This window comes from Barbatula barbatula (assembly GCF_947034865.1).
Source record: "Barbatula barbatula genome assembly, chromosome: 2".
Taxonomy (NCBI): domain Eukaryota; kingdom Metazoa; phylum Chordata; class Actinopteri; order Cypriniformes; family Nemacheilidae; genus Barbatula; species Barbatula barbatula.
The window spans coordinates 28,444,368-28,549,156 of NC_136767.1; the positions used below are offsets into that span (position 1 = coordinate 28,444,368).

Consider the following 104,789-nt stretch of genomic DNA (forward strand, 5'->3'; position numbering starts at 1 on the left):
CGTTCATCTTGCTCAATCTTTATGGGAACCATTTAGTTATTTCACAAAAAAAAAGTTTTCGAGGACAACAAGGAAAGATTAAATAATTCTATAAGGCAATATTTACAAATTTATACGTTTTAACATTTGCAAATAATTCTTGACCCTTGATGGTTTTAAAAAGTAGTTCAGTAATAAAGTTGGTTTCTTTACCAGAGTTTTAAAAACGTTTTTTTGATGTTTTAATTAGAAATTATATAACAATATTCCTTCAGCGGGAACGAGGTCACATGATAATGCTTTTAATGAAGTTTGCTTTAGACAAAGGCATCAGCTAAATGCATTAATATAACTTTAAAAGCGATTTTCCGAGATATCCTTTACTAGTTCATTATCGATACGGTTTGCTATAAGAATGTCAAAGTGAATCTAAAATTAAAATCCAGCTTGAAAGCATAAGGCAGTTGTGACAGTTCCTCTGGGGTTTATCTGTGTGTTTTTGCGAGCGCTGGGATCTGTCAGCTCTCGGTCACTGTGAGGAGAGGGAGGGGAAATCAGGCAATACAAAAGACAACATTATTCCCCAGTGAATCCATGCAGCATCCATCCATGAATGGAGTATTGAAAAACATAATATTGGTGACTAGATTCATTTTCAGGCCTCACAACCAAACCATTTTACCTGCGGGCTCGCGGCCGTGTGATACGAGCACAGAAACAGTGTTAGAAAGTCAGTAGCATCTAATTGACCGGACAATAGACTTTCTGAGGATCTGGACAGCAACGGGGGTCTTTAATTCCAGGACACAATTGCATTTGCTGTAAAGGAAAGGGGACGCGGTTCTTGAAGACTGTTGGATATTAAGAAGATATTTCCAGGTGCTTAAGCTTTTTGGATTTAGGTGTCCTTTAGGTACCTTTAGGAAATAGTGATACATCAGATCTTGTTCATTTGTCTAAACAGCAAAGAGAGACACTAAGATTGGCTCTGGTTTCCGTGCTTCCGATTTTTTTTTCTTCGAGAGAAACCATGGTAATCTCAGCAATCTCTCTTCTAGAGTTTCTCAAAAGATGTCTCAAACTGAAATCCACCGAAGTTTGCATTTCGAGAGATCTTAATATAAACTCAAACATTTCTAATCCAACCAAAAACATATTCCACAAGCGAATGAACAGAGCTGAGAAACCCACTGCACGCCATGTCAAGAACACCAGACAACGTTGATATTAAAACGAAGCATATTTGGAAAGTTAGTAAAAAGCAATTCGTTTTCCGGTGTCTTTTCATCCTTGAAGACTAAAGATAAATGGGCCACAAGGTTTCCTTCCACCTTTCTGCCTTCACCTCCACTGCCCCCCACAGCCACCCCTCCACCCGTCAGGGCTTCAGTCCCGGGGCAGAGACGAGAGGCGCCCCAGCAGTGTCATCAACTCCCTGAGCGCTCTGGAAAGTCGCAGTGACAGATTCGCAGGAAGCAGCGCTTTAGGAGCACAGACAGCAGAAATGTCTTTTTGTGCGCTCGCGGCCCGGAATGTTCACTATCTGCTCCACTGAATATCATATTCTCTTCCAGATCTGCGATCCCGAGCTGTATCCCACCATTTACACACATTCCAGTGTAAGGTCAGGACGGATTTAGGCAAATAAAATTTAAAAGGAAACAGAGGGGAATATCTTGTTAATTCTCAGGATATAAACAAGAGACACAACTACTGATAACGTGACGTTCATTCCACATGTATATCAGAGTCTTAAATCTTAATAGCCAATAAGAAAGAAAAATCTGATAAGATCTCTTTTATGTCTCAGTTTTTTCTACTAAACTTGATGAGATTAAGTGAAGAGCAAATGGAAACGTTTGTTAAAAAATCCTGCGTCTCAGATATATCTTAAGAGATTCAGAAGAGATGTCAACAATGTGTCAAACCGAGCTCAGATTTGTCAAAGTCAGTAGTATGGAAGATCTTGATATGAACGTAAACATTTCTCATCAAATTTACCCAAATCCAGATTACAAACTTTTAATTTCACACCTCCATACACTTTTTAACAATTGCCTCATTTGTTTCTGTTTTTATTTTTCCTAAACAATTTGATTTTATTTCCATTATGCATTCGTCTAAAAGTGTATTCTAGATATTGATTATCTGTGTATTTACCTCAGTATGTAGTGGTTCATCTTCATGCTCGGGTCATAAACCAACATCAAAATCAATCCGAAAAACAATCAAAAACAATTCAAGCATCGCATGCTAAAAAGTCATGCATTGTAAAACATAAAAAACGTGCTTTTTAATCTCCAAAACATGACGCCATTTTACATCAACAAATTAAGATCAAAAGATTCATAGCTGAAATGTTACATTTACTAAATCTTTACAAGGATCTCGTGAACAGAGAACACATGGGCACACAAACTATTGGTTTGCTCTCTTATCAATACATGTCTGACACTTGCCTGCAGGCTGACCATCCGTTGGTGATGCTGTTTTTGTGCAGGGTTTTTTTCTACATGATGGAGAGTAGCTAACCAATTACTGATGAACAGACTTGGTAGTATCCTAGATACTGTAGTGAACTTGTGACCGGTGGCACGAAAAAGACTGAAGGAGTTTATGTGTGTTTGTGTAGATCCATTCTGCCATGCAAGCTCAGCGTTTTTCAGACGGTGTGCGCAGACGCTGGAGATCTGCCATCTGGACCCTCACCTGTCTATTAGGCTCGCTCCTGCTTCTGACCGTCACCACTGTCCTTCAGTTTGGTGAGTGAAAAAAACTGTTTGTGTGTGACACTGAACCCTAAATTATAAGGCCACTCTACATTACAAATGTAATATTTATGTATATTTCCTTCCTTAAGATTCATTTTCACCATTTTTATTTATTTCAGTTTTTGGCTTCTGTGTCGTGACACGTGGTTAAAAGATATTAACATCTTCCAACATTACCGCAAAATAACAGATATTAATAGAGGAACCGGAGCCACATTTTCCATAAGGAAAATCGTAAATGAGATATATATTAAGATTGTAGTGATCTTTCTTCTGGACATCTGTCGGATAATGTGTGTATGATTGGCAAATTAGTTCATTTTTTTATCTTATTTTTGTGCAGGAGATCTCAAGCTTACACGAAGATCAACAGTCTACTGTAAGTACAATTATACCGTCTGCTTTACTTTGAATGTACAGTCAAGTACACGCTCAGCTCTTTTATCAATTAAATCAAATTAAACCAACTAACACTTAACTTACTGTATATTCAGCTGTGCAGTTCCACAAACATGTAAAGCATTAACACGAGACGCTGAAATTTCAGGGACAGACATTAATAAGCAGAGAAGCTTGTGAAATGACCTACATGCCATATGTTGGCAAAAGGTGTTTTTTTCCGCTGTCTTTGTCAGGCATTGAAATCAAACACCATTGATTCACAGTTTCATACAACGGTTTGTATAGCTTTTAACATTAGCGGTCTCAAATCATCAAAACAGAGGAACACAATGTCTTGAGTGAAAGTGATCAGAAAGCCTGTGGAGAGAAAGAATGGTCTGGACTTTGTTAAAAACTAAGGCTGAAATATTTATTTCAGCCATAAATCATTATTATTAGTCACTCTTTATGTTTGTCACTGGGTTTGCAAATATCTAACCAATACAAAATATTAAAAAGTGCATGTCAACTATGACAACACAGTATTTAATCATCAAAAACATCACAGAAATGCTTTCCTGTAGCTCGGTGGTTAGAGCTTGGTGCTAGCAACGCCAATATTTTGGTCGATGCTTAAATGCCTAGTTTATTAGTTTCGTAAACAACGATGCAGATGTAAAAATAGTTTTTACATTACAATACTAAAATGTTTGACTACACTAAGGTGCTAATTATTTTCATTTTCATGATTTTTTTGTTTTTGCTTTTCTAGATTTTTTTAGTCATAACATTATTCATACATATGTGTAAAAAAACTATAAGTGACCTTAAACATTTGAATAATCGTGTATATAAATCAGGGTTATTTTAGTTTACTCAAATTCAAACTTTGAAAATGCTTCTGTTTATTAAAATATAATAAAATATTGACCTAAAAATTATTGGAAAACTAATACCACTGAAACAATTGCAATGTTGTCTAAGAAATAAACCGAAATAAGCACAAAAATAAAAAGAATTAACTAAAATTAAACTGAAATAAAAATGTATTAATCTCATAAAGCAACATAAAAATAAACATCTAAACATAGAAGCTAATTAAAAATATTAATAAAACTAAAATCAAAACTGTAATAACTAAAATGTTATAAATATGTCATTATAAGAGGTGTGTAATATGTTTTTAGCATCCCACACATAGTATTTCTGTGCTTGGTTCTGCAGTGCAGCGAGCCGTTCAGGTAACACAGACAGAGCAGAATTATGTTCTGTTTAACAGAGTCTAAAATTACAGGAAAATAGATATAGTAGATATAGAGAGCTGTAGGTATGGAGGGCCAAGAACCTCCTTTCAACAAATAATTTGACCAAAATCGCTGTCTTTTCTCTCTCTCTCTCTCTCTCTCTCTCTCTCTCCTCTCTTTCTCTTCCTATTTTTCTCACAGCCAACAACACAACGTCTTCAATGACAACACCGCCACAAGGTAAGCAATTTGTGAGGGTCACATCTTTATAAAGCAAAACACACCGTTAAGTGCGTCCTCGCCCGTTGGCTACGATGCAGTGTCTGTAAGAGAGAAGGTGGATAAAGAACAGATTGTAGTGGCTAAGGCACAAAAGAAAAAAAGGTCACTTCCTTTTCGCTCACTATGCCATGCCCTCACTCTCTTTCCGACTCATTTTTTGGAGTCAAATGTCAGATTTGGACTTATTATCGCGCCTTAAATCGAAGGGGATTAGGCACATTACCGAGTCCATTATATCATTACTGTATATAAGAGTCGTGCTGCTGTGTTTTATCTGGGGTTGGACAGTCACAAACCTCACCAGCAGAGGGCTTAAAGTTATATTTCAGAGGCAAAACAAAGTTTTCCCATGTTTTACTCATACCTCAAGGCACCCTGACTGAATATGACTTTCTTCTTTTAGAATAATGCAGACAGAGTTAGAATACCATGTATAATTATTCTTCCAAAAAGTGCATCCATCGATCAAAGAACTAGTCGACACACCTCTGTGGGCTTAACCCAGGTCTTCTGAAGTGAATCAATGCGTTTGTTTAAAAGAAATATCCACATTGACAGCGCTATTAACTTTAATGTCTAGCTTCCTTGTTTTTCCGACAAGATGTATTATGGCCGATAAATGATGAATCGTTTGGTCTGGTTAAACCACTTAATCTGCTCGCTGCTTACATGTAAAATCCAGTACAGTACTGTCTTTGTCATGATCATTCATTTACTGCTATTAGCAAACATGGTAAAAAACTATCATAGTAATATCAAGAAAATCTGGTATTAACCTTAAGAACCAAAAGAAAGTTGAAATCCACTGTTTTAAAGTTATTTTGGTGTTAATGTTGTAATGATGTTGTTTCTCACCAAAGCTTCAGTGCGGTTGGTCAACGGCAGACATCTGTGTGAAGGTCGTGTGGAGGTCCTTCATAACGGCTCCTGGGGGACGGTGTGTGATGATGACTGGGACATGGTGGACTCCAACGTGGTTTGCCGGCAGCTGGGCTGTGGAATAGCTGTGACCGTGGGGAGCAGCTCCAGGTTCGGTCAGGGTTCCGGTCCCATCCTGCTGGACAACGTGGACTGTAAAGGGAGAGAAACAGACCTGAGTCAGTGTGGGAATCAGGGATGGGGAATCCATAACTGTTACCACTATGAGGACGTGGCCGTCACCTGTAGAGGTGTGTTGAGAGAATTCAACCCCATTTTACTGAAAGGGATAGTTCACCCAAGAAGAAGAAATTCTGTCTTCATTTACTCACCCTCAGGTTGCTCCAAACCTGTATACATTTCTTTGTTCTGCTAAACACAAAATTTGTAAGAATGTCAGTAATTTTCAATTTTGAGTGAACTATCCGTTTGAGAGAAATATTATAATATCTACAGGATAAGAAATGTAATAAAATACAGTTCTCTCTCTCACAGCCAGTAATGTTGTGGAGTCTCGAGCAGGTCTGGAACCCACAACACCATCACAAATCGCTTCTGGAACAAGTAAGTTATCCAACACATACACTTACATTCAAATTGTGAGATACTGTATATACAATTTACATGATCAACAACTAAAATTTCCAGCATCCTCTAATTTACTTAAAAAATCCAAAGTGGACAAAGATCTTTGTTCATCCTATACCTTTGTTTTTCATATCCACCCATATCTAATATTAAGGTTATGATGTCAACACGTAACAAAGTAACCGAGTCCTATGGGAAATAGTTTGGGGAATTTCATGACATTTTCACGGTATGGAATCGTGGGTTCGCTCCTCTGATGGGAAGCCCTTTTGTTTCCATGCGTTAGTTAAGTCCAAGAATAGAACATGAGACAAATCAGCATGTGTGAGATTGAAACTGTAGCCGCCTGTTGTGCATCACATTGAATGGCATGTTGAGCTCAGCAGACTAAAATTACAGTAAACCTGCCCACACCCAAAACACAAGATCAAACTAAATGAATTCTCAGGCCAAAGTCAATTTAAACCCGGATTTGTGTTAGACAAAGAGATCGTGTTTCATGTCTTCATAAAGATAGTTTTACACGCTTTCAAGAGGTTTTTGCATTGTCTCCCAGAAATTGATGACATGATTTTTCGTGAAAAATATACAAGTCATATTTAAAGTCATTCCTGTGGTGTAGGAGATGGTACCATACGTTTGGCAGGGGGGCCGGACCGGTGCCAGGGCAGGGTGGAGATCTACTATCAGGATAACTGGGGTACCGTCTGCGATGATGATTGGAGCATGAAAGATGTGGCTGTTGTGTGTCAACAAATCAGCTGCGGGCAAGCGGTCACCCCAACAACCAACGCCTACTTCGGCTATGGCACGGGACTGATTTTGTTGGATAATGTGAACTGTAATGGGCATGAGAGTAGCCTGGCCGCCTGTTACAGTCTGGGCTGGGGGATTCATAACTGTGGCCATCATGAGGATGCGGGTGTCATCTGCTCAGGTGCGTTTGACACTTTCTGCAGCCACACTCCTGTGCAAAGACAATGCATACTTTTAGTTGAACTAAACTAGATTTTGCTGGATTCATGTGATGGTAACTTGAAATGGAAAGTCCAAACGTCTGAAACCGCAGGTGAAAATGCCCTAAAATCCTTTAGGGCAAAATATTTAATCGTTCAATTTACGATTAGCCTAACAATCTGAATGTAAAACTAGATACATTTTTGTTTTTATTTGTCCAAAGAATAATCAAAACATGGTCAATATCACAAAATTCGCTTTTGGATTTAGAATTTTTAGAATTGTGGATATTTGTACTGGAATCAAGGGCAAAAATACTTTAAAATATGGTGTTTTTTCACATTTGAGTGTAAATATAAACATGTGTTTTTATTTATTTGTACAAGGTTCAAGTTCCACCACGGTCCCATCTCTCAACACAGAGACAATAGGCCGAGGATTTATCCCTACAGAGAGCACAGCAGGTATAAACACAATACCATTGTACATATGCCTCATAGTTTCACTTGCTTTTTCATTTATAAATGCTTGAATTAATAACCAATTCAGTCTTAACAGCTGTGCCTGGCCTTTAGTTTTTGCATTTACGTTCAGCTGAAGCTGTAGAATCAATGATAACATGAGGGTTATGTCGTGGAAATACTGTACAGTACCAGCAGATGATGCTGTTTCTGAACATCATCTTCCTCTCTCACTGTAAGCCACATTTATCTGTTCATTTCAGTGACAGAAATGCCAGTAAAAGATACTTCAACAACTACCACTGCAGTCACCACAGCCTCAACAACAAAAGGTAATAATGATACTATCTAACAAAGCATATAATGTTAATATTGTGTAGACAGACAGACAGATAAACAAATAGACAGACAGACAGATAGAGAAATAGACAGACAGACATACAGAGAAATAAAGAGATAGACAGACAGACCAATAGAAAAATATACAAATAGAGAGATAGAGAGATATACAGACAGACAGACGAATAGAGAGAAGAATAAAGAGACAGACAGACAGACAGACAAATAGAGAAATAAACAAATAGAGATAGGTAGACAGACAGATGAATAGAGAAATAGACAGACAGATAAATAGAGAGATCGACAGACAGACACAGAGAGCGATAGACAGACAGTCAAATAGACAGATATACAGACAAACAAATAGATAGATAGACAGACAGACGAATTGAGAGATAGACAGACAGACAGACAGACATACATACGAATAGAAAGAAAGACAGACAGACGAATAGAAAGAAAGACAGACAGACGAATAGAGAGATAGACAGACAGACGAATAGAGAAATAGACAGACAGATGGATAGAGAAATAGACATACAGAGAAATAGAGAGATAGACAGACAGACCAATAGAGAAACATACAAATAGAGAGACAGAGAGATAGACAGACAGACAGACAGACAGACAGAGAAATAGACAGACAGACGAATAGAGAGACAGATAGACAGACAGACAGACAGACAAATAGCGAGATAGACAGACAGATGAATTAGAGAGATAGACAGACAGACAAATAGAGAGATAGATAGACAGACAGACAAATAGAGAGATAGACAGACAGATGAATAGAGAGATAGACAGACAGACAAATAGAGAGATAGATAGACAGGCAGACAGACATATGAATAGAAAGAAAGACAGACAGACGAATAGAGAAATAGACAGACAGATCAATACAGAAATAGACAGACAGACAGACAGACAAATAGAGAGATAGACAGACAGACGAATAGAGAGATAGACAGACAGACGAATAGAGAGATAGACAGACAGATAAATAGAGAGACAGACAGACAGACAGTCATACGAATAGAAAGAAAGACAGACAGACGAATAGAGAGATAGACAGACAGACGAATAGAGAGAAAGACAGACAGATAAATAGAGAGATAGACAGACAGACAAATAGAGAGATAGATAGACAGACGAATAGAGAGATAGACAGACAGATAAATAGAGAGATAGACAGACAGACAAATAGAGAGATAGATAGACAGACGAATAGAGAGAAAGACAGACAGACCAATAGAGAAATAGACAGACAGACAAATAGAGAGATAGACAGACAGACGAATAGAGAGATAGACAGACAGATAAATAGAGAGATAGACAGACAGACAAATAGAGAGATAGATAGACAGACGAATAGAGAGATAGACAGACAGATAAATAGAGAGATAGACAGACAGACAAATAGAGAGATAGACAGACAGACGAATAGAGAGATAGACAGACAGATAAATAGAGAGATAGACAGACAGACAAATAGAGAGATAGACAGACAGACGAATAGAGAGATAGACAGACAGATAAATAGAGAGATAGACAGACAGACAAATAGAGAGATAGACAGACAGACGAATAGAGAGATAGACAGACAGATAAATAGAGAGATAGACAGACAGACAAATAGAGAGATAGATAGACAGACGAATAGAGAGAAAGACAGACAGACCAATAGAGAAATAGACAGACAGATGGATAGAGAAATAGACAGACAGATAAATAGAGAGATAGACAGACAGACAAATAGAGAGATAGACAGACAGACGAATAGAGAGATAGACAGACAGATAAATAGAGAGATAGACAGACAGACAAATAGAGAGATAGACAGACAGACGAATAAAGAGATAGACAGACAGATAAATAGAGAGATAGACAGACAGACAAATAGAGAGATAGACAGACAGACGAATAGAGAGATAGACAGACAGATAAATAGAGAGATAGACAGACAGACAAATAGAGAGACAGATAGACAGACGAATAGAGAGAAAGACAGACAGACCAATAGAGAAATAGACAGACAGACAAATAGAGAGATAGACAGACAGACAAATAGAGAGATAGACAGACAGATAAATAGAGAGATAGACAGACAGACAAATAGAGAGATAGATAGACAGACGAATAGAGAGATAGACAGACAGATAAATAGAGAGATAGACAGACAGACAAATAGAGAGATAGACAGACAGACGAATAGAGAGATAGACAGACAGATAAATAGAGAGATAGACAGACAGACAAATAGAGAGATAGACAGACAGACGAATAGAGAGATAGACAGACAGATAAATAGAGAGATAGACAGACAGACAAATAGAGAGATAGACAGACAGACGAATAGAGAGATAGACAGACAGATAAATAGAGAGATAGACAGACAGACAAATAGAGAGATAGATAGACAGACGAATAGAGAGAAAGACAGACAGACCAATAGAGAAATAGACAGACAGATGGATAGAGAAATAGACAGACAGATAAATAGAGAGATAGACAGACAGACAAATAGAGAGATAGACAGACAGACGAATAGAGAGATAGACAGACAGATAAATAGAGAGATAGACAGACAGACAAATAGAGAGATAGACAGACAGACGAATAAAGAGATAGACAGACAGATAAATAGAGAGATAGACAGACAGACAAATAGAGAGATAGACAGACAGACGAATAGAGAGATAGACAGACAGATAAATAGAGAGATAGACAGACAGACAAATAGAGAGATAGATAGACAGACGAATAGAGAGAAAGACAGACAGACCAATAGAGAAATAGACAGACAGATGGATAGAGAAATTGACAGACAGATAAATAGAGAAATAACAGGAAGTGTAGATTCATATGTATTCTATTCTCTTGTATTCTATCAATCACTTAAACATCTTCGGTCGATTACCCCTTCAGTGAAACCTAACATCCGCGTGGTAAACGGCAATAGCAGTTGTGAAGGCCGCGTGGAGGTTCTTTACTTCACCATCTGGGGAACAGTGTGTGACGATGACTGGGACATGGATAACGCTCTGGTCGTCTGCAGACAGCTGGGATGCGGCGCACCTATTGCTGCCAAACCTCTGGCTTACTTCGGCTACGGTTCAGGTCCCATCCTGCTGGATAACGTTGACTGCCGGGGCAACGAGCAGAAACTGACAGACTGCTTCAATCTGGGCTGGGGACAGCACAACTGTGGCCATCATGAGGACGCCGGAGTTATCTGTGCACGTAAGAGAGGGCGACCACCATTACATCAATGAATGAACACACATTCACAGTTATTACGTCCTGATGAATCATATTTAAATATACTGTACTAAACATATATATACAATGTTTAAACAATATCATTTTTTGTAAACTATCCTCTAGTCGACAACGCAAATAAGCTTGTCTTTGTCTTTCAAGCTCCTTTGCAGTTTGAGGAATTTGGGGGAATGGCAAGAGACTTTGGTATAGGAATAACAGAGAAGATCACTTCAACCACAGCTACAACTACAACGGCAGTGGAAGGTAAAACACAACACAGATGTGCTACACTTAAACAAATCAATAAAAGCATCTTTGAGACATTCTTTTCACACTATATTTGGGATGCAAATGTACATGTGGCCTTTTCGTCCCTTCTCAAGGCACCATGAGACTCGTGGGGGGCCAGCATCGCTGCGAGGGCCGTGTGGAGATGTACCTGAGAGGCGAATGGGGCACCGTGTGTGATGATGCCTGGGATATTCCAGATGCTAAGGTGGTGTGTAGGCAGATGAGCTGTGGGTTGCCCAGGGCCGCTCAGGCTCAGTCTTTCTTTGGGCAGGGTCGTGGCCCAATCCTGCTGGACAACCTGAAATGCACCGGCATGGAAGCGAATATCCTTCAGTGCTCTCACATAGCATGGAACGTTCACAACTGTGACCACTCAGAGGATGCCAGCGTCACATGTGCACTCTTGTGACTCCACCCATCACAGACCCCGCCCACACTTAGTAGGGTTTTGATTCCAGGACTTGTATACATTTTTGTAAATATCAGCTCACACCAATACTGAAGAATAGATTTTACATTTATAGAAATACATTTTGGGTGTGAAAGAAGAAATAAATTATGCTAGTCACTGTTATATAAATAACTGTTATATAAATATTAAGGATGGAAATTATAATTATGCACTTTATAAACTATTAGAACATGTACACATAGGTGTATGAATAAAGTGAAAATATTGTAATCTTTTGATATACAGTAAAAACCAACGTTTTTTCCTCGTAAAAAAATAATAAGTGTCATGTGCATGTCACTGATGGAGAACACCAAGCCATTCACACAAGAACTTATATACGCCAAACTAAAACTAATGTACTGTACTGCTGGTAAATGCTTTTCAATGGTGTTAATGTCAAAACTGAGAAATGTTGTTATTAATTACACTGATCTCTTCAAACAAATGATAGAAAAGTGATGCTTAAGATGTTTTAATTCCTTTGTTGTACATTTTACTGGGAAATCTGAAGTGCATTTAAGCGTCTTCGACATTTCATCGAGTGAAGGTCTTGCACATACAGTCCGAAATTTTCGTATGCGTTTCTTCGTATTTCGTGTCTCTGAATTGTCAAAACACCTCTCAAAATGCTTGCTATGTATGCTGAAAACGCAGAGAGGCGTCGTGTAAATGTGATTGACACAATGTGAGGTCGTATTTCTTTTTGGACAATGTGCAATGGCCTTAAATAACAGCATAAAAGTTGAATGATGAAGCCAACTTGCCGAGACAAAGGAGCGTGTCTTTCTCTATTTGAGCTCGCTTGCCACAAATCCACATTTAAAATGGTGAAAATATTGTGTCCTCTAAAACACTAACACGACAAATTTAGATGACACAAGCATTTAAAGCATACGGTTTCTCCGCCACGGTTTCATCGGACGCACGAACGAGCTGGCCTTAAGTTAACTTCTGGTCTGTGTTTGGTTATAATATAACAGTTATTATTTTAGATTTAATTTATATTCATGTTAATTCGTATGGTTATTTTATTGTATATGTTATTGTATATTGTATTATATTCAAATAAATCTACTGAACATTTATTGATTCTTTGTGGAGGTTTACCGGAAGTTAAGTTTGGGCCACGACACAATCGTTTATGTTGTTGCCGCTAAAACAGTCCATAGATCAATGATTTTTATGATTTTTTTGCACTTTTTGCATCGATTTTTGGGGGGTTAAGGTTAAAAACAACAGTGTCAGTTTCTGAGAATTTGGAGAGAAACTTAGATATTCTGATTAAAACTGATTTTATGATTTTAAAACTCCAACATCCGTTATCATAAACTGGTGAATATTTAAGTAAACATTAAAAAATCTGGCATATGTTACGAAGCGATTTAATTACCAAAAAGCTTCAATCCCAAAACCATGTTCTCCGGACAATAGCCTGTGAAAATGTTCATTGTGATTTGAAAAAGAATCGTATTTTGTATAGAAGATATATTCGTTTTTGCATCATATTTCATACTCATTTCTACACTTATTTCTTTTTTGTCTCTTTGCATTGTAAAATACTCATGACTGTCAGAAATTGTAGCTTTTTCTCCAATGCTTTTCATCTAATAGGCTACGAGTTTTAATTAAAAAGTGTTAAAATAAAATTTATTTTTGCTATACTTTTATCCGTCGTCCCCCATCGTGGCATCACCCTACTGATGACGCAATCCATTGAAAGCGTATGGGGGGCACTAGTGCCGTAGGCGGGGCGAGTCGTACCGGCACGCGCAGACAGCACAGTGCAGCTGCAGCGGCAAGAGGAGCTCGCGCGTCTTCCACAAACACTCACATCGATAACGCGCGCAGACGTCCGTATTCACCGTAACCGCGAACATGGTGGACCGTGAGCAGCTGGTGCAGAAGGCCAGACTGGCGGAGCAGGCAGAGAGATATGATGATATGGCTGCTGCAATGAAATCGGTAAGTGCAACTGTTGCAATTATTCTCCAAATGCCCAATTCCACCGTGATGCGTTAAGGAGGACGCACGGCTGGAGATCGTGTGTCCCCGTCAAACTAACAGTGATGTAAAGCTAATGCAAGTTTCGGCAGTGCAGTGTATTTGAAAAGCTGCTGATCTTGGGGATGAAATCTTTTTGAAGATACTAGTGTCATGATGGCACAATCCATTAGAGTGAACGCATGTTCTTCAATGCAAGGCCTGTTTAAGCTGTTCCACAGCCACTGTCAGAATGATGAGGAGGATTATAAGTGTGCATTAATGTCATCTTCGTGATCCAGAGTAAACGAAGGTTTATATCCCGCTTCTTGTGTATTAACGGGAAACGGGAGTGACTGCGCACTGGGGCGGTGCCTTTCCATCTGAACAAACCGGACAGTATGACCATAGATATATTTAAAATGTTTACTCATGAAAACAACGATATGACAGTTTAGATTGGAAATCTACTGAGAAGTATCTGAATGAGTTTCTCTACAACTCTATATTAAACGGGGGTTTATTTGTGTTGTTCGTGATATGGGTTGTTAATTGATGCGCAGACGCTACATTTGGCCTATCGGCGCTGCGCTCTTTGTTTCAGCAACAGTCACCAAACGCGCAGCGCTGACAGGCTCCATCGGTCCATATATTACAATTCTGTAAAAGGACAGTCATATTGCTGACATAACGCAACGAAATTGCACCAGATGTTATCAGATTCACAGTCGGATTAAAACGAACGCGTGTGGTTTTCACAAGCAGTTTCGCGCACTGGCTGGTTCGCTCCTATAGGCGTGTCGCAACGCGTGCCAAGGTGCAGCGCCCGTAATGCACCATTTCGTCCTATCCATCACGCTCGATCCATTGGCATTAGATCACAAACCTCTCTTTCTCATATCTCTCAACCTGTCACGTAGTGAATTTTTATATTTTATAAATGACAAAACAAATCGTTGCCAAGACATCTACCCGTTTCCTTGTTGCAAACCTGATGGCCAGGCATACAGGAGACATGATAATGCATAAAGCATTGCTCAGTTAATTGTATTGTGAGGTTTTGATTTAACTGCATTGCTCTATTTAGCTGGAGGCAGTTTGGTATTAAACATGCTCTGCCACAGTCTGGTTGTTCTATCTTCTGACATCTGCTTCTGGTAAATGGTTTGTTACTGAGGGGATATGATGAGGTGTATTACTGCACAGTGCATTTGATACACGGAACTGCTATTATAAGGCCGCTTTTATAAAATCCCCCCTGCTTAAATAATTAAATTCAAAGTCAAATTACTTTGACAAATTGGTTCCGCTCCCATACATTACAAATATTAGATTTTAGCTTTTCTGTTGCATTTCTGAACTGGTTTCTTTCATCTATACTAATAAATAATTCTGATTTACCATTAATGGCATTTGCCCTGCCCCTCCGCTGGATGGATCTCTGGATCCATCAGCTCTCACAATGCCAATCGCTTTATTTCACCCAAATCCAACACCTAAATATTTAAAAGCTTCATGCTTGATCCCATACTAACAGTATTGACAACATATTTAACCCAAGCATTTTGCGGCCTTATTCACACAAAAAGAAACTTTTCTCTCTCTCTCTGAGATTTACCGGATGACGGATCGATGAGCCCATGAATTGATCCGCTCCTCAGCTGACCGGAAAGCTGTGCTAGATGAAAGGTCCCATTGCAGCTGAGGGGTGTGTGTTCACCCTTGTCTCTGCAGTAATGCCCAGCACTTGATGACAGCCTACACCCAGAGCGGCCTAAGAAAGTAAACCGGAATTAAAATCAAGACGAGATGTAAAAATGCTTCTTTACTGCTTATATTTCTGATCAATATTAGACATCTAACAATCTCATGATAACTGTGGTTGTGTTCCAAGAGAGTCTGTTTGTTTAGAAATGAGACTTTGTTGTGTCAGTCATTCGATTAACTATAGCTTGTTTGTGATTATGAACCCTTGAATTAACTCTCGCTTAAACCAATTACATTTATTCAGCAGAAACTAATTGCTTTCTGTTTTTATCAATCATGTAAATGTTGTGTGTTAAAACAGAAGGCGTGGTTTAAAGGATGATTCTATTCATCAAAATGAATTATATAATAAAAAAGATTATGTATATGCTATGTAAATGTAAAAGTTTCAATCCAAAATAAATGTTAAGCGTATATCTCACATTCAGTGATGTCTCATTAACATTTTTACAAATCATTTCTAGAATTATAAGATTTGACATTATATTATATATATTTTGTATATTATTATACATATTTTTGTGGGCAAAATAATTGCAATTTCTATTGAATATTTCTTTAATTTATAAATACCAATAAGTAATTATAATTAATTTAATAATTTTACATGATTATAATAATAACAATGTTAAATTTATCCTCATTTTATTTTCAGGAAGGCAGTTAGAGTGTTGTGGAGAAACCATTGTGGCTGTTAAGTAAAACTGTTTAGACAGGTCCTGAATTATTGAAAATATTATTGAATGTGTAGTATTTAACACAATCAATAATCATGTTATTATCAGTTATTATTATAACCAGCATGTTGCCACACTTCTTACCTGTTCAAAATAGAGGTGCTCAAAGGTTCTTTGTCTGGCTGTACGGTTCTGTAAAGAACCTAGTTACCATAACGATGGATCGTGACCATAAGAGTGAAATGGCTCGTCCTCGCGCCATTTCTCATGACCGGATGTGAAGAGATGTCGTTTTGAAGGGGGAGGATGTTAACGGTTTTGATGAACGATTGTGGGGGTGCATTCATAAAAAAATGATGTGCGCTTACAAAAAAAAACACTAAAATATTCCCACATTGCCAAGAAAACACAGTGATCAGTTTCACTTACCGCGTGCGGTTCATGTCCAGAATCTTTTTGCGCTGGGACCGCTGCTCCATCTATCGGTTTCAAACGATCTCCAAATGCAGAGTTATATCCAGCGTTTATATCACATTCAACACCCACATGCAGCGAACAAACAAAACAGCTGAACTTTGCAAACATAGTGCTCTTTCTCTCTCTCCTGCACACAAGTGAAAGTGACGAGTGCGCATGCTCTCCATGGTTGATGCGTGGGCATTCCGCGTGCTTTTCCGGGAGAATGGTCTAATAAGGGACTAAGAAAAGTTGTTACGTAACGATTTTTTATGTTCGAAAAAAACTTTCCGAAACCTGTACGAACACCGGGGGAGTGTATCGAGCACAGAAATACTACGTAATACGTCCAACTCGTTTTTTGACAAGTTGAACATATCAAGCATGAGAAGACACTGTAAAGAAGTCAGAATGCATGAAACACTGTTGCACCACCCCTTTAAAGTGTTGGACCAAAAGATGCATTCTATCTAAAAACGAATGCTCAAACAGATCAGCCTAAAAGCCTAATTTAACCAAACCCCCACAAATCTACGTCAGTTCGTGGTACGATTAAACCGAATGTATACGCAAGCAAGGTGGGCATACCTATCAGTACAATTGCTTTAGAACCTGATGTTCCAAATATGGCACGAGGTGTACATTTCCGTCGCACGCTTGCAGTATTCGACCAATCACTACGCACTGGTTAACTGGCCAATCATAGCACACCTGGCTTTTCAGAGCGATGAGCTTTGTCAAAATTCGCCGTGTTTCAGAGAGGCGAGGCAAAGAGGAAATACAAACGGTATGTGGAAAATACAAAGTTTTTTAACCTTAATTCGTGTATACACTACATTACATCTCAAACAAACCATAATATTTGTTTTAGCCGTGTCATATGACCGTTTAAAAGATTCTAACTGGGTTTCGATATTCTGCATTTTTCGCATTCATAGCAAGCCTTTTGAGAGGCTTTTTCAAGACATTTAAAAGTGTAATTTATAAACACAGTGTCTGGGCTTCTATATATATTTTTGCTTACTTGGGCTTATTTTTGAAGCCTATGCATCAGTAGGTTTGAGCTTCTATTGTGTTCCAATTGCTAATATTTTCAACAATTGCAAAACACGAGTATTGAAAAGCGAACTCAATGCCGGCGCTGTGCACCCACATCCACCGTCTTTCATCTGACATTACCACAGATGTGGCTGATCTGATTTTTATTTCATAACTGTGTGGCTATAAAGCTTTTATGCATTTTATTGTTAGATGCCTGTAGCAGCTACACTAACATTTTTAAAACATCTCCAGTCACTCGACGATTATATAACATCAAGCTACTTTCAGCAAGAATCCCCTCTTCCACATCCCTCACCGACCCATCCTCCACTGCTTCCAGCATCCATCCCTTCTCCCCGTGCTCCAGTTGTACCACAGAACAAGAACACTTTAGTCTGTACGTCAGTTCTATAATGTTCTCTGTGGATGGTTGTCTTCATGCACTCTAGAGAGTAAAAGAAGCGATGTAATCATTATCTTCTTTAACTGACCAGTGTAAGTTTGAGAGCGATGGAGAGGTTGAGAGACAGAGGATACACGTTAGAACGTCTTATGACATCACAAACCGTCTCTCCACATTTATCCTGAGTATTACAAATATATCAGATCTAATCATTTATGAGGTTGTGAAAGCTGTTTCAAGTTGACTTTACAATGTATAAAATGTGATTTATGAGTTGCTTTGAATAACTGACGGGCTGTAGAAAACAAAGAGGCACTGTGTGATCATGACAACACGATACAACATTTTACAGAAACTCAACAGCGTTTAGCGTGACTTCATCCATCATTCTGCTCATCTGAACTTTGCTGAATACATTTGAGAATGATGTAGGAAACAGGTCAAAGATAAAACTTGATTGTCAACAATATAGAGTAAAACAGTCCTGGCCATTGGCAGCCATGCAAATATATGTACCGTTGGTATAAATGGTACAACATGAGTTTTAGTAGTTGACATTTAGTCATAATGTTGTCACATGTTACACAGATTTCTCGAAGCAAAATCATGGGTGGTGGACTTGGTGCGTTGTGGTTTATCTTTTCTCAAAGCGTCCATATAACACAACCTGCCAGCTTATTTACCCTCTCCAGAGCCATTTTCTCTACAACTTCCTTTCTTTGATATCTTACTTCTCACCATGACTTCACTTTCTTCACCCACTATCTGTCATTATCTACAACAACAGGGGATCAAAGTTAACAAACATGTTATGAGTTGTATGGCATTCTACACAATTCAAGTGCCCTATCATTATGTTGACTACATCGTAAAAACCATCACAAATCAAACAGCATCATGACGTGGATTTGGAAAATAGTTAACCACAAAGGAAAATTTCTCCGTTGACTTTGTCTCCTTTTTTTGTCAAATAAAAAATGAGTATGTATGAGAGCTTTTTGTTTTACATATAACATCACAGAATAAAAAGTTTATTCATCACTAAAATGGACAATAAAGAATCACAAAGCAGTTCAGATGTGTGCAAATAAAGACTATCACAAACGCAACAGATTTGAAGTATTATTATTTATTTTATTGATAACTCATGCATGTTTTCTAACAAATAATATCAATTTTGTTTGCAAAAAGGTTGAACACACCTTTCCACGCCTTGCTGTTTTTTTGCACATACTCTTGTACTCCTATTAGCCCTGTTAAGAACATGTACAGTATAAATGAAAAATATGAAATATGAAAGTTTACAATACTGAGCATTTTAAGCACTCGATAAATGCTCTGCTTGATCAACAAATACCTGACAGTTTTCATGCGTGACATCTCGATCGAGTGAAACAGCAGGGCACATCCACCCACACGCCTACACACACACACACACATACTGCATATTCCATCACATTCTCACACACACTAATTATCCACACATCAATAGACATGATCCTCACACACACGCACACACATGAGCAAAAAGCGTGGACATCGCTACTGTTGCCACGGTAGCAGCAGAGGTAGTCGATTGGGTCCAAACAAAGACGATTGCACTGTTTCCATGGAAACGGCAGATTGCTTGCGCGCGCATGTGTGTGTAAATGGTAACGTAACAACACAAGCACTGTATGCATGTATCTCTGACCGTCATAGCAATAATCCCATCATCTCCAGCAGGCTCAGATTACTTAATGCTGTGGGTTTTAGAATAATTGATCAGCAAAACTGATCTTCTGCAGGAGAGAGAGAATGTGAACGTATACTACACTGAACAAACAAAATACTGCGTTTAACAATAATCGTAATCAATCTAACAATACTGATTATATTCTACGATACACTTTGTTTCGTCCTTAACATACTAAACTAAAGCATACTTAAAACATAATGAAGTGTTTCATTCACTTATCACAATGAATGCTTCTTGGCTAAAGCAAAGCTTCTGCCCTGAAGAGGTTTTGCTTGGCATGATCAGAAATAGGAAGATGTGTCTCAGATGATCATATAGACGCAGGGGTCTCCAACCTTTTTGTAAGCGAGGGCTACCAAAATATCTAAAGTCCTCTAGAGGGCTACTTGTTGATAACATACTTTAAACATGTGATGCCTTATTTTTAGGCTCACAGAACCAAATTCAGTTTTCTTTTAGATATTTTTTGAATTGAATTGAATATATTAAAGTTAACACTTGCTAATAATAAACGTTCATGACGATATAGCACTTGGCTGAACGGTATAGTCACAGATTTGTGAACTGTCTTGAGCATTATTGTTGAGCCACGTGTTTAGCAGGCACCTTACAGTACATGCGGGCTACCTGGCGCCCACGGGCACCACGTTGGAGACCACTGATATAGACAGTCTCAAAGCAACATAAACAAACGTCATTGCACATGCACGCTTTCGTGGACTGCCCTTAACTTCCGGTACACATTTGCAAATGATAGAGTGCCTGTAGATTATTTCTAATGACAAGCAAAAGAAGAACCGTTACTTGGCTAAACTTGCCTCTCTGATATTTTATATTTAGACTGCGATACCAAGCTCAACCGCTAGATGTCAATGTCTGATACGTTTTTTTTAAATGCGACAAAAATACCCATTCAACAAATCGTTTATTTAATACAATAATAGTTATACGTGGTTATTTATGGTTATACAATAAAATAGTAATATCAATTAATATGAACAAATAAAATAAAATATAAATAGTTAGGCTATTATTAGCCACTAGCCGGACTGATAAACACAGACCAGAAGTTAAAGACTGTCTACGACGCACATCTGAGGAAACAGACTATGTGCCGAATGAGACAAAACTGATTCAAACATGAAGCTTCTCCACAAAACATGACATCCGATTTAGTTGAGGAGAGAGAAACAAATGTGTAGCCACCCACTGCTGAATCGCTGCCATGTTTTCATTCTCACATGGGCACAAGAAATGTTGGTTTGTTTCAACGCACGGTTGGGTCAAATATGGCCTAGAATGTTTTAGGTTGGTTCGTGAATATTTGGCCCAACCGTGGGTTAAAACCACCCAGCATTTTGGGTTATAAAGAGAGCACAGACTACCGTTCACCTTCATGTGATTCCGTAAGCGACATACAGTAGTTATTATTAGGGTTTCTATTATTAGGTATTATAAAAATACATTGGAGAAACTTTGAAATGCTTCTATGAATACATTTACTACAGCGATTTGGCAAACCACCACAGAGAAGGTTAGTTCAATAGTTCATTCAAATGCCACCATGACTCACAAACGCACAATGTGCTACCATTGACAAAATACATGCAACAGATCAAAACTATACAATCATTAATGCAGCCTTGTGTATGTAAAACTTTTTTATTCAACCAAGGTGAAATCATTCTCCATAAAGAACACCGTTAAGGCTAAGCTATTAATGCTATCTCCTTGACTGTGAACCTGTTTATGTTTAGAAAATGTGGTTAAGTATCATCGATGCGCAGTGGTACATAACTCATCCGCCTTCTCCATGTCTCCTAGGTAACAGAGCTGAACGAGGCCCTGTCAAACGAGGAGAGGAACCTGCTCTCCGTGGCCTACAAGAACGTGGTGGGCGCTCGCCGTTCCTCCTGGCGAGTCATATCCAGCATCGAGCAGAAGACGTCGGCCGACGGCAACGAGAAAAAGATTGAGATGGTTCGTGCCTACCGAGAGAAGATCGAGAAGGAGCTGGAGACCGTGTGCCAAGACGTGCTCAACCTCCTCGACAACTTCCTTATCAAGAACTGCGGCGACACTCAGCACGAGAGTAAAGTCTTTTACCTGAAGATGAAGGGTGACTACTACCGTTACCTGGCGGAGGTGGCCACGGGTGAGAAGAAAGCCACGGTGGTGGAGTCTTCTGAAAAGTCCTACAGCGAGGCCCACGAGATCAGCAAAGAGCACATGCAGCCCACGCATCCCATCCGCCTGGGCCTGGCGCTCAACTACTCGGTCTTCTACTACGAGATCCAGAACGCGCCCGATCAGGCCTGCCATCTGGCCAAGACGGCCTTCGACGACGCTATCGCCGAACTGGACACCCTGAACGAGGACTCCTACAAAGACTCGACGCTCATCATGCAACTCCTGCGAGACAACCTGACGCTCTGGACGAGCGATCAGCAGGACGACGAGGGCGGTGAGGGCAACAACTAAACGCAGCCGAAAAGAGTAGATCTTTGAGACCCTTTCCTCGCAGCCGTAACATCACACGCGTGCTCACACAATAAAGAAAAACAAAAAAACAAAGTATAAGTTAAACGAAAAATTCACCGAAGGGCACATGGTGGGATCTTGTCCGCCACGTTTGCCGATGGTAAAGCAGTGCGGTTTTCTTTATTTTTCCACACGAAACAAAATTGATAGTTAAATAAAGGTGGTATGCTTCTAATTTAAGAATATATACGCAGCTTAAGGGGAAAAATTTAATGAAATATTTCTTCGGTTAGTTCTGACAACACTGAGGAAGACGCTTGTCAGTCGGTCCGTCAGAAGTTGTACGAAAACGAAGGGTTACGACACACACACGAACACAGCATAGAGACTGTTCTCGTAACGCGACTGCATATATTAGCGTACATTTTGGCTGCACCGGGTGCGAACGATTGCGTTAATATCTGATATACGTACGTAAAGATTCAGAATTCCACCCACTAATGTTCGTAAGTCATTTATGTCAAACTGGTTTTCTGTGCCACTTAAAAATACACATCTCACCTTTGAACGACAGTAGGCTATAACAGTAATGTTCATTAGGTGCGTGGCAGCAACACTGTTTGGATTTCCCCGGTAACATGTTACGTGTACATTCCTGTCAAAAAAGGAAAAATCTTTATTATTATCATTATTATCATGGACAGTGTTACAAAAGTTAAATACCGTGTCAAGCCTGACCCACATTGTAAAATAAATTAAAATTGAGTAATTCTGTGTCAAGAAAGTAGACAAATTAAGATAAAAATATATATCATTTACAAAAAGAAATGAAAATCCTGGCACTGTTAAGCTATCACCCAGATCTACGGTTTGACACACTCGATTACAGATACCATAAACGTTTCGTTGTTTGGTTTATTTATTTCGGCAAAACAACGTTATTACAGTGCACTAGAAATGGATTTAAAACAGCGTTGAGATTTGTGATTCTTTGTCTTTTTATTTAATTTTCATGAAATGCACTTGCCTGTTATACCGTTTCTCAGTGTAGGACGATATCAGATAATACAATATTCTGCATGCTGGTGATGTATTTATATACCATAGCTCGACTTTATTAACTTTACAAGGTGTAGATGTTATGTATTCATACGAACAAGAAATGCCTAGAATTTAATCTTTTCTATTTATTACTTTATATTGGATTGTTAAATATGTTAAGATTTTTCTTACGTTTTTGTTGTCCTCGCCGAAGTCCGCTATACCAAAAACAATGTGTGTTTACCATAGATTAACCTGTTATGGATGTTGCTCTTGTGACATGCAATTCTTGTATTTGGTTTTTAATAAACAAAAAAGGTGAAAAGACAAAAAATAAAATAAAAAAGGCAGAAATCACCAGTGCTCTTTAGCATGTCTGGTGTTTGTCGTGGTTGACTATGAATACATTGTAAACCGATTAATGTTGTTCTTCAAATGATTTCTCCTTTCTGTGCTATTTCTGTCCAAATCTACTGTGAGCTGTTGAAGATTTGCTGTGATATCAGTGTTGTTTTTCACTCATGGTACAATAACTCTTCTTATGATTTGCATTTATTTTTGTTTTCCTCGTCTACTGGTATCTAAGTCATGTAGCGGATGCACATAAGAAGCATAATGATGATGATAATAATGATAACTGAAAAATAAAAACATGACTGTGCTCTTCTAACCCCTAGAGCTGTAGTTGTATTTGCGTGAGTAATTTCCTGTTGACGTCAGATTATTAATAACGCATTTCAGAATGACACATGGTTCTTGCAGGCCCATGATAGACCACACTGTTGAACTCCTGTTTCCCGTCCCTTCCTGTGCCACCCTGTGCCATCTAGATAGCTGAGGGCTCTGCTTAATGCCAGCATCTACCACACAGTTACAGTTAGACTTCAGTTTTAAGTTCATTTTAGGGACTGATTTCGTTCAACTACATTTACTGACCAAAGAAAGAAAGCTTTTTTTACTTCATGGATGCTCATAAAGCCCATGAATAAGTACTATCCCATCTTTCCTCTAGAACAAGCACATCTGTGTCCTAAAAAGAAGATATACGTACGTATCTGTTTACCGGCTTAACTTACACTTCTGTTACCTTCTCTATGACTAAATGTGCTTTTACTTCGTTCAAAATTGTGAATGCTATTTTCATCTCTTAATGATTTTGTTTATGGACTTCAGCATCATCATGCCAACAACAAAATCATATAAGACAGAAAATAACAAAATGATTTTGTTTTTCATTTCTACCAGCACTTGCATGGAAAAAATCCTAAAGTAAACTGTAGTAAAATTCCTAGATACTATAATGTTTTTGAACTTTATTTTTATGTAGTACTTTTTTAATGTGAAGCCTAAATTACATTCGTATAAATGACACCCTTGCGGTTTTAACAGGTTTATTCAGTGGCTAAACTCTGTTTCTGCACCACGTTTCTTTTCAACGGGACGTTTTCAACGGGAGTTAACATATTATTGTAGAAGCTGCATATTTAAGTAGATGAAGCTCACATGCATTTACATTTACATTTAGGCATTTGGCAGATGATTTTATCCAAAGCGACTTACATTGCATTATCCTATACATTTCACTATATACATCTGCAATCCCCTGGGATCCCAGAACCTTGCGTTGTTAACGCCATACTCTTACCACTGAGCTACAGGAAAGCTTGACATACATGACTTCACTCCAATTTGAGACAAAGTCTAATACTTATTAAAGGGTCTACCAAGTTTCTTTGCTATTTTATAAGCTAGCCATTGGTTAAACACTTCACTCGTGATAAAAATAAACACCTGAAGAATACTGCAATAAAGTCAATGCAAACTGCACAAAATATTTCAATCACAGAGAAAACGTTAGCTTAAGTTACATTCAAATGCTGATTCGTGGAAACGCATGGCGCCCCCGTGCTGCAGGATATCAGTACACACAACATAGGCCAACTGCAGGAGCAGGCAGTTTGTCTGAGTAAAACAAAGTCAGCAAGGCAGATGTAAGCAGGTTGAGCTGATTCGTACAGCACCAGCAAATATTGATCCGGCCGAGGGAAGTTGTGTGTGTGTGTGTGTGTGTACATTACACCATCAGCCAAAGAAAGACCCTGAACAAAAGATGCATGAGCAGCACGTCTATACCTGCCTAGACCGAGGATGCCCGGTTCTTCAATATCCAATTACTGTTGAAAGAAAATCCAATCATAAATGTTTTGCTTAGATGCACCTTCATCTGTCTATCAATGAATAAAAGACTACATCAACAAATAAAAAAAATAGCTTTGCATCGCTTATTAATAATCAACTTTTAAATAAGCAATAATAAACAATATTTGCAATGCAATTACAAGACTATTGGTGCCATTAAAGCTTGCTATGCCTGGATTCTGACTTCTTTACACTGAAGGGCCTCGAGGCAAATAGGGGCCCCCAAGAGCACATGAAATACAGCGTTTTTGTGATATATTCAGGACACGCATCCATTTTCTCACGTAGGGCTGTACCGAAAATGTTTCTGTGTTGTTTGTCACAATTTGTGCGATTACCACACCAACATTGCGATATTAAAATAGGTGAGTTGGCCAATCAAATGGAAGGAGGCGGGAGCTACTGTCACGTCTTCAGCTGTTCTGCATAGCAGCTCACTGGGCTGTGTTCCCTCTAGTCAAACCCTCGGCTCCTATCACATGCTGCAGACGAGCCTGTTCTCCGGCTCAGCATGGGACAGCTGGCAAAATAAAGAATGGATAGACGCAAAGCTGACAAAGCTTAAATGGCACAACTGTGCTGTACAGAATGTGAACAGATTTCAATAATCTGTCATAATTTTCACCAGGCGCAGTGAAATTGATGGATTGTGCTACCAGAGCAACGTTTCAATACATCCACAAATACATCACTTTTAAAGTTCACAGAGATTCTTTTGAATTCCAGTGATGCAAGGGATGTTGTTTTCGGACTTAGAAAGTACATTTTGCCAGACACAACCACAGAAAAGTATAAATACAGATTTAAAGGACTTTATTTCTGCACCATGTTTTCATGTAACACAACTTCATGTTTTTCTTTACAACTCCTTCCTGGTGGAATATTCTTCCCAAATCGGTCCGGTCAACCTCTCACAACATTCAAAAAACTACTTAAATCCCATCTCTTCTGTGAACACTTGACAGCAAATGAAAAAAACGAACCCTCTCTCTCTTTCTCTCAACATTGTTCTGGCTTTTGTTGAAACTAACTTGGTAGCACCTATTGTATTATTGCGCCAGTATGAGATATCGCTTCATTGCTCCCTGAACTCTCTGTAAGTCGCTTTGGATAAAATGTAAACTCAATTTGTGTCGACTCGCATCTTTTTCCTTTTATTTCCTTTATTTCCCAGCAACAGTCAAAATGTGTGGCTGCATTTCAGCAGATGACATGCGTGACTTCACTATGAAATGCATAAAACATTTGGAGACAGTGTCTATTACTTATCATACAGTCTAGTTTCATTTTTAGCTTTGTTATTTTCACCAATCTCTTATTATTATTTAATCTGAGTTAAAAACATTGATGTACCCGTAGAGGCAGATGGATTGTATTTCAACATTTGTAGAAAGGTTATAAAAAGGTGTCAAATGATGCTATTGACTTCTCTCTTCGAATTATTCAGAAAAAGTCAAAACACGTAGAGAATGGAAGCACGTTGGACAGTTTATTGTGATGAGATGAAGTCATTTCATAATAATGAAGGATTTTGACAAACCTTTTTAGAATGCTGTGAAAAGCTGTAGGCTACATAATTCAGGCTTCAGTCATATTTTACCCCATAAAATTAAGGGGGATAATTAAGAAATGATATTTTCATAGATAAAATGTTACTGTGTGTTTCGTTCATATCCTTTTTAATGTTCTTAAAGAGTTTAACCCATATTGTACACTCATATTGAAGTGTTTTGTTTACTGGGCAAAAGATGAAAAATGAATTCCTCTCCAACTTTTAATCTACAAAAACCAGAGCATGCAAGATATTTCATTTATAATTAATATTTCATTTATCATTCATTTATGAAACAGCTTGTGTCTGTTGTGCAGCTCAAGGTTTCTTTGCTGCCACGCTGTCGCTCTTTCCCGAGGCGACGCTGCTGACTGTGTTAACAGGGATGTTGATCTCAGAGGCCATGATGGCTGGTTTGGGTAGTGGAGCTTCAATAGTCAGGACTCCTTCAGGAGACAGAGAGGAGCTGATTTTCTCTGAGTCAACACCAGGGGGCAGACTGGAACAGAGAAAAGAAAGATGTTATAACATTTTACAATGAATTTGTCACATTTGATCTGTTTAGTCCTCTTAAACTAGAAAGATGATACAATTTAATTGTTAATGGATTACACATTTTCAGAATTAATTTCATTTATCAACTGTTGCCTTCTATTTGAAACATAGTTTTACAGTTGTTCCAAACCTGCATAAATCTCTTTGTTTTGTTGAACACAACATGGAAAAATGTTACAAATTGACATTTCTGGGATATCATTGACTACCATAGTAGAAAAAATTAAATGGTAGTCAAAGGTGCCCCGGATTGTCTTCTAAATTCTTCAAAATATCTCATTTTGTAAGCAAAAAAACCAAGAATAGATACAATAATTTGTCCTACTACATTCAATATATTTATTTATTCATGCATTATTATTTTAACAAGAAATGATTCATCACATACACCACTGTTTACAAAGAATCTTAATGGATTATTTTGATCGAAACCTTTCGAAAGGGTTTTATGTGAAACCTTTTCTTTTAATATTATAGTGCGACGTGTAGCATGTGCTGTATAAGGCTGAATCTCTGATGGTTTGCAGTACTCACGTGTATTTTCTGGTGAAATTTCTGGACACAAAACCGTGCTCATCTTTTCTTTCTTGGTGCTGGCCTACGCATAGATAAACAGGTAAGAAATTGATAGATCTCCTTAACATTTTTGCTTTTCTTAGCTTAAAGGGGACATTTTGAAATAATAGCGCTGAATCATCATGACAACCGGTCACGGTGGTGAGTTTAGCAAAGGCCAGATATGCTTTCTCCTCAGAAAATGTGAAATGCAGTTTTGGATTGTGACTGACCCTCGTCTTAAAGGAATACTTCCCCCAAAAATAAAAATTCTGTCATCATTTATTCACCTTCGAGTTGTTCCAAATCTGTACAAATGTCTTTGTTCTGATAGAAGATATTTGGAAGAATGCTTATAACCGAACAGATTTTGCCCCCCGTTGACTCCCATTGTAGGAAAAATGACTTTACCACTTAAGAACACATTTAGAAGAATGTAGGACAGCAAACAATTCTGGGTCACTTTTCAATAGTAGTCAATAGGGGGGCAAAATCCGTTTGGTTATAAGCATTATTCCAAATATCTTGTTCATCAGAACAAAGAAAGGAATAAAGATTTGGAACAACTCGAAGGTGAGTAAATGTGATTTGTGATCCCTTTAAAGCCCCTCTGTCATACATTAAATATATCATGTGTTTCACTGCGCTGAGCACTCACTGCCGTCCAAAACTGACATCTGGTAAGCCAGCACCATGCCAACAGCACTGATTGTTTAGACAACACATCCCATAATGTGACTAAAACCTCTGAGGTCTCTTATCATCAAACATTACTGTACATCTATTAAAGAGAATAATTATTTTGATCTCCAGGCCGTCAGCATTCTTTCCGAATAACGTTATTTATTAAAGTTGAATTGCCTTGAAATGTTTCCTGCATTGTGATATAAAAGCAAGCCTACATGAGATCTCTTTACAAGTAACGTCACATACTGCAATGAGGAGTTCCGGATCTCAAGATGTTGATTCTTTAACAAAACATAACTGAGATGTTAATGACAGTTTCTGTGCTGTATATCACTTTTGTTCATTTGAATCTTCTAGAAAGCTCGGTATTAAAATGGTAACACTTTCTGTGAGATCCGACGTGAAGCTTTAGCTTCGTAATCTGTCCATTAGAAAGTGAAACTCAAAAATTCTTTCAGATACGGTGGGCTGTGCTCTGCTTGTGTAACGTTTTTGGAATTTTGTTGGCTGTGGGGTTCTGTATGAGCTCCCACCCTTTAGAAGATAAGCTTTTCCAACAATGCCTGTTATTCGGGAACCTCATTATGACCACGTCTCTTCTAGATTATACTCTTGCTTTAAAAGTCTACAATAAATCTTTTAATTTCCTTTCTGAAAGCAAAATGTAAACATACGGAATGTAATTGTTTCAGTGGCCCTACAAACAAAGTATTTAAACACTTCTCAGTCAAAGTTAAACTGTCTGAATGTAATTGTATCCGATACGGAAAATATCGAAGTCGCTTTTCTGTGATTCTCATCGCACTGAAGTCATAGATGATATTGTCATAATTTATTCGCCCTCACATCATTTCAAACCTGTATGAGTAAAGAAGATATTTTGAAGTAAGTTGATAACCAAACCACACTGGCCCCCAATGGCTTCCATCGTATGAACACAAAACCACTGTGACATTCCTCAAAATATCTTCTTTTGTGTGACCAACAGGTTTAAGGGTAACGAAATTTTCATATTTGAAAGAAAGGGCTCACCAGTAATCTCCACCACTCCGTCTTTGGTCTTGACGCACAGCTCCTCCGGTGAAAAGTGGTTCACATCCAGGCTGATCTTCCACGAGTCCTGCGTCTGCTTTATCTCCGACATTCCAGAGCTCAGCTGTCGTGAAAGGGCCCGGCCGTAATTGGAGGGCATCACCGGGGGCTGCATCATGGCCGCTGGGGGTGACATGGGCATCGGACTCATGTGCATCAAGGAGGCCATATCGGGATGTCCGAAGGGCCGAAAGTATCCCGGCCAGTGTGTGCTGGGAAAGGTGGGCAGCTCCTCGGAGAGGTGCGGCATTCCAAAGGTCTGATCGAAGAGCCTGCTGCCCTGGTACCAGTCCCGGAAAGGGTCCCAGGACGGAGATTGCATGAAGGTGAAAGGAATACGTCGTTCCGCCATGATTGTCTGTTGACCTGAAAGTTTCCAGGCGAGTTCTGCCTCCTGTTTTGGAGCTCTGGGATTTATAGGGGCGCTCTTGGCTGACACACCCCCCTTCCTTTCACACGGACACACACACACCACCCCTGAATCCCCCTCCCATCCTGATATTTATAGAAGTGACTAGAATGTCTATTCGTGGACAGACAGGCACAAGAATGGAATCCAAGGCAAAGGCACTTGACAGCAGTCTAATACAAGATGCCCGAGACACACACGCATTAGAAAGCAGTGAAGGAATCTAAGCGATTGTTGTGAAACAGAAATGCAATTTCTATAGTAATATTTTTATTATAATAGCGACTCCATTTGTATTACTCACACTTCAGAATATTACAGCACTGTAAAAATATTCTGTGGGCTTAGTAAATATCACAGAAATAAACAGTTATGTTAACTTAATAAACATCTTTTAAAATCATTTATCTGAGACGTGGCTCGAATGGCTTGAAAGTCAACAGTTAATTTAATGATCATTTACATATATTATTTAAGTTTATTACATTTTAAAAAGTATTTCATTAATAAATTATCTTTTTTAAGATACACTATTTTTGGTGAATTCTAACAGAAATATTTGTGTTTTTTTTACTTACATTTACTCAATTTAAACCGTATATTTCATTCATTTCACAGCGTTAAAATTGTGAGTTTTTAAAAGCTTTAAAATGGCGAGTGTAAATTGTTTTACGTCATTTCTTTAGAGGGAAACCTAGCGGTGACCTATCATATTGTTTTGCTAATAGAAGGTTCATTTTTAGTGTGAATTTACTGAAAATGTTTTCAAACAAAAAGGAGACGGATACATGGACATATAGAGAACCAGGACAGAAACTTTACTCAATACAGTAAGTATAACACACATTTTTTGTTCGATTGAATTTCTAAGTGAATACAGTAAACCGATCTATGCATTTCCAGTATTAAGACGTTTTAGAAATGACTAGAAATGTGGAGGGATTAATGCCACAGAACTAAAAATACAACTGATTCACTTTCCCACATCAAGGACTGGTGTACCTGAAAACAAGAACTTTCCAGAATGAAACACATGAGCTGACACACAAACTACATAACAACGGCCCCTAGTGTTGAAAGGCAGCAACTGCAAATAAAGACATTCAGAAACTATTTGGGGAAGCTTAACGCGATAGTTTACCCCAAAATGAATAACTTCCATCAATTACTCTCCCCCATGTCGTTTCCAAACCTGTATGACTTTCTTTCTTCTGCAGAACACAAAAGAAACACAAATAGTCCCATTGACTTTCACTGTATGGCCAAACACCACATAAGAGTCATATACAGGTTTGGACAACATAGATGGAAGATGAATAAATGATGACAGAATTTCTCCAATGTTACCACACATACAGAGCAAAATGAAGAGCAAAAACAGGACAAAGTCTCTCCGTTTGCAGATGGTTTTATTATGTGTTTAAATATGAGTCATACACTAAATCTACTGACTTTTTTACAATCCAGCCATCAGGCTGATTATACTCACATTATTAAAGGAACATTGTATAACACTGAGGAGAGACGCTCGAAACGGAAGACGGACGCTATTTCCCGCATCACAAGGTCAAAGTTCAGCTGTAGAAGCCGCATGAGTAAACGTTGCGCCTGCATTCAGTTCCTTTAAAAAGCTCTTGCCAAAACTCACGGGAAAACATGACTAAAAATAACTGATCGTCCACTCGGTTTCCACAGGACAAAGGAACGGGAGAATAAATAACAGAATAAATTAAGATCAATATTTGCACAAAATGCAAACCCGTAAAACAAGGTACAGTGACAACCTGCATAAAAATCTAAATAAAAAATGATTCTGCATTTACAGTCAACGTGAAATGTTTCAGCAAGCCTGTATTTCTGAGTAACAGCTTTATCCATCCTACAGTATGTCAGAATGGAGTCGTGGAGTGTCAAACTAACACGGCCACGTGACTTTACAGGCAGAGCAAGTATTACATTCTGAGGGAAGATTAGACATCTTTAAAAAATTGCAATGACATGCAATGATAAATAATATATAGGGTCAATTTAGATTTCACACAGACTTTAAAAGTTCCATCCACAATAAAATGTGCCTAGAATTGTACCACAAGTGTCTTATTCTGACGTATTCTATTAATTTGATAATATTTTTCAAATGTGCAGCATATGCACAAAAAGTGTAAGTGTAAGTCTGTTTTTCAAAAGTAATGAAATAAATACGCAATGGACATTAAATAAATAGCAATGTATGAATCAGAGAATAAATCAAATATAGTTAATAAATACATTGAAAAGATCATGTGCGTGTGTATTTTTGCAGCCTGGTTTCTGGGTAAGTGCGCCAAAACTAGAAACAAGAATTGAAAAACAACAGAGACCTCTGTACATACGGTAGGTGGCTATATGACACAGCTCTAACGGTATTTATATGCACTACCCACAGAATACTGTATATTACAAGAAATATCACATCTCCAAAAAGGACTCGCATTATAGGTGCATCAGATATGGATTTTCCAAAAGATCCCAAAGGAAAGGAAAGGTAAGTACAGTTGACATTTGACGGGAAGTCTGCCCGCCGCATCATGCCAAGATTTCACATACAAAAGCCTTGTGTAATCCGGTAATAATGTGAAATATACAGTGCATAGTTTACAGCCAAAACTTGCAGCGTAAATATATTAAAATGAAAACCCAACATATGGTTTTTAGAAAAAGGCAGATCAATTTGAAAAACTATGAGTACATGAAAATAATATCCGGATCACATTTCGCTGCAAAATCAGAAAGAAAATGAAGCCGATTTGTGAGACCTTTTAAATCGTGACATTATATTTTCCCTGTCAAGAATAATGTAACTAGAAAATACTGTCAAAAAAATAATGTCATGGTCCAAAAAAAGTCTTCATTGTCTCAATGCATAATGTGTTTTTTTCTGTTGATTTCAAGATGAAATATGGGGGTGTTTTCTTAATAATGTGTATATGTAATATTTTGTTCTTATTGAGTCTGACTCTTCAGATCAGGATTTTGAATGTATTAACCCTCATACATTGCTTCATAACTCTCATGTTAAATCTGCTTTTTGGTTATTTTTGTATTGTGGAAGATTTTCAGAAAAGTGCTTCTTTCGCCTTTGTTCTTTAGGCTTTAAAGTCTGTAAATATAGACGTCGGATCTGTTTGCATCAGTGTGTGTTTCAGGAACTGGAGATAGAAACTTCAGCTCATGCTGGACATTATGTGACATGTGAATTTTGAATCAATATAAACCTGTGCATGTGTACGAGACGCTACAATTTTTGCGTTTAATCATTTCCAGATCATCATTTCTCAGGCTTTGTTCACACGTGCTATATTGTTTTCAGATCAGATTTGTAGGTGCGATATGCCAACATAAATCTGCAGTGTCCGAACAAAGAGGTTTCCAACCTGCAAACGTCTTACAGTCAGGTTCCATCTGGACTCCCTTTTCTTCAGGACAGATCCAGCGGTCCAAGGAAACGTTTAGATCCTGCGACAAGTTTTCGGTTGATCAGAATCCAGGACTCTCATAGCTGCTTTGGCTGCAGGAACTGTGTGCTGCGCTGGATCGACTCCGGCTGCGACTGCGACTGTGGCTGCTGTAACTGCTGAAGCTGTCGTAACTGCGACTCCGGCTGCGACTGGAACTGCTGTAGCTGCTCGAGGAACTGGACGAGGACGGGCTCGGCCGGTAGTACGGGATGGGCCGCTTCCGTGCACTACAAAGAGACAAAGATAGAAACAGATGTAATAATGACATATAATAGCGTACTGTTTAAACAATTAAAGGGATAGTTCACCCTTCATCATTTACTCACTCTCATGTCATTAAACCTGTTTGGCTTTTTGCTGCAGAACACAAAAGAAGATATTTTGAAGAATGTTGGTAACCATATTATCATCCAAATATTTTCTTTTGCGTTCCACATACACGTTTTAAATGACATTAGGGCGACTATGAAATAATAGTATTTTTGTGATGACAGAATTTTTATTTTTTAAATAAATATCCCTTTAAATACCACTTTGACCACAGAACACATAAAATATGTAGAAACCTTTTTTGGTTGATACTTGCCAGTTGATCAAACATCTAAACCAGCCTATGACCATATACTGTACATACAATATACAGTATCAGCATAGCAAACTGGAAGCCAAAAAATATCAATTGTCAGAACTTTAGCATTTTATTGTGGTCAGAGAGGTGGTCAGAGACACTGATGGTGGTTACTGGAAAATAAATTTCAGCTTTGGTTAGCGAGAGTTATTATTTAAACAAACGTTTTCAAGATCTAACATGATGTTATGCACATACACACTCCAATGAGCCTGCAGGGTTAACAGAGAACGGCTGTTAGCTGTTAAAATCAATCCTGTACTGTTAAAGATGAAGATTACGACTGATCGTTGACTGTTTTCACAAATACTTGTTATTGGGAGAATCTGTCACTTGAATAAAACGGATTAAATGTTCAGAGGAATAAGGTAAAAAATCAACACAGATGTTCATCATCGTTCCAAAACCCAGGGAGCTGCCTTGCCAAGTGTCATGGAACCTAACATCACAGACAAGCTGATCAAGTGATATTCCACCAATGAAACTACTTCTGCATTCTCTGTGAAGCATTTGTGCTGCTTGTGAAGTCCAAAACAAAGTCTTTTTTAGGGTAGCAAATCTTATTCAACTTTGCTATTCTGTGCAACGGGCAGCTCACTAGGCTTTTCGGAACACAGCTATAATCTGGATGTCTCTCCATCAGTTAACTGCAGGATTGTTAGTGCTGATCTGTGAGGAAGCCGGCAGGAGTCTTTGTGATGCAAGTTAACGGCGAGAGCGGTAAAGATCAAGTGGATACGAGACACACTGAGAAAGACAGTGGGGGAGAGAGAGAGAGAGAGAGAGAATATAGTTGTACTCTTCTTGGGGGGAAGCTGCTCCACTGAGTTGGTCCAGGACAAAACTATGGAATCCAGCTGCATGACAACGGTTACTATGGTAACCAATGCCTGCAGATCAGCATCCTTCCACACTGAAGTCTTCAAGAGAACCTTCGTACAGGAAAAAGTGACATCTAACACATCAGAGCTCGGTAATTGGACACAACTTGTGACATATGTGGCACGGGCATCACGGCTCATTTCTGTAGACAGAGTCACGTCTGACATAATGAGTAGTTTCATTTAAAGATGATTTTTACTAGTGGTGAAAATGGACAACATTGAATCAGTTGTGATATTTACATTACACAAGTTAAATTCACTATTTCAAATTCCAAATCGATAATTAAGTAATTTAATTTCGACATATTTAAATACTCAAAATTAAAGTTTCCTCTGAAAAGAAAATGCATCGTTTTTAATGACAACAATTCCGACCAGTAATCCTGCAGTAACAAGTCCTGCCTGTAGAGGTCAATGTTTACATTCTTTATCCTGACCACACACTTACCCACACAAACATTTTAAGTTCCATTGATGATTCTCTGTGATTCAGAGAGAAATAAAAACACACTCTTATTCATAAGTTAATGCTAAATTGACCATGCACAACGTTATCATCTCAATAGGCTTTTCCACTAAAAAGAATTTAAATAGGCATAACATTTTGGGCATTGGACATCTCCACCTCTGTCAGATGTTTTACCTGGTGATTCTGCGAGCCTCCATGAAACTGGGCGAGTCTCTCCGTCTCTTCCGGATGGGAGAGTAACTGCGGGATCGCCGGCGACTTCTCTCTGCATCCGATTGATGAGGGCTGTCTCGCTCTCTGCACACACAAATGTGAAACATCTCCCATGCATCAAGTGTTTCATCTTCATTTCAATTTTCCACAATCCCAAAACATTATGAGTTTTATTCTGTTTAAATTGTTTAGTGATTCAGGATTATACTTTCAAAGCCCACTCTCTGTACAGGCCTTTCCAAATGATTTGATCAGCTGTTTTAGTGCAAAGGATGCTTGGCAGTCAAGTGGGCATCACTGGCTGTCGTCCAGGTCACACAAAATGACATGTGTCTTCAGGATGGCATTACAAACAGGATTTAATCAGGGTCTTTCCGTGTACGTGTGTGATGTACCTGGAGTTGTTCTGCCGCACGTGTGGCGATTTACTCTTGCTGGGGTTGCGTTCTCTCGAATACGCTCGTGAGGACGATCTTCCGCTGCTCCAGGAACTGCTGCGATGACTTCTGCTCTTTTTCTTTCTGGACGTGTGCTTGTGTCGACCCGGAGACATGGAGGAATTCCGGTGACGGTTCTGACCTCGGCTTCGATGGTGCCGCTTAGATGAATGACATTCTTTCCTACGGTGTGAAAACACAACCGAATGAGCAAAAGAGCAGAGATGCCACTCGAAATCATCATTTAAACTGAATGTCCCTGTTCTTACTTCTTCTGATTCTTGGTTTTCGTGTGCGGGTCACGCTGCGAGTCGCTGCTGTGCATCGGCGAGTGAGTCATCTTTTCTCGACCCCTCGGCCGGCCGCTGGGTCTCTCGGACGATTCGGACAGCGGTTTGGCGTCTCCGCAGGCGTCTTCAGCCCCGGGACTCTTGGGAAGGGCGGCGTGCTGTTTAGCACCTCTCAGATGAGGCGACGAGAACGCCTGCGAGCCGGAGGGCAACGGGACCAGCGCTCGAGGTTTCTGTAGATGAATTATAACCGACAAACCAAACAAAGGAAAAAGAAATAAATGTGAAAAAACAAAACAAACAGAAATAAAACACTGCAATTAGAATCTCTTTCCACGTGGACACAAGAGCGCTATCGTGGCAAAAAAATATCTAAAAGAAAGTGCTAGGATTTCTCTCTGGCTTACAGACAGTCCTCTATGGTGCAGCGCATGCAATACTCGACATGCAAAACCATAATGAATCAAAAAATAGAGTCCCGAAAGAAAAGAAACAAAACCAAAGAGGGGAGAGGGAGAATATGCCAAACTGTGAAAGAAATGAAGTTTAGAGAGAGTGACAGAGATTTCAGCATAAAGGAGAGAAAGAGGACTTTTTCAATTTCAGAAAGAGCTACGAACGAAAAGGTGAAAAAGAAAACTAGAAAAGAAAATACAGACAACTTGACAGAACATCACAGAAATGGAAGGAACAAAATAAAGATTCACACGAATAGATTCAATAGAATTAGAAAACAACTGGTCTTCTACTCAATAGAACTTGCTTGTGGATTGTTTTGTCCTGCAGACAATTGCTGAGATGTGCAGCGACCCACTGTCCTGTTTTAACAGCTTTTAAAATGGTTATTTTGTTTTGATTCAACTCCCTTTTGGTTAACATCCACTTACCAATAAAGTGGTATTCCCTCCTTTAGTAGGTAAGGTTTGAAGAGAAGGGAAAAGTGGGGCAACATAAGTGCATCATTAGATTCACAAAATGCAAGAGAAAAAGACACAACCCCGTCCCTGGATAGTGAATATGAAACAATGCATGGAAACCAAATCAAAGAGAGAAAGACAGAAAGAAATCAACTCAACACGACTGTCACACTGTGTGTACGCGCGTGTGTGTGTGTGTGTATGAGTGTGTGTGTGCTTCAACATCGACCGTACGACTGTCATGAATGTGATCTCAATGCTTTCTGTCAATTCTTCACTAAAACCCGAACTGGCAACGGGACTGGGGTGGAAAGTACACGAGGAATTGTTCTTGATAACTATAATTCACTATATACATTTGCATAAAACATCATGTTATCTCACAAAATATATTTGTTTGGAGAACGAAGACACACTTGTGATGTTTCGAACACATTTGACTTATTTTTCCGTGAACCAGAACATTTTAGTGACTCACTTTCATCGAGTCTTCCGTCCCTACAATGAAAGTGAATGGTGACCGAGACTGTCTGCATTTGTGTCATAAAGATTCGCAACAACATGAGACTCGTAAAAACGAATGAGAATTTTTATGGGCACTTCACGTAAAAAAATACAAGTTTCACATTTTTAAAGCACAATTTCTCTGTACTTTTTACACCCCTGAATGCATTATGTCATTAAGTTTATGTTCATGGCATACGCTAACATACAATTTATAAACACGAAAAACCACAAAACTGCTAATTTAATGTCCTAATTCCTTAAACGTATAATGTTAAGCAACGGAATCGAGCAATATTAACACGCCGATCTGTATTCACTGTTGATCTGTTATTTCACCACAATGGAAGGATCTGGAGATAAAAACAGGCACATTACAACGAATGTCGTTTGAAAAGTATTCATATATTTATGATAAATCTCAGACACTACCAACTGAATCAAATCATCTAAGCTCACCGAACAAGTTCATTAGCAGGATTACAGAAGTAAAAATCCCATTTATGTTCTCGCTCATAAACCCATCACGGTTGTTTAGAGATGATTGATGGTTCAGGAAACACAATAGTTCGAAGGGTCACCCAGATAAGAAAAGTCACTGCGACCATGGAAATAAAAAGGGTACCAGAGAGGCATATGTCAAGCATTATTTGTGCAATAAACCAAAAATGTTTTGCTTTTACGAAATAACTGACTAAAGTCAATCAGGTTTTATAATGTATCATGTTTTTTTTCCAAATACTTAATTTGCGATGTTTGCTCTTTCCGTCATTAAAAAATACAATTGCACAATATGCATGTCTTCCTTTTTTCCGGAAATTGTTCATTTGTAGGTTTGGTTTCAGGTATTGTTCTGGCTTTGTGAAAAGGAGTATCTAAGCATTTATTATCTTTGCTTTGGATAAAAGCGTCTGCTTAAATACCTAAATGTAAATGTAAGATTTAATAAACAATCCCTGTAAAAATGAATGGGAGAAATACGTCTGAAATCAAAGCTATTGAACAAGTTGGTGTTCTCCGTTACGCTTTATAAATAACAGTTGAAAACAAAATCCTAACGTTAACCTCATTTCAGAAACAGCCCTTGTGTGTCGAGAAAAAAAAGTGAAAGTGACCAAATCATATGACACGCACAGTTACCAATTCACCAAAGACAAAAGGAAATGCGGCACAGACAGGAGATGCATTCTACCGAAAAAATAAGAAGAAATAAACGCAGACAAGAGATGGACCTGTGGGGAGGGCAGTGTACTGAACGCTGAAGCATGAAAGCAGAGGTAGATTTCAGATTGAAAATATAGAGAATGAAAGTAGAGCAAACAATTCCAAAAGGAAATAAAACAATGATAAACAACCCGCCAACCTTTGGTTTTCCTCAGATAAACAAAGAGAGAGAGAGATAGAGACACTGATGTCAAGCTAGGGTGCTTGTCACATTCTCCACGTGCGTAGGCAGAGCGTTACCTACCTTCCGCTTCGATCAGTGACACGGATGCAATATCAACAAAACAAAGGAAGAAAAGGGGAATAAAAAAAGGAAAAAGGAAAATTCTCCGCAGCGAAATGGGAAAAAGACAATGAATTCTTTTAGTATCCAGGCTAAGGTCATTGATCCACAAACTAAGGAGACAATTCAAACAAAACAAAGCGAAACAAAGGTGTGGACACAAAAAAACGAATGGAAAAATAAATCCGAAAGCAATCTCTACATGAATTGCTGTCTTTTTCGTTTGGACACAAGAGCAGCCACATTCTATCGGACGTTATAGGAGCATCAGGGTCGAATGTTGAATCGGCTAGAAGGAACGTAAAGATCCATGGCATGCATGCAGACTGTGGCTCGTGGTCAAAGAGAAAGCATGACAGGACACCGAACAGCACAGATGGATGGGAGGGTGGGTTGTTGGAGGTAGGAAAGGGTGGTGGGTGGTGGGCGGTCAATGCTAAAATGGAGAACTAACAAGGTAAAGGGACCCCAGTCACATACATGAAGCCGTATCGTGACGATACAGCCTGTATTAAGTTAAGGGTTGTTTAAAATGTTTGTTTTAAGTGTATTTGCTCTCAGGAATTGTCAAATTTGTCAAAGAAGGCAAGCGGCACCACATTGCATTTCAAAGTCAAATGGCTTGGGTCCCTTTGAGTGTCACAAGTTTCCTAAATGAGTTTATTGTCCTATTTAGATTTCTGTCATTTGTCCCTGTCAAAAATCTAGACAAACATTACACCACTGAAATGCAGACAGGAAGGACTCTTAAAAAATAAAATAATAGTCATACTGAATGATAAAACTTTTGTGCATTTGAAACATATTCAATACCATCTAAAAATCACGGCTACAATGTCACTGATCCGCTGTTGTCAGTAGAGAGAATTCTTGAATCTGAAATTCAGGAATTGCAACTGATTGGCCAATGAAAACCATCGGCTCGTCTTGTTACTTTTAAGCAATAGGAACATGCAAGTCACATGTCACCCGCACGGCTCTCCGTACACCTCACACACATCTGAGCAGAAAATGAGACTTTCAACTGTATTGACATAAAAACTCGTACACATACCCATTTAATCTACTCGGTCCCGTTCCAAATCATATGAGTGCTTTTTACAAACAAGACAGAAAAGTTTGGGCATTTATTGGTGGGAAGATATCATGTCAATTCAAGAAATCAATCAAACAGGGATGGATTGAGCAAATGAAAGGAAAGAGAGCATACTGTATGAGACCTTCTCAAAAAACTGCATGCAAACCCGCTTCGTACATGTGTCCAGATTTACTCTTCACTTTTAAACCTGCTCCATGTTTGGTTAAATAATCGACATCCTCACACAGCCCTGAAATCCACTCGCAAGCATTCAATCTTACAGCAAAACCTTCATTTTAGCGTTGTTATACATACAAATGAGAGAAAAAGTTCACCCGAAAATGTCCATTCAAACAAATCGTGTTCACTTTCTTTTCATTCAATAAAAATGACTAGGGATGTGTGAATGTGACCCAAAAGCACCATATTTTAAATATGAAGTAGTTTAACGTTTTCAATATGACTTGTGCACTAAAATGGCATACTATCGTTCTGCGAAGAACAAAATCTGACAGAATTGTAATTTTGGGGTGAACTATAACCTTAAATGAATATATTTCTAAATGCCCTTATGGCTGATCTGATTTTTTAAGGCTAAAATACACTACAAGACTTTCGCTCAGATTTTCAGTCTGGAGATTTGATCAGTTTGTGTGTTTCTATCAGAAAGTCTGCAATTGTATGATGTCTAGTTTATAATAATCAGCTCAGATAAAAAAAAACTTGTATTGTATTCCAGCCATTACAAACATTATCCTTGATATATCTGACTGTGGCGGGAATAAGATTGAAAATGTCATACGCTTCCTATAAATCATTATTTTGACACTAGACATCCATTAGTCTGGCTGGCTTTGGGTGATGGATGGATTTATGTACATTTCTACAAAACTAAAACTTTAAAATCTCAAATTAGTTGAGAAAACCCAACAAATGGATCCACAGTGAGCCTTTGCATTGTAAGAAAGCAAACTTCAAAACACATCCAGCCAAACTTCCATCATTTCCATTCATTCATTTTCTTTCTAGAACTGAAAAAGTCAAAATGGCTCATGAGGGAAATAAAGCATGACCTCATTCGTGAAAAACAATGATGGATATCTGCCTCACATTAAAACCTCTTTCAACAAACACAGTCATGATTTGAGAACAGAAAAACTCACGACATGGAGCCAAAGGAGATTTCTAGAGTAAGCTCACACAGGTTGTGACTGCGGGAGCTGAATCGGTTGGACCGGGTTTGTGTGTGAGAGAGAAAGCGAAAGATTATTAGATTATAGACGGAGGTAAAGTAGAGGAGACTACATACATCGTTGGCTTTGTTCCCCTCGGTGTGATTGGCTCCGGAGTCTTTTCCGTTGCGGACACGGGCGCTGTGGTTGCCATTCTGCCACGTGATTGGCTGGTCAGTCTTTGGAGAGGAAGGCGGGCTGTGATGTCCTTCCTGTTTGAGTCTGTCATTCTTGCACTTCGTGTCTGACCTGGATTGACAGGCAACATATTGAATGTGGTTTGCGGAATTTTAGGAGTCTGATATAGGCGTAACAGTCTTATGTCTCACCTGCTGGGTGATTTGGAGACACTGGCTGTGGACGAGACCGAACCACTGCGAGAACTACAGCAGCTTCCTCTGTGCTGACCGACCCTGCTGGGAGTCTCCAGCGAGGACCTGTGAGAAAGATCACAGATGAAATCGCTTTAATATTTCTCCTAGATACCAATGAGATTAAAAGGAGAGCAAAGGGAAATGTATGCTTAAATCTCATCTGCGTCTGAGATATTTCTCCTGAGAAAAGAAATCTCACAAATGAGAGTTTCAGAAGAGATCTCAACAAAACTAGCTCAGATTTGTCAAGTCTGCAATCAGGAGTCAATATCATTGAAGATCTCAATATGAACTCAGACATTTTTCATCGAATTGACCCAAATCCAGATTATTTGACCTCTACAATCTACATTCATTTTACTTCAATATTGAATATCTGATCCTTCTAGAAGAGGAACAATAAAGCAAACGTCACCAACCTCTTCTTCTGTTTGTTCTTCTCTCTGTGTTTGTTTTTGGGGCTGCCAGATCTGAATGAAAAGAAAAAAACAGAATTCAAGATTTAAAACATTCAAGCACATTCAGGCACAGAGAAGAGAACTGAAAATCAGATCAGGATACCTGTGTGTCCTCTTTCTCCTGGAGCCGGATGTCGACCTGTGAGAGGAGGAATGTTGGGATGGATGTTAAGATTGTGACCTCCACATTCACACCATAAAAATGGGTTTTTGATGCTGTTATTACAGTGACAGCCCACCCAAAAATGAAAATGAATCTGCATAGCAATAATTCTCTGCGTGCAATTTTAAATGAAAGCCCTGATTCGGGACACGTCTCCGTGGTGTTGATCTGCTCAACCACAGCTGGAGAAATGTGAAAATCAGATCACCAGAACGTCCGGAGGGAAGACGCTCAGCCCTGCGGGCGGTTTGGATCTCACTGGTTGAGGTTTGTTCAAACACGTGCGGCATGCAGAGATGACGCTCAATACATCAGAACGCATCAGAGCTCGACACCAGCAAAACAAATAAATGCCAAAATTTGACTGACGGTTTCAGCAGCATCAAAAAATAAACAAACGTTATGTGGCCCAAACTTTACTTCCTCTAGACCTCCACAGAGATTCAATAACTGTTGGAAGGTTTTGATGTTTAGAATCCAAAAATATAAATAAATTGTATACAAAGAAATATAAAATAAAATGCTATAGCCAAAAACAGACCGGAAGTTAACTTTGGGCCAGGTGCACATTTTTGGGTGAACTATACCTTTAAAGTCCCAGTGAAATAAAAAACTACAATGCCTATTTTTCCATGAAATATTGCATTGTTTATTGTAAATAGATTATCAATGTGATTCGTTCTCTTTTTAAAATTAGTGTGCCCTCATAATCTTCAGAAAATGCACTTCCTTCCTGTAAGGACTATCCATCTGAAATGGCGTTTGTTAGACGGCTTGGGCGGAGCATTCGTTAACTCCTCTCCTTCAACTTTCAGTTCCAATTCAAAATGCAACGGCTGTTTTTATACATCCAATCAAATCGCAGAAAAATACGCGTGCCACGCCCACTAGATTTCTCATTAGAAATTCCATTTCACTTGGAAATACAGAAGTAAAAACGATCGCAACGTTTGTTTCAGATCAGGACAGACATCTGCCACATCCGTTCATGTCTGTTCTACAATAAGTACATATTTAGTAAAAACTGTTTAGTAAAAAAAGCGTTGTGCTATTTCTGGACAATGACAGTATGTTTCACTCCGCACCTTGATAATAGAAGGTCAAATTGAGCACACTGCATTGTGGGATAGAGCTTTCCCTAAATGTGGGAGGTCATGCTGGTATTTACATGCACACAGACACAGTCGCACACACGGACACACACACACCTGTCTCGCTTATGTTTCTTGCTGTTTTTCTTCTTCTTGTCTCTGCGGGGGGATGTGGAACTCTCGGCTCTGTGAGGCACAAATAGCACACAAACACGGATAATTCCTCTTTACATAACCTTTAACGTTTTTCAGTATACTGGCATTTTGAAACAGAAAAGCAATCTTCCTCCAGTAAATCAAACAGCTGTGACTACAAACAGCAGCGCTCCTCATGAAAGAGCCCTAACAAAATCAATTACTGGTAACAGGAATGCTGTTCGGATCAGAACACATATAGCAGTTGTTGAAGTTAATAAAGATGTTTTTTTGTGTGCAATATGGATTCACTACGACATGAAATATTCCATCTACGTGGCAAGGTTATATGAGATAAACAACACGGCAACAACAGACAATAGATGTAATGCGGTCACAGGTGTACATTTTAAATGAGGAACTGGAACGAATCGCTTTATAATAATGATTTGACTTGCGTCACTAAAAGTCGAATTTATGTAAACGTAAAGAGCTGCCGTGCCCGCCATGTCCCCGAGATGACCGACAGGCAACTTTCTCACATCACACTGCTAATCGACAGCTCGCAAATAAATAAGCAAACATGATTTATGAAGAAACTAACCGACTGTGTTTTCTTGTCTTCTTTTTCTTCCTCTTCTTTGGGCGAGGGGAGCGGGAACTGCTGGATTTTCTCTTGGATCTGGTGTGAAGGATAATTTTCTGTTGTGTGTTTAGATGTTGAGATCAGGTGGTAAGCTGTGTGTGTTGTCTGTCTGTTTACCTGCAGTCGTCATAAGCAGCTGAATTATGTTCATAATATTCTCCATCCAAGTCATAATCTTCCTCATAGCCGTCAGCGTACTTTGTGTTTTCCACATGATCTTCATCCTCGTGAGAGAGCATTCTGACCCTGTGAATGCAGGAGATAAAGGTCAAAGGTCAATGCTTTGATATATAGTACACACCTGCTTATAGAAACAAAAAATTATTTGACCCGAGTTCATGTATTTGTTTATTTTTAGAACGTTCAGGAATCACCGTACTAGAAACCAGGAAAATGAAATAGAAAAGTGAAAAAAGTTGAATCTTCTTAATGTTGTAATGTCTACTTAAGTTAATGTTCATTATTCTAATCTGCTTTCTTAACATTGTGTTGCTATAATGTATTTCCCAACATTTATGGTACTAACGCGGTTTATACTCAGAAACTAATCTCACATCTTCACTAGAAGTTCAGAAGAGATCTCGGCGATGTCAAAAGTCAGAAAGTTCAATATTTTCACTGCAAAAAATGACTTACTTACTTAGTAAGACTTTCTTACTTTATCTTGTTTTCCAGTACAAATGTGTAAAATTATTGAATCAAGATGCATTTTCTTGATGAGCAAAGTGACCTTGTTTCCCAAAATATATACCAAATATTGGGTCAAAAAAACAACCCAGTCAAAATAACTGGGTCCCAGCTGGGTTCGTCCCTTTTTAACCCAGCACTGGGTTGCCAAAATAACCCAAATTGGGTTGTTTTTAACTCAGCATTTTTTAGAGTCTATGTTATTTCTTTGGATGACTATAAAGGTGCAGAGAAAACGTGAAAATTTCATCAAACAGACCATTTCTCTCTCTTACACACACAAATACTCATGAACGCTCACGCACGCACGCACACCCACGCCTAGTTTATCATCTCCGTGGGGACAGTCCATAGGCGTTAGGATTTTTATACTGTACAAACTGTATATTTTATCCTCTACCCCTTAACCTAAAGATCATAGCAAACATTTAACATTTTTAGATTTTCCAAAAATAAAGTTTTCTATGTTTTATAAGCCCTTCTGCCCATGAGGACCTCACAGTCCCCAAGGTGACACGAGTCCCCATGAATTGGTGTAGATTCCCCACCGGGATATAAAAACAAGGTCACATACACACACACGTCCTCATAAAACTCCCTTACACATCTGTATCTGTGTCCTGATAAATCAAATTGATCGTTTTAATATTAAAAATGATCTTCATAAAAAAATATAGCTCACATTGAGAATGAGAAATGTCCCCATTTGCTTTTGTAAATAAGTAAAAGAGATCAAATAAAGATTCCATGATGCATCGGGTCATTTTTAAATAAATAGTGTAAAAAAAGTGTATACGATGGCCATACACTGCAAACATTGTGAAAAGGTAAAAACATGAATCAGTTTGATCGATATTGTCCAGCTGTAGTACAGTGTGATGCTAAAATGAGCCGGGCAGTGTTTCTGTCAGCCAGCAGAGCTCTATTATAAATGTTCCTCTCTGTCCTGCTCTATATTGTCATTCATCACAGTAATGTAATGTCACACACCAACGGTAAGTTTATACCACACTGTCTGAGTGAAGGAAACACACACTTTATTCAACTACAGCTGAAAAATGAGAACAAACAGCGCCAGATCAATGGTTTACTGATTCACTAAAATATTACTAGGATTATACACCTACAGTTTTAAGGAGCACAACTGAACACCTTCTGAAAAACCAATATTCATATTCATTTCATTTCAGGACTAAATATTCCACACAGTCATTTTCAATCACAAACACACTGTAGAGAACTGTTAACTCACGGGGGTCGGGGGTTCGAGCCCTCTCGCATTATCACACCTTCCTTGTCCATTAGCATCTGCCGAAACGTTTCAACCTTCTGTTTGATCTCCTCTTCAGAATACCTAGAGACAGAAAAAACACATTTAAGTAAATTACTGGTCATGCCTAGACACCACAATATATTAGATATATCTTGGACCTGGAAGCAATTTCCTAGAAACCACCTAAAACACCCAAGCAACCAAAATCTAAATCAGCAATAATCTTTCTAATAAACTAACAAAATTCAGAAGTTCAGAAAATTCTGCATCTTTCTGAAGATGAATTCGCAAGCAGCAAAAAGATGTCTAGGTTTATTATACAGTATCACATACTGTATATTGTGAAATTCAGATTGATCTCATACTGTATGTATGTCAGAACAGTTAAAAAAATTTAAATACTAGCAGAAATGACATAGCTCTTAAAACATTGATGAGAAACGTTAACATTAAGCTCTCTCTTATCGCTGACATAAGTATCTTAGAGATTGTAACGTAGAGACATTACCGCCACAATATAAAATGAATAAACAAGCAGTCGGACAAAATCCTCTGATCTGAAATCAGTGGAATGAACTAATGTGAAGGTTACTCGATGTCTTTTTCTTCTATTGGAAGTCGGTGTTTGAATCCTTTCTCTATGTAGTTTGTTAGCAGGACACAGCTTGTGAAATAACTGACTGGAGAGATCTCGTCGACATCCAATTAAAACAGAATTCTCTCATGAAGTCAGATTTTGTTCCCAAAAGTATCTATAAAAAAAGGATCAATCTATGTTAGTATAAAATAAGTGCCACTTACTTTGATGTTTTGTTATCTTAAGCAGTGGCATTCAGACAATTTAGGTCCACATGCTTTTTGAAGCACTGCACGAAGGGTTTTGATGGAAAACGTCACTGACGTTCATCACATCTCCCTTTAGATCTCACTGGTGGGGAGGAGAAACTGCAAAGCTAAAATTTGCAATGCCAATATCAGAGATCTGCGCAAAATGCGCAAATACATTCAGCATGGAAACATGTATCCTCCAAACCACATGGATATTAAACAAGGTCTTCTCACATCCTCCAGCGTGTCTCTATCAGAAAACGTGATTATCGCAGTGCGTCCGTGTTTGTAGAAGACCACAGGCTTTGTTGCACAATCTGTTCTGATTGAACTACAACGTCACATCACACGGCTGCCTGCAGGAGGCGCCAAAATAATGCAGAAATATGTGGGTGGCAAAGGTGACCTCTAGTGAAATGATGTTGCACAGTCGATAGCATCTGAACGTTTGCCGGGCTAAAGAATATGAAACAATAGATTTAACTAAGGCCTTGTCCTGACTAGTGATGAATATCACCAGCCCAAAAATGAACATTCTGTCATCATTTACTCACTCAAACTTTTATGACTTTCTTTCTTCTGCAGAACACAAAAGAAGATATTTTGAAGAAAGTTGGTAACTGAACAGCTAGTTAACAACATTCTTCAAAATATCTTCTTTATGAAATGACAAGAAGGTGAGTAAATGGTGATACAATTTTTATTTTCCGGTGAACTATCTCTTAAAGATTTCATCGGTATTTCTCCTATTGATACTGCTGATCAATCCTTATATTCTAACCCTTCTATTAGATACTTGTTAATATTTTTTTAATTAAGAATACTATTAACATTGAAGTCTAGGTAAAATGAATTGGATGTTACAAATGTTTGTGGTTTGTGGATCTTTTTGAATGGCGGGCAGACAAAACATGAATATTGATAAAATGTCATTTCGATCTTAACATGTCTGTGCTATATTACCCAATATTTTTATGCTCTTTTACGTTCCAAGATTACAGTGTTTTTGGAGCAGATCCGTCTCCGTTGTGTGAATGTGTCTGGTGGTTGTGTCGGCTGCTTACACCTGCTGTCTGGTTAAAGGAGGCTGGTGTAACCACGGGCAACCATTGTGCATTCACTTCAGCTGGTAATGTATGGTATTACAATAGGTGGTTTTCATCATCTATTGCCCAGAGCATCTGCACAAAGCATGAAAATCAGGACATTTTTTCTAAAAAAGCATTCGCTGGAGGGCTGCCGGATGATGCTGGTTCATCAAATCCATTCCGACGTACAGTAAGCACACACATGAGAAAAGATTTTTAGAGATTATCTTAAGAGATGGATGCGGCGTGCATACTATTCACTGCGTTATGTGTGCCTTAACATTCATTTATTTATTATAATTTCTTTAAATTAAACACGCATGTCTAATACAGCCACCATTGATCATCAATCACAAATCCAGTCTATTAACTAAATGCTGTTTTTTGAGATAGACGCATTAAATAGTGCACGGCCTGCAGTATGAGCACGTTAAAGCCCCAGCTCATGTTCATTGGAGCGGGCAGAAGCATCTAGACATGTTTAACACCAGTAGATGTTACACACATCTAGGCCAAGATAGATGCGGCCCTGGTGGTCCAATTAGATAATAAGGAGATGAGCAAAGCCAGCATCATGAGCACCAGACTTGTGGGAGATGAATGCACTTTTGTTTAGGCAGCAGTTAATCGAAAGCCGTGATTAACCCCCAGTTTAATTATCATCTACTCCAATACCCAACACATCACTGCTGAGGATGTAAAGATGGATTGTAGAAGATGGGCTGTTCTAGTAAAGCCACGTAAACCCACATCCCAATATATACTGTTCATCTTTTCTAGACATGAAATACAATTCAAATCTATGAACAGTCTCAAAATACTGTTTTGTACATTCAGTCCATTGATAAAAAACGAAACCACGCTGAAGTCATTGTATCTTTCTGTGTCAAGTTTTTGAATTCAGTCACTTTTTCCATCTTGTTCCATCCTTAATACAGCATTTCAATCAAAGATCCCAGCACTTTTGAGTCAGTTCAAGAGACAAGAATTATCTTCAATTTTCTTTCATCGCGTCTATAATGAAGAGAGGTTTGCACTGAAGCTCTTGAATTAAAGAAAATGAGGCCGACACCAGCGTGTGATCTGATTGGTTGCTTGTCAGAGGTGCTCACGGCCAATAAGGACACCGCGCTCGTATCCATAATCACGAGCATTAAACAAAACTGGGAATCCAATTACAGTACAAACGGCTTCCGGTTTCCTCACATCCATCCATCCACCCATCCATTGATCTCTTCTCCTCAACAGTCTTCTCTGGGGAGCGTTTCAATTATACAAGAAGCTTCATCCTGGTCTCCATCTGTCTGTCTCTGGACATAGACTGGACTGAAGCACTAATTGGTTCCTGCTGGGGTGAAAATGCCAAATGGCACACAACTACGGCTGAATCGTCTATTCTGTACAGATGATGACATTCACATGCCATAGTATAATACGTAGGTTGAGAGTTCATTCAAATCATTTACTAACAGCAGGAGTTATATGGATGCTTTGTACTGTATATATCTCTATTCTGCAAAAACAAAAACAAAAACAACCAAAATCTATATTGACAAATCCTGTCTGTGATGAACACAAAATGAGTCCGCGTGCTTCATCCATCTGTCTGTTTAATGTAGTGAAAACAATGTGAGTTGGGGGGCTGTAGGAAAGAGCTTACATGGTTAAAGACTTTATCAGCAGGGGTGTCAATTTACTTTATATACACAGCACGAGAGAAAAGCACCTAGCCGACATTATAGTCACCGCTGGCCGATTTTACTCTCCCTCTGTTCCCCACCCCTGCAATTACTCACCCACACCCTCTCTATCTGCCGTCCTGCCCTGATTTATAAAGAAACACCCTTGGTTAAAAAAAATGAATAGTTTAGGGAAAAATACAAATTCTGCACTTATTTAATGTTATTAAATCCATTCGACTGCCAATCTGACAATATAAAGCAACAGAAAAAATGAAAAAACTGACTTTTGTATTTGATCATCATTTTTGCATGTATTAAGATCATTTCTGTTCCGTGTCTGCTGATTCTCAACAGAAACAAATGTAAGGAATGACATAAAGCTTACAGGAATGTGAGTGGTTATACCATTTAGGTTTATTCCATCATATATTCACGTTTCAACTGGTTCTAAAATACATGTACGGACATTAGAATGACATACAGTACATGTGATTTTTGCAGTATACCAGACCTGACATTGCACCTTTTTTTTCTTATTTTGACCAGTTAAATCCAATTAAACATTTCTGTAAATAAATGCAAATAAAAAAACTATAGTTCCATTATTAAAACAATTCATTTGGGAGAAATGTTGATACTAGAACACAGAATGAAACTAACATTATACTTTTGCTTTAAAACGTAGCTTAAATTTTGGTTAGGACCAGTGTGATGATGGATGGGCGAATAATGACAGTATTTCCACTTTTGCGCGAACTGTTTTTTTTTAAAATGCATTCAGGGGGACATTACGAGGACTCTAGTATAAACGGATAGAAAATCAGACATCATACAGCCGCTGAATCATGTTTAACACAACCAACTAGATCTTCAGTAAACGAAGCGCCACAGAGTTCTCGTCTGACTATCGCAGACATGCACGCCGTCTGCTCATGCAGGGCAGAACATATGGATGTCCTACATCTACTTTAAAGCAGCGCACAATTAGCACATTGGGATGAACAGAGAATTGTGTGTGTGCGTGTGATACCGCCAGATGGCTGATCTACCCCCCACCCCTTTACCTCCCTCCTTCTGCTGAATATCATCACCATCGATATGAAAACTATTACCCAGAACCTCTAATAAGGTAGATTCCATTTCTGCTAATGAGAGGAGAGATGCATCATGCATATGAATATTCCAAACTTTCAGTCCTATACCAAATAAAAAATATGGAAATATGACTAAATGTGACATTATTAAAAATACATTTCCATATATCAGAACCTATTGCTTATACGTTTTAATATACTGCAATATACAGCCTCGGAAAAAGTAAGAGACCACTGCAGTTTTTATGAAATCACTATGAATTTACAATCATTTTTGTTTCATACAGACAACATTTCTTCCAAAGTCCAAGTAAAAATATTGTTGTAATTAGCAAGAAATGGACACGGGACAAATAGGTCAAAGTGACAGAAAAAGATACAGTGTAATGTTTGCAGAACTGATCTTGAATACAAGTTCCTATTAATGTTCAAACAACACATGTATTGTTATTACATGCATTTTAGGATCAGTTCACATTTGTCTTTGCGTTTCTCTGGTTGCATGCTGACCAAGGTTGCCAGACCTACAACACAAGACCGATGGCCGTTCAAAACTAGATAAAAAAACATACTTGGCAACCCTGACAGGGTCATCAAAGTTACTGCATAGGGAGCTAATATAAACCATTAGTTTGTAAAGGTACAAATACAAGCAAGCGTGACCAAAAGTTTGATGGGGATGGGTGGTTTCTAGGCTGCGAATCAGTTTCAAATTCTTCATTAAAGGACCAATTCTTTGACTGTTTTTGAAGCTTTGATTATTTTTTGTGGGTGTTTAAAAATGGATGTTCATGTTTCTAGTTTAAAAAAATGCATATTTCTATAAGTCTATTGTTCACCGCTGTCCCTCTTCTCACAAAGCAATGAGATTTTTCCGGTTTCTATAAAGTCCCTCCTTTCGAAACGCTCTGATTGGTAAGGCTGACCCAGTCTGTCCTGATTCGTTCTCTGTAGTCCTTGAAAAGCTAATTCTGTTATAGACAATTTCTCGCTTCGCACTGAACTTTGAGCTTTATCATTTTGCAGATATTATTTATGCTCTAACAGCAACAGTACACGCTGTCTGCGCCAATAGCCTGGTGGTTTGTGGGCCAACAAATAGCGATATTTCCCTCGCAGCGACTTCCCGTCTCATGTGGTCCTTTGCCGATCCTGCTCCCCTGTTTCTACCCAGCATTATCCTGTCACCTCTACACTGTCCTATCGTAATAAAGGCAACTTTAAACTTTAACTTTAAAAATATATGTTTTCATAGAACACACTCTTGTACTCGAGAACAACACGGTCAAACAGAATACAGCTGTTCAGATGTGTTCTTTAACACCTTTCTGAACAAAACACGTTTGTTACAAAACTCTTTGATATCAAGCAATAGATATATTTCCCTATCTAGAACAGAAATGGATAAGTAAACTCGCACATCTGCTGTGATTTGATGAATGAACGTCCTCATCGCTCATTTAAGCCAGGCATTCATTGAGCCTGAAGGTAAACACAGATGCTGAATAATGAGACAGTCAGAGACGCTTTAGAAACCTCAACCAATCAGACGCACCCTGAACACTAGTGTCATCACAAACACTTTTATTAATAGAGAGTGAGTGTGTGTGTAAGATGAGTAAGAAACAGAGAGAAGTGTGTAGGCAGCTGCTTCCTGAATTATATCTCAGAATCTTTGTAAATAATCTTGAGCCAGAAACATAATTGAAACAAGGTATAGGTATAATAAAAATGTATTTATGCGATTTGATTTATGGGGTGAACCACATTATCAGGACATCGAGTACCAGTCCTGACACTCTCACACACCCTCGGTGTCCTCACTTACCCCTGTTCCTCCATCATCTCCTGTAGCTCCATGCATTTCAGCTCCACTCTTCTCTTCCTCTCATGGTCTAGGATCTCACGGTGAGCCTTCTTCACCAGGACAGGCTTGGGCTGATCACCCGCCTCCTCCTCAGGCTCTTCCGCGGGGGTCTCCTGCTGCAGGGTGACCCCGTTCGCACCTTCCTCAGGGGAGGGAATCCTCGCTCCATCGTACATGGCCACGGCAGTCTGCACAAAATAAAGCACAGTGTTAATAAGATAGACATGGAAGATTTTTACGGAAATACAATAATGCATAATAAATGTCAAATGTCATTAGAAACCTGTACATTTTGTAAAAAATGGTTTTGTGTTCATGAAAGTTAATAGATGTTGTCTGGTTATCAAAGTTCAAAATATATCTTCGTATAAAATATCTTCATTTAGGTTTGGGATGACATAAGGATGAATAAATTCCCACAAGACCATCAAGTCATATTTCAGTGATTCCACGGTCACAATGCTATCCAAGCTGTAATTCCACCCACACTGAATGAATTCAGACCACAATATTTCAGCCATGAGGATAATAAATTGCCTTTTGCTGAATGTACAGGATTTGACTGAAACATATTGGCTGTTGTCTCCTGCTGTCTGGATCCAATCCCAGAACCTGTGCACCTAATGGTCTCCTTTTTCAAAATGGAGACTCAATTCAGCATCTTCATTTAATCACCGTCACCACTAACATTCACATGATAGGTAACTGCACAGAAAGGCTCCTTGAGACCTACTGTACATTACAATACTGATATCAACACTTTAATATAAGTAACAATATTATTTTAACGCAATGAGGTTGAGCATATGACTGTCAGATGTTGTTGCAATCATTGACAATCATTGAACAGGATAAACAACCTGGCTGAATCTCATAAAATGTGTTTAGGTTATATTTGACATAAATTAAAAGCACAAATTAAACATTATTCTTTGCATTATGTTTATGTTCAAATCCCTTCAGCCACTGAATCTCAATATGATCATTAAAATTTGATTTAAATAAAACATAATAAAAAATAATAATTTAAAATGTTTTTCTAAAATATGATGTATATTTATATATATTTATGTTTAAATATTCAACAAAGTTATATATAAAAAACTATAAAAATTACAAAACATTATTATTGAATAAATATTTAAGTATGTAAGTAAACTTATATTCTCACTTTTATAATTAAAAATATCAATATCAATATTAAAACATTAAATAATTAAATCAACAAATTTTATTGTTCAATTTAAATTTTTAAATAAAATAATTGAAAATAAATATTAAACCGAAAGGAGCTAAAACACTATTAAAAATATTATGAAACATTATTATTTAAATACATAAATATGCAAACAAATAGTTATTATAGTTTTGATTTTAGTTTTATAAAAAAATTAAATTAGCTTTAAATTTTGGTGTGTGCTTCAGTTATTTTATAATTCATGTGTTTATTTTTTATTTTACTATTTAAGATTAATTAATGTTGATTTTAGTTTTTGTTTATTATTACAATTTTAGTGCTTTAAACTTATTTAAGTTTTTTCTATAATTTTTAGGTCAATATTTTATTTGATTTCAATGATCAGTAACCTTTTGTTTTATGAAAATTTAAAATAACCTTGCAAACATCTAGTATTAATATTATTATTAATAATTAAATAATTTAAAATGTAAAATATTATTGCTAAATAAAAATTATTTAAAATAATAGATCAAATATTTATGAATCGCAGTATCTTATACGGTTATTTTTGTGAAGTTGAAAGATAAAAAGTTCCAGATCATGGAGCTTGTTTTCCAGATTTCTTGTGCTAATGATAGAGGGTGAGGACGCCGGGGATTGTTGGTAAAGTCACGAAGCTCTGTACTGCTGAACAGGTGGTGAAACAGCAGGAGACGTCGTCACAGAATTCATTATGCGCTAAATCCTCACCTCAGATATCCATGATCTGAATACATCTCCATAATTCTAGCTTTACATGCATCTGCTGATAGCTGACCCTATAACAGTGTTAAAAAAGCCATTACACAGGACATTAAATATTACATCATGCTGATCGATGCATTTATCTTGCTCTGACTGAATTGTTTTAAATTGGTCCAACAAGCTGATGTAAGAGATGTAATTATGAGTGGAAAATATAGAGGCGTAATGTTACACATCAACTACGCAGCAAATGATGACATATGTTGTGGAATTTGTTGGTATGAGAGATTTCATCTTAATTAAGTATCTGATGTTGTAATTCAAACGTTAAGTGAGCAGTGAAACAACATTTACCAACATACTGGCAGATTAATCAATTCTAACTTAATTTTAGTTGTATTGCGCACATTCTCTCTCTCTCTCTCTCTCGCTTTCTCGCTCTCTCTCTCTCTCTCTCTCTCTCTCTCTCGCTGCCTCTCTCTCTCTCTCTCGCTCTCTCGCTCTCTCGCTGCCTCTCTCTGCCTCTCTCTCTCGCTGCCTCTCTCTCTCGCTGCCTCTCTCTCTCTCTCGCTGTCTCGCTGTCTCGCTCTCTCGCTGTCTCTCTCTCGCTGTCTCTCTCTCTCGCTGCCTCTCTCTCTCTCTCTCTCTCTCTCTGCCTCTCTGCCTCTCTCTCTGTCTCTCTCTGTCTCTCTCTCTCTCTGTCTCTCTCTCTCTCGCTCTCTCTCTCTCTCGCTCTCTCTCGCTCTCTCGCTCTCTCTCTCTCTCGCTCTCTCTCTCTCTCTCGCTCTCTCTCTCTCTCGCTCTCTCTCGCTCTCTCGCTGCCTCTCTCGCTCTCTCGCTGCCTCTCTCTCTCTGCCTCTCTCTCTCTCTCTGCCTCTCTCTCTCTCTCTGCCTCTCTCTCTCTCTCTGCCTCTCTCTCTCTCTCTGCCTCTCTCTCTGCCTCTCTCTCTCTCTCTGCCTCTCTCTCTCTCTCTGCCTCTCTCTCTCTCTCTGCCTCTCTCTCTCTCTCTCTCTCTCTCTCTCTGCCTCTCTCTCTCTCTCTGCCTCTCTCTCTCTCTCTCTGCCTCTCTCTCTCTCTCTGCCTCTCTCTCTCTCTCTGCCTCTCTCTCTCTCTCTGCCTCTCTCTCTGCCTCTCTCTCTCTCTCTCTCTCTCTCTCTCTCTCTCTGCCTCTCTCTCTCTCTCTCTCTCTCTCCTGCCTCTCTCTCTCTCTCTCTCTCTCTCTCTCTCTGCCTCTCTCTCTCTCTCTGCCTCTCTCTCTGCCTCTCTCTGCCTCTCTCTGCCTCTCTCTGCCTCTCTTTGCCTCTCTCTGCCTCTCTCTGCCTCTCTCTCTCTCTCTGCCTCTCTCTCTCTCTCTGCCTCTCTCTCTCTCTCTGCCTCTCTCTCTCTCTCTGCCTCTCTCTCTGCCTCTCTCTCTCTGCCTCTCTCTGCCTCTCTCTGCCTCTCTCTGCCTCTCTCTGCCTCTCTCTGCCTCTCTCTCTCTCTCTCTCTCTCTCTCTCTCTCTCTCTCTCTCTCTCTCTCTCTCTCTCTCTCTCTCTCTCTCTCTCTCTCTCAGTATAATTAAGAAAACTAATGCTCTCACAGTCTCAGCTGAATTCAGTGTAAATTGTGCTGGACCATTAGCTTACTACAACAAAATAACACATTAATTGCTTACTTTATAAAAAACAAGTAATTGATGAAGCAACAACTGTCAAATTATTGCAGTGAAACACTGACTTTGCTCAAACTGTTAAAGAATGTCTTCAAACGGTTCAGAATATGTCTGATGCAACTGTTAAAAAATGAAAGTGACGAATAAATGACAATGAATTAGATCCCTCTATTCAACAGCCCCTTTAAATGCAAGAGTTTAAAGTTCACAACAGAGTTCACAACAGAACGTTTCATTCCAAATCCGTATGACCTTTCTTCTTCTACAACACACGAAAGAAGATATTGATGAACGCTGGTCATCAAAAAACATTTCCACCCTTTGACTTCCAATGATCACAACACCACAGAGACATTTCTCAAAACATCTTCTTTTGAAGGAACTGCGAAAGAAAGTTTTATTTTTGGACAACCAAAAATGACCTGAAAAGAGACAATAATTCAACTTTAAATGACATTTACAAATATGTTTTTGTTTTACTAAAAGTATCATCTTTTACAGCCTTGACTAAGAGCTTTATAAATGAGCATAAAAGTTCAAACATACAGCGTGAGTGTTGCATCAGAATAAGATGTGAGCTCCAGAGACCCTATTATCTCACCAACACATGTTAGAGAAGAATGGTGAGAAATAGCAAAGGACACATTTAATTCTGCTCCATCGGCTGTTACATCAATCTGGATCTCCTGAGATCTCAGTAACTGAACGTGAGATGCTGGGATCAGACGCTGTCGACCAGCTCAACCTTAAAACGAATCACTGTTGAACCTCTAACAAATCCCCAGAGCGACAGACACAAACGTGAATCCCGGAAGAATGGTTTCCTCTGACATCATCTCAAATCCCGATAGATCGCCGTCTGCTTTGGCTCCTGGGGGTTTTGGTTTATTTAGTTCTCTATCATGTAATCCAAAGACGATATTTTGAGCTTCTCACATTCACTTACATTTATACTCCTGCAACATCAGGACCAAACACTAGTTCCTCAGACAGATAATAAAAACAAATGCCCATACGTGCATGAATAATTGTCTTTCTCTTATCTCTGGTTCTTTAGTACTTCAGAGCTGATATTTATATTGTTTACATAACTATATAAAACACTCAATGCATCTTGTTACGCAGCATCTCTCTTACAAACTGCAATACACGTCAATAGTATTATCTCTGTTACACAACTTCACCCGGCGCTCTGAAGGGCCTGAAGTTCAGTCAGGCGAAACACAAGCAGGTTGTTTTCAGTGCAGTGGCCTTTAAATCCGGTTCGATCTCATTGAATGAGCCGAATGAAAGAGCCTGAGATCGAGAGCACTCCCCAGAGGGCAGCTGTCCTCCTCCAAATGATTTTAAGCTTTATTGCCTCTCTTAAAGACAGAGCCAACGCTGGGAATGAGGCGGCCATTTTGTCATTTTCTATGTGTGGATCTATTGGGAAACAAGGAGAACAGAAACAAAAGTCTCGCTCGGGAAGTTTTCTGTTCACTGAAATTTAAAGCCTTGCCGGTTATGAAGAAAGTTGTTCTTTAAAAAGCAGAATAACCATCCATCCCGTTCTCCACAGCTGATGGGGTCATGGAGGAACTTGTCCCTGTTTTTCCCCAGGGCGTTTTTCAGGCTCAGTGGAGACAAAATCGTGTGACAGAATTCCCTTATGAATTTAAAACACTTAAAGTCACGGCAAAGATCCAGTTAAGTTCAAAAGTAATGCGCTTTATATGTCAAGATCTTATACTGTGTCTGTTTAGTCAGACAACATAAAAACATGCAAGGAAACATTAAGAAATAGCTCAACCAAAAATCTAATTATTTTACGTCATTTCGACTTACAAAAGAAGACAAATAAAAAATCATTCTTCTGTGTCAACAGGTCACAACATGCCAATGTGATTTAAATGAATAACAGAGATTTTTCACTTTTGAGAGAACAAGCCCTTTAATGAGGGAGAGAAACCATCATACTGTGACTCCAGGCTCAAATGGTCCCTGCCAAAATAGATTATTCTGCTAAAAGATGCGGTCACACATGCCCTCACACAAACACAGCGGGCGGGGCACGCTTGCCAATGTGACTTCTTTAGTGTGTGAAATTGCCCTGCGTGTATTTTTGTGAGATAAGGGGAAAATTGTTTGAGCTTCAGTTCCAGAGAGTCTGAGGTCTGCAAACACAAACATTTATCATCTCACCCGCAAAAACACACTGACACGGCACATCAATTCAACCCACTGCGAGGCACAACAACACACATTTGCTTCTCTATCCGCGCACACACGTTTGCTTTTCGATCAACCACAATTAAAGTTTCCCTGGTGTTCCATTAAGACCCTGTTAAAATCAATGTTTATTCAATCAAGCACAAATGAAAATCTATGACCTTTTACAGCTAAATGTTTTATTTTATGTACTTTTTGCCATTGAAATATTAACTGCACAAATCTTTAAAAAGTTATATTATATTAAATACAATAATTGTGGCCTTTTAACCTTGGTAATAAATATACTTGAGATGTCCAGACTCTTCTTTGCGCTGTAGCTTTCGATCTCGCAACGAGTGCGTTTCCAAGAACAGTCTTACTGCGATTATGCTTAATAATATTTTATTATTATGCTGGAAATATTTAAGGTCATGTAAACGTGTGAAACGGTTTTCTTTTATAGGCGAAACAGACCAGTTTTTATTACTAGACAGACCAGCGATGGTGCACGCTAGAAACCTGGCAAGTCTCAAACTCAGTTTCCGCATAGAATGAATACATTTATCTCTGCACTGCAACTAGTGTGTAGTGCGCACTGTGTTGTTAACTGTGATTTACAGTACATATTTAGATGCGTTTGTTAGCATTTTCAACAATCTTCATGTTCATTATTTTCTAAATACACTAAACGACACATTCCTTTACTGTAGATACAGTATAGCTGTGACAGTTAAAGTATATGAGAAAACAAAATTCAATGCATGAGGTCAAGTGATACAAAACACGAGTATGGAAAGATATGACAGAGAGAGAGAGAGAGAGAGAGAGAGAGAGAGAGTAAATACATGAGGCAGAAGATAGAAAAGAAGCGGCGTTGAAAAATAATAGAGGAAATGAAGCGTGTATACTGGTTCTTCTCTCACATTTTCCTTTATCTTACATAAAGCGTTTATTGTGTTATGCAAATATACCACGACTACTAGAATTTCAAGCGTGCTTTACATGGTGCACATTGTACGCAGCCTTGATGCAAATGCTTTGGCAAAACACATGTACAGGTTTTTGTTATGCCAATAAAGCATAAATGGTCTAACTGTGCCGAAGCCGCACACTTAGACGGTAAAGCGTTGATTGTAGACCTGTGGAATTGTCAACCTAGAGGATTATAAACATGTACAAATCGACTTTCAGAAAGCAGAAGCAATGATTTTAGACAGATCTTGCCATTCTTGAGTGCAGAATGCATCAGACGATCTGTGAGCGCAGACAGAAAATAGTTCAGAGACCTTAAAAATAACTCGGCACGAACGCAGCATGTGTGCAAGAGAGAGAGACAGAGCAACAGAAATGGGGCAAGAGAAAGAGGAGACCACCTCAGTGGGGCTTTTCAGAGATAGAAATTATGAAGTACACAGAATGATGTGCTCCTAATAACAGCACAGAGAGATCTGCGCAAATAAAACATTCAGCAAGAATATGTTCGGATCATAAAAAAGAAATGTAAGAAAGAAAATTATCCGTCAGCCTTCTAAGATCTAATGGAATATTGCAGACAGTAATGGGTGGCATCTCATCTAATACCTAAAGAGACACAATGATTGTAAGCATGTGTTCCCTATATACACAGAGAGAGAGAGTGATAATAAAAGATGATGAAGAGAGAATAGGGCATGTGAAATGAAAGAGAGAGAGATCCATCAACAGACAGGTGAAAGCTTTTGACAGCTTATTTCCAGCAGCATCCGGTCTGACTCTCAGCATCCGTGAAGTGGAAAACAGAGCCGAGAGAGAGAGAAAGAGAGAGAGAGAGAGAGAAAGAGAGAGAGAGAGAGAGAGAGAGAGAGAGAGAAAAACGAGATGGAAACGAATGCTGGACTCTGTCAAAATCTGAAAAAATTAGGCAAGTAAAGTAGAATGCACAATGCTTTAAATGAAAAGTGCTAAATAAATGAAACAGAACTGAAGTGAATTGCACAACAGAAGTCAAATACGATGACTAAACATATATATTGCACAATAACACCAAAATAAAAAAGAAGATATTTTTCTCAGTGGTTTACAATGCGAGTCAATGGGGGCTTGTTGTTTTATCAGTGTTCTTCAAAATATCTTCTTTGGTGTTCTGCGTAATCTCAGTGCTGTCATGATGCAGATAAGATTATATATTTATATAATCGTTTTTGCATCTCTGTACCATCTGAACGAAGTGATCTGTTAACTGGTGTCTAGAGACGGACAGAATCAAGAAGGTACATGTGAGAAAACTAAATGTGTTGCCATACACCCCGAAATCTCTGTTTTATTCTGCAAGAGTGTGTCTTTATTTCATGGCATCTTTGCACAGAAATCATGTTAAAGTTACTGGTTTAACCAGCATAAACCAGCTTGATCGATATTTCATTGAGAAGCTTTGTGTCAACACACATCAGAAATAGTCTCCAGTGAATTAACCACATTGATGTCAAATCTATACCAAAAGCCTTTTATTCAAGTTATCAGCAAGCAGCTGAAGTCAGTCTTTATTCTGTCTAAAGATGAAAGACTGCAGCACGCTCATATTGTTTTACCCTGGAGGATAGTGCTTTCTCTTACAGGAGGCATCTGTCACCATCAACTAACTAGAGGTTTACTGCCGAGCTTATTAAAACCACAGACATCCGCCTCCAACATCTCACACTGATCCAGAAACAAAGCCACAAAACTCATTTCAGATCAATAGAAATTCTCAAGTTGCTAAACAAATGAGTGGAACATCACCATCGCACACTGAATGTGATATCAGGTGGACTAAGACTAAGTGGATTAAGAAGTTGGTCCAAGATGAAGATGTTGACCAAGACGACAAAGAAAACTGGGTTAATTTTATACTGGTCTGGGCTTGGTTTCTCTAAATAAAGCACATGAAAGTGATATTTTCAAGAGTCATTCTTTTGCTGTTTTTGAAGCTTTGATTATGTTTTTTGGGTGTTTAACAGTGGATCTCTGATAACCAAACACTACTCCAGCGGCTCTTCCTCTTCTCTAAGGAAGGCCTAACCCCTTTTTTGGCTTCTTCCTGTGGGCGGAGGTTATTAAAAGCACTCGGAATAGTGACATCATGTACCCGGGAAGTAAAGGGCTGTAGTCTGATTCCAGCCGTTCTCTGTAGTCCTTGAAAGCGAAGTCTGTTAACAATATCTCGCTTGGCACTGAACTTTGAGCTTTATCATTTTGCAGATAATATTTATGCTCTAACAGAAACAGTACACACTAACTAAAGGTTGAAAAATGGGATCGCAGGGAATGGGACCTTTAATCCAATTGTCAACTGCAGAATGTCAAGGATCGTATAAAATCACAGCCTCCACATTTGATGGGCAAAACACCAGCAGAGACGCATCTATGCCGGAGAGAAGATAAGTCAATACAACCACATTCCCCTGAGCTCCAGAGGAACAGCGCGTTCAAATCTATTTCACTGCAGAGAACTGTAAAGACAAGAGCTTACTGGATAAAAATCAACGGTAGGTTGTGACACAGTATCGTATTATTGCTCATAATATCAGTCCTTTGAAGCAAACCGATAACTTACATTTAAGAGCTCACACCTTTCGAGCTATAAACATGAATAATATCTCAAACCGTGTAATATATGAAAAGAGGGACATAAGCCTTTTTTAGAGACTGGCATGAAGACTTTTATGGTTTTCACCAGTCGTGGTTTGGGTATGTTAAATTCTTTTAGAAATACCCACATGGGCGATGCGAAGGTAAACCGTAAACTGAAATCCGTACTTCACATTACCGGAAAAATTATATCTATGACATGTGCTATGAATTATTCATTTAGAAGAAAGACAACACCTACACAGACGTGTGTGTAGAGATAAGAGATCAGACTGTATGTGTGTGTGTGTGTAGGCATCAAATGCCTCCACTAGTCTTAAAGGGATAGCCCCCGCAAAAATGACAATTCTGTCATCATTAATTGGTCCAAACCTGTGTAAATTTCCTCGTTCTGAAAAACACAAAAGAAAAGACATTTGTAAGAACATCCCCCATTTGGTGCCATAGTAGTGAAAATAAATACTTTGAGAGTAACTGACATTCTTACAAATATCTCCCTTTGTGATTTTCAATTTAGACAGGTTTGAAATAATCTGAGGGTGAGTTTCAATTTTTGGGTGAACTATTCCTTTAACCCCAAACATTGTACAGACCGGCCGGTGTGTCTGTCTTCACATTTGCTAACAGGCGGTGTGCAACATCAAATATATCTAGAGTCCAATTCACTGGTTAACTAGCAGATAAATGATTCCCAGCTCACAGACACAGAGACAATCCCCACATCTTAAGCCATCTGTTTCACACACTCTTCCCAGCCAAGATCCTTCGGGAATTCTGGACTCTGCTTATCACGGGGGAAACTAAAAGTCAACACCCAGCCGATCAAACTGTGCTACTGGGACACAGCTGCTACCTTTGGAAAGAACCTGAACCAGCATGGTCTCTTCCTCAATAATAACCACCTGACCTACACAGGTAGAAGCACCAAACGGATGCCATATACTGTGAGCAAACATGTGATGTTCTGGTATCTACTGACGTTTGCTAATGCACTAATCCCTATATGTATGATAATGATATATCTAGCGCTGCAATAACCCACAACACCCTTTTTATTATTTTACATGTACATTTATGCATTTGGCAATGCTTTTATCCAAATTGTGTGTTTCGTGGGGATTCGAACGCATGGTTTTTGCTAAGTCAATGTTCTAACATTCAGGCTACAGAAACAAAATACACTCATTCTGATCTACTTCATGAAATATCAAATTCTTACTGTCGTCAGGCCAAATACACAAGAACCATCAACAACAGCACACAGAGACCATAAAACAATAGAATTCAGTACATAGATGATTTAAATAAGGGCCTTTGGGTATACAAAAATAAATAAAATAAGAAATGCAATACAGTAAACATAAGATAAAGATATATACCGTAAAGCTATTTGTGTATGTAAATATGTACAAGTACAAGTAAATACAACACTGTATTGGACTTGTGTCTCTGTCTCTCTCTGCTCACTCAGGGTGGCTGTCTGGTTGTGTCTCTGGGGATGGAGGCATCGGGCGTGACATTTCCCAGCTGAATCTTCATCGTTCTTTCTCACGCACACGGTTGCTCTCACATTTTCTGCCATTTAATTGATGCAGGTGGCAGACGCCTCAAACAATACAAGTGAACGAGACCTAAAGACGACACAGTGTTGGGGAACTAAACCACACTACCAACTTAAAAGGATCGTTCCCTCAAAAATACAAATTCTGTCTCACCTTTGAGTCCTTCTGAATGTCTTTGTTCTGATGGACAAAGAGAAATATATTTGGAAGAATGCTCGTAACCAAACAGTTCTTGGATCCCATTGACTACCATGGTAGGACAAATTGCTTTACATATTTTTTTGTTCTGTTGAACACAAAAGAAGATATTTTGAAGAATGAAGGACAGCAAACAGTTCAGGGGCACTTTGTAATTGTAATGTTTACTACTATGGTAGTCAATGAGATCCAAGAACTGTTCGTTTACAAGCATTCGTCCAACTATATCTCTCTGTGTTTTACCTAGGGCTGGGCGATATGGCCCCAAAGAAATCCCAGATTTTTCCCCAGATTTACGATTTAAATCAATTTTTCTGTTTGAGGTGCTGCAGTAAATTGGTAGTTTTTTTGTTTTAAATAGTACTGTTACTAAAACAAACCAATTCCAAATTATGGATGACACTGTACCTTTATTGTACATACATTTGCAGGAGAAATACGATGTGCATACATTATTCTCACGCATGACATAAAGAAACACGCAGTCATACGTTTAAAGAGTTAACAATATGGCTCTTAATGGAACTAAATTTAAAATTATATAATTTGAAAGCCGAACATTTTTAAAGGATTGAATCTGCGTGCGTTGCAGATCAGTGTGTGTGACGCAGAAGGATACTGGTGCTGATTGTGAGAATAAACACAGTCTGTTTAATATGAGGGGCCGTACAGGCCAAAATTCATTCTAGCACACTCACACACCCACATTCTCCTTTCGCGTACATACATTCTTACTCTCACACTCACACATTTTAACGCTCACATTTATACATTGTTACTCTCACACTAACACATTCTCCTTTCGCGTCCATACATTTTAACGCTCACATTTATACATTTTAACGCTCACATTTATACATTTTAATGCTCACATTTATACATTTCTACTCTCACACACTCACATTCTCCTTTCGCGTACATATATTTCTAATCTCACAATCACACATCTTAACACTCGCGTTCATATATTTTTTCCTTTTTCGTGCACACATATTTTAACATGCACATTTATATATTTTATATAAACGTATTCAAAGCATACGCAAAAATATAAATGTACGTAAGAAAATATATGTGTATTTAAGAGAAGAATGTGTGTAAGTGTGAGAGAGTATAGTGAAAACGGAAGGTGTTTGATTGAAACGGAAGGAAGGTCACGCAGACGCTATCACGTTCACGTCAGAGTGTGATCAGACTGAGGCGGCTGCTGTTCAGCAAGCTACCGGGGTTTTAAGAAATATTTTATCATCTCCTCGAACGATTACATATTTGGCGACCCAGGACAAGCTCATCCGCAACTAATGGTTCTCACAGGACGGTGGAAAGTGAGATTTCGAGGCCAAACTGGAGGATTTCGACAGTCTTTGCGATATCAGACTCAGAAACACTTTGGCAACTGGAACTCCCGGCCAAGAAAAAGGTAAGAAAAACTTCTTCTGGCAACTTTTCAATCTAACGTACAACCTAATGAAGTTAAACGTAAAGTTTGTAAAAACAATAGTCCTACGTTTTTCCACTTAACACCAATAAACCTAAAGCCTACAATTCTCTACTAGTTTTTGGTTGATAATCATTAAAAAGTTAAACTTTGCATTTGGACAATTATAACAGCTTTATTGAAAACAATTAATTGCAAATAGTATATCAGATATTGTATATCTCGCAAACAACAGGTTCTCGACGCGTTGTTGACGTGCTAAAATGTCTGACCCTCCTGGCTTTCCTTAGTGTCCCTCAATCGTTATTATGATGCTTTGTGATTGAACGAGAGCACTTAATAAATGTCCACTATGATTTCGGACACTACTAAAAATTGTTGTACCCTCAAATGGTTCAATGTATTGGGGTATAGTGGGCCATTTCGGACACAGCTTACGGTTTGGGTGAAGCTATTGTCAAACTTTAAAAATAGGCGCCTTCCGATTGACCTGCCAGAATAAAAGTCTGTTTAACGACAGTGTTTTTATGTGCTCCGGTTAACTACAGTATTTATTTTTCTGTGAACAACATACAATTCTTTATTTATTTATCTTTCTTATTTATATATATTGCAATTTGAATGTAATGTGTAAGGCACTTTATATATATATACTGTATATTTCATTGTGTATCAGTTAAGATTAGTGATGCATGCAGTTATTAATAGGCAGATTTCTGATGTGTTGCTTTTCCTCTAGATCAAGAAGGAACAAAGAAGCTGGGAACAATTCTTGACTTTGCCACTGGAGCCAATATTGTTCCACCCATTGGATTTTCTCCAAAACCCTCAATTGAATGTCTCCACCAAGAACATGATGGAACCACCTCTAAATTGCCCATTGCAAACACCTGCATCAATTGTTTGAAGATACCACTTCACACCACCCACACCGCCTTTCAAGAAAACATGGACTTTGCACTGGGCAATACCCATGGTTTTGGCATAGAATAATAATGGGCAGGTCTCCATTTCAGTACTTTGTCAAGTTCACACACAAGTAAATAAATGTAAGTCAGCATTTTATTTCAAAACGGTTATTGACTTATATTTTTTTCAACCAAAACACCATGGAACAATACCCACACAAAAACATGTTTTTATTGTTTGTAATAAATTGGTAACAAAAGTTTGAAAGTTCAGTGAAGGTGACCTATTGCAGACTTAAGTGTATTTTTAGCCATTACTGTATGTTTCCAGTGCTCTCGACTACAAAGAAGAATTTAATTGGGCAATAGTTCCACTTTGTTTGCCCTTTCCCACTTTCAATCAATTTTGATGCTTTAACGTAACTGAATTCATATTTTTAAATTATTGCTTTTCATTTTAGTAACTTTCTTTTTGATTTGAAGCTTGAAATTTGTGTCTGCTTTTGTTGTGATTTGGAGACTCCTTTTTTGCATTGACAATAAATGGACCAAAACACCTTTTGAGTTGTGGTTTTAGGAAATTCCTGATTGAGTTTTTTGTAAAATTCTAAACGACCAGATATTGTAAACAAGTCATGCATTTATTTATTCCTTTATCAAGTTTTAAACTTTTAAACAACCAAAGTTGTTTTTGGGGGGTAAAAGTATTTGCAATTCTTAGCTCTTGCAGTTTCCACTGATGTTGTAGTAATGTTTATGTTGTTAGTTTGTCGTCCTATTCAAAGGACACCAGATGTTAAAATATGTTATAGCTATATAGACCAATGCTTAAATAAATTGGTTTCAAACAGTTTCAATAAAGTTTTACTTTAAATTCTTTTACATTTATAGAAAACATGAGTTTTCAGCTCACAGGAAAACATAGATAAAGGTCTCAACATCTAATACAAAGCATAAATCATTGCAATTTATCAACGCCAACTATAAACTTAAAGCAATGACAATCGGTGCAATGATGTAAAATCACAAAGCTTGCGACTGGAATCTTCATTTTGTGGTGTATTACAACTACATACAGGAAGTACATTTCTGTTAACCTTTTCTGTTGAATATGCTCTTGTCTATACATGAGTCAAATATTGAAAATCTGTTTAAAGGGATTTTGTTTACTTAAAGGATACCTTACTAACAAATCAAAAGTTTCCCATGTTTTACTCAACCTCAGGGCATCCTAACTGAAAATGGTTTTCTACTTAAAGACTCATGCAGTCGGAGTTATAATACTACGTATAATTTTTCTTCCAAACGGTAGAATTGGAGTGAAGGTGTGTAGACTTTTTGAAGGTCCAGAAAGTGTATCCATCGAACAGAGAACTGCTCGACACGGCTCTGTGGTCTTAACAAAAGTCTTCTGAAGTGGATCGATGCGTTTGTTTAAGAGAAATATCCATATTGACAGCGCTATTTGTCGTAGACTGAAGAATTGCACCAACAACTCTGTTCAGGTTGTCATCTGATATTGTTGCATACATCAGTGGCTGAACACCCAGCCGCTGTCTATGCCTGTACAGAGTCCGACAGCTTACCCCTAAGCATGTTGCAATGCTTTGTCCAGTTCATTCCAAGGGATACAAAAAGAGAAATTTGCTCTTCTGAAATGCTGTATCCCGGTCTGCCCTGATCTCCAGTAATGACATGCGGAGGCAACACAACATAACTGTTCTCAGACCTGGTTGTTTGTCTGGACTCATACGCAGTCAGCACTTAATTAAGAAATCCATATAAGGACTGTAATGTATTTACCGTTGCTCTATTTTGAGGATCCTCAGCAAATCTTGAGACAGTCAAAAAATCCAGATAGAGTTTGAATGTGGTCAGAAAGTTTTCTATACAGCCTCTCATGAACGAATGAATCGGTTCCTCCTTGCATTTGTTCAATACATTCCAGTATATTATTAAAATGATGTCTAATGTCATTTTCATTGCTTCTTACTGCCAAAAAAATTTAAATTAGTTGAAAAGACAACAGGATGACTTTGGATGGCATCATTTTTATCTTATGCTAGACTTACTCAGCTTATCCTATGTATTTCCTGATTTTAGAGTGACTTCCTGCTTACAGAGGAAGTAATGGATAATGGAAAAATTGCATGTATGTTAATGCAAAAGAATAATGTGAGTGTGTGAGAGTAGAAATTGTACGTATGTGAATGCAAAAGGAGAATGTGTGTGTATGAGAGGAAAATGTATGTGTGAAAGGAGAATGTGAGTGTGTAAGAGAAAAATTTTATGTGTGAATGTGAGAGTAAGAATGTATGTACGCGAAAGGAGAATTTGGGAGTGTGAGTGTGCTAGAATGAATTTTGGCCTTTACGGCCCCTCATAGTTTAAAGCGTCATTTGTTCACGTTTGAGGATTTATTTCAAAATAAGATTTGAAATGATCAAATACAGTAATTTCTCGCATCATTAATGCTAGAGTTTCGGAAAATACTTAAAATTATTAGCAATCCCGCACCGAAAATCATGCCCTGATTCGGAACTACGGGAGCCCAGAGGAGAGCTTCGGCAGATGTTAAACCCAATTTTCATTCAAACAAATTGATGTAAACTACACGTTCGATCAAATCGGTAAATCGATAAAATCGATTTATCGCCAAGCCCTAGTTCAACCAAACAAAGAAATGTATACAGGTTTGAAACTTGAGTTTTCATTTTTGGGTGAACTAACCCTTTAAAGCTTTTGTGACACTGTTACTGACTGTTTGATGTATAAATATAAAATGAATGTTTTTGGGCAATATGCTGTATTAAAATAAGGAATGTTTAGAAAGTCGAAGCAATATGGGTCTGAAGTTCCATCACACAAAACTATGCGATGAAGTCACGAATATGTCATCCAGCGCCATCGTTCTACAAAATCCTGGTGGAAACGCTGTAGTTTATAGTTGTAAAGGTCCCATTTGGGACAGAGAGTCTGCAATTTTCAAAGAGTTTAATTAAACATTCATTTAATTGATTTTGGATGCATTTGTGAGTTATTAACAATGTAACTGCTTGTTGAAATACTTCAGAGACAATATTGTATCGTACGATGATGAACTGTCCTGTGATTAACACCCCTAGTAACACTGTACCTGAGATACTAAATTCAACATTTCAGTCGAACTGACATTCTGGGTTAAATAAAGTTATTCTATACCATTCACAGATTCTGCAGTCTGCAGCTTTTTTCCAAAAAAGTATTTCTGTTTTAGATCAAACTAAATCGTTAAAGTTATATCAATTCAAATGTACTTCAACTTCATTGCTCTCACCGAATTTGTTATATTTTGTGGTAAAACAATGCAAACTGCTTGTCTGTTTGCAAATACCTTTCATCAAAATGTATTAAGATATAAACTTCCCTGTCCATCCCTAACACTGAACACATATTTTCTTCGTGTATGGATTGCTCTCTAACATTCAATCTGTGACAAAAAAACGTCCATCACATAAAGCTTGCTGCACACAACACGCACGAGGAAGCAAAAATTCAACATGCGTGCGGTCGTGACTCATGAGTGTATTATGACACACATCATTCAGCATGCACGAGAGAGTGTGTGTTATTCACCAGCCTCAGGCACATCTCACCGAAAGTCCTCACGGCCTGATAAAGGTCACACGGTCTTCTCTGGACCTCTGGCATCTACATCTCTTGCTCTCTCTACCTGTCTGTATATTCATCAGACCGTCCTCAACAGCGACCAGGGGCCAGCAGGAAAGGTGAAGTGTTTCATTTCACCACCAAACAGAAATGCACAAATCCCCAAAATGATGGTTTTGATGTACATAGTGTGTGTATAATGAGCAGTGATAAGAGAAAATATTTTAACACGAAACAAGCACACTTTAGCTTCAATGTTTGCCAAACGGCCAACGTGCAAGTGAAAGAATAATAGTGTATATGTTAAAACACTTAAATTCATGTTGCTGTGAGTCTCTCGGTCTCCAAACAGCATCCGGCACAGCGGCTTTATGAACCATCAAACACTTCAGATGTACTGATCCTGATGCAACAACAAAAAGGGCAGCGGCGTTTGACCTTGAAAGTTCTTTAAGGCTCCACTGCGTTTAATGTAACTTATGGCAAAAGACACAGTGTTATCTAATCACTACTCGGGTTTCATTGACATACTGTAAAATGACGACTATATTCATTTTCTTTCTGGAATTTAAAGTGAATACTTTTATCTTGGTACTGGAGTTGTATTCTCAGGGCCGCATTATCCAATTGTCATTAAGGGGAAGAAAATTTCACATAACAGCGTTTTTCGCTATAGTCATTTTGCAGCACGCTTCTCTGCCCCGCGCACATGGAGGTGCGCACACAAAACAGTGTTTCTAACTTAGAAAGCCTGTCTCTTGATTTAGTCACTTTCACAAGCTTTCGTTGAGAAGAATGTCATAGAGACAAATCTAGCGACTTCTTGGATAAACCTTAGCTGATTTTATTGCAGGCAAGCCAAGTCACGATTTCATAGACTAAATTGATCAAATGTTGTCAACTCAAGAGTTGGCTGTAAGAGGTCTTTGGCCGAGAATTCTGATTAGTTTGTCGGGCAGGGCCGGGCCGGGCCAGGCTGGGCCGGGCTCGGACTTGAGCATCTCAGGCCAGGGCCGGGCTAGGCCCTGGATTTAAGGTCCTTGCAGGGCAGGGCTCTGACGGTTGTCCTCCATGTTGGGCAATGAGAGGAGAATTTGTGGAAGTGTGAATGTAATTGTGAATTATTAGTATTTTTACATGTATATTTTTTCTTTTGCCTTGGGGGTTTGCTTCTTTCCAATTTCGTTGTGCTTGTGCAATGACAATAAAGATATTCAATTTATATCTTAAAATGTAAGAGGTTTTTCCATTTATTTGGTGATGTTTCCTTGCAAATTATTAATATTTTATCATATAAATGTTGATCAGCTCTAACTGCCTTACTTTACCGATATTTAGCCTTCATTATTACATAATACACAGTGCTTTTAAATACATTGCAAAATGTTTACATACACACAAATATGATGATGTCATAATATATATGCTAAAGAAGTATACTAATAATAGCATACTCGTTAATGCCGTTTACTGTTACACATTACACGCTTACATAAGAACGTGAGTCACAAGGTGCTTGTTAATAAAGTTTAACAAATGGAGAAATTACTCTTATAGTATTATCATACACTACAATCAAAGACGGCCCTTTTGTTTGAAAATATTTGAGAATTGCACTTGAGAATATTTCTAAGAACTTTCTATAATTTATTTTAAGAAGGTTCTTATATTTTCTCTTTAAGAACAGTTTTGTGAATCCGGCGTGTTTGTGTGTGAATTATGAAAGAATCTGATTGAACTGAATTTGGTAGATGTGTGGTAGTGTGTGATGCTTGAATATCCCAGTGAGTGACAGTGTGCAGGGAAATGTCTTGATATTGTTGAAACGCGTTTATAAGTATTCAAAATAAGCTGTTATCTTGGATACTGTCGTAAATGTCGAAAAGAACCTATAAGGTTCTCTTGGTTATTTTTGTATAAAATACATTTTAGTCCAGCTTAGCAGTCACACTGGTATTTTAACAGCTAACATGAAGATATCGAACGTATAAAGTCGCAATGTGACTTGCGCCAGGGTTTGGCAGCGTTCACACTCACACAAATAAACCACTCTAACAGAGCAATCGCACCAGAGTTCGTTTTAATTGAACCAAATGTGCCATATGTGAACACACCCTCAAAGAAGCAACCCGGAGTGTGGTCAACTGAAACCAATGCTGTCTATTGTCATCTATATGATTTAGATGATGTACGGCATATGGCTGTAGTGATGTCCGAGTGCTACTGCCGCTTCTATTGTACCTGGAAACATGAGTGAGTCACCTGATCTGTGTGTGCACGCCCTCTCGGGAGACACAAACACGTCTCTATTATTTAGAGGATGCAGATGTGCACAGACTACTACTACTATCACTACTCAGACATTGAGACCAATATATATTTGGAAACAAAAAGTCAATTTGGATCTCATGTTACTGTGGCTGATGCTCTGGACGGGGTCATCGAAACCCCTCTGCTGTCAGCCGACAGACAAAAAAACAACACGAGAAAGGGCACATCCCTTGAGATGTTTCAAACACACACTACACACTGAAAAGGACACGCACACGCAGACGTCCTCTGCTGTCCAAGCAGATAAATGTATGAGCAACACAGTTTCAAACAGACTTCATCCATCTTCATGCCCCCATTGCATCTTTGATCTTCTTCATCAATTATGCCCTTTTATCTGCTCCCTACTTCCACACCACAGCCAACACAGAGCCGCCTCAAACAAAACACATGACTGAATCTATCTTTGGAATGAGACACAAAACAAGCTGAATTCTCAACTAGGACTCAAGCATCAAGTTGACTTATGTCATTTTAACTATATTACATAATTTAATAATTCAGGGAAACATCACTAAGTGAAAGGAGTAGTTCACCTTCAAAATGAAAATTCCGTCATCATTTACAAACATGTATGACTTTATTTCTTCCGCAGAACACAAAAGAAGATATTTTGAAGAATGTACACACAGGGTGTTCACACAGCCCCGCCCACCCCCTGCCTGCGGAAGAGAACGGCATGGTTTCCAAACAACCTTTCTCCATCCGGTTCCATCAGCTAACTCGCATGTATTGCGCTGCCCAAGGTAAAGCTTATACAGCAATTTATTTATAACACTGGTAACAGACAATTGCGCTCATCAACCACATGGGGGAACCCGTGAGCAAAAGTTCTCAAGTGTTGCTTTAAGGATGTTCATGTCAAAATACTACAATTTGGGGCATACTAATTACTTGGATAATATGCCAATTTGGAAGCAGATCTCGTGTTCCCCAGAAACAGGAAAGTAGTGAACATTCTGAAAAATGCCTTTCTTAGGTGTGAATATAACACACAATTAACACTGACAATGAGCATTGCACTGTGAGAATCAACACCCATTGAGCTTAACTACACACAGTCTCACACACGCAGGCACGCGCACCATTTTCTTCATGCAGCTTGAAAGGAAGCTTTGACTTGCATTAGAGACACCACACACTTTGGCACTGACTAACGCACTGGTGTAGATCCAAAAACACAGAGCATGATGATCAAACTGCGGGTCATACACATCAAGAAAACTCATCCAAATCCTTTAACCTTCATAAACAGAAAAATGAAGAAAAATCTGTGTTAGATTTACATTTAAAGAACAAAAGAAATATCAGCAAGTCAAGAGAAGTCTTTATTGATGCCAGAGAAAGAAACGTGTGTATATCCAGTGTTATAGACCCTTAGATTTTTCTGTCCGAGGGCCAGGTCGTGTGGAACTCTACATTTTTTTCACACTCAAATACGCAGTTAAAGCGTTAAGCGGCCTTGAGGTTGTGTGTGTCCGACAGGGGAATGAGGGATGGGAAAATGAGGACAGCAGAAAGGACAGATTAGATCAGATAGAAGCACAGAGAACAGAAGAAAATGGAGTGAGAATAAGACTAAGATCAGGACAAACATCCGGACTCTCTCCCCTACACCAGAGGAACTTCATTAGTTGGCTCAGCAATTCATAGTACATAAAAATATTATTTGATTTGTATTTATTTTCAAAAAATGAAACTGGAGAAACAGGTGAAAACAACAGAAAAGATACTTTGTGTATTTTCAGACCTCAAATACTGCAAAGAAAACTATTTCTATTTCTATTCAATTTTAAGCAATACAACATAAATATTTCTAAATGTATTTAGGAAAAGTTTAAAAATGATTCCTTTATGTGATAACCTCAGTTTTCATGTGTCTTATCTTATGCTTTCAGTCTTTCACATGTACAATAATTGACTATTTCAACATTCACATTTACATTTAGGCATTTGGCTGACGCTTTTATTCAAAGCGACTTACCTTGCATTATCCTATACATTTTACATAGGTATCTGCAATCCCCTTGGATCGAACCCACAACCTTGCGTTGGTAACGCAATGCTCTTACAAAGAGGTACACATGTTTACTTTAAGTCCTTGAAGTTACTATACAATAATAAATGGTTTAGAAGCAAACAGGCCTCAGATATGCACCTTTCAAACACAATAATCTGGCTTCAAACTGAGACATTCACAGCCACTTAGAAAACTCTACACAACACGTTCATGCATGTGACCTTACTATGAAACACAAGATGATATTCTAAATATTATAGACAAACATTGAAAACATATGAATGCACAAACGCACCAACATTCGCTCAAAGTGATTCTGACCTTGATAAAATTCTGAAATTAGACAAATAATGACAGATGAAAATGTCTCTCTGGGATATACTGACAACCAGCCGCAGATAACTAACTGTCCTCCTTTATGTGGGAGCGATTGTTGCTTTGCGAGCAACCAAGATCTAGTGACCCCTGAGTACTGTGGGTGTACAGCTCATATAGTGAATGAAGCAGAGACCCTCGAAGATATTAAACCCAAACCTCAGATAAATCTAATCTCTCCATCTTGCAACGACAAAAACACTTTCAGTATCAATGATGGAAATATATTTTCTTATTATGTACAATTTTAATCAATACAAAGGCAACATAGAAAATCCATAAGAGATTGAAACGTATACATAAGGTAGTAATGTTATACTGCAGTTAATCATCAATACGCTTCATTCGAATATCATTTTAATAAATAAAAATGGTCATTTCTTGCCCGAATATTTTTTTTTTAAACATTAAGAATACGAATATGTAAATATGATTATAAGAATTAAACTAAACAAGCAATTTAGCAAAGAAAAAGAGTTTGAAATTAGCCATGATCGATCCATCCACGACCATCTGCTTAAAACACACACACACACACACACATTTACAGCAGATCTCGGGTTTTTATATAAAACACACACACACACACACACACACACACCTACAAGAGATGTGTGCTTTCGTATAATGCCATCCCGATCTGAGCTTTATATATAAAACACACAAACACACACACACACACACCTGCAGCAGATCTGTCTTCAATATTCCCCACGAGCTTTATATCAACACACAAACACACACTAATCTACCCTTTTACAATCCCGACCTGAGCTCTCGATTTAAAACACACATGACTGTATGAATCATTCACAAACACGACACTCAACACAACTGGTGTAAAGGACAATAGAAACAGGGTTTCTCCACTGCGTATAATCGCATTAGGAGCTTTAAACGCAGTCGCGCATCATCACCGCAGACGTCGCGATAGCGTCATTTCATCCATAACACGGCGTATATTTGAAGGGGAACATTTCGTATTCTTACCGGTTGTTCTCGTGGATGTGGTCGAACTGGAGGTGAAGCGGTTTTGCGGTGGTTTGATGTGGTTTTGTTCGGGAGCTGTTCCTCCGCCCGCGGTGCTGAAGTGCTGGACAGAGACAGTCATGATCCCGGAGCGCATGCGCGTCGGACACAGCGCCACCGTGCGCTCAGGAGGAGCATCGACGAAAACACCGGTCCTTTCATCCAAATAAAACATCCGTGCGATACCTTTAAAGAAATCGCATGTCCCACGATATTTGAGAAACGGGCCTCAAAGGCTTATCAAGACACTTTAAAATAGATCAAAACAGTACAAACCTTTCAGGCTATTCGGTGTTGACGAAGTCAATATTTTACGGAATGATTACAATACGGCCATACCAAGGGGATACGGTGTATGGGGGAGAACACTGTCTAAAATGGTTGTCTAATTCTCACGTCTCGATGGGACGAGTTGGATTAAAAACGAACATTTCCAACCATTGTATGAAAAGGATGAGCTGACAAAGAAAGCCATAACTTGACAGAGAGTGACAGCAGACATACTAATTCCAAAACTGCGAATTAGTTACCATTAGCACATATTATTATCGGTCAAATCTGAATAAAAATAGATTTGTCTTTTAAAGCGCTGTACAGAATATGGTACTGCTCAGCTTTTGCGCACGCACTTTCGCTGAAGGAACCTGAACAGCGCCACCTTGCGCTCAGGAGGAGCAGCGATACCGAGGTCAAATCTCAAATCAAATCCAAAGCATTTTATCAAACGACGATAAAACAACGGGGACACGGGACATAGAATGAGACGTTAAACAAAAGCTGAACGAAATGTAAAGCAAAACATCATTTTACGTTTGGTAGTTTTCTAGCGCCACCTGTTGAGGTGCAAACACATTTTTTGTAAATCATTATTCATATTTGTTTAAAAGGAATTTCAACAGTGATATTAACTTTATATGAATCAGTATTAGAGTAGGTGTTCGAATTTTATCTTTTTCATGCAACAAACCATCAAAGTAATGAAAGAAATGTGCTTTATTTCCTCGGTCAGTTTTGAAACCGCAGTGTTAAAATTCCTCCTGAACTCCACATTGATCCTTTAATGTTTAACGGGACTTATGAAACAATACACAGCCAGTCAAAGATTACAGTCACTAAAATGTTTTTTTAATATCTATTTTCATAGACGTGGAGTCGACATATTCGTTTCTTCATTAGAAAACTAAAATGTTACTAAAAAATGGTTTTGAATTTTAAGACTGGGGAAAAAACAGGTGCAAAGTATTTCAGTGCGAGACCTCAAGAAGCTGCTTGATACAATTTTAGAAAAGGTACCTATGCTATATTATATAATAATATATTACTGTACATGATTTATGTAATAATAGAAGTTACCTTTGCATTCTTATTCTCTCAAATCAAATTGATACCATGGTAAACTACTGTTAATCTAAAATGTGGAAAAAATATTAAAAAGGAATGAATAAGTGACCTTAAACTTTTGAACGATTGTGTATTTCAAAAACAAGAAAGATCTTCTGTTGTGAACACATGCTGTGGCTTAAACAGTGAAGCAAATAACAGTGTGTGTAGCAGATACTAAACTAAAGTCAACTACTGTCTTTACTAAACGCAAGCTTAGTCAATTTAAACCAGTACATTTGGCATAGACTCTCAAACATTGAGCTGTGGTGTTCACAGGCCGGTGACAGATGTTCAAATCTGTCTCATCACCTACTACTAAATATTTTATAAATAAGGACAAAAAAAACAACTAAATCGAATTTAATAACCACACTAAAGAAGTAAAACTGTAGAAGAGTTATAGAGCTTTGAATCATATCTAATATAAGTCAACATAAAATATTATGTTCTTAAAAGTTTAGCATTGGTTGTAGCTACTGTATAGTAATGTTATGACGATATCGTTGGTTGTACGGTGACACAAGCGGCAGATTGTGGCCGGATGATGGGCTACAGTTCCAAGAAAGGATGATATCACTGGCTGAAGCTGTGGGTGGAATGTCCGTGAGTGACGGCTTTGATGGCCTGTTCGGGAAGCAGACTGGGGTCTGCGAGTATGGACGTGGACGTGCAGAGCAGCCTGAGTGAACTTAAGACAGCTGGAGAGACAGACAGATCATCATCAACATCAGTAAAACGCTGCACGGCTCAATAGTACTGCTTCGACTAGTTTCAACTTCTCCATAGATCCTAATAGCTACTCTCAGTTGCTGCACATATGTTTATGATATCTGGTCCACGAAATGTGAAAATGGAGAGAAGGGAGAGAGACGGAGGCTGGTCGTAACTCACTGGGTCGGAGCGCGGGCAGAGAGCAGTGCTGGTCCAGCCAGGAAAGAGTAGTGCGACACAGATCTTCAACACTGGCTGTAGACACCATCCCGTTATAAGACTCAAACAGAGGTTCAATGATGATACTGAACTGAGACGAGCTTCAGTTGAGGAAAACATGAGCTCTGTTGTGTTACGGATGGCTTAACATTTGTGGAAATCTGCTCGGAGACACATTGAAGGATACAATCCAGAACTTCCAATCCTGCAGAGTCTGGTTCCTCACATACTCTCTGAACTTCTCTCTCATGAGATCGAAACGCTGATGTGTTATCGGGACGCCGGTGGCGGGGAGCTGCTGCTGGTACATGCTAGACAGGTAAGAAAATATGGAAATGAAACACACTATCTCTTACAAACAAATTAAGTTAAAGGTGCAGATCAAGTGAGTTTCATTCGGTATGATGAGCAGAAGCTCACTTGATGGCGGAGTTGAGTGCCAGGATCTCGTCTCGGAGTCTCTGCGCCTCCTCGTGGAGCTGAGCTCTCTCCTGCTGCATCTTACCGATGTACTCCGCTGTCTTCTGTAGCGTGGTGGCCTTACTGATCTAAGACGCATGAGAATGAAATGAAACAAGCGCACAACATCTAGGCCAAAAAAACACCTCGTGAATTTTGTGATACGCTACGGTGGCAAGTAAGAATGCACAACTATTGTTATTCAATACCGGCATTAAGCGTTGTGTTAGTACCTTTATACTAGGCTGTGAGCTGAGAGTCGTCACCAGGCTGTGTAGCGTGTCGAACCCGAGCTTAATGTTAAACCGTCTCTTCTGCTCGGCAGAAATGTGTGTGATGCGTCGAGTGTCCGTCTGCGGCACAACAACACAAACCTTATCAATAAAATGTGTGTTCTGGCGATATAAACGTGTTCAGGAATTAGTGTGTCTGCGATGTTTTCGTGGGGTTACCCTGGTGGACTCCACGTGGGCGTGTCCGGGTAAGAAGTGGGACTCGGGGGTTTTCTCGGGTGGATTTGAAGGAGACGTACGTCCTAGATTTCCTGAAAAACTAACTGGAAATAGAGTTTTTAACAGAAAATGATGATAACAAAATCAATGATTTATCATTAAATTGTTACGTGATTGTGACGCGCACCTGTTAAACTGCTTCTCTCTGTTGGGAGCATCTGTACAGGGGAGAGTTTCTCTGTTTTGGGGGTGAGAAGTGGCGTTTGTTGAGTGAGGAGGGAGGAAATGGTGCTGCTGTGGCCTTGGCCTGACATGGTCGTCTGACAGTGTAACGATGTCATCGCTGGGACTCTTGTAGAGGCCCAGGAGGCATTGTGGGAAATGTGTGACGCCACTCGACTGCTGCTGGTTGGCTGTTGTTAAAACAAAACGATGTGGTCAGATATACAGAATGAATTGGATGACATCAAGTTTTTGTTTTTACATTAGTCAGAATGATAAGATAGTGAGGATATTTAAGAATTGAAATAAGAATTTAATTGAACAAATGACAATAAAAATCATCATTATGGAATATGAAAATAATATTATCATTGCGTAATGTTAGGGATGTGCCGTAAGGACTTGTTCTGGTCAAAACAATACTCATTTTAACAAAACTATAAGCCGATTCTGACATTTGTCACTTGGTCACGATTTTGTCATTAAAAGTGTTGAAGGCAATTGTATTGCTTCTAAAACACAGACTTTCGGTGTGCATTGCTTACATAAGAAATCAATCTTGAGATTCACAAAGAGATTCATTTATTATGAAAATGTATTCATAATAAAATACATTTTTATGCTATAGCTGGCATGCCAATCGTTTTAAATTGTTCAAAAAAGTGCTGGTAAATATTGCTAATATTAATAAAAAGTTCTTCAGTGTGCATAAATAAATAAATAAATATAAAACTACAAAATAAAATAGAAATATATAGAGGCCATAACATTCTAAGATGTCAGGAATAACACGGAATGTATACTGAAAAAAACATTTGATCACAATCACACTTACAGGAGAGATGGATGATGCTGACAGACCTGAATGAGCATCAAAACTCAGTGAGGGTTTTCCTAAAGACAGAAGATTTAAGAATCATTCAAATGCTCTTCAAGTTTTTGTTAAAAGTTTACACAAAAAAAAACTGAACATGCTTAAACGATGTATAAATTATCAAGCATTGCATTTACTAATTATTATAATTTTATTCCAAAGGTTTATTGTATACTAGAACATTAGACGAGATGCTGCAAAGGATCGACGAATTAACAACATCTACATACGTTCATGAGATCCAGACGAGAGCAGATTGGCCAGACAGCTTTTCTGAGCGGACGGAGCTCTAGCCCTTGCGACCGACTGGATTTCTCCCGACTTCTGTTTGTACTTCCCTTTTCCTGTGGCCATGCCCACCTGCTGCGGCACAGAGAAGCAGTGAGAGAGGCCGTGCGAGGACAGAGACTGGCTCACCACCGTGGGCTGGTACCCCACTGGGGGAAACATTTCCTCCGTGCCGGAGAACCCGTGCCCGCTCGAGCCATCAGACGGCAGGGCGGTGATGGCGGAGCCAGTGTGGGTGATGACCGTGGACGTGAAGGCCACGCTTGTCTGGGATTGGCTGGATGCGTGTCTGTGCCTAAGACAGGCTGTTTGGTAGGGGTATGGACTTTCCTGTGTCACACCACTTGTGGTTGGCATGCCGTGACCGCTGAAAGACATTTGCGGTCCGTACGGCGCGATGCCGGAGGTAAGGTTCAGAGAGGGATGAAATTCACCGACATATTCTGAGTGACCTGTGAACTTGGGCTCTGAAGTGTCACCACTGGGGTTAAAGGTCATTTTAGGGTTTACGGTTTGGCGGGGGTAGCTGTGTCCAGGTAGATGTACAGATGAGGAGGGTTCGGGTAAAGTTTCAGATGAGAGAGTGGGCTGAAATGAAAAAGAAATTTGTCTGGGTGGATAGTTCACCCAAAATACTAATTCTTTCATCATTTACTCAACTTCGAGTTGGTTGAAATCCGTATACAAGAAGATATTTTTAAGTATGTAGGAAAGCAAACAGTTCTGGGGCGCTTATGACTATCGTTTTCATTTTCCCTGCTATGGTAGTCAATGGTGGCCAAGAACTGTTTGGTTTCAAGCATTCTTCCAAATATCTTTCACTTGGTTCCACCAAAAAAAGAAACGTATACAGATTTAGAACAACTAGAGAGTAATTCATCTTTGGGTGAACTATCCCTTTAAACCAATTGTAGATCAGTTTATACCAAATAAAATGCTAAACAAATACTTCAAGTAAATAAAATCAACAAAAACCTATGATATGTTTAATTCTGAATAAGTATTAATTTGATACCTGTGTCAGCACAGGTGCTGTGGAAGTGAGTGGATTGGTCACTTGAGGACTTAAAGCAAATGTTCCACTGGATGAGCTCTCAAAGAAGCCGCAGTCAGAATAACCCGTCAGCTCTGGCGGCTGTGCACGGTAACTCATGAAAATATCTGTAATGTAAAAAGTAACAAAATTACATTTTACATCAACTACTTTTTGTTTGCCGGTCTGGAGAAACAACACAGCAAATTCTATCCAAGGAGACCCGAGGTGTGTGTAGATAGAAATAGCTCATTCTAAGGTAAGAGAAACATAACGCTTCATTGTGTAAGGTCTTTATACACCACTGAACACATAGTTATATACACTATATTATATGGCATATCTGTCAACAGATCCTCAAAAGAAATGACACACTGAAACCCATGCATGAAACGCTTCTCCCAGCACATTAGTTTTCACCACATCACACATGACGTTCAACACTCAAAGTAATACAATTAGTAAGAAAAACTGAAAATAGGCAACACACATACACACACTTACCACTTTGATAGTATTAAACTGCAATAAATATATAAAGTTTGTCCTTAATGTGAATAAAAATTTGGGCTACTGTATATATCTGTGGAGGCATTTCTAACCTCGTGGAGTGTGTGTTCATATCTGTGAGCACCCTTGGCACTGCTATTATGAGACACAAACAGAGAGACGTAAGAGAGAGACCAAGTGCCTAGAGCCTCGTGATTCAAGAACTACCAGCTGACCACAGCGGGCACTGCCAGGAACATGACGGTCATACACAGGTACACACACACACACACACAGCTGCTGAACTCTCATGAACCGTCACTCTTCTCTCTGGGACTCTTAACGTTTAACTGGCCCTCGACAGATGGGGAAACGGCCCTCGGAAGACACACCGCCAGGGGATAAACTCAGCCACTGTCCTTCCTTTCACCTCACAACTGAAGTTCTTTCACATTTACACCCTAGAAGAGCCACATCAAATGAGAACATGTCCATTTTGTGGTGAACCAGAGTGCCCACGACTTGCACAAGTAAAGATCTCCGTCCCGTGCAGCACTAACTCATGGCACTGCCAAGAATAGCCGTTTAAACTTGAAAGTTTATTTTAGACGCAAAGGTCTTTCAAAAGGAAAAACATCTTAACATAAATTAAACAGGCAAAAAAATGATAATTAAATGTAAAATAATTTTACATTCCAGTGTTTCAAACCTGTCTACATATCTTTCTCTAAAACAAAACAAACACATCTCATCCCCCATTAACTCCCATAGTATTTATTTGCCCTACTAAGGTACTAAATAGGAAATGAGATCTGTTCGGTTACTGACATTCTTCCAAATATCCTTCCAGTACTAGACATCACATCAGGGCAAAGCCAAAGAAATACACTGTCAAAATGAGGAAGGCCACTATAAACTCACCCGGTATGTCCATCAGATCATCCAGGTTGGGCTGCAAGGGTGTCAGGCCAGGCTGGATCATATCTGCATTACTAGTGTAGGCTTAGATGACAGGACACATATCATTACATTGTGAAACACAGCTGTGTTGCTACGTGTGTGTGTGTGTGTGTGATCTATTCATTTAAAGTTCATTGTTTTGGGCTGTGGAGTCCTTCCTGGACACATTTTAAAATATCACATGACTAGAATATTCTCAATTTCTAAAGTCCCTGATTCATTCAAATCTCCAGTTTTCTTTTCAGAATGAAATATTTCTGAGCAGTACTGACTGTTTTGGCGGTCTCCACTCCACGAGGTGGGCTTCTGGGTCATAGTGAACAGTGTGTCTGAGATGTCCGACAGAAAGCAGTCCAAGTCAAACATGTGCGCCTCTTCTGATGTTGCCTCAGGCTCTGGATACATCTGATTGGTCCACTTTTCCAACCCCGCCCTACAGATGGGCCCCTATTAAAGACAATAAACAAGGTAAAAAAAGTGCTAAAACAATTATTTAAAAAGGCATACTGCAACCAAAAGAGGAAATGTTGCCATAATTTACTCACCCTTAATAATGTATCAAACCTGTATACATTTCTTTGTTTTGTTGAACACACAGGAAGACATTTGGCATTTACTGCCATAGTAGGGAAAATAAATCCTATGGGAGTCAACGGGGGTGAGATTTGACAATCTTCCAGATATCTTCCTGTGTGTATCTCCATAAAAATGAATTTAGAGATGTTGTTCATGTTGCCTTAAAGTTGAACAACAATTAGGTCACACGCACAGACACAAATGAAGACAGATCTGATGATAATCTACTCACAGCTTTAATGAGAAAAATCCGATCTAGACCTGAAAAGCTCCAATGTAGCTGATTTCTCAAGTCTAGGACTGAGATTTGACACGGGCCACATCTTTATAGGAAAACCCAGAATCACACACCAGTAATGATTACGTCTTTCCTGAACACTACCTACGTTCAATATTTCTTTCTTTTTTCTTACACACAAAGGGTGTCAAATTATAGCGTTGACTGGGTGATTTGTTTGTGACCAGAAATGAGGCTCGTGTGTGTCTGTGGGCCTCGGTGCTTACGTGCGAAGTCTTAATGACAGCAGTTTAACGGAAATGTGTAAAAAGGCAGAAACCTCCTGCCCGACCCATTATGTTTTCACTTTTAAGCTTCACCGTATCAGTGAGGCGGGCGGCTTTTTTGTTCCTGACCCAGTTCCTCACGTGTGGAGTCAGAGAGCGAAATTCATCGCCTCCTGTTGGCACGCAGACACACTGCAGCTCGACATTGAACCCGATGTCCCATCAGAACTAACTAACTAAACATACGCAAATCAAAGTTGAATTACAATTCTTTTGATGTTGGAGAAAGAGTTTATATACTATGAATGCCTAAAAATATATACTATGAGGCTTCAGAATGTAGTCTTGTTTTAAGGTTTTCATTATTATTTTGTTGAAACCTTCGCTGATTTAAAGAGATAGTTCACCCAAAAAATGGAAATGTCTTCATCATTTTTCTTCTGCAGAACACAAAAGAAGATCTTTTGAAGAACGCTGGTGTCCGGACAGCATTGGTCTCCTTTGACTTTCATTGTCCAATGAGACATTTCTTAGAATATCTTCTTTTGTGCTCCACTGTAAATAGAAAGTCATACAGGTTTGGTATGAAATGAGGGTAAATAAATGATAAATGAGCATATTTATTTTTAGGTGAAATATCGCTTTAAAGGAATACTTCACCCAAAAATTTTTATTATGTCATCATTTACACACCTTCGAATTGTTCCAAATCTGTATAAATGTCTTTGTTCTGATGAACACAGAGAAAGATATTTGGAAGAATGCTTATAACCGGACAGATGTTGCCCCCCGTTGACTCCCATAGTAGGAAAATTATATACTTTTTTTTGTTCTATTGAACATTTTGAAGAATGTAGGACAGCAAAAAGTTCTTGGGGAATTTTGACTACCATTGTATTTTTTCCTACTTTGGTAGTCAATGGGGGGCAAATTTTGTCTTGTCTTGAATTTAAATTTTTGGGTGAAGTATCCCTTTAAGCCGGTCTCTTAGCTTGGACAACCTGGCATATGCACGGATAAGACTTTTATTAAAATCTAAATGTGCTGCAGCTTAACATATTGTAGTATGTGGGTCAGATTTGATTAAACAGGCCAAATGTGCATTTCTCAAATCGCCTGATGGAACAGAAGGGAAGATTAGCACTTTGGCATCAGGTGACTCATTTTCTCACCAATAACAGGGCTGTGACGCACACAAACCTTTGTGTATACGTTTTCTCACTTTTTTCTTTTTCACATTTCTCGTCGGCTGAGTGGCGCAAAAACAGAGAAAACTATTAATAGTAATGGAGAACAAACATGACCCGAACTGCTAACCTACTAAACCCCATTCTACAAGATCAATAATCAACCCGGGTCACTAACAGAGCTGCATTACAACCGAAAGACACCGAAGAGACACATCACTGTCCAACAGCATGAGACACAACTGAGGTGCGGATTAGCCGATGAGCACTACAGTGCTTAACAAATGTATTAGACCGACACTCAATGTATAAGATTTGTGCCAAATTGCCATTGTGCCCTTAACTAACAGTATCCATGCATTCTCGAATTTAAAGTTTTGATTAGAAGTCCTTAAAGTCCCCGTGAACAGGAAGTTGCGATTGTTTTTACTTACGTGTTTTGACGCATTTCCAAGTGAAATGGAATAAGAATGACAAAAATAGTGGCCGTTGGTTTTGTCTTTCTCTGCGATTTGATTGGATGTATAAAAACAGCAGTCTCATTTAAAAATGGAAATGGCAGTAGACTGACAGTGCAGTCCGACATGCACTGGGAACAAGTCCGACTTAGTGCCGGCAATGCGAACCAAGCTCCTGCTTCGGCCGTACAGGGACCTGACAGCCCTTAGTAAAGGACCACAGACCCCATACTCCCGAAGCACCCTCCACAGGATGCCACGAGGGACACAGTCGAATGCCTTCTCCAAATCCACAAAACACATGTGGATTGGTTGAGCAAACTCCCATGAACCCTCCAGCACCCTGTAGAGGGTGTAGAGCTGGTCCAGCATTCCACAGCCTGGACGAAAACCACACTGTTCCTCCTGAATCCGAGGTTCTACTATCGGCCGTATTCTCCTCTCCAGTACCCTGGCATAGACTTTCCCGGGAAGGCTGAGAAAAGCGATCCCCCTGTAGTTGGAACACACCCTCCGGTCCCCCTTCTTAAAAAGGCCAAGCCGTCATATAAAATGGACAGTCATTACAGGACGGAAGTGCATTTACAGATTTTACCTGAAGTTTATGAAGGCACATGAATTTTAAAAAGAGAATGACCCACTTTGATAAACTATTTACGACGCTGCAATACTTAATGGGAAAAAAAATTCACAGGGACTTTAATGGAAAAGAAATGTTTAATGGTTGAACGTTAAGCTTGATTGATTTTCTGAGAGAAGTTGAATGTGCGGCTCAAATTTGAGTATTAAAACTTGAATTAATTATTTGCCTTATAAATGACAATAAAATGTTCCGTTTTAAAGAAGTTTTAATTTGTGTTTTCCCTTAATGATGAGAAATGGTCTTATACATTTGTTAAGCACTGCATGGGAGAAATAGCCAAGCAAGATCTACAAGCAAACGTGAAAATGCTTTATCGTGAGCTTTGCACCTCTCACCTTCTGTAGCATTGACAGCAGATCCTTGTTCTTCTGAAGCTACAAAAACACAGAAAATGACGCTGTTATGTATTGTGATTCTATTTTAGCTTCAAAATTGAAAATGAAATTATCCTTAAATGATATCCAGCATGGGCAAAATATCACTCATGCTTGTGAATATGGATCTGTGAACATTCAGAATGTTCTTTGCACATTAGGAAATATTCTTATACTTACTCTTTTTTTATAGTAAATCCTCCATTTGTGATATTCTTTGATGACCACCTCTATCCGCCTCTTCCAGTAGCTGCCCTCCAGAACAATCGCCTTACAACATCACACGTGCCGAACGTAAACATCAACATGCACTTTGATGTGAGCTAATCTACATGTTACACAATGCTGATCCTGTAAATATCTGTTTATTGATATAACTTATAGATTTATGGATAACTCAGCAGCTGTGTGCTGGTATCATGGTTTTTGTGGATTAGAAACATCCAGCTCACCTCAGGTTTGCGGTGGGCATCGGCCTCCGAGCCTTCCAGGGGAGTGACAAACCCACACACAGGGTTCTTCCTTTTCTCCACATCTGCCACACAAACAAGCAAAATGCAACCAGATATTTTTTTATAACAAGTAAGTTTTTTTAAAAGATCAGGAGACTCACATTGAATGAACCAGGCTCTCCAGATACCATTATTCAGCCGAATTTTATCTCTCCACAGTAACCGCAATCCTTTAAAAGACTTCCACTTAGGTGACACAATTTTCCCACTGTGAAAAAACACAATCATTGAGCTTCGATTATTTCAGATCACTTCAAATAAAACAATACACATTTTTGGCACTTGGTTTTGGACAATTTCTAATAGATCAAAATAACCATAAAATAATAAACATAAGCATTTATAAGTAACAGGACACGGGACATTGGTTTGAGACATAATGTTCTTAAAGATGCAGAACAGTGGTGAATTTGTCCCTTCCCCTGTAAAAACATTTATTTCATTTAACGGCAGTAATGTGACAGTCTAATGTGTCGACACAGTTGCCCATCTGCCAATACACAGACGGCACTTTACACCTTCTACTGTCTGCTGTAGTACATTTAACCTCAAAAAACACACAAAACAAGCGTGTTGTGTTCACTCTGTTGCTAAGAACCCATTGAGAATAATGGGTAAAATGACACAAAATGTCACCAGATGAACACCACTGATCCGACTTTATTAAGCTGACAGTTAACAAAAAAATCTGTGCATGTCCCTGCTGGGATACTAGATCGAAAGGGCAGCTATGTGGCAAGCATAAAAAAAGTAAATAGTTCCTTTTTTCCACCAGAAAATGTTCCCAAAAGTACCAAACCTCACCAAAAAAAAAATGATTGTGTTCACTTCCCTCTGGACTCACACAGATACAGTTAGACGGGTAAAGCATATTAATACAGCTAATATTATACATTTAATATATTCTACATGTCAAAAGCAATTATATTCGATTGAAAACACGCAACACCCTTATTTCAAAAAATAATGTATGGATGCTGTGAGCATTGTGCGATTTCTATTTCACAGCAGGTCAGTGTACAAAAACAGCACGGAAAATGTCTTCATCATTTTCAGAAATAGTCTTTTGCACATGTTTGCGGCAAACCTGGCCTCTCAAACTTCCCAAGATAGCGAATAGAATTTAAAATGTATTCATGCGATAACAGTACAATGCCCTGTTACACCATCATACCAAAAATGTTTCAAACACGCTTAAAGCTTTTTAGCCCAACATATAATGAAATCAGATCATATACAGGACTGTGTGGTTAAAACCAATGCAACATTTATAATCACAGGATTTATTGGTCAGAGGTTAGACCGCGGAGAATTGCTTTCAATGTTGTAATATTGTGGGTTAAGAAAGGGAGTGTGTTTTTTAGAGAAAGTGACACAAGTTACTCTAACCCCAGTTACTCTGTAACTCTCACCTTGTCTGTTTTCCAACTCCTGTCAAAGTCCAGATTTCACAGCTGTTTCGAAAACAAGATCTGAATTCTGACCGTCTCTCATAAAGGTTGCACTTCGATGTTTACCAAACATTAGGGTATTCATATGCATTCAGCAAGTGTCATTGACCTTTCAGTTTTTATACGTACAGGAACGAATGTGTTATTCATTCATTATGTAGGTCTAATGCTTGCATTTAAACCAAAAGACATTTTGAGGTTCATCTTACATCCCAATTGACATTTGAAATAGAATCTTCATAGAGGCAAACACAAACTGCGTAAAACAAAAGTTTAAAAGAGCACATGAACTCCAGACACACGCTGATAACTTCAATAGCCGATACACACTTTGTTTGCAGTGGACAGAATTTGAGTTGAATTGTGTTTACCTGTATGCCAACGTCATGCATTCAAACAGGCGCGTGAGTGTAGGGTCAATGCTGAGACATCTCGAGCTCAATGGACCGAACCTGTAAGTCTGGCAACCCGGTTTATTAAAACTGTCAATATTATAACGATCATCGTGATAAGGAGCTACGCTTCTCCTCCTGATGGAGTCACTGTGAGGCGAGGAGACCATGAAATGTCCGCTGTGGATCACCTGCGTCCGCCGGAGCGATCCGAACCCCACGCCCGCGTCCACACTTGGCAAATGGTCGTCCGGATCTGAATCGGACTCGGACTCCTGTCCTATCGGATTGGGCTCCTGGTTCTCAGAGTACTCGGCCTTTGCCATATTTCAGCCGAGGTTGAGATTCTTGAGTCTCCCGGTGGTTAAATGCGGTTCGGGTCGGGAGAGTAATGCCATGTGAAGGGTTCAAGCCACACCTCAACTCTACTGCTGAAATGAAGGGTCAAAGATCAAACGCGTGTTGATAAAAATGATCACAACTATCTGGTAAGTTGGTAGAGAGTTGTTTCAGGCTTCAGATGTGACAGCTTGAGGGCGGTCTAAACTCACACGCGTTTATGTAAGTGTAGTTAGATCTGTCACAACTATTGATCTGTTGAGTTATTGGGCAACTATTATTAGAAATTATTATGTTTCATTAGTGGATGTTTGCATTTACCTGAATCCACTCTGTCTGAAATGAATGAAATATATATATATATATATATATATATATATATATATATATATATATATATAGTGTTTGTGTGTGAATATACCGATTTAAAAACGAGAAAATGTATCAAAAATATAAAAAAGAAATATAGTAATATTTTAAAATAAGAAATATATGTCCATCTATTATATATATAAATATTTATGAATATAACCATTTAAAAACGAGACAAAGTGTCAAAAATATAAAAAAGAAATATAGTAATATTTTAAAATAAGAAATATGTCCATCTATTATATATATATATATATATATATATATGAATAAACCCATTTAAAAACGAGACAAAGTATCAAAAATATAAAAAGAAATGAAGGAAAAAAAGGAATATTTTTAAATAAGAAATATATGTCCATCTATTATAAATATATATATATACACCATTTAAAAACGAGACAAAGTATCAAAAATATAAAAAAGAAATATAGAAATATTGTAAAATAAGAAATATATGTCCATCTATTATTAAAACAAATAATGTTTTTTATTATAAAAATGATATTATTACATTTTAATTTGATAAATATTTTAAATAAAAAATAATCTTTTGAGGTTTGGAAACAAGGAACTAGGCCTAAATTTGTATCGCAAGAAAATAAATCAAATAAATATTGATTTGTATTTAATTGTTTGTGTTAAGTATTTTAATTTCTTTAAAATGTTTATAATTAAAATTGCACTATACATATTAAAGATAAAAACGGTAAGAGACCAAGTATTTTAATGCGCAGAGCCTTCGAACTACAATTTCCATGAGCCATGAAATGACTTCCGGGTGTCGCTGACGCCGCCGGAAGTGTAAAAGTCGTTGATTGAGCGCCAGCCGTCAGTTGTTTTTGTGTTTTTAAGGAATAAAAGCTGCTGGTGGGGCGTTGAGGTGGTCAGTGATCCTCCCGAACATGGACGCGGTACACAGACACAGATCCATGTTTAAAGGCACAACTCCACCATGGAAAGAGACGTACAGGAAGGTACAAGTCATGCTTTATCACGAGTGTTTTTTTCCACATACGTAACTTAAATAAATTCAGAAACCATCTAGAATGTACTAAAACCACTTCACATTTACTCCACATCCAACTGCAGGCTTTACAGATATTAAACTCATACATGTATTAGAAAAAGTCCTGCTAATAAGAAAATTAAAATGAGAAAGTCTGATTTGAATGGTTGTTGTATTAGTTTGAATGGGAATCTATAATGGTTTGTTCTTTGGATAAACGATACCACTGAATGACATTGTAATATTCAAATGCGTATCCTCAGCGTTGTGTGGAGAGGTTGAAGAACAGCAGGTCCAGGTTACTGGAGAAGTTCCGTCAGATTGGAGACAGTTCTGGCCCCTCCGAGCGGTCTCTGCTGGTGCAGGAGGTGATGGAGGAGGAGTGGAGCGCCCTGCAGTCCTCCAGCCACGGTCTCCCATCACTGTGGAATGGACACGGCATTAGGGAGGTGCGTGTATCAAGATCACAAATCTGTTAAATAACGAGTCAATCGCTGGCAATGTTTTCTACTTGACCTTCTGCTTTACTACACAGGTGTACACCGCCCAGCAGGAGTATGATGAGCTGGCAGCGTTTGAGGAGATTCTGCAAGAGCTTGTAGCACAAGGTTACAGTAGCGTGAATCTCATACAAACCGCAGTTTTAATGGTCAAAAGTACTTCTAGTTATGCAAAAAAGAAAACTTATCTTTATAAACAGATTTGACACGGATAGACAAAGTAAACACTGGCAATGGTGTGGAAACTCTCTAATAACTGCGACTATTTCTCTCTCTCTTCAGAGCTTTCCATCCTAGAGGAATATCAGAACAACATGCAGTATGAAGAACATTTTTTAAACTCCATGTTGGAGAAAATGGAGCAGAAGGAACAGCTCATATGTCCACTGTGCCATGCGTAAGTCTTCATGATAAAATCATCATTACAGCTGGGATATAACATGCTCATTATGATTTTCTCCTTGCAGGAATAATCTGACCGTCAACAGTCATTTTACATCATGTCCGTGTGGCCTTTACATCAACACGATTGTGAGTTAGAATAAGTGTTTTCAGGAGACTCCCAGAAAGCCTTTTTAGACGTTACTCCAATATTCACCTGAGTCTCGTCTCTTCACAGGGCAGGAACGTTACATCTGAAGTATTAAAGAATCTTCTAGAAAGACGGGTCACCGAGCACACGGAGGAATGTCTGTACAATCCCACGTTCTCCATGGCTTTCAACACAGACGGCTCACCAAATCTCATGCTCAGCTGTAAAGTATGTGTGTTATTTACAGTCAATGTAATTTAACTCCGAGGTAATCAGTAAGACAATGTGTTTTCTTTCTGCTGCAGGTGTGCGACTATCTTACAGTTGTCCTGTGAGCGGTTCATCCACATAGAAGAGGGTCGATGGATGCTTTTAAGATTTTATTTCTGTGAAATAATAAAGATTTAAGTTTTAGCTTCATTTGAGTAATCTAAGGGTACAGAATGACAAGGCAATACACTGACCAGAATATGTCATCGAAGTTATTCCTAACATGCTTAAAGTGATATTTGACATACTTTTGCTTCATGTTGTTAAACATGTCTTGGTCATAAGATTTTACTTCTGCGTAAAACCTTTTATGTTGCTCTCACGTAATAAAGTTTGTGTCAAGAACTAAAACCGCAGAAGTTACTTGAATGATTTTTATTGAAAAGACAATAATTAGACAAGGGAGAGTGGTATTCTTCTGTCTTTATTTATGACGTGTAAAATTTCTAATGACAGTAACGTGTTAACATAATAGGGAACAAATATGAAATTAAATACTAAACACATGGGCCTTCAAATTTTATTGTGTTGTCATAGAGACGCACATGAACCAGAAGATGGCAGAGATAAATCTAGACTACAAATTATTTGCACTTGACAAAACTGCTGAGATCCTCCAGGAACTTGATGTACTCCTGATGTTCCAGCGCTGTGCTTAGCTCGATGAGTTCATCGGCAAACGCGTTGTCAACACCCCGGTCAGACAGAAAATCCATCAGATGGTCGTATAACGCCTAAAAGACGGATCGCCTAGGTCAGACTTGATATCAAAATGTACATGCAAGTTTCAGGCTTTACACATTTTGTATCTCCTCTTACCCAGTCTAGGGAGTCTGTGTTGAGAATGTAACTGTTTTCCTTCCAGTCTTCATCTCCCTCCAGCTGGAAACTGACCTCACGGATGGCAAAGATGTCGCTCTCCTCCTCGCCCTCACCGTGACTGGTCTGCTCAGAGACAAAGAGCTTTGGATATGATATCCAGCACTTGTGTGAGACCTCAGAGACAACTGAGACTCATTTAATGTGCAGCGAGGAAGACGTGCCCTGTGCTTGCGTACTCACCTCATCTTCAGGGAAATGGCAGTCAAACACTAGTGAATTGGATGCCCCCTGTTTGGTCACCTCCACTACGAAGTTGGGTGTTGAGACAACATCAGGCTACAAAACAAGCATTTTTAAAAATCAAAATCCCTGACTGAATACAACTGAATGTTTTTCTCAGTCCAAGTGTGCCGAAAGAATACCTCGTTCTCCTGGGCCTTCTGTCCCTGTTCAGGCTCATCCTCCAGCTGAGGTGGAATACTGTTGTTCACATTAAAGGCGACTGAGACTCTGCCCAACACAAACATAATAACTTCACAATATGGTAATAAAATTCACTTTATACAGTAACAGCTTTGAATATAGCCGAAGATGAGAACTGCATCATTTATCACACCGGTTTGAAAGAACACAATCTGATTGTGTAAAATGAAGCGATGAAACTCATTCTCACTTTTCTCCAGAGATGGAGCGGATCAGTTTAGCTTCCGTCCCATTCAGTTGCAGCTCCCAGCCGCCGGACATCTTAGGAAGACTATTGCTCTTTTGAATTTTCTTTTCTTCTTTGATTTCATCTGTGAGAAACTCTCCAAACGCCTTGTCGCCTAAAGACAGAATCCATAACATTAAAAACAGCGCTACAGCATCTAGTGACATCAGTGTTTAAAGTGATGTACGACTTCCTTTCCCTCTGCAGAACACAAAAGAAGATATTTTGAAGAATGTTGGCGGTACACATTGACTTGCAGTGGTTTTGTATCTAGACAATAGAAGTGAATGGGTACTGCCCCTGTTCAGTTACTGACATCCTTTAAAATATCTTCTTATGTGTTGTGCAGAAGAAATAAAGTCATACAGGTTTGAAATGACAAGAGGGTGAGTAAATGACGACAGAATACAAATTTCAGAACCATACATGTAAAAGACCGGCTGGCGGACGTTTTGACTTTTCAGATATAACACAGAGTTGTATTAAATGATCAAATAATGTTAAACAGAATTTAGCACTTTTGGATGTCTCATTGGTTAGCTGAAGTTAAGCCTCCTGAGATCAGTTCACATTCACCTCTCTCTCCACCTGACATTACTCGATTTCAAGGTCACTTGTTCAGACCTAAAACACATGAAATCGTCTAACCTGATAACACTCCATCACACTTGCCAAATGGTAATCAGGAGTCAATCATCATTACAGGATATGACATCACCTCTAATGCCATAAATATACCCTAATTAATACTGACCTGTAATTAAGTTTCAAGCCATTTACTGTAATGCGCTATAACGGGACACTATAATGAAAACTAACATAATAAACTCATACTCTTACAAATACTGTGGTTTATCAGAAGGTGATACCAAGAGAATTATAATGCTAAACAATTCTTATTTTTTCATTAGAATGGCATTTACATAATACTTCTATTTACATAATTACATGCTACCATGGTACTCTTTGACATTAAAAGTACAGATAAATGATGTGCTGATCCTTTACCTTCAGTGTGCAGAGAGCCGCAGCCGCAGGAGACTGATGGAAGAAGCCCTTTAGATGTGAGTAGCCTCGGCCTGGAGCCGCTGTTACTGTTCATCATCCAGATGGATCTGGTGAAGGTTCTGCTGGGATATAAAGCGGATCGGACCGCAGGTGTGACGGGAGGGGCCGCGGTGCTGCCGGCCACGCGGGCTGCGAGCTGAACGGCGCGGCTCAGAGACTTCAACATGACTGCGACTGTCCGTGGAGTACCGGTTCAGTTCCTTACTTATCGCGGATCTCACTGACAAACACGTGTGGAAGGACACCGTGACCTCATCAAGTGAACCACGCACTTTACACCGGAAGCGCTCGCCGTGGGAACGGTTAAAAGTCCTTTTTTTAAAGGTATTTAAAAAAAGGTAAATATAGTTTTATTCAAGAACCTCACATCCAATGCCACATTTATAAGAGCAGTAAAGATTCAATGAAGAAAAAAAAGAAAGGAAAAACAGAAGAGGAAAACAAATATCTTACATTATAATAAATGAATTATGGAATACGTTTCAAGAATCCTAATCGTTTACATTTAGTCATTTATCCAAAGCAACTTACAGAGAGTTCAGGGAGACATACATGAAATGTCATACAGTATTATAAAATAATACAATAGGTGCTAAAGTGGTGACAATGATGCGACTATATACAATTTGTATTTCATGTTATTAAATGCAATAGTCCATGGTCTGATTTAGACAACCACATGAAGAGTTCATTTGCAAAACCAGATAACTCTGTTTTTAGTTTAATAAATTATGTTTTTGTTACTACTTATATGTCTTTGAGTTATTACTTGATCAAAACAACCTAAATTGGTTTTCCTGTAGATAAGTGGTAAGAGCATTGCATTAGCAACGCAAGGTTGTGGGTTCGACCCAGGTGATAGCATTCTCCTATACATTTATACATGGGTATCTGCAATTTAAGTCACTTCGGATAAAAGCGTCTGCCAAATGCCTAAAATGTAAATTATAGTACTTGAAATGTACAATAAAGTTTATTTTATTTTAATACAATAATACAAATGGTGTGAAGGTGGCAATTTCAAGTAACGTTTTACTTTACAAGGGCCTATTATCTAGATTTCTAGCTCCAAATAAAATGTTTATTATACACATACATTACCAGCACTTTATTGATAATAAGCACAAAGTGTTCATTATGAATATGACCCTTTTAAATAGAGAACGATAAAAGGGAAGAGCTAATCAAACCAATTTCTCAGCAAATCAGGCATTCGGTTTCTCTAAAGTTGTAGGTGTAGGGCATTAATCAATAACGAGAGGATGGGAACAGAGACGAGACCTGGAGAGAGCGTATGGAAGGCAATTACAACAATAATTGCCTCTCTCCACATTAAACATGAGGTTCTGTCATGATCCTGCCACTATACTAAGAGAAACCTGACATGATGCAGCAGAATCATGACAAGAACCAACAACCAAAAGCCCATACTATATTTTTTTATTCTTAACTGAACATGCATTGGTAAAGTAAAGTAAACATTTTATCGTACAGATTGTGTATATTTAAAATATTGAACAAACAAAAAAAACTAAAAGTCAGAAATAATTTTTTGCATAATTCGACTAACGTTACATCTCATATTGATTCATGAGTTGAGTATGTGCGTTCAAAACACAACCCGCAAACTGGCTACTAGTGATTCGTTACCACAACATCTGGAGATGATTCTCAATTTCATTAACCGTGACCCCGTCCAATTCATCGAATCGCAATAATGACCCATTTTGGATGCAAACCGGCAAATTTCGCTGAAAGGTGACAAGTTGGCATCCCTGCAAATTACTAATTTCAACAAAAACCTGTTGAGAAAGAGAGGTTTTTAAATTGTTTCCCTCATTTGTCTGTCAAGTATTCACAGAAGAGATGGGTTTTAAGTAGTTTTTTTAATGTTGTGAGAGATTGAGTTAGGAAGAATAGGCAATACAAGGCGCCGTTCGTTTGCTGAACGCAGGGCTCCTGATGGGGTGTAGGAGGAAGTGAAAGTGTGCCGGTGCAGATCCACTGAAAGTCCTGTAGGCGAGCATTAATGACTTGAAACTGATACAGGCTTCAACCGGCAGCCAGTGGAGAGAGTGCTGAAAAGGGGCATCACATGAGCCATTCTTTGCTGTTGGAAGACGAGGCGTGCTGCTGCATTTTGAACCATCTGGAGTGGTTTTGTTAGCCAGCAAGGAGAGCATTGCAGTAGTCCAACTTTGAGATTACCAGGGCCTGGACAATGAGTCGGACAGCATGCTCAGTGAGATATGTTCTTACCTTTCTAATGTTAAATAAGGGATATCGGCATGACTGCGTTGTCTTTGCAATGTGAGCATTGAAGGACAGCTGTTCATCAAATATGACTCGGAGATTCCTGGCCGTTTTGGAGGAAGTGATTGTGGAGGAAGTGATTGTGTTTAGTCTAAATTATTATCTGCGCATATCCACCTGTACATTAATGTTCATAGTTTTAATGTTCATAGTATATAGTCATCTGTATATATTGTTCATAGTACATACCTACTGTCATATTTTCATAGAACATACCTACAGTAAAATATTTTTATAATCCATGCCCACTGTATAATATTTTCTCAATATTGTGTTCTGTATTTATTCTAACTGTATATCCTGCACTTGCTAATTGCACTTCTGGTTAGACCTAAACTACATTTCGTTACACTGTACTTGTAAATGTGTAATGACAATAAAATTGAATCTAATCTAATCTAAAAATCCATTGCCATGTTGGATGGTGAGATTGTGTTGCACTGTGGGGTGTGCCTGAAATACGAGTAGTTCTCTTCATGTCCTGAACATTCTATTCAATCTGGGGTAGATTTTCCTCTAGCGGCCGCGACCAGGGAGGTTGGCTACAATTCCATGGACCTTAAATCTTTTCGAAGGGGTACCAACAAATGTGTCCAGGCTATTTTTGAGTATCTTTGTAGAATTACCAATAGTTAATCTCTTTGCATCCATCTTCAAGAGGAATAAGGCATTATTTCAATGAGCTGTAAGGGTACCAATAAATTTGAACACGGCTGTATATGAAAAAACCTGCGTAGCATACGTGATCACCTTGTCGCAGATCTATACAGGTGGAGCTAAGGGAGGATGATTTCTGAAACACGCTGCACGGCAATAACAATAACCAACCAAGATTTAAACGTAGAGCATTAAGCTCATTGGCTGGTGGTACGAAAGGAACTTGCTTACTATCAGCTGCTCTACTGCGCATCGTGTAGTAAAGTTATTATGTTAGATTGGTTTAGACTTTAGGACTGCGCCATCTAGAGTTTCATGCCAGAACTTCTTTGGATGTGTATATTCTGATATAATTTTTCCAATTCCAAACCACACAAATCCATAAATCCAATCCTAATAAATAATATGTCTTATCTTTTTCAGGTCATTTTTGATAATGGAAGATTATCATTTTAAGTAGCAAAAACTGATGTGCATTATGATGATGTTGTTTTTTACTACAGATAAAAAAACAGACAAAAAAACTAGATAATGCTAAAAGGTCAAAAGGGACAAAGGAGTTCTTAAGAGATAAGGAGGGGTTCATTTATTATTTTTATTAGCATGTTCCTGTCTATGAAAGCTGCATTTACAGTGCATCCGGAAAGTATTCACAGCACTTCAGTTTTTCTTCAGTCATGGTACAGCCTTACTCCACATTTGATTCAATTAATTATTTTCCTGAAAATCCTACACTCAATACCCCATAATGACAACGTGAAAGAAGTTTGTTTGAAATCTTTGCACATTTATTAAAAATAAAAAAAATACATGTACATAAGTATTCACAGCCTTTGTTATGACACTCAAAATTGTGCTTAGGGGCATCCTGTTTCCACTGATCTTCCTTGAGATCAACCAGAGCCCAGACTTAAACCCGATTAAACATCTCTGGAGAGATCTGAAAATGGCTGTGCACCGATGCTTCCCATCCAACATGATAGCGCTTGAGGGATTTGACAATTGGGAGAAACTGCCCAAAAATTGGTGTGACAAGCTTGTAGCATCATACTAAAATAGACTGTAATTGGTGTCAAAGGTGCTTAAACAAAGTATTGAGCAAAGTCTGGGAATACTTATGTACATGTGCTTTTTGTCGTTTTTTTATTTTGAATAAATGTGCAAAGATTTCAAACAAACTTCTTTCACGCTGTCATTATGGGGTATTGTTTGTAGAATTTTGAGGAAAATAATGAATTGAATCCATATTGGAATAAGGCTGCAACATGACAAAGTGTGGAAAAAGTGAAGCGCTGTGAATACTTTCCGGATGCATTGTAAATGCATTTAATAACCAATAGCAAACTGCTATGAAATTACATTAGATTTTAACGGTACGATAACCGTCTCGGGAATATCACGGTTTGTTTACGCCCGAAGTGGAGGAGTGCTGGACGCGCAGCCCGAAGAGGAGGAGCTTCAACGGCCCATTGAAGAGTACTGTGAGATATGCCAACTTCAGGGGTCCATAACTCCAAAATTCTACAGTAAAATTGTCTGTTTTTGGTGGCCAGGTGGTAGTCAAGGATACTGGGTATAACCTATATGTAGAACTTTTAACGCACCCTTAAAGATTTTCGAGATGTAGCACCTCAAAATGTCCCATAAGTGCAACGGCCCATTGAAGAGTACTGTGAAATATCCCAACTTCAGGGGTCAATAACTCCAAAATGCTACAGTAAAATTGTCTGTTTTTTGGTGGCCAGGTGGTAGTCAAGGATACTGGGTATAACCCCTATGTGGAACTTTTAACGCACCCTTAAAGATTTTCGAGATGTAGCACCTCAAAATGTCCCATAAGTGCAACGGCCCATTGAAGAGTACTGTGAGATATGCCAACTTCAGGGGTCAATAACTCCAAAATGCTACAGTAAAATTGTCTGTTTTTTGGCCAGGTGGTAGTCAAGGATACTGGGTATAACCCCTTTGTGGAACTTTTAACGCACCCTTAAAGGTTTTCGAGATGTAGCACCTAAAATGTCCCATAAGTGCAACGGCCCATTGAAGAGTACTGTGAGATATGCCAATTTCAGGGGTCAATAACTCCAAAATGCTAAAGTAAAATTGTCTGTTTTTTGGCCAGGTGGTAGTCAAGGATACTGGGTATAACCCCTATGTGGAACTTTTAACGCATCCTTAAAGGTTTTCGAGATGTAGCACCTAAAATGTCCAATAAGTGCAACGGCCCATTGAAGAGTACTGTGAGATATGCCAACTTCAGGGATCAATAACTCCAAAATGCTACAGTAAAATTGTCTGTTTTTTGGCCAGGTGGTAGTCAAGGATACTGGGTATAACCCCTATGTGGAACTTTTAACGCACCCTTAAAGGTTTTCGAGATGTAGCACCTAAAATGTCCAATAAGTGCAACGGCCCATTGAAGAGTACTGTGAGATATGCCAACTTCAGGGATCAATAACTCCAAAATGCTACAGTAAAATTGTCTGTTTTTTGGCCAGGTGGTAGTCAAGGATACTGGGTATAACCCCTATGTGGAACTTTTATCGCACCCTTAAAGGTTTTCGAGATGTAGCACCTAAAATGTCCCATAAGTGCAACGGCCCATTGAAGAGTACTGTGAGATATGCCAACTTCAGGGGTCAATAACTCCAAAATGCTACAGTAAAATTGTCTGTTTTTTGGCCAGGTGGTAGTCAAGGATACTGGGTATAACCCCTATGTGGAACTTTTAACGCACCCTTAAAGGTTTTCGAGATGTAGCACCTAAAATGTCCCATAAGTGCAACGGCCCATTGAAGAGTACTGTGAGATATGCCAACTTCAGGGGTCAATAACTCCAAAATGCTACAGTAAAATTGTCTGTTTTTTGGCCAGGTGGTAGTCAAGGATACTGGGTATAACCCCTATGTGGAACTTTTAACGCACCCTTAAAGGTTTTCGAGATGTAGCACCTAAAATGTCCAATAAGTGCAACGGCCCATTGAAGAGTACTGTGAGATATGCCAACTTCAGGGATCAATAACTCCAAAATGCTACAGTAAAATTGTCTGTTTTTTGGCCAGTTGGTAGTCAAGGATACTGGGTATAACCCCTATGTGGAACTTTTAACGCACCCTTAAAGGTTTTCGAGATGTAGCACCTAAAATGTCCCATAAGTGCAACGGCCCATTGAAGAGTACTGTGAGATATGCCAATTTCAGGGGTCAATAACTCCAAAATGCTACAGTAAAATTGTCTGTTTTTTGGCCAGGTGGTAGTCAAGGATACTGGGTATAACCCCTATGTGGAACTTTTAACGCACCCTTAAAGGTTTTCGAGATGTAGCACCTAAAATGTCCAATAAGTGCAACGGCCCATTGAAGAGTACTGTGAGATATGCCAACTTCAGGGATCAATAACTCCAAAATGCTACAGTAAAATTGTCTGTTTTTTGGCCAGGTGGTAGTCAAGGATACTGGGTATAACCCCTATGTGGAACTTTTAACGCACCCTTAAAGGTTTTCGAGATGTAGCACCTAAAATGTCCCATAAGTGCAACGGCCCATTGAAGAGTACTGTGAGATATACCAATTTCAGGGGTCAATAACTCCAAAATGCTACAGTAAAATTGTCTGTTTTTTGGCCAGGTGGTAGTCAAGGATACTGGGTATAACCCCTATGTGGAACTTTTAACGCACCCTTAAAGGTTTTCGAGATGTAGCACCTAAAATGTCCCATAAGTGCAACGGCCCATTGAAGAGTACTGTGAGATATGCCAACTTCAGGGGTCAATAACTCCAAAATGCTACAGTAAAATTGTCTGTTTTTTGGCCAGGTGGTAGTCAAGGATACTGGGTATAACCCCTATGTGGAACTTTTAACGCACCCTTAAAGGTTTTCGAGATGTAGCACCTAAAATGTCCCATAATTGCAACGGCCCATTGAAGAGTACTGTGAGATATGCCAATTTCAGGGGTCAATAACTCCAAAATGCTACAGTAAAATTGTTTGTTTTTTGGCCAGGTGGTAGTCAAGGATACTGGGTATAACCCCTATGTGGAACTTTTAACGCATCCTTAAAGGTTTTCGAGATGTAGCACCTAAAATGTCCCATAAGTGCAACGGCCCATTGAAGAGTACTGTGAGATATGCCAACTTCAGGGGTCAATAACTCCAAAATGCTACAGTAAAATTGTTTGTTTTTTGGCCAGGTGGTAGTCAAGGATACTGGGTATAACCCCTATGTGGAACTTTTAACGCATCCTTAAAGGTTTTCGAGATGTAGCACCTAAAATGTCCCATAAGTGCAACGGCCCATTGAAGAGTACTGTGAAATATGCCAACTTCAGGGGTCAATAACTCCAAAATGCTACAGTAAAAAGATCTGCTTTTTGGCTAGATGTTAGTCGCAAATACTGGGTATAACTCCAATGTAGAACTTCTAACGCACCCTCAAAGAAAGTCGAGATATGGCACCCCATGCGGTAGACATCAAGACAAGGTATAACCCACCCGTGGAACTTTTAACGCCCCCTCAAAGACATACTTGTACAAAAACACATATTCTGTACATACAACAAGTGACAAAGTTTACATAAATCTAAATACATGTAACTACATAGCAGTAATATACGCACTGGCTAAGACCAACAAGAGTATAATAAATTGCATAAGAGCAGTTGATCAGAAGAAAATTCGAATAAGCTTTATTTTCCAATTGTGCACACAGACAAGCAACATGTTGTGCTTTCAGGAGCTCAGAAAGAAAAAATACAGTATAGACAAACACAGGAAATGGAAAAAAATATATATAGAATAACAATAAAATACATCAATGATGAAAATAATTAATTTACATTAGATGTACAGTTAATTATAAATATGCAAACTATTACAAAACGGTGTACAGTATGCTTTTTACAAATATACACGTAATTTACTTAATTATGCATCAACCGTATTGCAGGCTCTGCACTAGAATATTGCACTTACATGTAGGTACTGTTGGATTTGATTAATATTCTTAGGCTGCCTAAAAACGGTCCTATCAAAGTAATATAGAGAATATTACACAAACACACACACACACGCGCACACACACACACACACACACACACACACACACAAACAAAAAAGTTTTTATTTTAAAAACGTAAAAGAAGAGAAACGCGAGATGATCCCTAAGAAACTGGAAAAGCGGATTGCTTCGCGTTTTTAAGGTGGAACAGATAGCGTCAATAAGAAACTGCGAATAAGAAGCCTCGTGATGAGACCAAGATAGGATGCTCTGTGTTCAGCATCAGAACGGGATTTTGTCTCTCGACTGCCCTGTGTTTATAAAGACTTGATTAGATTAGATTCAACTTTATTGTCATTACACATTTACAAGTACAGTGTAACGAAATGTAGTTTAGGTCTAACCAGAAGTGCAGGATATACAGTGAATAAATACCGAATACAATATTAGAAAAATATTATACAGTGGGCATGGACTATGAAAATACTTTACAGTAGGTATGTTCTATGAAAATATGACAGAAGGTTTGTACTATGAACAATATGTACAGATGACTATATACTATGAACATTAATGTACAGGTGGCTATGAACAGATAATAAGAATATTGTGTGTTTGAGACAGATACAGTAACAAAAGCCTTTCTTTAACAGTGTCTATTGTTACACGGACGCTTTTGTGAAATACTCATAGTCAATTTGCGTTTATTCAACATTTTTTATAAGAAAGTTTATTCATGTTTGAGTTTTGTTTGTTTAAGACATTGTCAGCTTTGTTTGCACTAAATAAGTGGATGTTGTGCTTACAATCTGGGTAAAGAGCTTTGTTTGTTTAATACATTTAGTGTAAAACTATTAAATGTAAAAATCGCTTATTGCTCCCCGAACTCTTTGTAAGTCGCTTTGGATAAAAGCGTCTGCTACATGACTAAATGTAAATGTAAAACCTATGTGTATGTGATTTGGTTTGTGATATGATGTCTTTCAAACATTCCAGGTAGGCCTATTTGAAGTGGATGTGAAGATCCAGTCTGGTGAATATATATATGGGTCTTTTAAATATTTAGGTACAGAAATTAATTCTCAATTTTCATTTGATAAGCATTCAGATAATGTTTTAAAAAATGCTTGTCAACGTTTAGGGTCATCGAGAAAACTGCAGTTTTAACATTGAAAAGGACATTTTGATGGTTGTATATAAATATTGTATATTATTGTATCCTGGTTCAACTCTCTCTCTCTCTGTTAAAAGCAAAAACAAACTTTTGAGGATTATAAATATGGCGAGTAAGAGACAAACGTTCACCAACAACCCATAAGATCTCAAAACTCCAGACTTTTGATAACACCTAGAATAACTAAATCCACCAGAGGGGGCCGAGTTTACTAATAGGTAGCACCTAAACTCTGGAATAGCCTTCCAGATACTATTCAGGGGTCAGACACACTCTGCCAATTACAATCTAGATTAAAGACACACATTTTCTGCCAAGCATTCACTTAATGCATAATATGCTAAATAATCAATTT

At 38.6% G+C, this 104,789-nt stretch overlaps 7 protein-coding genes across 9 annotated transcripts; 3 read left to right on the plus strand and 4 right to left on the minus strand.

The window, feature by feature from the left end:
- Positions 1-2,623: 2,623 nt before the first annotated feature.
- On the plus strand, positions 2,624-11,881 carry LOC306902940 (scavenger receptor cysteine-rich domain-containing group B protein; the record flags this gene model as incomplete). Its single annotated transcript, XM_079471865.1, has 9 exons — positions 2,624-2,741; positions 5,518-5,826; positions 6,071-6,139; positions 6,786-7,100; positions 7,507-7,584; positions 7,845-7,913; positions 10,846-11,160; positions 11,341-11,445; positions 11,565-11,881. 9 exons carry the CDS (start codon positions 2,624-2,626, stop codon positions 11,879-11,881), a joined length of 1,695 nt encoding a protein of 564 aa, XP_079327991.1.
- Positions 11,882-13,675: 1,794 nt separating this feature from the next.
- Positions 13,676-24,718, plus strand: ywhag1 (3-monooxygenase/tryptophan 5-monooxygenase activation protein, gamma polypeptide 1). The gene is made up of 2 exons (XM_079477331.1): positions 13,676-13,888; positions 21,813-24,718. Exons 1-2 carry the CDS (start codon positions 13,802-13,804, stop codon positions 22,467-22,469), a joined length of 744 nt encoding a protein of 247 aa, XP_079333457.1. The 5' UTR covers positions 13,676-13,801; the 3' UTR covers positions 22,470-24,718.
- A 1,788-nt stretch (positions 24,719-26,506) lies between these two features.
- On the minus strand, positions 26,507-30,662 carry hspb1 (heat shock protein, alpha-crystallin-related, 1). Its single transcript, XM_079472769.1, has 3 exons — positions 30,091-30,662; positions 28,351-28,414; positions 26,507-27,760 (listed from the first exon to the last, which is right to left on the minus strand). The coding sequence occupies exons 1-3, from the start codon at positions 30,500-30,502 to the stop codon at positions 27,580-27,582; spliced, it is 657 nt and encodes a 218-aa protein (XP_079328895.1). The 5' UTR covers positions 30,503-30,662; the 3' UTR covers positions 26,507-27,579.
- A 1,282-nt stretch (positions 30,663-31,944) lies between these two features.
- srrm3 (serine/arginine repetitive matrix 3) lies at positions 31,945-76,672 on the minus strand. The gene is made up of 14 exons (XM_079487675.1): positions 76,448-76,672; positions 53,563-53,789; positions 47,022-47,123; positions 45,200-45,328; positions 45,041-45,118; positions 44,419-44,487; positions 43,151-43,186; positions 43,009-43,059; positions 42,545-42,652; positions 42,293-42,464; positions 36,957-37,210; positions 36,646-36,870; positions 36,212-36,334; positions 31,945-34,283 (listed from the first exon to the last, which is right to left on the minus strand). Exons 2-14 carry the CDS (start codon positions 53,775-53,777, stop codon positions 34,076-34,078), a joined length of 1,770 nt encoding a protein of 589 aa, XP_079343801.1. The 5' UTR covers positions 53,778-53,789; positions 76,448-76,672; the 3' UTR covers positions 31,945-34,075.
- Positions 76,673-77,462: 790 nt separating this feature from the next.
- On the minus strand, positions 77,463-90,100 carry mlxipl (MLX interacting protein like; the record flags this gene model as incomplete). Of its 2 annotated transcripts, none has more annotated exons than XM_079488048.1 (17): positions 77,463-78,567; positions 78,761-78,890; positions 78,987-79,110; positions 79,220-79,347; positions 79,492-79,611; positions 79,711-79,814; positions 79,898-80,123; positions 80,768-80,826; positions 81,037-81,682; positions 82,110-82,255; positions 83,538-83,618; positions 83,849-84,023; positions 87,280-87,318; positions 87,499-87,588; positions 87,771-87,853; positions 87,932-88,038; positions 89,653-90,100. In XM_079488048.1, 17 exons carry the CDS (start codon positions 89,997-89,999, stop codon positions 78,443-78,445), a joined length of 2,730 nt encoding a protein of 909 aa, XP_079344174.1. In that variant the 3' UTR covers positions 77,463-78,442. The 2 variants fall into 2 exon arrangements, with proteins under 2 accessions (XP_079344174.1, XP_079344175.1); XM_079488049.1 differs by having other exon boundaries at positions 87,959-88,038; positions 89,653-89,999.
- rpain (RPA interacting protein) lies at positions 89,867-93,117 on the plus strand. 2 transcript variants are annotated; one of them, XM_079488090.1, is made up of 8 exons: positions 89,867-90,161; positions 91,240-91,361; positions 91,657-91,842; positions 91,929-92,001; positions 92,176-92,290; positions 92,361-92,424; positions 92,513-92,653; positions 92,731-93,065. In XM_079488090.1, exons 2-8 carry the CDS (start codon positions 91,290-91,292, stop codon positions 92,758-92,760), a joined length of 681 nt encoding a protein of 226 aa, XP_079344216.1. In that variant the 5' UTR covers positions 89,867-90,161; positions 91,240-91,289; the 3' UTR covers positions 92,761-93,065. The 2 variants fall into 2 exon arrangements, with proteins under 2 accessions (XP_079344216.1, XP_079344215.1); XM_079488089.1 differs by lacking the exon at positions 89,867-90,161 and having other exon boundaries at positions 91,114-91,361; positions 92,731-93,117.
- Positions 93,058-95,584, minus strand: c1qbp (complement component 1, q subcomponent binding protein). The gene is made up of 6 exons (XM_079488070.1): positions 95,235-95,584; positions 94,191-94,341; positions 93,940-94,027; positions 93,758-93,853; positions 93,515-93,640; positions 93,058-93,429 (listed from the first exon to the last, which is right to left on the minus strand). The coding sequence occupies exons 1-6, from the start codon at positions 95,458-95,460 to the stop codon at positions 93,280-93,282; spliced, it is 837 nt and encodes a 278-aa protein (XP_079344196.1). The 5' UTR covers positions 95,461-95,584; the 3' UTR covers positions 93,058-93,279.
- Between the last annotated feature and the right edge of the window lie 9,205 nt (positions 95,585-104,789).

Bases quoted from the DNA above. Each gene is read 5' to 3' on its own strand.
- hspb1 (XM_079472769.1), bottom strand. From the start codon at position 30,502: ATGGCGGAACGACGTATTCCTTTCACCTTCATGCAATCTCCGTCCTGG. The intron at 28,415-30,090 runs GTGAGCCCTTTC...ATCTATGCGTAG, and splicing joins CGGAGTGGTGGAGATTACTG to GCCAGCACCAAGAAAGAAAA. The intron at 27,761-28,350 runs GTGAGTACTGCA...TCTCTGTTCCAG, and splicing joins AATTTCACCAGAAAATACAC to TCTGCCCCCTGGTGTTGACT.
- rpain (XM_079488090.1), top strand. From the start codon at position 91,290: ATGGACGCGGTACACAGACACAGATCCATGTTTAAAGGCACAACTCCA. The intron at 91,843-91,928 runs GTGCGTGTATCA...TTTACTACACAG, and splicing joins ATGGACACGGCATTAGGGAG to GTGTACACCGCCCAGCAGGA. The intron at 92,425-92,512 runs GTGAGTTAGAAT...GTCTCTTCACAG, and splicing joins GCCTTTACATCAACACGATT to GGCAGGAACGTTACATCTGA.
- srrm3 (XM_079487675.1), bottom strand. From the start codon at position 53,777: ATGTACGATGGAGCGAGGATTCCCTCCCCTGAGGAAGGTGCGAACGGG. The intron at 47,124-53,562 runs GTAAGTGAGGAC...TTCTGTCTCTAG, and splicing joins GAGATGATGGAGGAACAGGG to GTATTCTGAAGAGGAGATCA. The intron at 45,119-45,199 runs GTAAACAGACAG...CCTTCACACCAG, and splicing joins GCTGCTTATGACGACTGCAG to ATCCAAGAGAAAATCCAGCA.
- c1qbp (XM_079488070.1), bottom strand. From the start codon at position 95,460: ATGTTGAAGTCTCTGAGCCGCGCCGTTCAGCTCGCAGCCCGCGTGGCC. The intron at 94,342-95,234 runs GTAAAGGATCAG...TTCTGTCTTTAG, and splicing joins CGGCTCTCTGCACACTGAAG to GCGACAAGGCGTTTGGAGAG. The intron at 93,641-93,757 runs GTGAGTACGCAA...GTCTCTGAGCAG, and splicing joins GCCATTTCCCTGAAGATGAG to ACCAGTCACGGTGAGGGCGA.
- ywhag1 (XM_079477331.1), top strand. From the start codon at position 13,802: ATGGTGGACCGTGAGCAGCTGGTGCAGAAGGCCAGACTGGCGGAGCAG. The intron at 13,889-21,812 runs GTAAGTGCAACT...CATGTCTCCTAG, and splicing joins TGGCTGCTGCAATGAAATCG to GTAACAGAGCTGAACGAGGC.